Below are 130,128 nucleotides of genomic sequence, written 5' to 3'. Positions count from 1 at the left end.
TTGAGAGTCCTTCAGTTTTGAATGTTCAGGGACAAAAGGTCAAGAGATCTATTTTTAACAAGAGGATTTGGCTGTGTCCAGCCAGCCCTGCAGGACATGGAGCCAGAACCTACTTGGCCCTTGCTGTTGGCTTTCATCCTGGAGAACACAGGCCTCGGAGGACCCAACAGGGAATGGGCTTATTTACAATATGCTTTTGCGATCATTTCCTAACCTGAAAGACAACGGGGCCTCGAAAGACCAGCCTAGTTATTATTGTCTGGCTCCATCTGAGGGTTATATTTTAATTTTTAGTTCAGTTAGTCAGGAAGTTCAACACCAGTGGGAACTGAATCCATAATTACCATAAATTGTGCCTAACTCCCATGGGATTAGACGGAGGAAAATCAGCTTTCAAAAGATCTGAAGAGCATGTGATTATTCACTCTGCCAAGCACCCAGTCACCCTGATCAGGGGGAAAAAAAAAACAGCTGACATCTGAGTTAACTTCACTGGTGCTGTAATAACTGAAGAGTACACATTCCCTTATTCTGGCAGGAGACAAAGGGTAGTAAGAGAGCCTGCATGGACCAGTCTGTGGGAACGACAAGGCCTCTGCCCACACCTCAGTGGCGCGTCTTCCAGCATCAGTTCTGCTGCTGACATCTCCCTGCTCATGGAAAGGCTGGATAGGTGCTACCAGCATCCAAACAGCCAAGAGGGACAAGGGTCCAACCACATGCCACTGGCAGCCCCAGTGCAGGAACTTAAGAGCCAGAGATCAACACCTGGGCATCCTTTCCAGGGCTCCTCTCTTGCAGGGTTCCGTAATTTCTCTTTTCCAATAACTCTGACTGGAAAGGCACAATGGCGTGTTCTGTGTCACTTCCAACTGAAAATGGTGAGCTTGAGTTAAAGCGAGAATATTCACCTTTTCTAAAGGTACAGTGGTTGAGGAATCTGCCTGGCTCCATTTTGAGGGCAGGAGCCATTGGGCTGTATTTCAAAAAATAAGTTTCTATTTACTGTGAGAGTTCAGCTGCTCTCTGTTTCCTGGACCTGACCTTCTTCAACCCATGACCTTGACTTGTTTTAGAGAATACCCTTGACCCTCTCTGACCCTCTCTGTAACCACATGGTGACCACATGATGTTTTTTAAAGATTTTTATATTTCCTTATTGCCCCATCGTTTCCCTTCTGTAAAACTGCTTGTGATTTTACTCCTTAAAATGGGGACGAAGAGATGGGTTTAGGGCTGCTCTCTTTAACCTGACTTAGGAAGCATTTGATGGCCAGTTCTTGGGTGCACCCCAATCAAGTTTGCTTCAAATTTGGCTAAAATTGTGATAGTGGTCATATTCTCGGCTAAAATTGTGGTAGTGGTCATATTCTCGATGTTGGGATTAACAGGATCTGCCCTTTCATCCCTTTCTCTATCCCAACTAACAAAATAATAGAAACAAAGCACACTGTTTAATAATAATTCATTATCAGTTATCCCAACTCCTCAATAGACAAATGCACAGATAGAATCACAAAATAGGATCCATCTTTTCAATGCCTCCAAGAAACACTCCGAATCACCAAGGATGTGATAGCTACCACTGAAGGTAAAGGATGAAAAAACTGAGTATTCTAATATCTGAATAAACTTCAAATAAAAACTAATCAGAAGCCATAAAGAAGGATACTTCATAGTCATTAAAGAAAAATAATCCCCAAACAGGATACTACAATTGTAAACATATCTGTAATCTACTGACTAGTTTTATGTCACCTTGACACATACTAGAGTCATCATGGAGGACAAACAGCCTTAATTGAGAAAATGCCTCCATAAGATCTGGCAGGAAGGCATTTTCTTAATTGGTGACTGATGGGGCAGGACCCAGCTCATTGTGGGTGGTGCCATCCCTGGGCTGGTGGTCCTGGGTTCTATAAGAGAGCAGGCTGTGTGAGCAATGATGAGAAAGCCAGTGAGCGGCATCCCTCCTGCCCCATAGTCTCTGCATCAGCTCCTGCCTCCAGGTCCCTGCTGTCCGTGAGTTCTTGCCTTCACTGCTTTTGATAATGAACTGTTATATGGAACTGTAGGCCGAATAAACCACTTCCTTCCCAAGTTGCTTTTGGTCATGCTGTTTTAATCCAGCAATAATAACCCTAGCACAGTGATACAGGGTGATTCCAGTACCCTAGCTTCACCAATAGACAGATCATCTGAGGAAAAAAATGAAATTAGAAACTCTGAAGTTAAAGAATATCATAAGTCAAATGAATCTAACAGACATTTATAGACCAATTCACCCAAACACTAAAAATCCACTTTCTTCTCAGCAGACCATGGAACTTTTTCCAAAATTGATCACATATTAGGTCACAAAGCAAGTCAGAACCAATCTGGAAAATTTGAAAAACAACCAGAATGTGATCTGACCACAATGCAATAGAGCTGAATATAAAAAACAGGAATAGCAGAATGTACACAAATTCATGGGAGCTAAACAACACATTACTGAATGAAAATTTGGCCAAGGGGGAAGTGAAGAAGGAGATTAAAAATGTCCTAGAATTGAATGAAAATGCAAATCCAACACACTGAAATCTACGGGACACAACAGGAGCAGTCCTAAAAGGACTATCTATAACACCAAGTATCTACATCAAAACATTTGGAGAGATCCCATGCTAGTAACTTAATGATGCACCTAAGGGCCTTAAGAAATGAAAACCAAACACTATAGATGGCAAGAGATAATAAAAATCAGGGCTGAAATTAATGAAAACAATAACCTAATAAAAATGAGATAAACAATGCAAATAATCAGTAAGAGTTGGTTCTTGGAAAAGATTAACAAGATTGCCAAACCTTAGGTAAATTCTCAACAGCTCAAATTAATAAAATAGGAGATGAAAGGGAGACACTCCAATAGATATTGAAGAAACTCAGCAAATTATAAGGACAAACTTTAAGAACCAATGTTTCACTAAACTAAAAAAATCTAAAAGAAATGAATGAAATTTAGATATACATGACCTACCAAAATTAAGATGAAGAAAATAATTTAAATACACTCATAACTACCAATGAGAAACAGTAATTAAAAATCACCCAACTTAAAAAAAGGAAAACCCAAGCACTAGATAGAAAGAGCACTGAATTCTACTAGACCTTCAGAGAAGAATTAACAGTACTCCTAAAATTATTTGATACAACGGAAAGGGAAGGAACATTTTCAAATTATTTATATGATACCACAATCAGACAAAGTTCCAAAAAAAGAAAAAAAAGGAGGGAGGGAGGGAGGGAGGGAGGAAAGGAAGGTTAGAAGGGAGGGAGGGAGGAAGGAAATGATGCCCAGCATTTAAAGTGAACATAAACACAAACATTCTAAATAAAATACTGCAAACAATAGCAAATATAAAATATTTTCCACCATGATTAAGTCAGTTTTATGCCACCAGAGATACAGGTGGTTCAATATCTGTCAATCAGTAACTAAACCCGCCACATAAACATAATCAGACAGAAAAAAATGATCAATTCATTAGACATAGAAAAGGCTTTTGACAAAATACAACATCATTTCACGATAAAAGTTCCAGATAGACTAAGGATATAGGCAACAGATCTCAATATAATATGGAAACACACAAGTTCACAGTTAATATCATGCTAAGTGGAGAAAAACTCAAAAGCATTTCCTCTAAAATCAGGAACAAAACAGGGGCGCCTATGCTCTCTAAATTTCTAACTCAACACAATAAGACAACAGAAGATTTAAAAAGAAAAGGAAGAAGTCCAAGGATCCTTATTTGTACACAAGATGATTATACACTTAACAAGACCTCAAAAACTCCAACAGAAAATTCCTACAACTGTAAAGTAGCAGAATACAAAATTAATATGCAAAAATCAGTAGCCTTGCCATATTCAAACAACAAACAATAGCCTCAAAAAGTATTTCGGAATAAGAAACTAAGGAACCAAAAGACTTGTATAATAAAAACACTTTGTGACACTGAAGAAATTGAAGAAGATACACAGCATGGATTGGTAGGAACAATAGTCCTGAACAATAAAAGAACTGTTGAAGATATCATCATCTCTGGTTTTAAGTTATATTTTGGAGGAATAATAATATAAAACAGCATGGAACTGGCATAAAAGGATAAGACACATCGATCAATGGATGAGAATTGAGGGTGTAGACGTAAGCCAAAACTAACACTGGAGAAAACACAGTCTCTTCAAATTGCTCTGGTCAAGTTAGATAGCTGTAGGTTGATGGGGGATGTCCTTCTACATGCTGTGAATGTATGCTTCTCTTATTGGTTGATGAATAAAGCTGTTTTAGCCAAATGATGGGCAGAACTTAGCTAGGTGGGAATTCCAAAGAGGCAGGGGAACAAAGACAAAGGTGGCTATGCAGCCACCAGGGAGCAGGATCCCAGGGCATCACCTAGGTAAGCCACACCACGTAGAGATACACAGATTAATAGTAATGGGTTAATAATTAAGAGAGAGCTAGACAGTAAGAAACCTAAGCCAATGGCCAAACAATTATAAACATATATTGACTCTCTGAGTGGTTATTTCTTAAGTGGCTAAGGGACTCCATGGGTGGAGGAAAACCAATTTAGTGGGACCAAGATAGATGGAGAAAACTCTCCTTCTACAGTAGGTGGGAGAATAAAAATAGACTGTTACCTACCAACCTGCACAAAACTCAACTCCAAATGGACCCAAGACTTCAACAAAAGACCTGATACCCCAGATCTGATAGAAGACAAATAGAGTACTCATTGGCACAGAGAAGGACTTTCTGAATAGGACCAGAGAAACATAGGCGTTAAGACCATCAACTGACAAATAGGAGCTCATGAAATTACAAGTATCTGAACAGCAAAGAACACCATCATTCAAGTAAATTCTGCAAAGCACAGAATGAGAAAAATCTTTACTAGCTATATGTCTACTACAGACAGAGGACTCGATCTACAAAAAATACAAAGAACTAAAATAAACTAAACATCAGGAAAATAATGGAATTCAAAAATAAAGCATGAAAGTAAACACAGGGCTCTCAAATTTTGAAATATAAATGGCTGAGAAACAGTTCCTAATATTTAATATCCTTAGCCATCATGGAAATGCAAATTACAACTACTTTGAGATTTCATCTTACCCTAGGTAGAATTGCTAAGTTAGACAAAAGATTAAAAAAAAAGCAAATAAAAACAAAATCTGGGGTGGATGTGGGGAAAAGGGGACAATAATTCATGAACTGATACAGCCCTTATGGAATCAGGGGAGAGAGAGAGAGAGAGAGAGAGAGAGAGAGAGAGAGAGAGAGAGAGAGAGAGAGAGAGAGAGAGAGAGAGAGAGAGAGAGAGAGACAGACAGACAGACAGACAGACAGACAGACAGAGACAGAGAGACAGAGAGGGAGGGAGGGAAGGAAGGAAGGAGGGAGGGAGGGAAGGAGGGAGGGAGGGAAGGAGGGAGGCTGAAGAGAGAGAGAGAAGAGTATCTATCTACCAGTTAATCCAGCTATACCACTCTTGGGCCTATGCCCAAAGGACTGTACATCTTATAAAGATACTGCTCTTTCACATCAATTGATGCTTTATTCATAATAGGAAGGATATGGAAACAACCTAGACATCCATCAACTGATGAATGGATAATGAAAATGCAGTATAATTTATACAATGGAGTATTAGCTTTTAAGATAAATGAAATTTGCAGGTAAATGGATGGAGTCAGGGGAAATCCTTCTGAATGACATAGCCTGGACCTAAAAAATTTCCTATGTGGATGTTGGCTTTAAATCTTTAACTATGTGACTTCATTTGGAATATACCTACAGGTTAGGAAACTAGTAAGAGGCCATGGGAAGAGATATGAAATGGAGTTATCCTATAACACGGGACAATAATCAGCCAGATAACACAAATAAAAAATCCAGAACCATGAATGGGTTATCATTTGAGTTATTAGCCATTGGAATCACTTTGATCCCCCCAAACATAACAGGCTATTGCCAAATTTCTTGGCTACCCTCCAGAACTAGTTGATAGGAAGACCTTATTGCTAAATCATCATTTGAGTCTTAGAACATGGACAAATAATCAAGCTGTACTGACTTGAAGTTTCATCCCTACTGGGTAGCTTTCATAGTGCTGAAAGGTGTTATGCAAACTACTAGGAAAGATAATCATCATTGTTACCCAGTTATGAACCTGCAAGTTATAATAACGACTGCTCTGGCAAGATCTAAGATCTACCTACTCCTATAACAATGCCATGAAAGTTATGGGAGTAACCAACTTCTGGTTGGATATAAGGCTCACTCCATGAGATGGAACCCATACATGGATGGCACTGTTGATGTGACCAAGAACCTGTGGTTGGTTAAGCTATAGGGCCTAGGGTAGAACCTACTACAATTATTCTGACAGATAGTATTAGAACTCCTAATGACTCAGTGCTAGGCACATTGATCAGTGCATCCCTCAACCCTGAACCTTCTTCTTTCTGTAGATGGCAATTTACATAGAGACCCACAACTAGTGAATGTGCAGAAAATAAAAGATATTTCTCACTCTTCAGCCCTAAACGAGATGTCTATATCATACCCCTCCTCTCAAGGTTCAGGGGTCATTCTGGAAGACAGATTATAAGATACAGGAGTGTTAGATAACAACAATTAAACCAGACATAATAGGACAGATGTACACATACTCCAGCTAGAATTGTGACAGCACAAGACCTGTATCTAAGCTCAAGCTAGGTTCTTCATCCTTAGCTGAGAAGCCATTGACATTTGATAGCTGCTTTGATAGGAAGTGTCAATTTTCTTTAAGTGAATGATCACTCCCCAGGGCAGGTGCACCCAAGAGTATCTGAGCAACACAAATTACACACCATGGCTTTAAAAGAAAGGAAATGGAAAGCTAAGGGGGTAGGGAAGAGGGGTAGATCTGGGAAAACTATGATCAAAATGCATTGTATGAAATTCTCAAAGAATTAATGACCATGTTTTTAAAGCAAAAAACAAACGTACGCTACTTGAGGATGAAATAGTTCAGGCACACGTTAGCTGGGCTGTGCCTTCCCTGGGAGGTCCCTGAAGAATTAGTGTGAGAACTTAAGATTGCTTTCCTTACCTCATCAGAGCCTCCTAGAGGGTGACCTCTACGGCAGAAATATTATGTGCTGTGCATATTCCCTGGATACAGGTTTTGTTGTTATTTGTTTTCTTTTTAAAGGTTAAATGATTAAAAGTTAACCTCCAAATGTTTTCAAAAGACAATTTATTTTCTCAAATACTTGCTAAGTTACTTAACCCATGAATAAATAATAAGAAAGCATGGTTTTAGCCAGTTTCATCTGTGAGCTTGTAGACTTATTGTTTAGAAGGATAATGATCTCAATCTACTTTTATCAGCTTTGGAAATGTGAAAAACCTGAATGTTGAAGACCAAAAGTATTAGAGTTTGTGACATAAATAATTATTAGGAAAAAAATGTTACTTGCATGAATGCACTGATCTAAAATTGGAAAAATTAGAAACACAAAAATTATTGAAGAAATAAACTGTACAATAAAAAATTGAAACAGCTTGCCTGTTTGTGTTCTAAACTTAACATACAAGGAAAATATTTCCCTTAAACTTAGCACCTATGTAAGTTACTAAATGTTTATTGAATGAATCTTAGCACTAAAAAGCTTCTGTTCTCATTATTTGCATTTCATTTTTTATTATATATATTTGTGTGTATGTGTGTGTCTATAGGCATGCACACGCCATGTCACACAAGTAGAAGTCAAAGGACAACTTTCAGAGGTTGGTTCTTTCTGTCCACCAGGTGGGTGCTGTTACCCAGTGAGCCATCTCACCAATTATTACTTTTAAACCACCTGCTTAACTCTGTCAAAACAATACATCATACTGTGTTAAATTTATTGAAAATGCTTTCTTGCTGGGCTCAACACACGGACTGTGCATGTAGGCTAATACTGACTAGCATGAGAAGACCAAGTCTGTCTCACTTCAGTGTCTCCTCCTCTCCCCTTCCCTTTCTCTGCTATTCAAATGCCCTTTCCATCCCACTGTCACCCCCTTAATGTTACAGCAGCTTTCTGCTTCTGCCATTCCCGCTCTCATTCCTCTAAATCTCATCACCCACATTTTCCAAGTTCATGCCATATCACTCCAGTTCTGGATTCTTGAACACATTGTATGGAGCCATTCCTAAAAGCTGACTCTGGGCCCTGAGGTCCTCCCTCCCGCTCAGTTTTGTCATCATTCTCTTTTCTGGTGTACCCCTCAAACTCTCCCAGGCTCTTCCCTAAGTATTCTCCTATGTTTGTGCATTTGCTAACTCCTCTCCCTCTCTGGGAAATGCTTTTTGAACATTAACAACCTTCACCATTCCCATTCTTTCCCGTCTCTTTCCAAACCACTTGTAGAGTTCTTGGCTCCACCTCCTTTTGGCAGGAATCACTCAATTCCTCTGGCTGGAAAACCTAATGCTTCCATGGAAAGCACACTGTCCATCCCACAAGGACAATACAAAACTGTTTTAAGTTAAAACACCAAATTTATTGGATAATATTGAACTATATGCACACACATAGAAAATAAACATTTCATATAATTGTCTATCTTTTTTAAATGTTGTATTTATAAGGACTGAAAAACTACCAATTGGAGTAACTTTTAAAAGTAACTTTTAAAAACAAAAAGAAAAAGCAAAAATCTACATTCCTTCCATCAAGACTTGATACTGCATCACAATCTATATGTACTTCATTTTATATAAATAAATCTTTTCTCTAGCAACTACATATTTAAAATTAGCATTACATGAGCTCTTTGATCATGTAGGATTTTCTTATCGAATGGAGATCAGCTAAACATGTCATTTTTGAGACACATGTATTTGACTTAAACATAATTCCCCTGCTGAAATCCCACCGTAAATGAACATTTCAAATGCGATAAACAAAAACTCTATTGTAAAGAGTATCTTCATACTCTAACAGTTAGAGACAGAAGTGAAATTTAAAAAAATTTAAAATAAAAAAGGCAGCATGCATCCACTAGCAGAAGGAGGTGGAGAACTGATGCAATTAGTTCTGCACGGGAGAAAAGAGACCAAAGGAAAGGAAGCGCTGGGGACACAGGAAAGAAAAGGTAAGAAAGAGAAGCAGTAAATATAAAGTAATAAAGAAAGGGACAGAAGTTTATTAATTATACCGTTCTTGGGCAATATGTAGACAAGAAAATACAACTTGCTTCAAAAGCAAGGTAAAGGGGTCTACTAATTCATTGTCTACTCAGGTGTCATGGCTAACAATACACATGCAGCCACCTGCCACCTGAGGCTGCTGTGTCTTTTGGGAGGCCTAGGCAGTGGGCAGTCACGGAAGGCTGCAACTCCTTCATGACTTATTTTCTTAAAGCAGAATGTATTCGTAAAGGCTCCTGTAAAGTCTCAAGAGCTATGACAAGTAACGGACCCAGACTCAGCCTTTTGGGATTGGGAGTTCTGAAGAAGCCCATTCTGCTGTGGGTTGGAGTGGGCTGCAGCTAGCCATGCATTTCCAAAGGTGCAGAGAAAGGGAGTGCTCTGCATGGCAGCCAAGAGGGAAGATGTCAATCAGTCATCTCGGCACAGCAGACAGAAGCTAGGAAGAGGGTGGGGACGCATGGAGAAGAAACATCAGGGCTGAAACACATCTGGGAAACAAAAGCTTACAAACCTACTGCAATTTAATCCAGCAGATCCCAACACATTCACAGACGAAGGACAACAGGTACCTTGGTTTAAAACAAAGCAAAGCAAAATCCAATCCACCTCCCATACTAAAGCCAATTTTTGGGCCTGTCCCCAACCACTGATTTTTCAAAAGGACTATTAACTACTGAATCCTAGAAACACACTGACCAGGATTTAGGATTCAAAAGTCTCAATCCACTTAGACAATAAAAAAATAGAAATCACTCCCCATGATATTTTGAATCAACTACAATGTGGTCACCGAGGAAGGTAAGGACATCTTGGGTGAGCTGGGGAGCCTCAGGCCAAACTAAAACCCTCATAATTGTCGAGGGCCTGGGTCAGCCGAGCCCTCATCATCTCTTTGCTGCTATATTTAGGGAGGTCAAGCAGGTTGTAGCAGGTGTGGGCCACAGGTAAGTACTCCTCCCCATGGATTGTGGATTGGATGACAATCTGCAGACTGGCCATTCCATAGATGGGAATCCGGTCACTGCCTGTCAGGAACACTGAAGACAAGAAAATGGCATCAAAGGCTATGCAAACATTCTTTCAGGCAACAGAGGAAGGCATGACACCCTGTGGCTTCCATGGGAACTACAACATTATTTATGCACCAACATGTCTGTGCCTGAATACTGGATGCTCAGACATGGCTCTAGGGCCTTCTATAGAACACACGTCCTCATAGACGAACCTTCACAAAAGCAAAGCAGAAAGGAATTGTCATAGGAAAAGGGGGGTCTTCCTGTATAGGAAACCAGAAAAGAACTCAGGATTCCTCTTACCTCAGGTGTCTGAGAACAGAGCCACCTGGCTGCTGTTTCCCTTTAGGGAATCGTCTTCACCTCCCTCCCTTTCATTAACCGGAAGACCCGACCCACACACTCTTTATGCCGTTGACGCATTGCTACTTGGCAGAGATAACTGAATTCTCAGCACAAAGTAGATGGACAGACACAGCTGTCTTCCCCTGTGTCCTAGCACTGCAGAATGCTTTTTGTGGCTGTTCCTGTTTTGCTTTCTTTCACTTTGGATGTGCCAGAAATTACCACAATGAAATCATTAACCATTTATTTACTTTCCTCTTTTTTTTTTCTTTTTGTGGTGGTGTTGGGTTTGAACCCAGGGCCTTTTACATGCCAGGCAAGGACTCTGCTACTAATTCTCTGGCAGCCCTCATCAGCCACTGCAAACAACCTGCCCTTGCCTAAGGCATAATAACATATAACCAATCTTGTCAAACTTCCAGAATTAATAATGCAACAGCAACGAACACACAACAAATGCCTTAAATTGAATGCTGTCTAACTAGAAATGCCTTTTTCTAAGGAAACTCCCAGGACCAGAAGGAAGGCTTCCCCTGACAGTAACAAGAGCTTTCCACAGTCACTTGGCGGCCCAACCCTGCCTTCATCAACTTGCACGACACTGCTTCTCAATAGCTCATGAGCACAAGCAGGAGTTCTGTTGTAAGATACCGTTTTGTTTTTCCCCTCATTTTCTATGAGCAGCAGAACCTAGAGATAAGTCTTGCATTAATACTAATATCTGCCTGTTTTTTAGAAAGCAAATAAGAAAACCATTTTTTCTTTCATGCCAACAAAAAAAAAATCGTATTCTATCCACTGGCTGATTTAAGGGCCTGATTACACAGATGTAGACAAAAAGATCGAACCCTTCCTTCCTTCCTTTCTTTCTTTTCTTTTCTTTTTTTTTTTTTTTTGGCTTTTTGAGACAAGGTTTCTCTGTGAAACAGTCCTTGCTATTCTGGAACTCACTCTATAGATCAGGATGGCCTGGAACTCATAGAGATTCACCTGTGTCTGCCTCCTGATTGCTGGATTTGATCATGGAAAATAACTCCATTTTACTCTCTAAAGCTACTGTCATACTCAAATGTCATGCAGCCAGTTACAAAGGACTACATACGTATGATTCTATTTCCAAGAAATGTCTGTAACGATTCTGAAAGGGATGGAGTTTCTTTCTGAGATGTTCTATGATAGGCTTACTACCCTGTATACACTAAAACCTCCTAGCTTGGATACTGAAAACAGGGAACGTGAATGTTGAATCATTCATATCACAACAAAGTTTTAATAAGTCAGATCTGCTCAGTTTCATCTAGAATCTTTCCAGACTAATTTTTTTTAGACTGGGGGGGGGGCAGGGCAGGCTATCACTATGTTGCTCACATTGACCTTAAACTCTGGGCCCAAGTTATCCTCCTGTCTCAACCGCCCAAGTAGCTCGGGCCAGAAGCATGAATCAATGCTTTCACCTAAAGCAACTACTATTTTTAGAGAAAGTGAAGATCAGTGAAATGACTCTTTAATTACTTTTATCTTCTTGTTTCACATATGTGGACTAACAGTCTACAATACATTTTATTAATATACTGCAAATACATTGAAGCTGAGTTTTCTTTATTACCTAGCCGTTTAGAAGTCAACCTTTACCTGTGAGATATACCATCCTACATGACGTCTAAAATATGGACAACCCACTGATGTGATACTTACAGAGAAACTTCTTCTTCTTCTCTAGTGGGAACTCATGGAATGTCTCCCAAAATAGTTTCACAGTAGGATGTGTGCCTGAATAATCACCCCTATAGATGGCAGTCTGTCCAAAAGAGAAAAAACAAAACAAAACAAAACATGTATTAGACAGAATCAGGACAACCTTACAACGCACATTGGGTACCACTTGCATCTGAGATGGAAATCACCGGGAGGCAGGAGACCCCAGGGCACCTGCCAGGATGCTGCTGCTCTCCAGCGCTTACCTCTTCCAGTTCTTCCCAGTTGTAGTTGCTGTTCCCCACCATCATGGCCCGCAGTTCTGCAGGCTGGAAGAGCTCTAGGACTTTGCCCCCACACACCTTCAGGAAGCCACTGGCGAAGGCTGTGTACCACTCATGAACTGAGAGTTGGAAAACATAATTCACATAAGCATCCACGAATTCTTGCCTGTGGGAAGACCAGAGAAACAGGACGCACTGGAGATGTAGCAGAGTTTCACAGGCTTTATGGAGCTGCCTCTCCACCTGAGGTTGAAAGTGATGGAAATGGCCTATAGTGGTGGTCTGGAACTAGAGCTATTTATATCCTTGTGCCTTTCTTTTGTTTTGGTTTTTAATATATGCATGTGTACATGTATGTGCATGCGTCATCACCTTATTTTATGACACGGAGTTTATTGCTGCCTGGGACTCTAGCCCAGGGACTGACCAGCAAGCTCTATGGATCCACCTGCTTCCATCTCCCTAGCACTGTGGTGACCAGTGCACTATCATGCCTAGTATGTTTATGTGGGTCCTGGGTATCAAACTCAGGATGCCACATTTCGAGGCAAGCACTTTGCTGACTGAGCCATCCTCCCAGCCCTATCTCCTCATGTATTTTAAAATATAATAAATATCCTTTATTATATTTAGCAGTTTGTTCAACATTTTAAAGTCAACTAAAATAAAGATTATATTTGCATTTGAGAGTAAAAAATAACTACTAAAGGGCTAGAAGGACAGTTCAGTTAGCTAAGTGTTTGTTGTCCAAGTAAGAAGACCCAAATTCAGTCTGAGGAACCAAATAGAAAGCCAGATGTGGTAAACCTAGCCATAGGAAGGAAGAGACAGATCACTAGAATTTGCTATACAACAACAGGTTGACTGGTGAGCTTAGACCCCAGTGAGAGCCAAGCTCCAAAAACCAAGGTACACAAAATTCCGGCGAAGGACACTGGAAGGTATCTTTTAGCATCTCTCTCTCTCTCTCTCTCTCTCTCTCTCTCTCTCTCTCTCTCTCTCTCTCTCTCTCTCTCTCTCTCTCTCTCTCTCTCTCTCTCTCTCTCTCTCTCACACACACACACACACACAGAGGATGGGGAGGGAGAAAAAGAGAACCACAAAGATCCTACAGTATGCTTGGCCCAAGAACACAATTCTGTAACTATTTTCTTTCTTTTTTTGTTTTGGTTTGTTTTAGACTGGTTACAAATTTGTGCCACCACACGTGGCTCTATCTCCTTTCTTACAAATCTGTTAAGCACCTCAGTAAACAACTATTCTATCTCCCAACAATTAGGTAAATGCAAATGAAAACAGCAGTGAATTACCATTTGCAATCATCAGACTAGAGTAAGTTTAAAAATGAGATTAACATCACAGGGAAACTGGAACCTCAGATAGAGCCAAGAGAGGATAAACTGGGGAGTAACAGGAACCACACATATTTACTGTGGAGACAAATGAGGACCAGCCAAATGAGAAGACCAATGGCTATTTAATCAAATTCTACAGCAACAGGGCCAGCCACCTGTGTGACTGAAGAACAGTCAGAGGAGTGGGGAGGGGACTCCCTCACAGCAGATAAAGGGACCACTGCAAGAACATCCTGACGGGAGGCCTTTGCCACATGCAAGCTGTGTCTGGCCGAACAGATGTGTGACACCCTAAGCAACTACTCAGGTATACACATTTGGGTTTTCTGTTTTAGTGCTAAACTGGTAATTGGGACAAAAATGAGGAAGACTATCAAATATTCAAAATCCTGGCCATATTGACCTGATTGTTACAGAAGTCACTGAGAAAAACAGAAAGCCCATAGGGCGGGCAGGATGTCTTACTGTATAAAGCTAGTTTTCTTTTAAAAATTATGGCTCAAAATTCTGCTTTATAGATGGGCAGGCTGCGGTGCGTGTGCTTATGTATTCTCTCACAAACACGGGCATAAACTAAGAAGTGAGACATAAAAACTCAAAGGTTAAGTTGTCAATCTCTGGAAGAGTTGAAAACACAGATTCCTTTCCCTCCTGCCCCTCCATGAGCTTTCAAAGAGATGGCAGATACTGGAGGAACAGGAAACAGCGCCCGGGATGTCTGCTGCAGCACCCCGTTACCAAGAGAACAGAGAAACAAAGAATTAACAAAAAGAAGAGTCGGTAGAGCCCCATGACAGAAATCGCAGAGTCGAAGGGCTTCAGGGAATTAACTAGATCTGCATTTCTCCACATAAACAGCATCTCGGGAATGTTCAGTGCTAACCAAGCTTCTCGGAGTGCAGGAAGCCATACCAGCGCTCATGTAAATTGCTTCCTTTCCCTCAAACAATGCTACCAATGAAAAGCAAGAGTATCCATCACAACTTACAGCCCAGGCAAGTTACAAATTCTGTCTCTGCCTCAGTCTTCTCATCTGGGAAATGAGAAAACAGTTAATAAATATAAAACTGCTTAGGACCAAGACTAGTCTAAAACCATGTTAGCTATGGCTGTCATACCATTTAGGGAATTTTACATTTGTATCCGTCACATATAATTTCATCATTGAAAATAAAACCAATAATGCTAAAATGTCTTTGCTTTGGTGCGCATTGCTTATTATAAAAATCTGAAAATATGAAATAACACATCAAATGGGCAGCATTTTATGCAAAGGACAGAGGCTGGAATGGCGGCCAACAGAGAAGGCTTGCCTTGAATGTGTGAGGTCCCAGGGTCCTATGTTTAACACTCAGTATGAAAGGTGGGGTTGGAGGTGAGCAAGCGTGATGGGATTGAGTAAGTCTACAGGGTTTCATTGGCATCAGTGACCTTTTTCTTTCAAAATATCTAAATCAAATATTTCTATTAGGCTTCTACACTAAGACAGCAGATTAGAAGGTCTGTCTTGAGACTCCACGAATGAGTAATGAGTAATGACTATATTCCAGAGGATGCATCCTGGAGATTGAAAACATTGTGACACTACAGACAAAAGGCAGAGAGGGACAGAAAGGAGATGCAAAGAAAAGTTGAGAAGCAGCAGCCCTGCCCTGAAGGGTGAAAGGCCCTGCTGAAGCTGCATTTGGGGGGTAAGAAACCATCAGGAAGAACACTCACTTCTCACAAAAGTCCAGGGTTGGGTTAGGTTAACAGTGACTTCTCCTATGTGTCAGGAGGGGAAACTCACTGCATTTCTCTCAGCGCCTCAGTGCTACATCTAGTCTCCGTCTTGACAGGGGGCCAAGAGAAGACCTGTTAGCATGGAACAATTCCAATGGGAGCTAAGGCTGTGGAGGAACAGTGGCCCATTGCCCCCCCGCTTCTATGGAGAAAGACGGAGGCTAAGACAGGATGAATAAATTGCCTGGGTCAGAGGGCTGTGAGTCCCAGAGCTCTTGCTTTTCATTCTGAACACTGTTTTGAGGACAAAGAAGCAATTTACATGAATGCCAGCATCATTTACATCACACTAGGGAGCTTGGTCTGCACTGAACATTCCTGAGATCCTGTTTACATCCAGAGCTGTGGACGTAGGCAATTCTGTGGTGAAGGTCCTATTGCTAGAGGATTACTGTGGAAACAGGGCTCAGTGGCCACTACCTGAGTCAGAAGCCTGGCTTTAGCAGAGCACTCAGCCCTCCCCCATCCCCCATCACTACAGGGCTGCATACTGCTAGACAGGGGCTAAACTGAGCCAAGATGTATAGGTAGTCAGGCTCTCCTAGTGCAGAGCTCAGTGCTCTGTTTCCATCATCCCCACATGCCTGGGGGGTCACTCCTTGGCTTGGAAGTCTTCCATTCCTGGAGGCCCAGTTGAAGGCCTCTGGGTCAAGTGGGAACCTGCCTGGACCATGGGTGGCAAAGTCTGTGGGGTCTGGCAGAGTTCTCTCAGGTGACTGACTCTTGGCTAACTTGGCCCTCAGGGGCACACAGCATTTAACTGCATAGGGGGAATTGCTAAGAAGCATCACTTTTATTTTTTAAACTATATTTTTTGTATTGTGTTAAACTGTATTCTTTACATGTTCTTGCTTTTCATTTGTTTCTTTTCTTTAGCTAGTCATTTATACATTCTTCAAATCGTAATCGGATTTTTATCTTTTGCTCTTTCCTCTTTTTTGGTTTCTATTTCCTTTCCTTCTCTTTTACTTAACCTTGCTTCTTCCTTTTCTCCCTCCTTACCCCTTCTTTATTTTATTCTTCACTGTTATTACTTTAACCATCTCATATTTGTAAACTTCATAGTTTCCTTGACACTATTTTTCCTAAGGTTCCTGTTAGTCTAGTTGTTGACTTTGGTTTGTTTAATTGCATTTGTCTATCTAATTTATTTTGCTAATATTCTTACAGCAGTTTGTTTTACTGTCTCTGGCTGGTACTGGTGGCAGAGCCTTCAAAAGAAAGCTGGCCCCACCCAGAAGACCCTATAATAAAATCAGAAAAGATACACCATCCCAGCACACACATAAGCTCTACCCGGAAACATGCAGAGGCCAAAGAGGCAAAGCAGTAAAATTTGTCCAAAGGGTAGCAATTCCCTGCAGATCTAAAAAGATCCTGAAATGCTCAACATGCCAAATAATTCAAAAGTCTAGGGTTTCCTTTCATTTTGTTTTTTAAAATGATCAATGCCTTTAAAAATCATTCAAAGAAACAGATGAATGAAGAAAATAAGTCAATTCAAGACCTAGGTTAGAAACTCAACAACTTGAGTGGGGATATTCAACCTAGAAATACAGATTCCAGTGAAGAGAACAAAGGATAGAAAAGATAGAAAGCTCACTAAATTAAACTAAAACCTCAATGATTACAATTACCAATATACTACACTAGGCAGAACAAAGAAATCAGGATGGACAACAAGCTTGAGGAATTACTAATGAAGACATCAATCATGGCTATACTATGTAAAGACCTCTGGGAAAACTACAAATCCATGGTGCAGAAGAAGGGGCTGAGATAGAGAATGAATTATTGAATTATTTTTCCCCATACAATTCTCTAAATCTAGGGAAAGAAATGGACATCCAAGTACCAGAGATATTTATAAACTACAAACAGACAAGAAGCTCTTTAAGTTACATTATGGCTTAACTGCCATAGTACAGGACAGCAAAAGAATACTGAAAGCTAAGGGGGAAAATCCCAATAACTCATGAAAACAAACCTATTAAAACAACACCCACAGAATAAGACCTTTTAGAAGAAACTCTAAGACCAGGAGGAAATGAACCAGTTACTCATCCCTGAAACAAAGTAAGTGGCTACTATGACTGTATCAAGCAAGGTGGTCCTTTGTACTAGAAGGAAGAATAAAGACTTCTCTGGACAATCACTAAAGCTAGCATTGTAAAAGACACTCAAAGGAAAACTTTACACAACCCAGAGCAATGATATTCACAGGCTTAAGAGCTTGGAAAGAATGAAACATTATTGAGTCAGTAAACAAGCAAACATAAGATGAAGAAGGGAGATATCACTATATCTTTATACTTTACAACATTAGTCACAACTGTAAATGGTCTTAACTTTTCAATTAAAAGACAAGATAAATTGAAAAAAAAAAAGATTCACCTAATTTCTCATTGGCATAAACAGACTGGATATGAAAGGATGGAAAATAATAGCCCAGGCAAAAAAATCTGAAAGCAAGTAGAAGCAGATATACTTACATCTAGCATATCATACCTCAAGAAAAAATTAGTCAGAAGGAATAAATAAGTTAACTCTATATCAATAAAGAGAACATCCTTCAAGAGGAAGTAACAATTAAAAGTACATATATGCTGAACAAAAAACAAATTCTACTGAATGCAAAGGGACCCAGAGGTTCAGATAAAATGAAAGTGGATGAATGTGGTACTTATCCCAGTAACAGATAGGTCATCTAGACCAAACACATGAGGAAAGAATCATCAGAGTTAAACTGTACTACAGAACAAATGGACTTAACATGGGCACTTAGTGAACATTCCATCCAGCAGCTGTGGAATTCTTCTTAGCAGTCCATGGAACTTTCTCTAAAATAGAATAATTTTAGGCCATAAAACAAGTCAATACATACAGAAGAAATGGGAAATTTTCCTTGTATCTCATCAGATAATTGAAAAAACTCAGAAATCAACAGTAAGAAAAATAACAGAAATTAAGTCAGTGCATGGAGGCTGAAAAATACACTTTGAATGACCAGTGGGTTATAGAAATCAGAGAGAAAATGAATTAATAAAGTCAATGGAAAACCAAAATGCACTTACCACAACATTAGGGACACAGCAAACTAGTTCTAATAAGGAACTTTAGAGCCTTGAGTTCCTATATTAAACTTCGGAGATCTCACCTGGCCGTGGTGACACATGCCTTTAATCCCCAGCATTTGGGGAGGCAGAGGCAGGTGGATCTCTCAGTTTGAGACCAGCCTGAACTACATAGTAAGGTCCAGGATAGCGAGAGCTATTATACAGAGAAATCCTGTCTTCAAAAACCAAAACACACCAAAACAAATCAAGCAAACAAACAAAAACAAAACAAAGCAAAGAACTTCAGAGATCTCAAATAAATAACCCAACATTGTAGTAAAATAAGAATAAGACAAATCTAAACCTAGCAGATGGAAAGAAAACAGTAAAAATCAAAGAAGTGAAGACTGAAAACAACAGAAAAGATCCTGTTGTGTGTATGTAACAGAACTATAACCAAATTTATGTGGAATGGGGAAAAAGTTGGAGGCATTTACTCTATATAATCAGGCATGAAACAAAGGGTGTCCACACTCCCCACCTTTATTGAGTTTGAAATCATAGCCAGAGCAAAAGGCAAGAAGAGAAATAAAAGGACTATAGATAGGAAAGGACAAAGTATCCCTATTTTCAGACAATATGATCCTATCCTGAAAATGTCATAGACTGCACTACAAAGCTCAGATCTGATAAATACTTTCATCAAAGCAGCAATATACAAAATCAATGTACAAAAGACAGAGGCTTTTCTATATACCAATAACAGACATATTAAAAAATAAATCCAACGGAAATGAAATTGTCAAAGAAATGCCTACACTGCTGTATTGACTATGGTGCTATCCAAAAAAAGTCTGGTTATAGACTCAACCTTTGCCTGTAATTACTTTGCTTTCTTATCACTGTGATAAAATTTCCTGACAAAAGCAACTTAAGGGTGAAAGGGTTTATTTGGTTCACAACTCCTCGCGCATTACAGCATGGAAGCCACAGCAGCAGGAGTGTGAGAGAACTGGGCACATTACATCAGCAGTCAAGAGCAGAAAGCAAAGAACTAGCGTGTGCTAGAGCTCATTTTGCCCTCTCCATTTTGCACAGCTCAGGATCCAACATCCAAGGATTGGTCCTGCCTACAATTATGGTGGGTCTTCCCACATCAATTAGGGTAATCAAGACAATCCCACAAGGCATTATCAGAGACTAACCTTAGTCTAGAGAGTCAATCACAGCTGTGCCCAGAGGCTTGGCCCACCTCCAACCTAGGTACCCAGTTGACAATTAACACTAACCACCACAATGTTCATCAGCAGATAAACAGCAAAATAACAAAAGTAGGAGTGGGTGGAGAAAATAATGAGGTACTCAAGGACATGCTGTTTCTTCAAAAGAATGACCCGCAGAGTTCGGCCTGCTCTGCTCACAGCCCCCGAGCACCTTTTCTAGTTCTACATCCTTTGTGCCAGCAGAGTCTGGTAGGCTGATTTGACTTAGGCCACCCATGCCTCATCCAACTTCCATGACTTACCCAGTATGTTAGCTTGAATGGAATTGGCCCCATAATCTCATAGGGAATGGCACCATTTGAAGGGAGTAGCTTTGTTGGAGTGGGTATGACATTGTTGGAGGAAGTGTGTCACTTTGGGTCGGGCTTTGAGGTTTCCCATGCTCAGGATGCCACCGAATGTCTCAGTTGACTTCCTGTTGCTTGTAAAAAACCGCAGGACTCTCAGCTCCAGCACACATGTCGCCATGCTCCCCACCATGACGATAACGGACTGAACGACGAACCTCTGAAACTGTGAGTGAGTCACCCCTTCCTTTATAAGAGTTGCAGTGGTCATAGTGTCTCCTCACAGCAATAAAAAACCTTAAGGCACCCAAGGTGCTCTTCCCGTGTCCCAGCCCAGTCTGAAGAGTTCCCTGAATCCTAGATCACCTGTACCCTCCTGGGTCCTCTGAGCAATATCAGGTCATAAACCCTGTGCTTCTGTCTTTTCTGGGTATCCTTCTCTACACCATTCCTAACCCCTCAAGGCTTGGTCCCTTTTGCAAACCCTGTGTACCCCCTGATTTTTATCAGCGCCACCCACACTGTTCCAAATTCCTAGACCCTACTTCAGTTTGAACACAGTCCTAGACGAGTGATGTTCAAGAACTCAGACCACCCACAGTATCATCACAGTCTTAGGCGTGGCTTGGGTAGCAATGCCTGAAAACCACCTTCAGCAGATCCAGCTACTTGTGCCATTTCTTTCCTTCTTTTCCTGTTCTCTTTTACAAATGTTTGTCAACCTAAAGCTTCCCAACACCATTCCTTTTAAAAAACTATTTTATGTGTATGGGAATTTTTTCCTCCGCGTATGTCTGAATACTTGCACTCATGGTGCCCACAAATCTCCATGGAACTGGTGTTGTAGATGGGGGTTAGGCACAATTCAGGTGCTGGAAACCAAGCCTGGAGGCTTCTGAAAGAGCTGTCAGTGTGCTTAACCACTGAGGTGTCTCTCTAACCTATATAATTTCTTTCATAACCACTGACTTGGAATCACTCCTATTCTGCTAATCCGTAAGCAAAAGCATCAACACCAACTCCTCATACCAGAACTGAAGTCAGTCAAACTTGGGCAACAACAAAACAAAGTTCCTCTAAATAGGCAATCTAGAAACTCACATAACCTATGAAAGAAGTCTACATGCCCAGGTCTCACAGCTCCATCACAAACATGAAAGGACAAGTCAATAAATCCCCCCTCAATTCCATCAGTCCTATAGAAGCATCATTCTCTACTGAAAAGTGTCTAGATGAACCTCGGGACACAGAGTGTAAAAGAACAATCATAAACGTCATGAAATAATTCAAAAACAGAGACAAAGTAACACACACTGGAGTGGGGGAGTGAGGGGAGGGAGAGTGCCCAAGCTAACTGGGAACGCTGTAGGCTTCAAAGCCCATGGCCAGTGACACACCTCTTCCTCGTAACTGCAATCTTGCTGTTGTTATGAATCATAATGCAAGTTTTTTTTTTTGGAGATAGAGGTTTGTCTAGGGGGTCATGACCCACAGAGTGTAAATCTCTGCTCTAGAGGACTGAACTGATAGAATGAATGAATATACACTAAAGAGGGATTTATTAGAGTAGCTCACAGGCTGTGACCCTACTAATCAAACAATGGCTATCTCCAAATGGAAAGAATACAAGAGTTATTCAGTCTGCAGTCCTAATCTGGTGCTGGATGGAGTCCCTGAGGATTCCTAGAGAGTCACTGATCATCTGTCTACACTAGAATCCTGAAGTAGGTTCTAATGCCATCAACATAATGCCTTAGAAGCAAGAAAAATGAACTTTCTAGAGAGAGTAAGTGCAAGCAGGCAAAAAGCAAAAAAAAAAAAAAAAAATCCTTCTTCTGTGTCCTTTTACATGGGCTAGCAGCAGAAGGTATGACCCAGATTAAGGGTGTGCCATCCCACCTCAAACGACCCAGTCAAGAAAAATCCCTCACAGATGTGTCCAGCTGCATGGACTTTCAGTAATTCCAGATGCTGTCAAGTTGACACCCCAAATTCACAATAACCAAGTTAAATTGTGGTCATTAGGGTGAGTCATACATAGAATGGAACCTTAGAGAAGGGACCAGTCTATATCTATAACATATGGAAAAGATGCTATGAAATGATAAACAGGCATCCAGTACAAAACCAAAGACAGACCTAGCACTGCTCTTCCTTCAAAGACCTCGAAATGAACAAATCCTGCCAAGGCCTGCATGGAGTTGGCCTCCTTAAATTTTAAGCAATGGATTGCTGTTGTTTAACTGCCTGGCCTGTTAGATTTTACTGCACCATCCAAGCAAACTAACACATACACCCAAATTGATACATACCAATTCTAATAGCATTATTATCATTTTTTAAATTATGATCCTTAAATTGTTTCTGGGTATTCATTAATGACCAATCCCTGTATGAAGTTCTGGGATGTACGTTCCTATAGCCCTTATGCACCAGAATGCATAAAGCCCACCAAATGAGACATGTTTAGACAAGTACTATATGCACAGCCCACACTTTTTAGAAATCCTGATCTAAGTCATATTAAGGGTCATTTTACAAGCGTGCCAAACAGATTCTGAAGTTTATATAAAAGGCACAGGAACTAAAAATAGTCAAAACAATTTTGTGAAAAGAATAAAGTCAAAGGGCTCATTGTTTGAATTCAAGGATAAAGCTATAGTTCTGAAGTCTAGTGCTGATGAATGATCAGGTAAGTGGACAGGAGCAAAAGTCAGAAACAGGGGAGCCTGTCCCAGAACTCACTCTGTAGACCAGGCTACTCTCACTCTCAGAAGTCCACCTGCCTCTGCTTCCCTGAGTGCTGGAACTTAAGGTGTGTACAACCACCACCTGGCTTATTAAAGCTGGAAATAACACTGTTGGAATATTTCTCAATAATACAGTGGAACAAATAAGTAATATGCACGACAGTACAGATGAATATTAAATACATTTGCTTGTGAAAATGACAGACTCCAAAAGGCTACATGTGATTTCATTCAGAACAACTTAAGAAATACAGAATTATTAAGGCAGTAAACAGACGCATTGTGCACAAACTGTAAAAGGGAGTATTTTAGGGTACTGAAGTTACTATGTCTTGACTACCATGGTGCTTACATGAATACATTTGTTTGTGAAAGCGCTCCCCAAATGCTGGATTTTACTAAGTTTTAGGATCTTTAAAGTGAAAAAGAAAAGAAAAAAAAAACTTAAAAAGGACAGCAAGATGACTCAGCAAATAAGTCATCTGCTCCTAAGCCTGAAGATCTCGGATAGATCCCCAGAAAACACATGGTACACACCATAGAAAATGTAACTACTCCATCAACACAAAATACATAAATGTAATATAAAGAAAGAGAAAGGGAGAGGGAAGTAAAACAAGCTAAAGGACTCACTAGGACATTAAAATACATTTTGCAAATATTTACTCTCTTTGATCAGAGGCATGAGGATGTTTGCTTTAAAGGCATTATGCGTAATTATCACTTGCATATTAATGAAATGATCTTATAAAAATTATGCAGTGCTTACTATGTCCCAGCACTAAATTATTTACATATAATTAATTTAATATACATAGTAACCAAAAGACAGAAATTCCTTTCAGAATTCGTAAGCATAAAACTCTGGCAAGACCCAACATAGAGAATGAAAAAAAAAAAAACCCATCTGAATCGTTAACAAATGAATGCTCTAGAAACTACTGAAGATTGTGTCCTGCCCTTTATTCAAGAAGCTCTAAGGAGGCAGGAAAGACCCAGAATTGAAAGTCATCATGAGTAGGGGTTAGAAGCTAGCCTGGGCTGGCTAAATATGGGTATATGGGTAAGAAGTTAAAATGTCCAATTAACAGAAAACGTCTTCATCATCAGAAAACAAGCATTTGATGTTTATGGTCTTTTCCAGTGCTCTCACATGCAAATCACAAGCAGATCCTAGGAGCAGATGGTTAACTGCGAAGTGTTTGGTGACAAATGGTTGTATGCGCATCTGTAGGTGCGGTGCGGAAGGACGAGTAGGATCAAACACATGCTTTTCAAGGCGTATTAAAAGAATCTTCTCCCTGGCTCTTACGGGCATGCCTAACCTGCCACCCAGAGGCTGCATGCTTCCCAAGATAACGATGAATTCGGCCCTACGCATTTGGAGACGATGGCGTCTTTTCACAAAGTCACAAGGTTGGACACTCCGAAGGGTTTTTCTTTCCTTCGGTTAACCCTTGCTTTATTCCTTTTCATAGGCGCCTGTGTGGACCCTTCTTCGGTAACTACCAGGAAGCTTACGACGCTGAGATTTCCTACACAAACACTACTAGAAGTAATTCCAAAGTACCTCCCGCGACAATTTGCCACCAGGATATATGTAACTAGGTTTAACCGAGATGGCTGGCTGAGGGCTCTAGGAGCCCAAGATGGCCTGCGCAGATAACACGCAGATACTCAGGTCTGCAAAGGTATGGGAGGAAAATGGTTCTCCCGCATTTCTGTTCTCTTGTAGTGAATTTAAGACGCAATCAAGATTCGGAAAGGAAGGTACCCATAACCAAGACTGCCCAGCATCAGCTATGGCGCACTTCTGACAAAACGGTCAACAGGTGCATTGCGGATTCAAAGGGCTGAGATGGAAGGGGGGGGGGGCACACAGTAAATAGCTTGGGGCTGTATAAACAGGTATGGAAAAATACAGTCTCAGCCTCGATCTGGTTCCAGCCAGCTCTGCAGGGAAGGGGGGGCGGAAGTTGGGGGCTGGGTGTCTAAGTGGTTTCGAGGACCTCAGAGATAGCAGCATAGCAACAATCTGGTGCAGTATGTGCGCAAAACCATCAGCTGATAGCGAGCAGCCATTCATTTGCCGCGAGCCGCGAAGCGGCGGAGTGGACGTCACCACAGTCGTCAGCGTTTGCCGCATCTTTAGAGTCACTCTGGACCAGCCGCAGTCGCAGAAGCAGGACCTCTCTGGACCAGCTCGGTCGCAGACTGCGCAATCACCAAACCACTGCGGCAAACCAGCCGAGCCGAGCCGAGCCGACCACTAGCCATGGCCGACCCCGAGAAGCAGGGACCCGCTGAGAGCCGTGCCGAAGACGAGGTAATGGAGGGCGCCCAGGGTGGCGAGGATGCTGCAACCGCCGACGGTGCCGCTGCGCCCGCGGCCGAGGAGCCACAGGCTCCCGCGGAGAACGCGCCCAAGCCCAAAAACGAGTTTATCGAGAGCCTGCCCAATTCCGTCAAGTGCCGAGTTCTGGCTCTCAAAAAGCTGCAGAAGCGCTGCGATAAGATAGAGGCCAAATTTGACAAGGAGTTCCAGGCTCTGGAGAAAAAGTACAACGACATCTACAAGCCCCTTCTTGCCAAGATCCAGGAGCTCACCGGTGAGATGGAGGGCTGCGCGTGGACCCTGGAGGAAGATGACTACGAGGAGGAAGAAGACGAGGAGGAGGAGGAGGAGGAGGAAGAGGAGGCAGCAGCCGGCGCGACTGGGGGTCCCGACTCCCCCAAGAAGTGAACGCAGCAGCTGACAGGTGATAAACCCCCTGCCCCTTTCATTTCCAATGTCGGCAGACTTTAAAAGGCTCAGGTTTTGCCCAAAATACAATGTGAATCTATTCTGACATTCCTAAATTTAAATTGAATCAAGTAGATTTTGGCTAGCCCGTTTTTAAATCTGACTTTTATTTGTGTAAAACAGATGCCAAAAGACGTTTTTTAAAAAAGCCTAATTAAGCTTAATTTTTTTCTCCCTGCTCTTCTGTGAAAACTGGACTTGAGACTGATGTAAGATGGTCAGTTAAATGTGAAGTGCGTCACACGCTGAAATCCATTCATCACACTACACCTGAACACCCAAGCTAAGACTGAACTCTTCTCAATGCTTAATTCTTCAGTTTCTTTACATTTTCCAGCGAAGAGGAGAAGGAATCCAAGAAGGACATCATCTTTAAGACTTTTGCTTTTGCAAACCCAGACATCAGCTTTACACTTTGGAGGAGACGTGGCATGGAGGACGCCTGGACTGTTTATGAGGCTAGGGAAATTGCCATTTAAAGTTATGGAAAATGTTTTGAATATTTGAATTGGCAGAAAGAACATGGTTCCAAAACAGAGGGTGTATTACATGTACAATATTGTCAACACGTGTTCATTTGTTATGGTCTCATGTTACCTGTTTTCTTGGTAGTGTGTTTACAAAATCGTGAAAATTACCCCAAATGTTTTAAGTGTTGAATCACCTTATAGAATTTTAGACATATAATTTACTTGAAGAGATGTAGAATGTAGCAATTCTGTAAAGCATGTTTATCCAGTGTTGCGTAGTTTGCCCTTTGTGAAGTCTTTTTGTCTTGTAGCTTTTAGCAAGTAGCTGTGAAAACCACCAGAACTCCTCAATGAAGCTAATGTTTGGAGAGAGTATATACTTGAAGAATCAATCCAAGTGTGTATCCCCACCCCCAGCTCAGAAATAGAAAGGGTTTAAGTTTGCTTGTATTAGCTGTGCCTTCATTATTTTGCTATGTAAATGTGACACATTAAATGGTGCATAATCAAATTTTATTGCTTAAGGAAGAATGGCATACAGGAAGGACTTTTGGGGAAAGACATTTAATGTAAAGGCCTTTAGCTTCTTTGTGGGTTTTGAATTTATCTGTGAACCAATGTTCTGTAAAGAGTACACACGTAAAGTTGTTTACCACTGTGGTGTTAACAAATCAGTATTTTCAAAAAATAAAAAACTTGTTATTCTGACTGCCTGTTTCCTCATCTATAAAAGTGGGTATAAATAGTCCCTTCCTCACAGGTACTATGAAGAGAAAATGAGTTATTACACTTATACAGCAGTGCCTAGGAATAATTCCCAGCTATTATTGTTATAATAAAGACAAAAGACCCTGATAGAAAATTCCACTCTCTTTCTCTCCTGCTATGCAAGAGAAAATGGTGGCTTTATCAATCTCTCCTTTGGTGACTCATTATTATCAGCAAAGAATATGGCTTTGATTTCAGAAAATACAGGACATTAAAAAACTATCTTCTTTTGGTTTCCTTCATATAAAATCTGGTAAGATTTTAATAATACATTACAAATGCACACACACCACACACACACCCATTTGCTGCAAGGGTTAATCACACTGCGGCAAAATCTGATGACGACATGGGGAAGGGAGGGTGAAACTAACCTGTTGCTAATGACAACAGCTGGCTACGAACAACTCTAAGGTGGCTGTAACCTTCCTGATGGTGTGACCAACCCAACTGAAGGATATTACATTTATTATAATAATCATAATCATATGATTATTTAAATAAGAAAAGTTAACAATCACTTATCTTCAGAAATGGAGGGACTGCCATTTAATATTTATCTAGGTCTAGAAAAAATTAAAAAATAAGTAAATAATAAAGGATTTAATCATCAGGAAATTTATTTTGTAGGTTTATGTTTATATATAGAAAACCCGAGAGAATAAACTGAGAAACCGTTAGATACAAATCTAATAAACTGGTTGTCATATAAATATATTAAATCAATAATTAATTTAATATATTAAATATAACAAATACTTTTATACTAGAAGCATATACATACATAAACATAAGGTAACCTATAATAAAAATGTGTATAATGTATGTGAAAAATAGGGGATTTTACAAAAAATAAGCCCCTGACTTAGATTATCACAAAAACATTATCTCTTCTAAAACTAACTTATGATTTATCAAATTCAATTCAAAGCCTAAGTGCGATTTGGAACTTAATACAATTTCTGTGTTGTTCACCTATAAGAATAGCTAAGACTGCTTTCAGTAATTTAGAAACAAATTAGACTTTAGTAGACTTAAGAAAACATTTTAATGAAGAAAATACACAAAATATTTATAAATTATTAGGTACAGAAAGGCTAAGATTAGGACACATACAGTCAAAGTAAATAAACAAACATGACAAGACAAAAACTAAAAAACAATCAAGTTTTGAGTATATAACTCATTTCAAATGCAAACAAGAACTGTGAATTATATCTGCGACAGATACAGACAGCAAAAGGTTAATGGTCTTAATAGTTTGACAAATCATATGAAAATTAGTACTTTTAGAGATATACATAAAGAACCTGAGCTGATTGTTTTAATAAGAAGAAATACTGGGGAGGAAGACATGTTCCTATGCCCAGCTCTAGACGAAGCAGGACTCTGGCAAGGCTGGAGACATGCACAGCTGCGTGCTCTGGCCAGAAGTCATTATTTCATACTATATATATATGATTAGCACAGTTTCTCTCTGTCTCTCTCTGTCTCTCTCTCTGTCTCTCTCTGTCTCTGTCTGTCTGTCTGTCTGTCTGTCTGTCTCTCTCTCTCTCTCTCTGGCCAGCAGTCATACCAATATACCACTGCTGGCTACTTTTTTTCTTTTTAAAGAATTCAGGGATGTTTAAGATAGATGTCAGTTTCTTTTCCTCACTGAGCTGATCCTAAATGTGTGTCTTCCTGAACTGTTTATTTGAAAGTGCGTCACAGCTGCACTGCAATGTCGGCAGGACACCATCTCCTCCAGGCAAGTAAAACACTGCTTTGCGGTAAACCATTTTAACCCATGAAAGGCCAAATTCATCAGAGCACAAAGTAACCAGCGGCACACATTAGACATTCAGCGCACACTCTCAGACTGTGACGCAGAAATCTGCAGCACTTCAAAGCTCACAGTGTAAGCTCCGTGCTGCATCTCTGTTTGTCTGAAGGTTCACATACATGCACACATAGGCACTTCTTCACTCTACATACATGTAAACAAATGCTGGCTTTGTTGAGCTGAAACTTGCATAACGTAAAACATTTTAGAAGCAGCAATTTCAGGTATTCACAATATTGTGCAAATACGGTCTTGAAATCATATTTTGAAAAGTATTTTAGATGTTCACCCAGCATTCAAATGATCAGTGCCGTGTAGAATCTTTAAAGCACCGTATGTCTGAAAGGAATGCAAGTATCTTTAATGGTACTGTGAGGGCTGGGTGACATAGACATTCTCATACACGAATAAAGATGAATAACCTGGTATAAGTCATTAGCAAAAGCACCCAGCAAAATTACTTGTTAAGAGATTCAAAATGCCATACTTTAAAATTTTATCCTTGGAATTTTATCATTAAAAAAGCAATCTTAAAGGCAAAAAGTAATTCCTTTTTATACAAAAGACATTTGAGACACTTGTAATAAAAATGGAGGAGGGCTGAAAGGGTACAGAAAAGGTGATAAAAAAAAAGAACATACAAACAAACCAAATACCCAAAGAAAACACACACTTACATAGCAGACTACACAGCATTACGGGCATGCAAGAGGGGGTTTTGTTTATTTATTTGTTTGTTTGTTTTTATCAGACAGAGCCTCACTATATATCTCTGGCCTATCTTAGAACTCACTATGTAAGCCAGCCTCAAACTCATAGAGATCTGCCTCTCTCTATCTCCCACGTCCTGGGATCACAGGCATGAGCCACTATGCCCTACTCACGAGGGGTTTTTATCACATCTTAAATACTGTATATGCACTGCATTCGCTGGCTTAACATTCAGACATTCAATTTCACACATTTATCGTATGCTTTTCACTATAATTTTCTTTTTTAGAAAATTATTCAGTCTGCCTGAAAAGAGAAACAGTAGACTCTGCAATCACTTTTTTTCCCCTGGGGGACAGCACGATAACCCTCAAGCTCTTGGTGGCTCTCTGGGTGGCAGGGTGCATTCGTGGAGCACAGGCCCCAAATCAAGGCCTTTACTTCTAGCCATAGAATTGCACCGAATGATATAAATCTCTGGGCTTCAAATTCATCATCTGCAAAGTGGTAAGGTTTGCAATGTTAAGTCCTGAGGAGAGTACCAGACACATGGTAAGTGCTCTGGAAATGTGGTTAAGTGCTTTCTTTATCTTTTTGTCCCGGTAACAATCCAGTGTAAATATCACATGGACCCCGAAGACGGCACCCCTGACCAATGCTCATGGGGGATCAACAGAAGTCATTTAGAGCCACAGCTCCATTCTTGAGCATTCTCTATGGACTTAGATGCCCTTTTGGACAGAACTGGAATTTAACTGCATCAATTTAAGATCGTTTTTCCATTAGTGGTAATAACATGCTATGTGGTATAAAAAGCACTTAATTACAAGGAGTGAGGCAGTACAGTGCAATCCTGATGTGGCTACCATTATGGAGAGACTCGGCTGACAGCGGTTATTGTCCTTGGATGCATGTAAGTCATCTGAATCGGATTTGTAGTCCTCTGCTGCTTCCATCCAAAGCAGTCACAACAGCAGGTATCTTATTATGGACACCACCCCGAGTTCCAACCCCAACACTGAAAAGCCAACAGCAGCCCATAATCCTTTGAGCAACCTTGTCCCATGAGAGGTCACAAGAACAACATTTCAAAGGGCTTCTGCTTTATACTCTAGAGCAGTAGTTCTCAAGCTGTGTGTGGGTCACGATCCCTTTGGGGGTCCAATGACCCTATCACATGAGGTCTCCTAAGACTATCAGAAAACACAAATATTTACATTATGATTCATAACAGTAGCAAAATTACAGTTATAAAGTAGCAATGAAAATAATTTCTGGTTGAGGGTCACCACACCATGAGGAACTGTATTAAAGGGTCACAGCATTAGGGAGACTAAGAATCATTGCTTGAAGTGAAGGAATTCTGTATAGACCAGGAAAACCCTGAACAAGCCTCAGTTGGGTTTCCCTATTCAGTATGATAGCATTAGATTGCAACCTCTTATCCACTAAAATTTCCAGCATCCATACCTATAAAGTCAACACTCTATTAAACCACAAAAAGGATAGCTACTGGAAGTGAACATGTAGGAGTTCCTAGAAAGAGATACAACCTGGAGGGGGCAATGATTTTTCCATACCTAACCTCTCACATACCTCATCAAGGTATCCTTTTATGCACACCCTGTGTAATGTCTTTTACAATGACAGTAGAGGTAACTATGTTTCCCTGAAATCTGCGAGCCACTGAAATATACCAACAGAACGGGAAGCAAGATTATGGGAATATTAATTTATAAGCCAGTCAGTCAAAAGCCAACCAAGATAAAACAACCTGAGGCTCACAACTGACACCAGATAGGAGCCCAGGGAGTCTTAAAACTTGAGTCGTCAGCCTGTGGGATATACTGGTATTGCCCATCAAATAGTGAAAGAAATGAATTGGGTTAGGGGACTGCCAGTCACGTTTACTCTGGAACTGACTGTTTTGCTCACGGAGAGTGAAATTCTGGCAACTTTAGGAGCCACTGAAGCAACCTGCATTATGATGAAACAGAGTTTGTGTGTGTTGTCTTGTTACTACTCTTAGGTTTATGCACTGTCCCATTAGAGTACCCCACAGTAGACAAAGGGAGGCTGGCAACTCAAAAGCAAGAAAGAAGGGAACAGGGATATCTTTTAAATCAACACAGGCTCTCCTCAGAGGGCAGTGGTCACTGACCCTGAAAAACACTGGGCTCAGCAAAGATCGTTAGGACACATGCCAGCAATAGAGCAAATGCTGGAGAAGGTAAACAGTGCACTCTGGACCTGCTTCGGTAACACAGCTGCTCTGCTAACAAAACAGCAGTGACTCTCATCACCTGAAATCGGAAACCTAGCAAAATGCACAAATGCACTTTCACGTGCATCCGCCCTCTTGTCCATTTTCCATAGCTAAGTGGTAACAGGCTAGCACCTGAGTCTGTAACATATCTCTCCCCCAAGATATATGTGTTTAAGATAACCTTTCTGACAGCCTTCAGATTAAGCCACCGCAATTTAGTCTTTCCTAGCCTAGTTACAGTGGCACGTGAGAACAGCCCATCTTCCTCTACAAACAGTTATATTTCAGTATCCCCACACAGTTTGTCTTGCAATTGTTGACTCAGCTGAATTACTGATTCAGAGAAATGTCTGCTACATAAGGGAAATTCTAAGAGAAATAATTTAATAACAGTATAAAAAGGATTCGTAAGTGCCTAAAACAGCCTCAAATACAGATTATATTGCAAAACTGCCTGTCCTGAGCTGGATCCCTTTTCCCATTTAAGCACACCAGACACAGAAGACTCAGGGCATGAGCTATTTCAGTGTCCCTTTCCAGGCTTCTTATATACCCCAGTGTTCATTTCCAACAAATCACACACACACACACACACACACACACACACACACACACACACACACACACACACACATTTTCTTGTCTGAGACCAATTAATACAGAAGGTAAGACATCTTATGAAAGACTAAAGACTAGACATGCATCTTGGGCATACCTTGATGGAACATACTCATATGTTATTTCATCATGTGTGAGCTTTAAACAACTGCCTGGGTATTATCAGTCAAAGTAATAAACAGTCAAAGTAACAGAACTTCCCTCAAAGAACCAGCTTTATTTATAGTTTGTTACCCATCATACAGCTACCCAAATTAGAAACTATGACAGGGTTACCAATTCAAGCCTTGCTTCAACATAATCAGACAACTGCTCACTGTGCCACTCATATATAACCAACTTGATAGCTCTACAATTTCCATCCTGACCCTTGTTGCTCTTTATCAGAGCCAACTCTATGGCCTCCTCTCAGGTCTTGGTGCACACTGTATATTTCTATAAGTTATCTTTCTAAAACCAAGATCCAACCCTACTCAAGGATTTAATAATCTTCACTCTAAAATTCTTGTACCCACCATGTCCTGGCCGACTCACAAATCTTTGACAATCTCTATCATCTTATCAACCCTGAACACTGTGACTCACATATCCACTCTGCCTAAATGTGTCCCCACATTTATATTCTTAAATGTGTTATAAAAAGCCTGCTGCTTCTCTTCTAGTTCCACAACATGTGATATATAATTCGTATAGCATATACCATAATCTGCTACATATTTGTACATTCCCAATGCACAGATAGAAAGATAGACAGTAGTCATCTTCTACAGTCTGCAACATGCCTTGCACACAGTAAACACTCAGTGTCTGTAAAGTAAATAAATGTCTGTGCAGATTATCATACTTCAGTGCAAACCTAACAAAATCTAATATTTACATTCTTCTAACAAGATAATTCAATAACTGAGATTCATCCTGAAAACCCAGCTAAATCTTTAAACTTGAATTACAGATCTCACATTAAATATACTGTCACCACTATGATATTCTGAGATGTGTGTGCATCATTTTGTTTTTGTCCAAAGATCCCCAATTATAGTCCCTGCCTTACTGTGACTTACCTTAGCTGATAATAGATAAGACACCCATTTCAGAAGGAAATCTGATCCACGCTAAGCATGAAACACAGGCTGAGAAGAACCATACAGGCAGGTCCTTACAGATTTCCCCATACATTCTACTAGCATTAGACACACTAAGGAAGTTTCTATAAAGCCCCGACCAGAAATGATTTAGAGAAATGATGGGGGATGTCCTTCTGTATGTATGTTTCTCTTATTGGCTGATGAATAAAACACTGTTGGTCAATGAGGCAAGAAGATAGGTGGGGTAAGGAGATGAGGACAATTCTAGGAAAGGTAGGCCGGGAGAGAGCCTGCCAGGGTAGACCGCAAAAGGAGTAACAGGTCCGGACCCTTCTCCAGTAAGATAAGACCATGTGGAAATACTCAGATTAACAGAAATGGGTTAATAACTAAGGTAGAGCAAGCCAATAAGAAGCCTAGTCATCGGACAACGATTTATAATTAATATAGCGTCTGTGTGTTCATTTGGGGCAAGGCAACTGTAGAATGTGGACGGAAAGAAAACCGCCAGCAACAGAGGCAAGTTACTGGAAGGAGACCTGAGACGGCCCAAGAGCTCATTTCCTCACACTTCACATTAAGCAGCCGCTTGCTCTTCACCTGTATCCCCCCATAAGTGAGCATTTCTCCGAATTCTGTGACCCATTCAGTCAAATTAACCAACACGGGGGAAGGCATATAGGAAACCCGATTTACAGGCCAGTTAGTCAGAAGCACAGGTACAGTAGCCTGAGACTTGGAGTAAGTGTGAGATGGTATTAGCTTTGAGGACCGAGCCAGAAGACAGGTCTGATACTGCCTTCAGACAGAGAGTTTGAATATGAATTGTCCCCTCTGGAGGCACATGCATTGAAGCACAGTCCCCAGCTTGCGGAATTACTGAGATGTGAGTGGGCCACAGCAGTACTAACGTTATCAAGGGGTTAATGCATTACAGAGGCCACATTAACTGGGCTATGTGGAGGAGGCCTTCATGGAGGAAGTGGGCCAGTAGGGCTCATCACTGAAGGATGCATCTTGCTCCTGGCCTCTTCCAGCCTTGTTGCAAAGTATCTATGTGTGAAGGTGTGTCACTGTAACTGGTTTAATAAACAGCTAGGCAGGAGAGAATGGGCTGGACTTCCGGGCAGAGAGAGAAACTCAGGATGAATCTGGGCACATGAGAGACACCAGCAAGACAGTGACAAAGTCAGATGTGAGGTACTGAGGACAGACAAAGAGCCACATGACAGAATGTAGATTAAAAGTATGGATTAATTAAGTTATGAGAGCTAGCTGGAAACACGTCTAAGCTAAAGGCCAAGCTTTTGTAATTAATACGTTCTGTGTCATTATCTGCAGGCTGGCAGTCCTGATGAGAAACGACTACTTACTACACAGTCTCTCTGCAAGCCTGACTACCATGGGAAAGGCAGCTTTTCTGTACCACACCAGGCTGTCACAAGGCTCCACCAGCTCAGGTTCAGCTGTAAGCTAAAAATCTTTACTCTGTTATTTTTCTCGGGTTATTTGTTGTGCTAATGATAAAAAGTCTATCACGATAATGTAGATCAGAACTCAGCTGGATTAATGAGCACGGAAGAGCTACTGTCTACAACAGTGTTAATTGCTTGCTTACTGGGAGGTGGGAATCCTGACAGCTTTTAGAGTTGAAAAGTAATTAGTCATAAAAATATAGCAGGGAAGGCTCTGAGTCTGCTTCTCCTTCTACATGCACACACTAACAGCATTTATTTATTCAATACATATTTTCATAGCATTTTGGCACCAGGCATTCTGCTAGATAGGAAGAAAAAAAAAAAAACCCCTGTGCTGTCCATGTATTTTATTCCAAAACACCTCCCTATATATTATTGCATTCTTACAACTATCTGATAAGGCAGGCAGGACAATTTTTAATCATCTTTGCTTTACAAATGAGATATCTGAAGGCAAACAGTTTAAGTGACTTAGTGAATTAGAATCAAAGCTATAAAAATGCAAATCTCTACTTAAAAGGCTACACAGGCAACAGCTAGGCAGAGAGCATAGGCAGCACTTCCAGACAGAAAGAGCTCTGGGAAGAATAAAGGGGAAGTTGCCAGCAGGATGCAAAGGAAGCAGGATGTGCAGGAGGAGAGGTAAGTAACGAGCTGCGTGACAACATGTAGATAAGCTTATTTGGGAGCTGGCAGGTGGGACAGAGGATGATTCATTACACACGGCGCACAACGTGGGGTCACCAATATCCAAATAACGCCTGAAAAGCTTAAAAACAGTTTGGAACACAGAGTCAAATGTGACTTCCTGGTGACCACAGTCTCTCAGGTAGGCTCAGAGGCTTACAGAGATGCAGCTACGGGCTGCTGCCTACAGGGTGGAGCCAGATGCCAGGGCCATGTGCCAGGCTGAGCCATGCAGCAGCTGCCACAGCAGTTTAAGATTTGCATCACACAATCAGAGAATGCTGCAGATGCTCAGTAAAGACAGATCCAGACGGGGGGAAAAAAACTCTAAACAGTTACAGTGTGTTTAAAAATGTGAATTGGCTTAATAAATAAGATAAAGTCTTTAAAGAAAGAATAAATTCATAAGAAGTCATGAAAAGATGGAAAATAAATGAAGAGTCTAGCTTTTGTTAACTTTGAACTTTTTGATGGCTGATGAGCAAACTAAAGCTGCTGAGAGACAAGGGATTGTAACAAGGAGTGCTGAGTTAAACCAGCCTAGATACTTTAGGAATGCCTTAACTTTAAAATGGAAGTCAGGAAATGCATTGCTTTGGGGAAGAGGTAATGCTTTTGTTTCCACAGAAAACAAAAGGCTGTAGATTCCTCCAAGGTTGATAGAGATCAGGTTTAATAGGAGAAGATCCTGCCCCCCACCCCAAAAATCCAGGCTACAGACAAAAAGAAATAAACCTAGAAAAACTACAAGATAGGTGATGTATATTTTACCTGCTCAAACATAAAACAAAATCATCTATGGTTGGCTTGTGTACAACATACAGTCCATGCTTCTCTTGATGCATATATACATGTTTTCCTTTGAAAGTTTGTGTGTTTTCAGAACAAGGGAACCAGACACCAATGAAAACGGTGGCCCAGGTGATCCAGCCTATCAGTGTCTCTGTTACAGTTTCCTCAGAGTTCTACATCCAGAATGGCTCCTGGCTGAGACGGTCCAGTCTCACAGACTATCCCAGACAGGATCACAGATAAGTCTTGCACTTTCCTATTGCACAGAGACTGGACAACAAATGTTATGGCTAGCTCTCCCAGGATATTCTCAGGACTAAAACATCAAACTTCAGGAAAATAAAACAGCCAAATCTCCACCCAGCACCCCCAAAGTCAGCACTAACCTGTTGTCCTTGCAAACGGCTACTCGGTCTCCCCCGGGTATCAGCTTCTTCTGTTTAATCACCCCATAGCTTTCTCGGCACACCTTCATTTAACACAGAAAAGGATGTGTTTTCATTTTTGTTAATTAATTTGCCTCTCTAGAACCCAAGTGACTCAGAGAAAACTAGGAGTAAAATGTAATTTAATGACCATGTTTACAGGAAACGGGGCAGAATAAAAATCTGAGTCAGAAAACACCAACACCTCAAAAACATCTTATGTCATGAAGTTGCCAGTAAATGGAATCAATGAGAAAGGGACATGAACTGTAGAAAAACAATAGATTGCACAAGTCAAAAGTAAAGAAGATTAATGTTTTGGTAATTTCCCTAAGTGCACAGGTAAACATAGATTCCACACACAGCACATTACTGAATTCAGATATGATGACTAAAATCACCATGAAGAACAGGCACAGTCACAAACACAGGAATTTGTACCGTGAAGTTGAGGCAGAAAGTCTCTTCAACATCTTCACCCGGGTAATCCAGAAGTTCTTGAAGACTCCTGGAAATCACAGAACAAGAAAAAGAGGCAAATCAAAAATGTTGCAATGGTGTTTATAACCTCAATGATGCCCAGTCTTTGCCAAGAAAACTACAGAAGAAAAGTCTAGAGAACATGAATTCAAAATACAGAAGTCATATACCTAAACCCTAGAGCAGTATGGCAGCAGACTGTACTGACTCCCTTCCCCGCTGATACATATCCTAAACTGATGATGAAATTCATCTAGACTTAAATCTGATGGGCTCCTCCTTAGCACTACTCAGTGTATACATATATACCTAAGAACATGGTACTGTAAGGACTCCATAGGCTGGTTTTACTCATATACATTAGTAAAATAATCCTGCCATAAAAAACAAAAACAGGCCTGCAAAGTCAGTGTGGTGGTGTAAACGAGACGGGCCTCTATGGGTTCATGTGTTTGAATACTCGGTCCACACTTGGTGGTACTGTTTGGGAAGGCTTGGAAGGCATGGACTTGCTGGAGGAAGTATCACCGAGGGGCAAGCTCTGAAATTTCGAAACAATTCTCATTCACAATTTGCTCTCTCTGGTTCCTGGTTGGGGTTAAGTGAGCCCTCTGTTGTTCCTGCTATCTGCTGTCTACTGCTATGCTTCCCTGCCACAATGGACTATTAGCCCTCTGAAACTAAGTTCAAATAAATTCTTCACGGCTTATATCACAACAGAAAAGTCATTAATGCAGTTGCCATGTCCACATAGGAATCTGAAAGGGTGGGTGAGGACCTAATCCCCCAAACCACAATTCCAAATATTGAAATCACCAAATGTCAGAATCCCTAATGTCTAAAATTCCCAAAGTCCAAAATCTCACATACAACTCTAGAAAAACTAATTTAACTTATTCTTTAGGCGAGGGAGGGGTGTGGCTCACCCACTTTGAATGTAACAGTTCCTGGTCCAACACCCATCTCTGAAAATAAAAAAGAACAAAACAACCCCCCCCAAAACAAACTAACAAACAGAAAAGCCTCTTAAAGCTATTTCCACCTTTAAAGGAAGATTCGGAAAACATTACAACACAATACATAACTTACAAAACTACTTCAAAACACAAAGCTGGAAAATAATATACACAAATCACAGCTGTAAAGATACAAGTTAAGATCCATAAAAACAATATTCCCAAATGAATACATCAAAAAGAAAATTATAGAAACAAATAGCATTGCTTGGTAGCTGTGAGCTTCAGTTTTATAAGTGTTTGTCTGAAATGAAAGTGATGAACAGCCAAATCCTTTGAAAATGGTTAAATATTACAGTGTGTCACCACCAGATATATAGTCACCCAAAGAACTAAGATATTGAGAAATGTTATCTTTAATAAATGCAGATGTATAAAAAGGAAATATCTTTTTACTGAGCAAGTTTTAACATTTTTATATACATGCACAAAGCCAGAGGTAGTATAACAGATTCTCAACATGTCAAATTTGCAAGAGTTCCATAAGATTAAAAACAAAACAAAACAAAAACGAAAAACTACTTTGGAAGTCTTCAAGTAATTTATAAGCCCAGTATTGGAAGCTATGGGAAGATGCACTCAAATATGTTCAAACCATGCCCTGTGAGCCGTACCACTTTGTGGGAGCCTGTTGTGACTCCATCTTGTGCCTTGATTCCGTCTTGACAAGGTTAATTCAACCTTGTTTTCATTCCTTCAAGGTCAAACACCAGTATATTTGGCCTAAAGTATAGTTTGCTATATGTCTTCCTTAGATAGCAGGATGTTTGGCTAAGGGTGTATAACTGTTGTACGTTTTGTTCTTTAAGACCTAATAACAGGATGCTTGGCTTAGGACATAGGTATTAGATGTTTTGAGTATTAAGCAATTGTTCTTTGTATCATGGAGAAGATGTCTTGTCCTCCCCTTTGGCATGGGGTGTAAAAAGGCTTTAAAAAATAAACTTGGGACAAATCTAGTATTCACTGGAATGTCCTCCAGACTGTATTCTGCATCTCTGTCTTTTCTTCAGTATCTTAATTTTCTACCTGCCATTTCTCAATCCATACTCCTCCTTTCAAGCGTGGACCAGGCTAGCCAGGCGGGAACTGATAGATGGTGTCGGGTGTTGAGGCTTGAACACAATAATGAAGTGATGGACACCACAATTGTAAGGCGAAAAGTGAGCGCTCAAGAAAAGTGAAGTGTAGGTGCAGTGAGGAACTTGGGAGTGAAATTTTGCAAATGGATTTGTAACTATGAGACAAAAAGATAGCGCACAGCCATTTTCAATTGTCCATTTAAGTTTAACAGTGAAAAGCTGATTAAGGATAACGACGCATCGTGAAAACCTTCAGAAGGGAAGGAGAATGTTTTGTGGACCTTGTGTGTGTGTGTGTGTGTGTGTGTGTCTGTCTGTCTGTCTGTCTGTCTGTCAGTTTTGGAGTTGTTAGTTTTCAGGATTAGTGATTTTTGATTGAGACAGCATGACCAAAAATCTCACAGAATTTTGGGACCTAGTGAGACAGGATTGTGCATTCACCTGAGGATGGTTTGACACTGAGGGGAGCCGAGCAGGGGAATCCTCTCCCTGTTTGCTGCAACCAGCAGAGCAACCCGGCCTTCTAAGTGACGCTTCTCAGGCCGAAGGGGGTACAGAACCTTGACAGGCTGAGCTGCAGGAGGGCCATATAGCCAGTTTGCTGGTGTTGCTCCAACACGCTGACCAGCCTCAGTGCTCCCGGCCCCATGGTCCCCTTGCCTGATAGTATCCCACGAGCCATGGGGGACACCACTTTGTACTGAGCTGCCTCCTGTTGTATTTGCTGGTTCTCTGCCTCCGAGCCCAGTCCTTGCCTAATTTTGCACAGCATGTGAGGGAGCAGAGCCTGGTGACAGATCAGCTCAGTCACCACCTCATCCTGACCTACCAGCATGCGCAGGTCCTGGCCAACAAGGACATCAACACCGTGGCCGAGGACGGAGACCCCTTCACAAAGCTCATTATGGAGACAGATACATGTGGGAGCAGAGTACGAGTCCGCGGAGCTGAGATGGGTCTCTGTGTCGGCACAATTACGTGGGGGAAGCTAATAGCCAAGAGCAATGGCAAAGGAAAGAACTGCGTGTTCATGGCGAGGGTACTGGAGAGCAGCTACCTGGCGCTGCAAAATGTCAGGCTGGTACATGGCCTTTCCCGGCGAGGGCCAGCTCCACAAGGGCTCCAGGGCAACCAGCACCAGCACAAGGTGCACTTCATGGAGCGGCTGCTTCAGGGCCACAGTACAACGGAGCAGAGTCTACACTTTGAGTTCCTAGACTACCTGCGCCTTTCTGCTGGGCCTAATGACCGCTAGAGGCCCGGAGGTTCGGTGCAGACCAGCCGGAGGACGCTGCAGGGATCCACACTAGCATCAGGCACATGGATCACACAAAAAGTAAGGATTGTATCCTGGAGCCACTTTCCCGCCATAAAGTCCAGGTGGCTCCATTGTTTTAGAAGGACCTCCATCTTTATTTGCTGGCATGCTTCCAAATCTCACCATAAAGGACTGAACTTCTGAAAATGCAAGCCACCCCAATTGAATGTTTCCTTTATAAGAGTTGTTGTGGTCATGGTGTCTCTTCACAGCAACAGAAACCCTAACTAAGACAGTATTTATATAAACAACCACATAACTTCATACTTCCCTTCAGAGAATCAAATCCTGCAGTTCTATCAAGATTTATCACAGGGGAGTGGCAAGACGTAATGGGTGAATACTGGAAGAGTCAGGTGTTGGGAAATCTTCACTAGTCCATTTTCCATCAAGTCCTGAGAAATTCCTCATTGACTATGGGCTGCTCAGTAGATGTCAGATTTCATGACTACAAAGAAGAAACCCCAGAAGATCTACTATCTAGAAATATAGGATATTTGGGGCAGTGCCAGCATACAAAAACCATTGCTGTATAAATGGTGTGGTTTCTAGTACATGACATAACAAAGAAGTTATCCTCAAACTCATGATGCTGGAAACTCTCAAAAGGGACACAGGCAATGCAAGTGATTAAGGGGGCAATGATGGAGACAGTTTGCTGGTGGCAGGGACTAACCTGGATCAGATTCATGAAACCAAGCACCTTGAAGTTCTAACTAGGACATCTTTCTTGGCTGAAGCCTTCAATGTAGAGACTGATGTAGGTTGTACAAATCAGTGCACATAGCTGCAGGTTCTTCCAATGATGTCAAACTCAACATATTTAAAAACCATACTTATCTATCAGCACGCACATGCCACAGCATGCATGGGGGGGGGGGGGGTCAATGGTCAACTGTGAGAGTAGCTTCTTCCCTACCAGGGATCAAACTCAACTTGTCAGGTATGCCCACAAGTACCTTTACCTAATGAGCCACCATGTCAGTCACTATAAAAAGACTAATTTTATTTATGTATTGATTTTTTAAAAGTCTATGTGTGTGTCTGTTCAGCAGGTTTTCCTGAGAAGGTCAAAGAGAAGAGATAATCTCTAAGAGAAGATAATCAGATTCCAAGTGTTCCTGATCAAAAAACAGTAAGACGGATTTCAAAAAAAAAACAAAACAGGCCAGGACAGGCACTTAACAACCTTCACTATGACAGAATTGCACTCATCCTCCGTATGAGTGATTGCACCATGGCAGTTTTCACGGCTTTCCTCTTGCGGGTCAAATCATTAACGTGCCGGTCTTTGGAGGAACACATATTACAATGCTACCCTCCAGCCTCCGCCTCCCAAGGTAAAATGAAAGGAATGACAATGCCTTCACACCTGCTCTGCCCTGTGCTTTTCTGCCCCTTCTCAAAGATTAAGCAAAAGTCTTGTGGATGAGAGATAATGTCAAAATGATTTGGCAAGCCAGCAGTGACAGGGGACGCTAGAGAAAACAAAAAGAGCCATGTGAGGTAAAAATTGCTACCATGGAACTTAATCCTGCTACCAGGTAGCCAGGCAAAACCATACCTCAAAGTGCCCACTTCTCAGACAGGTTTGAAAAGCAAAGAAAGAGCAGCCGCACTTGTCACTGTGGCCTCCTCTTTAGTCACCCAAACAAATCAGTACTGCTCGTGTCTCCTCGGCTCCTTTTCATATTCTAAACTTCTTAGTGCTTTCACACCTCCATTCCTATATATGTATGGCAACCCCATTTCTAGAAGGTACCTTAGAAATGTCTCCTTTTACCTTAAGCATTTTTTTTTGGCATTAGGAGCTAACCTAGGCCACACCCCCACTATTTCTAGAGACAGAGTATAGCTTTGAACTGGCTATGATGCGAGGGCTAGTTTAAAGCTCCTGGTTCCCTTGCCTCAGCCTCCTGTGTACTGGGATTATAGGCGTTCATTACTACGGGGCAGCTATGCTTGTTTTGTGGTACTGAGATTGAACTGAGACTCTGAGATGCTAGTGTGGTACCACTTAGCTATACTGCCAGCCCTTGCTCCATCTTAAAACCAGCCCCTTTCCCATAAAAAAGAAGCTACTCCCTCCCTCTCAAGCCAGCTGTATGTAACCGTCTGCTGTCCAAAATTAACACAGAGAAACTCAAGAAAAGGGGGGCTCTTAAGAATTCAATCCCCCCCAAAATGAGAGTAACATAAAAAAACGTGGCTTGACTACTGTGAAAAGCACTCTGACAGTTCCTCAAAAAGCTAAATATGGAATTAGCATATAAATCAGCAATGCTGCTCCTAGGCACACATCAGATTAACAAAAGTTTATGTCTACACAAAAACTTGCATATAAACGCTCTCGAAAACACAATTTCCAAAACAGAAAAGATCCAAGCGTTCATCAACTGAAGAATGGAGAAATGAAATGTGATATATGTGTACAAGGGAGTATTACACAATGGGCTATCATACAATGCTATGGAGGACAACAGGGTGCTGCACAATGGAATGCTGCCTGCCAGTGTGAGAACAAAACACTGATGTACGTTATAACAGGCCAAATCTGGGAACAGACCAAGTGACACAGACCAACTGGAGAATACTGTAAGATTCCATTTTTGAAAAAATATCCAGAGTGGGTAGCCTGGTAGCACACAATTTTAGTCCCAGCACTCAGTAGGCAATGACAGTAAGTTGGAGGACACCTTGGTCTGCACAGTTAGTTCCAGGCCAGCCAGGGCTACATAATGGGATCCTGTTTCAAAAATTTAAAAAACAAACAAACAAACAAAAAAACCTGGAACAGTCAAACTGATGGAGGCAGAAGGCACATTGGCGTTTACCTATGGACAGCAGGGATAAGATAACAAAGTGCCAGGCTGTTTTTGTGATTACAGTGACAGTCACACAAGTTTAAATCCATTCAAGTATATTTTAAGTATTCTTTTCATGGGTCAGTTGTATGGTATATCTATCACTGTATCGATAAACTTTTTGAAAATCTCTATTTCAGCCTAGGCAGAGGGGCGGTTTAGCCAGCCCTGCCAGACACAATTCATTTACTTTTTTGCCTTTTATTTGTTGTCTCTAATCTCTTCTGGGGCAGATCTGCTTTCTTGTCACTGGCAGTTTTAAGTCTACTCTGTTTCTTTAAATCTCCTGTCTGTGACATCTGGGAAACCAGCATAGGACTGTCCCAGTCCCCTGAACATGGGTGTCACTTAGGAGGCCTGGGAAATCTATGGGGCCTCTGGTAGTGGATCAGTATTTATCCCTAGTATACTAATGGACTTTGGAAGCCCATTCCACATAGAGGGATACTCTCTCAGCCTGGACACATGAGGGGAGGGCCTAGGCCCTGCTCCAAATATATGACAGACTTTGAAGATCCCCCATGGAAGGCCTCACCCTCCATGGGGAATAGAAAGGGGATGGGATAAGGGGTTGGTAGGGGGCAGAGAGGAGAAGAGGGAGAGGGAACTGGGAGTGACATGTAAAACAAGCTTGCTTCTAGTTTAAATTTTTTTAAAAGGGACAAAAATCCTACCCCCCTCCAAAAAAATCTCCTGTCTGTTTGCTACAACGTGCAAATCAGAGATTACACTCTGGTTCTCCCTTTTTACTTTTATCCAGTCCTGTTTGATATACCTGCTTGTCTCTGTAAATGTGATTTAAATTTAACTTTATATATATATATAAATGTAACTCTATGCAGCTTAAATTCAACTATGCTAAGTCTCAAATATTTCTAAATTGTTATTTATCTTTAAATGATGGTAAACATTTAAAGGTATAAGGGTCTATTTCAACTTAACGAGATATTTATACCACCCAGTCCTTCCTATAAGCTGTTTACAAAGGTAAAGCTTCTATTACAAAAGGGGATTTTTCTCTACTTCTTTGTCCTTTACAGGCATAAATCTAACCTAATAAGTTAAAACCAGTTACAGTCAGGCTGGAGGGCTCTAGTTAAAACATCCCTCCACAGCCTCTCAGCTTCAATTCAGTTCTCCAGACAGATACCACACTAATCTGTAGCCATACAAATTAATTACAGGGAAAAAGCCTTAAGTATCCACCTATGTGCTTAAGGCAAGTAACTAAAGACAAATTTTGTCTGCTGAGATATACTAAACAGACAGACAGCCCTCAAATGCTCAGAGATCTAGAGAACATAGCATTTAAAATGTTTTATTAAAAAGCTTTTTATAACAGAGAGACAGGCCAGCCGCTGGCCCCACCCCATTTCCTCCAAGAAAACTGATGGGCACTGAAGAAACTCCACCCACAAAAGTGGTAACACTAGTTACTGAGTAATCCTGCCTTTGACCTCAACTGCTGCAAAGGACTCCTCAGACCACGGACAAGAGGAATCGACTTTCTCCACATTGCTTATGCCAACAGTAGGCAAGTCTTCCTATGACTCCTAATCCACAGGTCCCATGCTATCAGCAGAAGGCGGGTCTCCTTAAAACCTTTGCTCACAACAACTAGGGAGGACCTTGGGGGTGGCTGTCCATGAGACCAGCTAACAAGTCTCTCTTATTCTCTAATAATCCAGGTAAATTTTATCCTTCCCAAGAACTCTGATGCTTTTGATGACTGGTAGCTTTGCCAGCTTAAAGCAACAGCCAAAGCTCCAACTGTCACAAAACAGGTTTCAGGAACAGGTATTTTAGTGTTTATCTATGTGAAGACAGGAAAGTGTGAGGTGTATGAAGGTCTGAGAATGGAAAGTCTAAGATGACAGCGTAAGGTGTCAGGATTAAAGTTTATGTAAGAACATAAAAGCTTGAGATGTATAAATCTAAAAATGTTTATAACAAACTAACTTAAAGTATACAAATGCAAGTTACCAGATTTCTCTCTGTCTCACTATGCTACTCTACTGTTCATCTTCTTAACATTAAAGTTCTGATAGGCTACTAACCCAACTCTGACAGGGTACTAAACAACATGCTATACCACTATATGATAACTGCAAGGTCAAAATTAAAGTCTTTTTCATTGTCCTAAAGATATCTGTCAATTGTAAAAATGTTAAAGCATTCAGCCAAGTCACTTATAACATAAATATGCTGCTGATATATCTAATACTTATGTTTTCACAAACTCAAAGGATTCTTGTAAGTTCGAGGGAGCTGAACTGGACCCATCCAAACTGGTCAGATTCACTCCAAATAAATATTATTCAACCTTTCCCTGGTCCCGGGACTCCCTTCCCTCATCTTGGGATTCCCTCAGGAAGCCCTCCCTCATCTTATAATCCTCCTCTCAAGTACCAGGACCATAAGAAAAATTTTTTTCCTAAACTGAACTTTGTACTCTGCTCTGCCAACATCTTGCCAGGTCTAAGAGGTGCCAGAGTTCCATATAGCCTGAATTGCGAGGAAACAATCAGCTACCCCAAGTTATGGCAGCACCCCAGCTTTCTCACGTCCCCCAAAGATGGTCAATTTCCGCCCCCCCCATCAGCAGGAAGTAGTCTTGAGAACTAGATGTACGTATTTCCTAACCTGCCATGCCTAACTCCTCACCTTTATAATAATAAGTAAAGGTGAAAATGTAAAGATTCAGGCATTTTGCTGACCTGCCCCTGTCACCTGGCAGAATGCTCTCAGGCAGTACTCTGGTCAGCCCAGGGTTTCATGAGTACTAGCCTGCATGCAGGTGCAAAGGACCCCTTTAAAAGACAGACCCGCACCTACTTAAGCTCTGTTACCCTCTTCTTTTCTTGATTCGCCTCCATGTCTCTCTCTCCTTTTTCTCTCTCTCCCTTCATCTCTCTGTCTTCTCCCCCTCTTGCTCTCCCCGCCTTTAATAAACTCCATGGTTAATGTAAAAAAAATTCTATTTCAATAATCTTTCCCATTGTTATCTCTGGACTAGGACAAGGCTCAAAGTTTCCTTTTTGGGGAGGGAGGTACAGGATAATGAAACCAGAGATTATTCCTGAAGAGCTATGCACCCTCCCTTTTCTTTTTTTTAGCAGTGTATTTCTTTATTTTATGTGTATGGTTGTTTCTACCTGCATGTTTGCCTGTGTATGCCTGGTGCCTGTGAAAGCCAGAAGAGGGCATTAGATGCCCTTAAACTGGAGTTACAGATGGCTGTGAGCCACTACATGGGTTCTGGGAACCAAACCCAGGTTCTCTGAAAGAGCAATCGATGCTCTTAACCACTGAGCCATCTCTCTAGCCTTAGGCCTCTCTTTTAATGTCTTCCCTTGTCCATACGGTGACACAGCCAACGCTTCATTCAAGCAAGTGCTGCATAATCTACAATGCCTCAACGCACCCAAACTTGCACAGACGCTGTTTGCCATCTTAGATCCCTATACTACAGCAGTAACAACAGGCCCCCACCACCAGCATCACTTCCAGCTCCTTACCTTCCTTCCGTTGGTGACAGCTCCTTTAAGTCTTCCAAGCCAGGCTTTACATTCAGTAGCTTCTTGTAGAGAGCCAATGGGAAGTGGAGATCAACCACCGTGGAGTTGTAGATAGCCAGTCCACAGGCTATGCCAATCAAGTGAAACCAGCTGCGCTCTACAAAACACTTTCAGGGTGCACGAAAGGGTATTAGGAAGAAATCACGTTGGAAGACCTTCGAATACTCTACTACCTACTCAAAATGCTCCGGTGTATTACAATCAAGCCCACATTTATATTTACACTCTTGACGCAGAGAAAGTTCCCTGATCAAAGTTTGCTGCCATTAACAGATGCAGTGCAAAGCCAAGCTTGTGACCTCTTCTGATGGTATAGAAAGAGTCTCCTATTCTCTCCAGCACGGCTCTTCAGAAACCATTCTGTGACGATGCAACTGTTCTGTTCTGCAGCACCCGATTGTAGCCACTGGCTACGTGTGTCTACTAAGCACATTGAGTGAATCTTTACTAGTGAATTTTAATTTAAACCATCAGATGAGATGCAAATAGCTACAACCATTGAGGACAATGAAACTCTACAGAGAAAACTCTAGGAGCCAAAAGTTCTGAAATTATGGGTTGGACGAAATAAGAGCCCCTCAAATGTTGGAGATCTAACCAGGGTATGCATGCTAGATTTGTGCGCTACCATGGAGCCACACCCCCAACTCTAGCATGGCATCTAACACTTAGCTCTCCTATTGAATTTTTTTTAAGTAAAAGTCTATGTGTACATATTCAGACACAAACTACCATCATTAAAAAGAATACATATGTGACTACCAATGCCCAACACAATATAAAACCAATTTCTTTTCTCTCTCTTTTTAAATTTTCACTAAAGCCTTTGGATAGAATTTCTTAGCTGTAAAGGATGATCCTATTATGCGTCATAATCCTGTTAGGATCATCCCATCATCCCCATTTCACTCTGTATTTAGTTCCAGAGCAGTCAGCCTATCCTGTGCTGCTTGTCTGTGTTGTTGAAACTTGGTCCAGCCAGCACTATAGAGTTGTCCAGACAATGGATACCAAAGCTCAGGTCATATTTGATACCCAATTCAATGTGTTCCTGGGTCTTTGTGATGATGAATATTGATTGCTAACCTGGCTGGAATAAACTTAGAGACATACCTCAGGGTGGGGTTATAAGGGCATTTCTAGGAAGGATTAGCTGAGAGCAAAGACCCTTCCTCCTTTCAGAGTTCTGCAGGGAAAGCAATGTGGTCTCGCTCTGTCCTGTTGAATATGCCTATTGTTTCTGCTGCTAACACCAAACTCCAGCTTTTTTGGGTTCAACTATAAACTAAAAAGCAGTGGTCCCCAGGAATCCCCCAGGCCTTCCCACCAAACTTGAACTGCTGAGCACCCAGTCTCAAGGACTGAGTAGTTGTTCCTGCAAACAGACACCCACTGTTGACTACCTAGTCTAATACACCTTTTACATAATACATATTCACCTAGTTGGTTCCGGTCCTCTAGAGAACCCCAACTCACGCAATCCCCATGCCAAAGTTCCCCGTATCCGAGGGCTGCTTTTTCCCAACTCAGTCTCAGCCATCTGCACTCCAGGATTTCTTCTGTCCTGGCCCACAGACCACACAGTAGGTGGTATATTTTCCTTTATCTCAGCGCTCAAAGAACCTACTAATACATCTAGCATTGGAAAACACTAGGGTCTGGCCTGTGGGCTGCTCTACCACCTGAGCTGAGCAGGTCAGTGTGCATTCACTTCCCAGACACGGGGAGCTCCACGTGCGTTCCCCTTTCTCACCTTCATCCTTTGCTATGTCAGAGAAGAGGAAGAGCTAAACTAATCTCTTAAAATTATTTATTTTGTTATGTGTGATGGAGGATGTTCTGTATGTATGCTTCTCTTATTGGCTGATGAGTAAAACATTGACTGGTCAGTAGCCAGGCAGAAAGCATAGGCGGGGCTACCAGACAAGGAGACTTCTGGGGAGAGGAAGAAGAGAATGAGCCGCCGAGGCGCCTGGTAGTGACTGGGAAGATAGGAAACACTGGGGTTCTCTGGTAAGATAAGACCATGTATTAATACATGGATTAATAGTTAAGGGAGAGCTCGCCAGTAAGGAGCCTAAGCCATCGGCCAAACAGTTTCTAATTAATAAAAGTCTCTGTGTATTTATTGGGGCCTGAAGGGTGGCAGGACCAGGCAGAGCAGAATCTCTTATCTACATACGTGCATGGGTGTTTTGCCTGTATGCATTTCTCTGTCTACGAGCATGCTTGGTGCCTGAGGAAGCCAGAGAGAGCATCCCCTAGAAGTGGAGTTACAGATGGTTGTGAGGCATCATCTGCATGTCTGGAATCAAACCCAGATCCTAGGTAAGAGCACTCAGTGCTTTTAACCACTGAACCATCTCTCCAGCCCCTATAACTATTTTTTTTTTAATCACACTGTTTCTTTTGCCCTTTGTGGATACTATAGCTTGGATTTTACCTAATAGAAACAGCACTGGAGTTCATGGCTGACAAAATGTACGAGTCTTGAAAGCAGGTCCAGCCAGAAGGCTGGCTATGTTAGGCACTTTAAAGGTTAATTTTGCAATGTTACAAACCAAGGGGCTAGTCTGACAACAAACAGAAAGTTTAGTGCAAACAGTATACTTAATTGTGATGCTATGAACTTACTGTATCTGAAAACCACAAGAGCTGTGAGTCTTGATAGTAGGTAAACATCCCATAAATGGGATTTAAAAGTTCTTTCAACAGCAAAAGAAAGAATTCCTTTGTAACACCACCAGCATCTACTGCTTCTTCCCCATCAAAGATCACCTCAAAACATGAAAACAGAACAGATACATCAGGGAAAGCAATGGCCAGCCAAAGACTCAGCTATGTTACCATGCAAGAACCCCTGTCTGAATAACTGAGCGAAAGCAGGGGCTATGTGTAATGATACCCAGAAGTTCTGGGGAGAACAACCACACAGACCACAGATTATGAGGGCTTTTAGTAGTCTTCTTTGTGTGGTTCCGTTAGTTGAACAGGAACCACACACACCGGAAGCGAGTGCTCAGCAAGTCCTCTTTCACTGGGACACGCACAAGTGAGTCATGTGCTCCCCACTCAGCTACACTTCCAGTCCTTGTTACACTTAACTCTGAGATAAAATCTATCCAAGTTGTCAGGAATGGCTGTGTGCTTCCCATTCACCTACTCCAGCCTCCTGATTAGCTGGGATTAGAGTTGTGCATATGTGTCCTTATTAGGGCATTTTGGAGATGGTAACAATGTGAGATAATCAGTTCAATCTGTTGCAGACTATGGTTCTGAAACCAGCACTTGTGAGACGACTTGCAACAGGGATGGAAGTCATTTAATTTTAAACAACTTCAAATAATTTGCTATCTATGCCTCAGGATACCTGCTATAGACCAAGTTTCATAGAGTCTGGAGCATAGGAAGCAGTCTTGTGCACTAATGCACAGTCTCTTGGAAGGGATACTTTATCATAATTACATATTGCTAAACTAGCCTATACTTGTAGGCCAACAGCTTCATAGATGACTTCCCACCTATTCACCTCTCCGTTTCTCATTTACCTTCTGTCTCTTAAATCCTGGACATCCTAATCTTCCTACGTGAAGTCTAAATGCTGTGTTTTGTCAAAGTGACATCTCATATGACTGTTTTCGATAGTCTAGAGCAGGTGCACTACAGACAGCAGAAGCAGAGCCCAAGAACCTCTCCACAACCCAACAGCATTTGATTTGCTGTTCCAATGAGAGCTTCTTTCTAGTGACTTAACAAAAGGAGGTGATTGAATTCTTGTAAGAAGCTTGAAAGCAGTGACGAGTGGCTGCCCTCTGTATCTGTGCACTATCTCTGCTGCTATATACTCATGAAGGTACGAGGAGGACCCTGAAGGGGCTCACTTTGAGAGGCTTCTTCAGGTCGATGTCAGAATGAATGCTCAGCTCTCTCAGGGCATCTCCAACAAGGTGGTTCCTGCGGACATGAAGGACCAGGAAGGGGCTTCTGGCCAGCAGAGGCTCCAAGGTGAGAAGCATGAAGACATTCTGCAGGTTGGCTCCGTTCACTGCCACCTGGAACAGAACAACCGGACCATTCTGAGAACAGCGCACAGCCTGGAGAATCTCTGAACCAGAAACAGCCGACTGCATTTCCATCTTGCCTTTTCTCTAAAACCTTTTTTTGCTACTTATACTTACAAACCACATAAATCTTTCTAATATGGACTCAAGAAGGTTAGCTGAAATAAGTCAGGCAGTGGTTGCACACGCCTTTAATCCCAGAACTTGGGAGGCAGTGGCAGGCAAATCTCTGTGAATTCCAGGATAGCCAAGGCTACACAGAGAAACCCTGTCTTGAAAAACCAAAAGAAAAAAAAAGGGTGAGCTGAAATAAATTCTGAGTCATATGTTCAAAATAACGAGGTCCTGTAAAGTGATTTCAACTCATTAAGAATAAAGTAACAGCCTGCTTGAAGAATCATGGCAAAGTACATCAACACACAATTCTCAAAATTGCAAAAAAGAAACCAACAGTCATTGAGAAAAGTGTGCATTTCATAGAAAAGCTGCAGCTCAACAATACAATATCCATATTCATATGAAAGCAGATATACACACAGACATAAAACTGGAGAATGATAAAAAGAAATGGAGAGAAAGAAAGACAAATGAACACGTGTCCATTAACAGGAGAGGAGGGCTTGGGAGATCAGGACTGCTAATTAACTAATGTCTCTGTATACATTCTAACAAAATAAATTATATTTTATGATAAAAACACAGTAAATTAAACTATTAAATCTTTTTTTGATTCATTAAACACCACCAAGTTCCATTTGACTATCCACTGATTATTGTATCAGGCCAGCAAATTATGGCCCCAAGGCCTGGGGTCTGGTTTTGCATAACTCTTGCACTAATGATGGTTTTTCTATAGTTTTAAATGGTTGAGGGGTAATATATACAATATATAGAATATTATAGAAAAGTCAAGTTTAAAGATACATAAAGTTTTGCTTTGATTCTGGGGTGTTGTGATTTTTTTTGGCCTTTTTCTTTTCTTTCCTTTTGAGGCTAACATCTACAAAAGAGTTAAATGGTTTTTAATGGAGTCACAGGGTCTACAAAGCCTCACGTGTTTGCTACGTGGCAGAAACAGAAAATACCTATCATTCCAAGTCTACATAAATACACACTGAACATAAAATTACTGAACCTGGCTTGGTGGTACATACCTATAGTTGTAGCAACAGGGGCCTGGAGAAAGACCAAAATTTCAAAGTAACCTTGACTACGTAGTGAACTCAAAACTAGCCTGGAAAGAAACTCAGCCCAGGAGGTAAAAGACCTTCACAAAAAAAGGTTTAAGAGGTGTGTGTGTGTGTGTGTGTGTGTGTGTGTGTGTGTGTGTGTGTGTGTGAAAAACTACCCCAGAAGATAGACAGATCTTATATACCAAGAACAATACTACTCCTAAAAGCAATATAGAGATTCAACACAATCTATATCAAAATTATTTTTCAAAAAATCACATTTTGTCTTTATATTAATAAAATTTGCATATTAAACAACAGTATGATTTGACTTACTTTGTGCAGAAGAATACAGAAAAAAAAATTCAGATTACTAAAATAAACCCACGTAGCTACAGATGCCTCACCTTTGACAAAGATGTCAAAAACACACATTAAAAAAAAGATAGCCTCAAGCCAGACAGTGGTGTTGCATGCCTTTAATCTTAGCACTTGGGAGGCAGAGGCAAGCAGATCTCTGTGAGTTTGAGGCCAGCCTGGTCTACAAGAGCTAGTTCCAGGACAGGCTCCACAGCTGCAGAGAAACCCTGTCTCAAAACAACAACAACAAAAAAAACAACTACTAAAAAAGCAAAATGTAGGTCGGAATCTCTCAACCCTGTACAAAAATCAATTCAAAATAGATCGAAGTAACGTCAACGTAAGACTTGAAAAATACTAAAGGAAAAGGTAAGTTAAAAACGACTTCAAAATGGAGACGGTGCCAACAGTTCTCATAAGAAATAACTCTTAAGAATTCACTGGTAAAACTGCATGAAAAGGCTTTTGCACAGCAAAACAACAACCAGCAGACAGGCAAGGGACTAGAGACATGGCTCCGTGGTTAAGAGCATGGGTTGCTCCTCCAGGGGACCCATGTTTAATCCCCAGCATCTGCATGACTCCAGTCCCAGGGGATCTGATGCCCTCTTCTGGCCTAATTGGGCACCAAGCAAGCATGTGATGCACAGACCCACATTCAGGCAAATACTCATATACACATAAAATAAATAAAACCTTAAAAAAGTTGAAAAATGGGAGAAAAGTCCTTGTTAACTATACATTCCACAGGAACATCTTGTACTAGGTTTTTGGTTGTTCATTCTTTCTTCCTTTGACGTAAACTAGAGTCACCTGGGAAGAAGGATCCTCAATTTCAACTGCTTCTATCAGATTAGCCTAGGACCATGTCTCTGGAGCATTTTGATTAATGATTGATGTGGGAGGGCCCAGTCTATATGCGTGGTACCATCCCTGGGCAGGTGATCCTGGGTCATTTAAGAAAGCAGGGAAGAAAGAAAAGAGGGAGGATGATCTAATTATATTTAAATTAAAAATTAGCAAATATTTTTATATACAAATAAATATTAGAACTAAAAAAAGCAAAACAGAAGCCGAGCAGGCCATGGAGAGAAAACCAGTAAGCAGTGCTCCTCCATGGTCTCTGTTACAGTTCCTCAAACTGGAGTTACGCCCTGACTTTCCTCAGTGACAGACTGTGGCCTGGGAGCTGTACATACATAAGACAAATGGAAATGGACAAGAAGAAGTGAAAGGAGGAAATGACCCTGAAGATGCTACCGCTACCTGCATCTGTAACTCTGCATCAGTCTGTAGCATTTTGGTCTTGGCTTGGGCATCGAAGATGAAAGGGTAGGAGCAAAGGGTTACAGAATCCTAGAAGAAAATACATCGTTAGTATTATTACAAAATCCCACAGAGAACACTGGAGACAGACATATCAGTATGTTCAAAAGGCGTCATTTACCTGTATGATAGACGGTCTAGCTTTCTGCATAAAAAACAAAAAAAAGACACACTCTTACTTGAATTATAAAAGTATTTTAATCCCCTAAATATAAAATATATATAACAAATCTTTTCACATTATCTGGGTTTTCAGCCATCAACCTAATACTGTTTCAATAGCTGACAATGTTTTGATAAGAAAAAAGAAAGATGTTTTGATGGACACAGATTGAAAAAAAAAGAGCAAAAGTCTTAAAAAAGTAAAAATTGTTAAAAAAAAAAGTAAAAGATTGTTAAGGCCATTTACTGATTCTTCATAATTTACAAGATTGATTGGTTTCTCTCTATAAGAGATCTACCTCCAGTTGGCAGAACGGCACGTGACTACGATCCTAGCACCTGTCAGGTAGGTTCAGGTGGGAAAACTACCAGCTGAAGGCCCGCCTGGGCTACACAGCAAATGTGAGGGTAACACTTGTATTCCAGATGAGGGCTGCTCAACCTGGAATAGAAGTAACTTTCTTTTTCTCCTGCACACATGCTTAGAGGGAGCAAACAGTAATACTCACATTAGATAAATACTTTGACACAAATTTGGGGATGACTCCAGTATTCTGATTTTGAGACAAGTTATAGTAAACAAATTCAGCCATAATAAAGTGTATGTAACAGGTGCATTACAGTTTTTGTGTCAGGAAAATAAGGGAAGATCAGGCTGTACACTGCAATGTATTCCTCCATATGGTAAATAACAGTGGCTCTCGGGTTGTGTCTTGCCTAGGGAACTCCATTTTACAAAGCACCAGCTGACTTCATTCTGAGTGCAAACACAAGGCAGGATGACAATTATGCTGCAACTTTCGTGCAAGTACATGCCACCACCTGCCTAGCATGGGCATGAGCTGTAGACTGATAAATGACTTATACAGGTACATAACACATCAACACAGGTTAGGAACAAAAGCGCATGGAGGTAGGATTTAAAACCATATGCACAAAACCAGGACAAGAATCAGACAGACCAACAGAAGTACAACATACTTACCTGGACCCCCACAGAAAGAAGTATATCTAACAATAAAGTGGTAGGATCCCACCCACTGAACACCCTGTGAACACTTCAAGGGACTGCCAGGCAGAGAGTTATTCCTGGGGCTTCAGCTCAGTTCAGCCATGGCCCATATCAGCTCAGTTCAGTCTGAACTGCTTGCCATGGCCCATTTTGTGTTGCTATCTGTCCACCCAGCCATCTGTCCATTTGTCTGTTTACCCATCTATCTGGACCAGGTCTTATGCCTCACCTTGACAACCCTACAGCCCTGCAGCTGGGCTTGATGCTATGACTGGTTTTCAACCCTATGGCTCAGTTCTGCTGGCCTCCAGCCGCCACCCAGCTGGGTTCAACAACACTGGAAGCACCTGTAATACAGATCCCTGATTCTGCTTCCCAGAAGGCCTCTGGACTCCGTGACTTCTTAAAGTCTTTTGTAGCCATTATGAAACCAGCATGCATACTGTGTAAAATGTAATCTAGGATTTCACAAGTAATACTAGCAATTAGACTAGAACAAAAGAACTTGTAATTTGCTAATGGCCAGCTATCATTGCAATAGCTGGCTTTTTCGGTCAATTTATAATCTTCAAAAAGGCCGACCTTTGGATATATCAGTAATGGTGTTAAGAGGTGAAATGACCCACCCTGGAAGTAAGTGGGCGGCACCACTCCATGGGGTAGGGTCCCGGCCAGAATAAAGAATGTGAATGTCAGACTTGGGGTATAGCTCAGTTAGCAGAGTGCACGTCTCGAATATATAAAGCCTCGAGTTTGATTCCCAGCACTGCATAGATAGCATGGTAGCACATGCTTATAATCCTGGCACACAGAGGTGGATACAGGAATGTATAATGAGTACACATCATTCTCCAATCCATAGTGAGTGTGTGCCCAGCCTGAGCTACAGAAGACCTTATTTCAAAAGGGCAGGGGGGGCCATCTACTACTGAATTCCTGGAAGACACTGTTCCCAGATGCTCCCACTGCGTGCCTCCACCACCCTGAGGGTCTGCAACCTTCGGAACACCTTTAAGTTGCCTTTTTCAGGCACCTAATCACAGCAATGTAGAAAATAACTAGTAAACACGAATTTATTGTTATTCAATACTGCGGAAAGACACCAAAATATCTATGTTTCTAGCATGGTATGCTCATGATAGGTATGAAATAAACATTATTAACAGAAACACAAAAACCAACAACAAAGATCATCTTGATCTGCAACATGTCAAAATAAAACAATGAACAAATCATTCATGCTTAAGAGATCTGATTAAAGCTGCTGTTGCTTTAACGCCTCCTAGAATGTCCTGTGTTTTTTAAATGATTTTCTTAAAAAAAAAAAGCACATTCTGAAAGATCTCTTTTTCTTTTGTGTTATCACTCAATTTACACTTATCTGTTAATAACTGCATGGGTGGGTTGTAAACACTTAACTGTGCAAGCACAGTGAGAAAAGAAAACAATGGGTGTTTTGTTTTGTTTTTGTTTTGGCAGGGTAGGTTCTGTGCTTACTAAGGAAAAAGCCGATACTTCCCTAGCTTGCTGCATCAGGAACATTTAAAGGCAGAGGCAGAAAAAGGAGCTGAGTCATTTCAGAAGGCCTGTGAGAGAACTCAAACCAGGCCTGGCGGCTGTAGTCCTCATCTGCAATGCTGGAACATTTGGGGAAGGAGGGGGGACACTAGCTCACCACTGAGCCCATGAAACTCATAAGCATTTGAATGATTATAATGTTTTCTTATTCAATGTGTCCATTTAATTTGGTTTATGTATATTATATGAATAAGAACTATACTTCCTTTTGTGTTATGCACATTTAAGTGAAGTCATATAACAGCAACAATGAGATTCCATCCTATGATTCTTGAGAACTACATCCTTTATGGGTCTTGGAATATTTCTCTACACTGAGAAACATGAGAGACAATTCCAGCCCGGTGGAAGAAAGTCTGGAACATATAATGCAGGTCAGTGCACACACAAGCAGGTCAGAATATAGCATATTTTGAATTTATCATTGATCGCCTCTTATAAGGCTGTTTACCCTGGGATACCCATCCTCAGAAACGAGTCTCAAAGACTTGAGGTTCCAGGGTACCAATGAACAGTATTTCAAGGTCTCTGCCTGCAAGAGAGTTGCATCTATGGCATGAATTGCCTTTTCAAAGTATATGAAACAGCAAGATGTTAAGATTTCTCAGACTTTGTCTCTGAAGGCCTTCTGCAAAGCACCAAATGGCTTACTTACACTGCCCTCTATGGGCGCCTACAGGCATTTACTCTGTTTAGTTTCCAAATGAAGGCTAGGGCACATTATTAGTTAATAAAAGAATCCACTATTACTTCTTCTTAAAATGAACAAAACCAGCCACTTCAGAACCATCCTTGTCTGGGCTTCACTCATCAAGGTAGATAAACATAAGGCTGTGCTCCATCCCAGTCAAGGCAATAAGATGTAGGTGTTCAAAGCTGCTTGTGAAAAACTTGCTGAAGGCGTCCGATGTGCCAGGTACTGCAGTGGCCCCACTTAATATTACCTCACAATACTGTCTCAAATGAGAATGCCAGGCCTAAGGAAAGTAATTTAACAAGGCCAAAGGTAGCAGATCAAAATTAGAATTTTAATCAAGTTATTTTGTCTTTTTTTTTTTCTTTGATAAAGTATTACTATTCAGCCACACTCACTCTATGGACCAGGCAGGATTTGAACCCACAAAGACCTGCCTGCCTCTGCCTTCCACATTGCTGGGATTAAAGGTGTGCACTACCACACCCGTAGAAGGCATCAGTGCTCACAGATATAAGCACTACAGAAACCACAAATACAAAATCACACATGGATGTCTCCTCAAGGGAGGAAATGCACATCTGTTTTCCAGCCAGAAGGTTAGGAGTGGGTTTGTTAATGATCTAGTGACCTTTGCTATCTCTAGAGTCAGACCACACCCAACCCCTTCCCTAGACCTTTAATTTAGTGTTGTTTCTCAGGCAATAGAACCCATGCTTAGGGGAAATGTTACATGTACTTTACAGCCTGCTGACCTCTATGTTATCTCAGGCAGAGACCACACCAGATCCTAGGGCCCTTAATCTACAGAACATGGTCACATGTACTTTGCAAAACAGTTTCAGTGTAGTTATGTCTTAAACTTATTGTGCACATGGGACTGAGATAATTGTTACCAGGAAACCTTTTATCCAAATTTGTACTGTACTTAAGTGTGTCTAAAATAAACACCCTTGGTGTCAGACTACAGAAGTTTGGAGCAGCCCGGCGAAGTCATGCTGAACTGAATTTCTTTGTTGTCTCTCCACTGTTGACATCTCTGCAGGCAATAGCATTTACAGGGACCCCTTCAAGGGCCCAGACAGTTCTTTTTAAAATGGACCACGTGCTTTGTCTCATACACTGTGCTAGTAAAAGGGTAAAATACTAATACAGAAGACCAATTATTCATGAGTTTTAAAGTGATTAAAATAGAAACTATATGAAATGCCATCAGTATCGAAAGCAAAACTTCCAGACATCAAGAAACTTAAATTTCAATTCCTAATTACACTGTACCCTATACAATAGAAAAATTTCTAGAGAAAGCATAAAAAGTCATACACTAACTTGAGCTAATTTTCTACCTTGTTATAGTAATGGATTTAATTACCAAAGAGGAGATGAACTATAGAGATCTGGTAAGACGTTGTTTACCACATGACCTCTGCTAATCACAGAAAGAAACTGGTAAAATTGTTCATTTAAGTGCCTCTGCTCAAGAGACCATGCTCATATCCACTGACATTCTAATATGAGCAGTTTCTTGCTGAGGGCCAGACGGAAATAAGAACTGAATGTCAGAGCAAACTGAGCTAGAGAAAAATTGTTCAACGTCCACAGGCCTCTGTGTTCTACCTGGGGACAAAGTAATTACCTGAAATAACTTTCTATCTCTGACATTTTATAATTGGCAAACTGACCTTTCATAATTTCTAAATGAAGTAAGACTAGAGTCCATTGATACTCCCATGTTTCAATATCAACTCTTTTTTTTTTTTTTTTTTTTTTTTTTTGGTTTTACGAGACAGGGTTTCTCTGTATTGTTTTGTAGGCTGTCGGTCCAGCCCAGCCTTGAACTCACAGAGATCCGCCTGCCTCTGCCTCCCGAGTGCTGGGATTAAAGGCGTGCGCCACCACCTCCCGGCCCAAAATAACTTTTCAATAGAAATGTTTTAAAAGAGTTGAAGCCGGGCGGTGGTGGCGCACGCCTTTAATCCCAGCACTCGGGAGGCAGAGGCAGGTGGATCTCCCCGACAGCCTACAAAACAATACAGAGAAACCCTGTCTCGTAAAGCCAAAAAAAAAAAAAAAAGTTATTTTGTCTTTCAAAACAATAACAAAAAATACAATTGTCCCAATTTTCAAATTTTCATGAGAAAAAAATTTCCATTATTTTGATCATCTATCATCTGACCTAGAAAACTACCTTAGCTATTAGTTAAATACACTTATGTAAATACTTTGCCTTTAGAGACCACTGCAAAGCAGCTCAAAATCCATACAGGGAAAACGCCACCCCGATGCCGGTGATGAATCTGTGAAGGCAGCGAAGGACTTGCCTCAGATGTATCTGCTACACCCGCAGCATTAAATATTAGTACCAAACGATCACCTGTTCTCTGGCATGCAAATTTGCACAAATCCTAAAACCCTTCCATATGTCCAGGACAGCCTGCTATCGATGAGCAACTGCTACCAGGCCTGGAGCAGCAGACCTGGAGCAGCAGACAGGAAACCACAGGCCCTTGAGTGCTACATCAAACATCATCAGAGTTGGGTCAGGGATGTATGACATCCTTCTATGAGCCAACCTCAAGGAGAGGTGGCCACTGGGTCTGGGTAGCTCATGAAAGAAGAGTGAAGTAGGCTACCTGTCAGAAAACAATGACTAGCAAATGATCCCCAATGCCAGGGGTAAATCAGTGGGGATGGTGGCCCACAGACTGCCTACGAGATGGTCTTCCACCCAGCCAGCTGGTAACTTCTGAAAGGCAGATCTTCCAAGATCCAAGAAATGCTGAAAGCTTATGTATTAATGTCCAGATATCTAATTTGTGGCTCAAAAAAATAAGTTTATAATATAAAATATACCATCCTCGTTATTTTCAAATGGATGGGTCAGCAGTATTGAGAATATCTGCATGTACAGGGGACACAGCTTATTAGGTAGGGCCTTGTCCCGCTGAATGAAGCCCTGAGTTTGATACCAACAATGCATAAAAAACAGGTGTGGAAGCACACACTAGTGACCCCAGAACGTGGAAAGAGGTGGGGAGGCAGGATAACCAAGGTCATCTTTCTTCATATGATGAGTCTAAAGTTCATCTGGGATGCATGAGACCTTATCTCAGACACAAATCAAGGGGCTGGAGAGATGGCTCAGCAGTTAAGAGCACTGGCTACTCTTGCAGAGGACCCAGGTTCAATTCCCAGGCATGACATGGCAATTCACAGCAGTCGGTAACTCCAGTTCCAGGAGATCAAAGGGCCTTGCCTGGCAGGGCACCAGGCATGCACATGGTACACAGACATTCATACAGATAAAACACTCAAACGTATAAAATGAAATATTAAAAAAAAAAAAAAGCCAACCCCTGAAGTAGTTCCACTGTTATGATGGGGAATGTCCTTCAGTATATATGTTTCTCTTATTGGTAGATGAATAAAACCAATGGTCAATGGCGGCAGGAAGATGGGCGGGACTAGGAGACGAGGAGAATTCTGAGAAAGGGAGGCAGAGAGAGGCCTCAAGACGACACCGGGTAGCCGTAAAAGGAGTAACAGGTCTGGGCATTCTCCAGTATGCCAAGACCATGTGGAAATACTTAGATTAATAGAAATGGGTTAATAATTAAGAGAGAGATAGCCTGTAAGAAGCCCTAGCCATCGGTCAACAGTTTAATAATTAATATAGTGTCTCTTTGTGTTCACTTGGGGCTGAAGCAGTGGGAGCTGGTGGGACAAGAAACTCTGGCAACACCGTCAGACAACAGAATTCCAGAACCATCACATCCTCCTGAACTGGAGCCTGACATGTATTGAAAACAACAACTCCCATTTCTTCACTGCCTGCAAACCACCTCTGCCAACCATCAATTCACTGCTTTTATCAACCTGACTGCTTGAGGCTCTCCCTCCCTCCCTCCCTGTTAATGTAGTACTGGGGGTCATACCTAGAGCCCTGAGCATGCTAAGCACACACTTCACCACTAAGTTACATTCCAACCCCAGACGACTTATGGACCCATATGACATTTATGGCTACCTAAAATACTTCCAAGTTTCAAGAATGCAAAAGTTAATTGAGTGGAAGACAGGTGTGGCACCAGCATTCAAGTCAAAGACAAGGTACACGGCTCAAGTGTACATTTTAAAAACAAGCAGAAATACAAAACACAAAAAGGCTTAAAGGTTTAAAATATGCTTTTTATAAATTCTTACCATCCCTGCTTGATGCAGAAACCACATGAGGTAGTCTTCTTGAATGTCCACAAGAGTAGAAATCTCGGGGATATAAAACGTATCGTATTCCACATGCTTCACTCGAAGATTCACCTGACGAAAGCTCGAAGTAAGAACAACAGAAAGCAAAGACCTGAAGTCTCCCAGAGGAAGCCCCAGCAGGACACTCCTTCCCTCCTTCCTCTCCCCACCCCGAAGGGTTACCTTGTATAATTTCTTCAGAAGCTTGAGTGCTGCAGTCACGTAACTGGTAAACAGTACAGGGATTAGGAACGTCTTCCTTCCCCTTAGCAGATAAAGGACGGCATCTTTATAGAGGGTTACCAACTTCAGGAAATACTTCGGGCATGCCTGGGACCACCAGTTATCTTAAGAAAGAAAGAGAGACATGTCTTAACACATAAACCTTGGGCAAGCGTTCTTATGTCGTCTTCTGATAGCTAAAACTCTTACGGCTAGAAGATAAATAATAATCTACAATACAGCTTCCCAGAAGTGATTTTAAAAAGGAACCATTGAATCATGTCTGGAGAAAACATCTGAACAAGAAGTCCTAAAACTTTTACCTTCTTCCCTCATTCCTTCCCTCCCTCTCCCCCTCCCTCTCCCCCCTGCCTCTTTCTTTCTTTAATGTTTTGTTGTTGTTACTGTTCGCTTGTTTTCAGACTCATCCTGAATGCTAATCTGAAAAAGCTCAGTCCAAGGCTGTGTGGGGCCCAGACGCGCTCCGCTCCGGGCAGCAGGATGCTATAGGATGTTACTTTACCTACGGCAGAAGCACTCGTGTGGCCTAGTCCTTCCAGCAGTGCCCTCAGCCACTACTGACAATCTGTACCTCATACTCAGGATGGGTCAAGGGACACCACATACTCAGAGGAAGAGAGAAGCCACTTCTTCTGTTATGAGGCATAATTAATGCTTAAAAAATAAATCCAATATGTATATTCTCCCCAAGAGGTACTTTCTCCTAACCAAGCAGGATTTTATCACTGGATTCTTCAGAAATGAACTCCCCCACACTGAAACCCTTATTTTAAACAAGGTTACCTTATTTAAAATATTTCATTAAAAATCAAAGTGGGAGGGTGGCTGAGGAGACTGCTCTTCCAGAGACAGGTTTTATTCCTAACACCTAACCTGCTACTTACAACCATCTGAAACTCCAGTTCCAGGAGACCTGATGCCCGTGTCTAGCCTCCATGACACCAGGCACGCACATGGTACACAGACATACATGCACGCAAAATATCCATACACATAAAATAAACTTTAAAGAAAATTAAAAGTGGGGGAAGAATGAAAAAAAACAGACAAACTACTGACAGCTGTTGGATCTGTATGTATGACATGCATCTACTGGGTTTGCTCTACTTTGAGGTTTTTCTTAAATCTGAACTGTTGTCAGAAGCTAGAAACAGATTAACCATAAACTTGAATAATCCTATTCTGTTTTGTGTTATCTGGCCTAGAAAAAACATTTTAAAATTTAAAATACCAAAGTTTAAAAGGTCTGATAAAATGTCTTTTAAAACTATCATTCTTCTATTGACATCTGTTAGAAGGACCTAAGAAAGCTCGCCCTGAACAGCTCCTGATCTCGGAAAGTATTAAGTACTAGCATATTACTAATCAGCTCATTGTTACTTCTGGATTTATCTCCTGTGTGAAGGTGGAAGCAATGGAAAAGCCAGAGGCAGGTCTATGCGCTCGAGGGAAAGCCGTGCTCCAGTGATACTCGGGCCACTTAAACCACAGATGTTACCAAGTTGAATCAAACACCTGAAAAAATTACCAAGGGAGGGAAAAAAGTGAAAAGCCAGGTTTCTGCACCAGATTACTAAAAAACGTCTCGGGCGCTACTCCAGCAGAGACCCTCTCCAGCTCGCTGAGGAACAGAAGGTTCTTAGCTCAGCAAAGTGTCCGGAGCCTGCAAAAATCAGTGTGGACTCAACTGTCCTAAAAAAGAAAAACAAAACAAACATTCCGTAAGTCCTTACTTGGTCACGCTCTATCTCTCCTTTCTTGGAGATCTCTGTATCACAAACCTGTTTATTTGACTCCCACCCCTAAAGTCAGTACTGGAGATGGATAGATAGAAGGGCACAAATAGATGAACATCACAACTGCAAGCAAATTAAGTTAAACAGTCAATTCGCCCAGATTGCAAGCAGGGTTAGGTACGAATCAACAGCAAAGAAAGAATTAAATGGCAAAGCTATTAAATGGCAACAAATAGAATGTTAGATCTCAGTCCACAAGAGCCAGCTGACAAAACAGAATGAATGAGTCTGAAACCAGAGATACTAAGTTTGATGAATTCACCTAATACTTTGCTAGGGTTTGTATCCAGCCGCAGAATAGCCATTGCCAGGGGAATAGTCAGCGTTATGTAATACTTAGAATCCTGAAGCAGGGGAAACTCTGGTAGTATTAAATAGATTCTCATCGCTTCAACATCTGGGGGTGAACTTGACAACTGAGGAATGAGGCAACTTTCAAAGCTGTTTAATATCTGTGAGAGAAGAAAAAAAGTAGTGAGAAATTTAAACCTATCTGAGACTTAAACTCTTCTCCAAATTCCTAAGTCATCTGATGACCTCACAAGTCATGCTCAGTGTGCACTGAGCTAATGGTAGGAGCCAGGCCCGGCTTCCCACTCACCAAGACCTGGTATTGTAGAGAAGCCATTCCTTGGGAAGATGTAAGCAACAGATAGCCCACCTCCCACCACTAATATTTTTATAAAATTAAGGCTTGTACAAGACTCTGTCATTTCATCTTGCTGTTCCTTATGTCTTATAGTTTTGGTTGTGAGCCTAGCCTTTAACGGCTTCACCATCTCTCCAGCCCAAATTTGTAGCCCAGGCTGGCCTCGAACTCTTGAGCCTCCTGTCCCTGCCTCCATCAACAAATCCTACTGTCGTGCACCATCACAATCGGCCCCTTTTGTCTTAAAGGCTGAACTCTTCAATGTAAGCCGCATTCTGCAAACACAAACAATGTACCTGTTCTAGAATCATGGAGTGCTGAGAGTGCATCAACTTCTCAAATAAAACCCTAGTTGAGTTCAGGTCAATCCCAGGGATTTTAGAGCTGGTCTTAAAATGTTCATCAATTCTAAACAAACAAACAGACAAACAAAGAAAGCAAAAAGCAAGCACTGATAAAAACTGGAAGAAGTTAATCAGCTTATCCATTCTAGGCAGATTTAAATTCTAGGCAGATATTACAGAACACTGATTTGGGAAAAACCAAGCCTTACAGCAACTCTGCCACGCCAGTTTGGTTTGGTTTTGAGAAAGGTAACCCTGGCCAGCCTAGAGCTTTCTATGTAGACCGTGCTGGCTTCGAACACAGAGACAGATCCACCTGCCTCTACTTCCTGAACGCTGGAAGCAATTCTACTTTTAAACATGGCTTCAAATTTTCAAATCTCCGCACCCACAAGTCAGAGTACAAAGACTAACATTTTAAGCCAAATGTTTGACAAAGCATAAACGCAGGTCCCTTGCCTGATCCACTTCAATGTCTTCTTGCTAGATGTGGCCTGTCGCACATGTGGCTACCTGACCATGGACTGAAAATGCTGGAAACACACCCAAAATAAGCATGTCCTTTCCAGTTATGACAGGAATTGGTTACACTAACAGAAAGCTGATTAGCTTACTCGTCTTGACATACCATTAACCTGGTCAGAGGCTGAAAGGGACTATGAAACGGTAGGGCCTGGAACCACCAAAGATCCCAACCCTTGGCAAGACCACTCTGCTGCATGAGGTTCCTGAGGGGCCACCCGCAGAAGAGATAAGGCCAAAAGGGACATCCTATTTGATGCCTCTGTCATTGCCGGAGCTGAGTCGGCTCCCAGGAGCCCCTGAATTAAGCCTCCCTAAAATGTCTTCATTTCTTACTCCTGTTGGGAAATGAAAATTACCTGAGCAAATAACTGGCACAGAGACTGCGTAGAGAATTGTGAACTTAAGAACAAATCGCAAACTCATGTAGGGAGCAGCAGCACTTTAGGACAGCCTGCAGTTGTGGTGTTGGGTCACCCTAGATCTCCCAAGGGGCAGTTTCTCTCCGCAAATCTGCCAGTGAGGGGTCAGTGACCACCACCACCCTGGGTTCTCTAGTTCATCATTACTGGATATCTCAGTTTTTACACGACTATCAGCTTTTCCCCTTCAATTGAAACCAGACACTATCCAAAAGAAGTCTTCATGGCCTTTGGTAAGTATTTACATTACATACCGGTTTATAAGCCTCTAGGACACTTACTTATTTTCCAGGAAACTTCCATTCCAACAAGCTGCAGAAGACAGTATCTGGACAACACCGCTATTCAAGAGAGAAGAGAAGAGAGAAGTCTAAGAATTACGAATCAGTACTTATAGAGGCATCAGCAGTAAGCAATCATCTGACTAATCCGGTCCTTAGGTCATCAAGGCAGCTTCATTCCTCTAGCTGGTGCATACCTGACTTAGAGAGCAGTATTTCACCTGCAAACAGACAAGAACAAATGTCCCACAAGTTACATATTTTTTAAAAGTGTCAAAACCCTAGAACCCTCACTCATCCCGTGGCTGAAGGAAGCAGAGGCAGACACCCACAGGTAGAAACCGAACTGAACTCCTGGAACCCAGTTGCAAAGAAGAGTGATGAGCAAAGGAATCAAGACTCTGCTGGCTAAACCCACAGAGGCAGCTGACCTAAACAAGGGAGAACACATGGACCCCAGACTGATGCCTGAGAGGCCAGCATGGGACTGATCCAGACTCCCCCTCCCCAAACCTGAGTGTCAGAGAGGAGGCCTCAGCAATCTAAGGGACCTTGGATAGTAGATCAGTATTTATTCCTGGTATACAAATGGACTTTGGGAGCCCATTCCACACGGAGAGATGCTCTCTCAGCCTGGACACATGGGAGAAGACCTAGGCCCTGCCCGGGATGATATGACAGACTCTGAAAATCCCTCATCAAAGGCCTCACCCTCTCTGGGGAACAGAAAGGGGATGGGATAGGGGATCGGTGAGGGGCAGAGAGGAGGGGAGGGAAAGGAAACTGGGAGTAACATGTGTAAAAAGTTAAATTTAAAAAATTATTATTAAAACAAGTATCAAAACCCATAAAAGAAAATCTGCTTCTAACAAAAAAATTAGACATTCTCTTACCACCATTTCCAAAACAAAAAAAGCGAGCTGTTATTTTCCAAGTACAAAAGTTAATGAATGCCAGACCATCTGAGAAAGATGGGTGCAGTTAAGATTTACTCCTATCACCTACACTCTGCAGAATCTGTAGGAGTGCCTACTTTCTAAGGACCCAGGATTGCCACGAAAGACAAGGGATAGGGGCTGGAGAGATGGCTCAGAGGTTAAGAGCACTGACTGCTCTTCCAGAGGTCCTGAGTTCAAGTCCCAGCAACCACATAGTGGTTCAAAAACATCTGTAATGAGATCTAGTGCCCTCTTGTGGCGTGCAAGCATGCATGCAAACATAATAAATAAAATTTAAAAAAAAGACAAGGGATAAAACAAGTAAATGATTAGGAGGAGACTGGAGGTTTGAACAGAAATGACCCCACAGGCTTTGTGCGTGCAGTCACCCAGAGGGAATGGCACTATTAAGAGATGTGGCCTTGTTGGGAGCAGGTGTGGTGTGGTTAGAGGCAGTCTGTCACTGTGGGGGTGGGCTTTGAGGTTTTATATGCTCAAACTACGCCTCGTATGGTACACAGACTCCTGCTGCTGCCTTTGGATGCAGGACTCTCAGCTCCTTCTCCAGCACCATGTCTACCTGCACGCCACCATGTCCTGCCATGAAGATGGTGGAGTAAACCTCTGAAAATGAAAGTCACTCAATTAAACACTTTCCTTTATAAGAGGTACCACGGTCATGGTGTCTCTTCACAGCAATAAACTCCAACTAAGAGAGAGACTGCTGTAATTTCTGTTGGCCGTAGAATTTGGGTCAGGCAAGACCTTTAGAAGTGATCTTCTCTAGCTTCGTTTGATAAGAAAATAGAAGTACAGGTAAAGCCAGCTGCTCAGCATCAGTCTGACCTCGCTTGTCCCTCCTCACTACCCTCAGCTGGCCTCACTACCTCCTCACTACTCCCTCAGCTGGCCTCACTACTCTCCTCTCTACCTGCCAGTCTCCGCTCCTGAGCAATGCCTGTAACAGGAGAAAGATTCTGAGGGCTGCTGTAGGGCGGGGCCTGGGCATTTGCTCCAGCAGTCTTGACCATAAAATACGACCCACCCCGAATTTCTCAGGGCAGCTGCCTTTGCTACACACTTTGATTTATCTGTTCCCATGAATGAGACTACAGGAAAAACATGGAAATGCTGCTCCAAGTCAACAGGAACCTATAAAAGAACGTACAGAAAACTATTTTCCTTTAAAAACCAAGCTCAACAAAAACTTCACATTTTTATTATACCTTTTCCCCAGAAGACTTTGAATTACCATTTCAACTAATTAGAATAGATGACAAAACTACAGAAGTTACACAAATTAGTTAAAAATAAAAGACTGGGAGGCAGAGGCATCTCTGTGAGTTCCAGGCCAGCCTGGTCTACATAGAAAGTTCCAGGACAGACTCCAAAGCTACAGAGAAACCCTGACTCAAAAAAAAAAATCCACAAAAATAAAAAGCTGCTAAGATTCAAGATTCTTACCGGGCGTTGATGGCACACACCTTTAAACCCAGCACTCGGGAGGCAGAGGCAGACTCATCTCTGTGAGTTTGATACCAGCCTGGTCTACACAGTGAGTTCCAGGACAGCCAGGGTTACACAGAGAAACCCTGTCTCAAAAAAAGAAAAAAAAATCAGTGTGGAGAAAACTCTTTCTATAGGCAACAAAATACAGAGAGCTCTCAGCAGAGAGACCAGCTCAGGCCTTCCTGGGATTTCAAAGGTCTTGCAACGGGTAAGTCGAGATGAGGAATGAGAATTGCTGAGTGAATCATTGTGCTAATGGGAGCTAATGAGATGAGGCTCCAAACAAATCTATAAGAATAATTCCATAAATGTAAAACTCCATTTACATCTCTAAATGCAGAGAGTTTCAGGCACTGAGCTAGAAAATTCCAGCACACTCTGGAAGAGGTGAAGTGAAGGCAGACAACCACATACTTGATTGTATTTGCATTGTTGTGTTCTGAGAGTTTCTGTCTCCAAACTGCTATGGTCTCATCGTTTATCAAGTTGGTATAATGTGCTTGGTTCACAGTCCTGAAATCAACAGCAGGAGAAGAATTCTGGAGGGATAACAAGAGAAAAGAGAAATGTTAGACGCGGAGCTTCTCTCCTCTCCTTCCCCAGCATGGTCGCCATATTGTATTTCATAAACCGAAGGCCCTCATGACTTCCCCGAGGTCTCCCTTGGAGCAGGGACATGTACTACACTTGATGGCAGGTAGCTATGGTGCAAAATCTCCACTCCCTTGCCTCAACTCCAGGGACCACACCAGATTGCACGAGACCTCTTATGGAAATGACCGAAACCCAATATTTCCCTCCGTCAAGCCCTGTGTCCTTCACCCTTGAGCAGGTGTTCTTTAGAGTCTGTCAAATTAATGCTCAGTGTTCTAGGTCTCCTTTCCCTTGCTCTGAGTCTCCACACCACAGAGGTATTGGTTACTTGCTGGAATTGTTCCCTCGACTCCAACAAAATGTGGCATTGAATGTTGAAGCCAGACATGACCGTACAAGCCTGCAATCCCAACACTTGGGAGGTGAGAGAGGAAGGAGAATCAATAGTTCAAGATCGTTCCCTGCTACACAGTGAGTTCTCAAGGCCAGCCTGGGCTACATAAAACTCTGTCAAGTAACTTTTTAAAGCAGAATTTAATGATAATCTATTAGTATGAGCAATTTCAGTGTCACATAATTTTTTCCCCTCAACTGTTTGTGTGCGCTGTGCAAGCCTTTCTGAGTGTGTTTTCACACGTGTGGGTGTAAGTGTGTGTACAAGGTGTGCACACATTTGCAAGTACAACCGTGTGTTAGCCAGAGGTTGACTTGGTCACTCTTCCTTGATCACTCTCCACCTTACTCATTGACACAAGGTCTCTCAAGAGAACCTAGAGCTCACCACGTGGCTAGTCTAGCTAGCTACCTTGCTCCAGGGAGCCTTTGACTCCACCTCCCAATGATGGGATTAATGCCACACCCACCTGGCTTTTACAAGGGTTCTGGGGATCTGAACTCTTGTCCGCACACTTGCAGGGCAAGCATTTTCACTACTGAACCATCTCCTCAGCCCCAGTGACTCTTAATTTCTGGCTCCAAGAATATACCTATAAACTTATGAAAGAAAGTATCAAAAAGGATGTTAATAGCTTTGGAAACCCCAAATACTGTCCACACCATATATCCCTTCTTTAGTGATAAATACTCTTTAATTTTTATATGTATAGGTGTTGTGTCTGCATGTCTATCTGTACACCACTTGCATGCCTACTGCCCACAGAGACCGGAAGAAACCAACAGATCCCCTGGAACTGGTGTGTTGAGAATAGTTGTGAACCACCATCTAGGTGCTGGGAATTGAACCTGGGTCCTCTGGAAAAGCAGCCAATGAAGGTTCTTAGCCACTGAGCCATCCAACCCCATCTCCAGTGATATTTTTAAAATTACAATGATCTATTAATTTGCATGCATGTGCATGAGGGTGCTCACGTATGCAATGGTACACGTGTGAGGGTGAGAGTCAGTTCCTTCCATCCACCACGATGTTCTCAAAGACAGAACTCGGGCTGCCTGCTTAGCGGCCACACCTTTACTCCCTGAGCTGTCTCATCAACCCATTTAGTGGTATTTTTAAAGAAGTCATTGTAAGTACTTTGGTTCTCTAAACCTGGCTGTTTGCAACTTTGTTTTTCTCCAACATCTATTTATAATCCATAACTAAGAAAAAGTTGACAGGGTTTTATGCCTGAGGAAAATAATATTCAAGCAGTCAAAGCCATCAATTCATAGAATGAGCATCCTTTTCTCCTTTGTATTTGCACATAAAATCTAGCTTTCAAAGGAAGCTTGTTGGTTCTACTCTACAGTTGTGAGTTACCAAACTCCCCTTTATCACACATCAGATCATCTGGTTCTTGATAGCTAGTCTAAAAAAAGGACAACAGGCATATATTAAAAGAAGAAATATAATATTGAATTATATCAAAGAAACTCTTAAATCAACATGTCATGGTTACAAAGCACTATCACTACTAAACCTGAATTGCTTCCCCAAAAGGACATATGCATGCCAACAGTAACATAAACTTACAGAAAGTATGTATACTTCAAACTATTTTTCTCATGCTTCATTATATATTTAATAACACACAGACACAAGAAAAAACATAATTTTCACCTTCATGGGTATGGGGACAAAACATGAAAATTATGCTTTTTGAGTCACCTGATGGTTGTTAAAAGCCTACCTGCTTGCTATTGGTGCATCTAACTAAATTAACCTGAAGTCTACATTGGCACCTGGCCTGGAATGTGTGTTAACCATTGGGATTTTTAAGGTTCCCTTGGTGGTCCAAAGCCCAGTGACATTTGAGAAGCACTGACCTAATGCAGTATTTTTCTTTTTAGCTTGTATATAACTTGCAAGTATGGAGGCCTGGGAGTGTAGCTCAGTGATTCAGTACTTGCCAACATGTAGTGGGTGTTGACATTCCCCAGGTGACGCTAATTGGATAACCAGAGGTGGGAATCACATGTCACTATTCAGTTACACACAGACACACTGAGGGAGGGAGAGAGAGAGAGAGACAGAGACAGAGACACAGGGAGAGACAGAGACACAGGGAGAGACAGAGACAGAGACATGGGGGAGGCAGCAACAGACAGAGAGACACAGAATATCACAGTCAACAGGCTCGAAGCAAACACACACCTAAGGATTCCAACCACATTCCCTCTTCAGCCCTATCCTGAGAACAAGGTAAAAGAAAAGCTAAGGCTGTGATTTACTCAGAACCGCTGACTAACACAGCATAGGTGGAACGGTGTGTTGGAGCTATGGTATGTCTCATGGTTCTGCAAACAATGACTTAAGATGTTATGTAACATGCCTTCGGTGTGTTTGAGTTCTAGTGAGTCTCATTTTCATGTACACAGTGTTTTAAGAGGTCATGTGGCTTGGCCTCCAAGACGCACTGGAGTTGCAGTAAGTTTCTTGTATAGACTTGTGTTTCACCACCAACATACCCTATTTATATGCAAATATTTCAAAATCCAAAAGAATCTGAAACATTGTTTTTCTGGCTGACACTTCACACATTAAAGTAACGATAGGTAACTATGTAAGCATATAATTTTCAATCTCTCTATCTAAACAGACATATATATATATGTATGTATATATATATATATGGATATATAAACATAGAGAGAGAGAGGATATGGCTTTACTTGAAAAGACAGGGATGCCATAGTTGCAAGGACAGACTCAGACAAAGAGGAGTAGTGGGCTGCAGGTATGCCCAGCTATCTTCTTGAAGTGGGCAGGAGGAACATTCCACTGTGAACTTGAAACTCACCTCTTACCAGTTGAAACTTTAGCGTACTGGTGACTAACACTATCATATAACTTACTTCCTTTTATCAGTGGGTTGTTTTCCGTATCCAACACTAATACGTTTGAAACGGCTACATAGATCACACTGTATATTTATTAAAGGAAGGAAATATAAGTTTTATGTTTAATTCTCAGAAAAAAAATAAAAGTCAGTTTCTTACATAAGTGAATTCCTACAAGTCTACCACTTGAAAACAAGCAAGTTAGTGAAGAGACCCTGTGTTTTTACCATTTGTTTTACGGGCCTAACTTCAACTTCCTCCAAGATTTCTCCGTGGAGTTATAAAGCTGAACCCAAAATAGGTCCAAGGCAGCAATTCTGCATCACCCCTAAGGTGGCTAAGGTACACGGTTTTCCGCAGGCTCCTGATCTGAAGCGTGCCTGACGGGTCGCAGCTTCCAGCTTGGCCAGGACCATTCGTATAGAATCAGAGAACAATAATAAGGGAACAGGATTTAAAGATGGCAGGATGTCAGAGCAATGGAGAGACTTTCCCAATTGAAAGGGTCTCTGTTTGCTTCCCAACCAAGTTTCCTGCCTTTCTAATTACTACCTTGAGTTTGTCCTCCTACAGGGCTTGTTAAATACAAGTAGAAGTGTGACAAAGAAAAAGGAAAAACCATAGCTCAACACTCTTGGTGACTGCCGCTGGCCATGAAGAATAGAATGAATTAGATAAATGTCACAGATTCTTGTACCAATACCAGACCTTGAACGCGGAAAGGCAAAATATGCTGTATCCTTTTCCTTTACCTTTCCCTTACTTCCCCTTCCTTTCCTTTCCCTTTTCCTTTTCCTTTGAGACAGGGTCTCATGTAGCTCAGGCTGGCCCAAACTGGCCATGTAGGCAAAGATAACCTTGAACTGTCAAGATGAGTACTAGGGTTACAGGTGTGTACTGTCATGCCCATGTACGCCACTGTTCTTGGGCTTATTTCGTATAGCGATGAAGGAGCAAGAGAAGGGAAATCTTGGTGTGGTATCACGAGCAGGTGATAAAGAATAAAAACCCTGAACTTTTTTGTATCTCTCTTATTATATACTCGGGTCACATCGAACAATGAAATCCATTAAGTAACCAAACATCTAGCATGCATTTGGTACTTAACAGCGAAGAAACAGAAAAAAAGTAGTAACATGAATGCTCTGAGCCTCCTTAAATTTCTTTTTAGAACAAATATGGATATAAATAATTAATTATCCACCATAAATTAGAACTCTACAGTATTAGGAACAGGATAATTATTACCAATTTGAAGGAGCTAAGTGGAGACAATGTCAAGGCTTAGTTTGTTTCTTCTAGCAAGGTAAAATCAGTAGAAACAAAGAGTCAACAAAGTGTTTGTGTAACTATTAAAATGAACACCAACTACCATCATTCTACTTTAAATGTGATAATCAGAAGAAAATTTTACCTCGTAGGTAGAGCAGAGCACAAACGTCTGGTCCCCTCCAGAAAAGATCTGTTTAACGACACGGTACTTAAAGCGGTCTGTCAAAAAAAATTTGTTTATCAATCAGTTTGATTTTCAGTGGTTGCTCTCTTCTGATATTCCAAAGTATGCTTCACAAGGGCTTATCTACTTTAACTGTGTGCAGAGAAGAGGCCTTCCTCCTGCTTCACTGCCCAGGACTGTTTTTCTAGCTCAGATACAAACAAATATATAAAGTACTGCCCATTCCTTCCCTGCCTGCTTCCCTCACAGACAGCTAACCCTGACCTTGTTTTTATTCCTCATGCTAATTCCGTCATGCTACTGGCCTGAATACTAAAACGGGCACTGCTATTAATGGTAACATATGCACAGCAATCACATGTCTGCATGTGGTCCTCTCTCCCCCCCTTCAGGATGATGCTAGAAACACAAAGACCTCTTTTCCTAGTCCCAGGTAGACACCCCATCAAGGGGATACTCTTAAGACCACCTAATTGCTTTTTTTATTTATTTAAAATGTAACTCCATTGCTGTCTTCCCCTAACCTGTTGCGTTCACCCCTCCCCTCTCCCTTTTGAAATCATGGCCTCTTTTTAATCGTCACTGTTATATGCATACACACAGACACCTAAATATACACAAACCTTCGAAGTTTGTTTACTGCTACTTGTATATGCATATATATATATATATATATATATATATATATATATATATATATTATGACTTCAGGGCTGATCTGATTGGTTACCCATGTAACTGTTTTGTTTCTTCTAATAATCCTAGTATCTCATGCTGTTCCATCTCTCCATACCTCTTCCCTCCTCTTCCATACAGTATCACACAGTATATCCTCCTTGAATGGTTTGCCTCCTTGGACGTGAATTTTACACTTCCGGCAACAGCTCTGTTCCCTCACAGTCCTCCCCTTCACAGACTCAAACCACCAGCTCTAACCTGCTCTAGCGGTAATACTTACTGCTCAGTGCCCTCCTCTGGTGACTCATACTACCACAAAGGGTTGTAGGTCCGTAGCATATGACATGAAAGTCTGAAATTTTCTTATTTCTACCATATTCAAACACATAGGCATAAATTTACAGCCACTTAAGTCAAGCCAGATTGTGATTCAATTTCAAAAGCTTGTGGTTTCAAGTTAAACTTGTGTTTCTTGATTCGATTACCGCTGTCTGGGAGGAGAAAGGGATTGAGACAAGGCTAACTACACGGCTCTGGCTGGCCTAGGACTTGTGGTCCTGAATGCTGAATGTCTGTATTGCAGGGGTGCACTACCAGATCCAGGAGCACAGCTGCTCAGCACACATATTCCAAGTATGAGGAATATACCTAGAGAAAGATATTTACAAGTAACAAAGAAGACACCAAGCTTTTTTTTTTCTGCTTTGGAGAATATTAATACAGACTGTCCTGTTTATTTTGTTTTAAGCTTACTAAATCTTACACATATCAGTCCTGTAAGTATTTATTAGATGACAGATTTGACAAGCTCTGTGCTATATGCTAGGTTTGCAAAGATTATTCATTGCCTGGCCTTAAGTTTCTTAGCATTCAGGAGGGAAGAGGATGAACTTGGGAGTCACTGGGCCCTTCAATTGTTCCTCTTCCCAATATGGCCAACTGAATGAATCCCTTTTCTCTGCTTTTCACACACACACACATACAATAGACATAAGGAAACTTATAACTTTTATTTTAAAATCCATTCAAAGCCCTAAATTTGTTAGTTTAAAATTCACAATTAGCTGGGTATTGGTAATACACGCCTTTAATCCCAGAACTCAGGAGGCAGAGGCAGGCGGATCTCTGTGAGTTTGAGGCCAGCCTGGTCTACAGAGTAAGTTCCAGGACAGCCTCCAAAACAATACAGAAAAACCCTGTCTTGAAAAAACACCAAAAAAAAAATCAAAATTAAATTTGATTATTAGATTGTATTTCTATTTAATAACCTGGCAGCTCCATTTCTAGCTCTGGAGATATTATGTCAGGTCAATATGAATAACTTGTCTTACTTTAGTCTCCAATGAAATCAACAGTCTGCTGGCCCAATCTCTTTAAGGGAGTCTTCAGAAAGAAGTCTCATCCGTTATCACCAGACACCAGAAGCAGCACCCAGAGTACAGGCTCTTTGGGTGAGGCAGATCTGGGTTCAAATCCTGCCTCTAGAATTTTTTTGGATCTTGGGCATCAGTCCTCTGCTTCTGAGGAGGGGGTGATGATCCATAGTCATGTGCTTGCTTGGTAGTGCTTAACGTGGTAATGGGATGCGTTAAACAATCAATTAAGACTTTAAAATTAATCTTCACTGATAACAACAATAAGATATTCACCCTCAAGCCCCGACAGCTGTTCTCTAGGTTTCTAATTACGGAGCTTCATGCAGAGCGAGTGCTCAAATGGTTTGATGATAAATACCGAAAACTACAAAGAAAAAAAAAAAAAAACTCATGCTTAACCCCTCCAAAACATTTCAAGATGAGTAACAAATACATATTAAAATAATGATTAATTGCAGTGAAAATCACTCTTACCAGCTCTAGCTGAAAGCTGACTGCTGTGGGCAGCCCAATAGCCCTTCACCGGAGATGGGCACTTAACATTACATGTGTGTCCGGTTCCTAGCTGACCTCGAGCTCCACAGCCAAAGGCATAGATGAGTCCAGAAGAAGGCACAAAGGCTAGGGTGTGCTGTCTGTAGGAAAAGAATCGACTCACTGGCATACTTTCCACTAGCAAGGATATACAATCGATCTGATTTTTAACTTCCATATGAGATCACAGCAATTCCTGTGAGTTCCTCGGGAGTCTCTACATGTTCTTATGTTTTCTTTTGTTTTGAACAACAGATTCCTAGCCTCTGACACCCAATCAGCCATGAACCTATGACTAAGACCCAGAATAGCTATGAAAGCAGTGTGACATTAAAGCATAAATTTGCTTAAAACATTGAGAAGTTTTGTATACTTTGATTTTATGATTCTGTGTGTGTGTGTGTGTGTGTGTGTGTGTGTGTGTGTGTGTGTGTTATGACTGCTAGTGTGTAAGTCTGTACATGTGTATGTACATACGGACATGCACATGTGTGACAGTGCGCAGGCCAGAAATAATTTTCTCCTTATTTTAAAGACAGTCTTATCACTGAGTCTTATTAAAAGACAGCCTTCTTACTGAACCTTTCTTAAGACGGTGTCTCTCAGTAAACTAGGCTGGCTTGCCAGGGAGCTTAGGGAATATGCCTGCCTCAGGCTGTCACGGTACTAGGGTTACAGATACACATTGCCAAATCTGGCTTTTCAATGTGATTGGTAGGGATCCAAATTTGTGTCCTTGTGATTGCAAGGCAGGCTAGTAACTAACGAAACCACAGATGGCCGCACGGTCTCGCTGTGACAAAGGTCACAAGTGTGCCTCCTGATCTTGGTGAGGAAGGCAACATGTGGACAGAGATGAACAACCTACCACACCCTCCCTTTAGGATGAAAGAAAAACAACTTAGGTACAGCAGGGAACGGCCACGTTCTTCCTTCACTCCTTCTGTACATGCTTACCCTCTATCCCGTGAGGTCCAGCGCTCTCCTGTTGGCCTGCCTACCAAAAACCCTCCCTTACTGTGCCTGCTACAGTCTGACTTTCCATACACAGGTCACCATGCAGTTGGGACTTCCTAAAACAAAGCTGTGAACTCTGGCACCTGCCAAGAATCCCTTCACTCAGGAGTAAGAGCAGGAGGAAGCCTCCGTTACATATTGACTAGTTGGAGAGTTTAAGAACAGCGTGAGGTCCAGAGACCAGTTCTATCTTATGAAAATAAAAAACACAAGCAGAAAAAGATTTCTTGACATGGCAGTGGTTCAGTGAGCCACAGGCTTCTACCCCCCCCCCACCCCCCCACCCCACCCCACCCCACCCCCGCTAGACCTACTTCTGGGTCTCCGAGGCGCTCACTCACCTGCCACAGGCAATCTGAGTTACTTCGCTGCCCATCAGCTCCAGAACTCTTCTGGGATTAACTTCATCATTCATGGAGCCGTGCCCAAGCTGTCCACAGGAACCAGCACCGAATGTAAACACGCCCCCACTCTAACAAGGAATAAGGGTCAGTCAGGTGAGCTGCAACCTGAGTTTGAGGGCTGTCCTCTAGAACCTGCACGTAAGTTCCATCTCACCAGCCTGCGTGAGGCACTGCGCTCACCCGGAACGTGGCTCCTTGAGAACATTTACAAAGCAGAAAAAGGATACGGGGATGTGAGAGCTCAGCTTCAGGGAACAAAGTCCTAAAGGACCAGATGCCATTTGAGGATTTTAAAGATTCTTTAAAAGCGGAGTGATACATGGCTAGAGAGTCACCTCGGCAGTTTAGGAACAGCTGCTCTTCCGGAGGACCTGAGTTCTGTTCACAGCACTCAATGCCCAAGCCTCTCCGTCAGAGGTAACTCTAGTTCCAGGTGATCCAGCAACCTGCTCTGGACTCCACAAGCACCGGGCATGCACATGTTGCACACACAGAAGCAAAACACTTGCACAAAGGAATTCTTAAGAGCAATAATGTGTTAGGAAGCAGACATTTTGAAAGCTAAACCAGGTGAAAGGAGATCAGGTTCACTCACATGTAAGAAACGGAGGCTTCATAAACTCTGCAATAAAGACTCTCTTAAATTTGCGCTTGAATAAATGCTAGGCAATATATGCTAGCAAGTTCTCAACACGAAAAGACATTTTCAAGCTAGGTATGGTGGCTCATTTAAATCCCAGTACTTAGGAAGTAGAGACAGGAAGTGCCCGAGTTCCAATCCATATTAATACATGTCGTACGACAGGATAAACAGCAACCTGATACACAAGACCTAGTCTCAAACCCACAAAAAAGGGAGGGAGGAAAGAAGGAAGGGAGGAAGGAAGGAAGGGAGGGAGGAAGGAAGGAAGGAAGGAAGGAAGGAAGGAAGGAAGGAAGGAAGGAAGAGCGGAAGGAAGAGCGGAAGGAAGGAAGGAAGGATTTTCATTCTAGCATGTAAATGTTTTTAGAATCAACAAATACCACCTAATAAATTTAAAATAGTAATTAAATTACTATTTTTATGTTAAAACGGATTACTTAAAAAGAACAAAGGATGGATGCTGTTTTTCATATATGTAAATATCATACTTTTAAGTTATTTATACTGAACGATTTTAAAAAGTCACCGAGAGACTCTATAAACTTCTCCAAGAGGAAAGCACAGGCATGTTTTTCAATAGCAGGATTCTCTCTGTTCCTCCCAAGGTGATCAAAAAAAAGCTAAAAAGAAAAGTCAGGACCAAGCACAAGAATTCATCACCACAGCTAGTCTGCAGTTGAAACTGACCATATCTGCCACGCCCCCAAGCCAAGTCCCCAAAGCCCCTCACCTTTGTGAGAACTGCTGTGTGCTCCTCTCCACAACTGATATAGACGACTTTCTGTGTTCTTAAAAGCTTCACATGGCACGGAGACTCTCGATCTGAAATAAATTAAGCATCTGTCTGTCACTACCATGGGATTTTAAATGAGATATACACAACTATCGGCAGGAATTTTATATCCTCTCCGTTTCCTGACTCAGGCACCAATTCAGCTCTCTGCCTCCAGCTCTACTTGAAAAGTCCAGCAAAATTTAACATATCAAAACCTCAACTCGTTATTTCCTGTTCTCTCCAACGCTGTCCACTCCAACTCCACACACATGGCCGGGCCCTTCCAGCCTTCCCTTTGTTTCCAGTGACATCATCAGGCACTACGGAAGCCTGACTAGTGCTTCTCCCTTCAAATGGATCCCTGCCCCCACCATAGCCACTCACACTAGACCACTGCTCTCCTCAAAACCCTTCATTTCTTCTCCCCTCACTTAGGAGGGGAGTCGAAGTCCTCCCCGTGCCCTTTGGGGTGCTTGGTAGCAGTGCCAGCGTAGCTTCCCTGATCTCCAACTCTGCTTCCCCCACCACTCTCATCATGTCCGTGTCTGGTCCCCTGCCTGGAACATTCCTCACCAAGTTATGTACATGTCCCATGCCCCACCTGGTCTCCCACTGAGCTCTGCTCAAAGACGCCCTTATGGGAGAGCTGCTTGCTCCCTGACCGGCTCGTGACCATCGGGGAGCTTGTTCTAAAGCCATGTGACACACCACATACTGGCAGGCTGTTATGAGCAGCCATGCACTAGAATGTGGTCTCCACTAAGCCACGGGTGTCGTCTGATTCACTTCTGCTCCCTCTGTACCTAGCTCCAGGCCAGCACACAGTAGGTCCGCAAGAAGCCCTTGTTAAAGACATGAACGTGTGTTTCAACTGAAGAACACATGCAGAGACTTTACATACCTTTTTCATCGCTGAGCCCTAGCTGCCCTGCATTGTTCATCCCCCAGCCAAACACCGCTCCCGAGAGAGACAGGGCAAAGCTGTGAGCCCCTCCTGCGGCCACCTGAGCCAGTGGGATCCCTTCCAAAGACCTCACTCTCTGCGGGCTGGTTTGGGAGGGGAACTCCTTCCCCAGGCCGAGCTGCCCATGGCTGTTCTTTCCCCAGGTGAAGAACTGGCCATCTGAAACAACAACAGGACAGCTGATGCTATAACCAAATCATTCACGCTCCACACACCAAGATAATCTAGCTGTTACACTATTCATTAGTTGCCCTATACGCACCAAACCCACGCAAGAGAAAAGGAAGAGATGCCTCATGTTTTCAGCTTTCCAAATCCCAGCTCAGCATTAGACAACAGAAAAGTAAACTCAAGCCTTAGCGCCCCTTCAAAGGCGATCAACACTAATCTAAAGAAAAACACTGAAGGGTTTGGTAAATTCGGTTCTGACCAGGCTGGTTACCAGGGGTACGTCTAAGCGAGATGAGCTTAGCACTGACCACACTGCCAGCAGAAGCCGCAGCTGTGACCCAGGACTGTTCTGGGACAGGGGCCTGAGCAGAACATGCAGCATGAAAAGTGAAGCCTTGCACCAGGATTTATCTGGAATCCTGACAGGAGAATGGAGCTTGAGAATGGATTGTAGCTTTTTAAAAACCAACTCCACAAATAACTTCTATATTCTCAAAAACACCTGGGCACTATCATGGCCCTGGTTTCTCTTCTCTGTAGGAGCTGAGACAGCAACAATGCATCCTACATCATCATCCACGTCTCCAAGAAAGATGAGTTACACGAAGGCTGTTTGACAAATGTCACTGTTCAGTTAAAGCTTTCAGTGAGATAACACAGGACTGCAGGAGAGAAGTGGGTTTTGAATTAACATAACATTAGCATATATGTATATAAATTACCAGCTGCCAGAGCCAAGCAGTGCCAGTTGCCACAGGAAACTTGTAATATGGTCTGCTGGTTCAGCTTCTGTATTAACCTAAAACAGAAAACGGTTCTCTTAAATGTGCATTCACACAGAAACACAATTACCAGAAACGTTCTCAACTAAACACGTTCACTGAAAATACCATCTTGTCTAAAGACCTTTCCAAAATTAAGCATGTAATCTTGTCTAACTAAGCATGTAATCTTGTCTAATAAAATTCTATTATGCCTCTCACTAGGTTCATTCTTAGGGATTTACTGTTTAAAATAAACAAATTCTCCCATACTTGGACCCATTTCTAAAATCCAACTATGTATCATCCATACTTTCGAAAGTGATTATTGTGGCACACAAAATCTTTAGGATCTCCAAAGCATTTACTGTCCCCATAAATGCTAATGAGCAGACTGTGCCTGACAGTGCCCAGGAACCTACATTTGGGAAGTACAGGTAAGGAGACCACAAATACAAGGTTAGACTCTCCTACATAGTGAGTTCAAGGTCAACCTAGGTTAAATGAGACCCTGTCTCAAAATTAAAAAAAAAAAAAAAAGAAAAGAAAGGAAGGAAGAAAGAAAAAAGGAAGAGAAAACAATAATTAAAAAACTTCCCGATCATCAGTTGAGGTAAATACATAATGAGAGATAAAAGGGCCACCCTTTTTAGTCAATACATTTGTCAGTTGCCAGGAACTCAGTAGCAAGTCCCAGAACAAATTCAGTTCTGGACCAACTCGTGTGTTTCTAATTCAAGGCAGACATTTCTAAAAAGAATTGTATTTTTATTTTGTGAGTGCATCACAAATGTTGTTAGCAGGTATATCAATAGCATAAAAGAAATAGTAACAACACAAAGAAAACAGTATAAAACCAGGAACCCTTGGGGTTACATTCCCACCTGGGCACTGTCACGGAATCCTCAGTAGTCATGAGTCCCAGCTGGCCATCACTTCCTGCACCCCAAGAAAAGAGCTGGCCCCGGTCACTCAGAGCCAGACTGTGTGATTCTCCACATGCCACATGTATGATATGCTGATCAGCCAATGCTCCAATTTGTTCTGAAAGAGGTCAAGACAAAGGAAGAAAATATACTCAGCCTGAAAACAGAAATGCTGCTCCCCTTCATCAGCCACCTTCCACTATGTGACCAACACCTGTCAATAGCGGAAGAGCAATTGTTTGACTCACAATTAAGTGAGCATGATGCACCAGGGCAAAAGGAGCAACAGTTGTGACTCCTCACACTTGGACACCTGGGAAGAGAGCCTGGAATGCTGGCGTTCTGCTGGCCTTCTCCCTTACCCCTTGTTCTTGAGTCCAGGACCCCAGCCTTCAGGATAGTATCACCTACACATAGGGCAGGTCTTCCATCCTCAGCTAAACCTCAGAAACACCCCCCAAATAATCCCACATGTCTGTCTCCTAGGTGATCCTAGACCCAGGTGTTGACAATGAGGATGAGCCAAAGCAATCATCACCCAAAGCAACTTTATTTTATAAAGAGAACCATGAAAACTGTAGGTTTACAGAAATACTAAACTTTGGGGACTCATTAGTATATGACTGGCATTTTCATACAATATATAAGATTTCTGATTGTATTCATTCTCATTATGTGTACTTATCCCTTTCCCTACATCCCCTTCTTATTCCCTAGAGTCCTTCAATTTTCAGGTGTTTGTTTTGGTTTTCTTTTGACTGACATTCCACATATGAGAGAAAACATATGCTACTTGTCTCTCTGTGTTTGACATATTTCACTTAACATGAGACTCTCTGGTTCCATTTTCTTCTACATGACTAATCCATCAGATAGACAGACAGACAAACAGATATGGACATAGATATGGACGTAGATATAGACATAGACAGAGCAGGACCCATCATATATATACATGTATGGACTCATCATATATACATACACATGTGTGGACCAATCATATATACATACATGTATAGCCTCATCATATATATATATATGACCAAAACCAGCAACAATGAAAGTTCTATAGCATCTGACATCAAATTATGCTGCTCAGTTCTAATTACAGAACCAGTGACACAGAAAACAGACCCGCATAGCGATGCAGAATAGAAGACCCAGAAATAAATCACACTACTGCCATTTGCGTTTTTCAATACAAGCGCTGAAAACATCGTGGAGAACAGGGTTTCTTTAACAACTGGTAGAAGACTGAAACTATATCCCTACCTTACAGTCTATATTTAAAAACAAAACAAAACAAAAAAAACGGCTTAATCTGGATGCAGTGGCATAGTCCTGTAGTCTCGGCCCTCAGATGGAGGCAGACAAACCCGGATTCACAACATTTCAGCCGTATAGTGAGTTCAAGGGCCAGCCTGGCTACATGTGACCTTGACTCAAAAAGAAAAAATTAACTAAAAACCGGTTCAAAGATCTTCATGCAAGACCTACAATGGAGACACTACTACAGATAAATGTGGGAGAGAGATGTTTTATCTTGTAAGTATGCTCTGTGACTTTCACATTAGGACTGAAGTTCTACAGGGCACAATAAGAACCGACAGGTAGGGTTGAATCTAACCATGAGGCTTCTGTACAACAGAGCAAACCATTAATAGCAAAGGCACACCCACAGAACACGGGAAATCCGTTACCATGTGTCCATCACTAAAATGCATAACAAATTATAAAAACTAAATGCCAGAAGAATAAATAATGCAGCTAATGGATGAATGAATAAATGATGCAGTTAATAGATGGCTGAATGAACTAACAATCGTTTCTCAAAGAAGTGGTTTAAGTGTCCAATGAATAAATGAAACAGTTTCATCTTTAGCCATCAGGAAATTGCAAATCACTTCTACATTGAGTCCATGGCTAGCATTAAGAAAACAATGTGCCAGAGAGCTGGGCAAGGACATTTAGATACTGTTGGTGGAAATGCAAGTTATTAGAGCAACTGAGAAGGCGTCTCAAAAAAAACTATAGCTAGAATGTCCACACAATCTAGCTGTACCACTTAATGTGTACATCTGAAAGAGTCAAGAACAGCATGTAATAGAGGTAACCTGCATGCCTATATTAAACCAAGTCAATATTAACTATTCACAATAGCCAGGTCATGGAACCATCTTGATACCCATCAGTCGATGAACAGCTGTGAAAATGTGTGTTTGTCATATATATACATACAGACATATCTCACACACACACCAGAAAGACTGTAAGAGCCAGGGAATCAGGAACTTTGCTGTGACTTTGTATCCCCTAGTATTATCAGAAGACACATTGATAATGTCTAATCAAAATGACTGTCCAAACATAAGCTGAACAATGAAGACACCATCAAACATGCCAAACTGGATAGACAAAAGCCTACAAGGACTAAACCATCATTAAAAACTATTAGCAACTAAGTAAATCTGGGAGCAGGAGAGGTGGTTTTCCCCAGGGAAGAACACACCAATTGGTCACCTAGTGTCAACGGTCAAGCCTGAAAACATAGCTACAAGTAACATTATATAGACTCAATACATAACATATATATATGTATATATAAAATCTTCCATGATGTTTTTTCATTAATTTTTTTATTTAAACTAAAAACAATCTTATTTTACATACCAACCCCAGTTCCCTCATCTTCCCGTCTTTCCTCCACTCCCCCTACCATCTCCTCATCCCACCCCCCATCCACTCCTTAGAGGGGATGAGGTCTCCCATGGGAGATCATCAAAGTTTGTCACATCATTTGGGGGGAGAGAGAGAGAGACATATGTATGCAATAACTATTGATTTAAAAAGAGGTCATGAATTTGAAGGAAAGCAGGCAGGAATATATGGGAGGGTTTGGAGGGAGAAATATAATTAAAATATAATCTCAAAAATAACAAAAAAGTCCTCTATATCTCTGGTTGGCAGGGGTGGGGGGCAGTAGGGGGCTGTTGTAAATGGGATTACTTTCCTAGTTCTGTCTTATTTGTTATTTGTGTAGAAAAAAAAAAGATACTTAACTTCCTAAGTTGATTTTCTGAAACTCTTCTGTAAGTGTTGATCAAAAGGATTCTGATGGGATCATTAGATCTTTGGGGTACAGGATCATAACACCAGCAAATATGTACTGCTTGATTTCTTACCTGTCTGTGTTTGACCTTTCTCTTGCTTTGGTGCTCTGGTTAAGATTTCAAGCACTGCAAAGAAGGGCGACAGACCTTTGCCTTGTTAACGATTTCTGAAAAACCATTCAGCTTCCTTACAATTCCTCTATTCCTTTATTCCTACTCTCCTTAGCGCTCCTGAAAAGATGTTGAATGCTCCTCTAAGGAGTCTTCTCTGACTACTGAAACGATCATGCAGTGTTTGTACTTGACATATTTATGTACTCCACTTCAATTGCTATGTTTGTGTGCTCCTGAATTCAGTTTGCAGGTAGTTTACTGAGGGCTTCTGCATTTATGCTGCTCAGGGAAATTGGTCTGTAGTTTCCTTTTCTGTTGTTGTCACCTTAACCAGTTTGGATACTAAAATAATACTGGCTTCATGGGTAAGTTCGGAAGTTTTCATTTCCTCTGGATTTTGTGGAATTTTTTTAAAGAACAGCTGTGATTCTCTTTCATCCAGTAGCTGATGGAAGCAGAAGCAGAGATCCACAGCTAAGCACTGAGCAGAACTCCTGGAATCCAGTTTTAGAGAGGGAGGAGTGATGAGCAAAGGGGTCAAGACCATGCTGGGGAAACCCACAGAAGCAGCTGACCTGAACAAGGCGGAGCTCATGGACCCCAGACTGACAGCTGGGAAACCAGCATAGGACCAACCAGGCACCCTGGTAGTGGGTGTCAGTTGGGAGGCCTGCACAGTCTATGGGTCCTCTGGCAGTGGAACCAGTATTTATCCCTAGTGTGTGAACAGGCTTTTGGAGCCCATTCCCTATGGACGGATACTCTGTCAGGCTAGATACAGTGAGGAAGGCCTTGGTCCTGCCCCAAATGATGTAACAAACTTTGATGATCCCCCAGGGGAGGTCTCACCCTAAAGAGTGGATGGGAGCTGGGATGGGGAGATTGGGGAGGGGGAGGGGAAAGATAGGAGAGAGAGGGAACTGTTTTGTAAAATAAGAGTGGCTTTAATTCAAATTAAAAAATTAATTTAAAAACATGAAAGGGAAACATCTGCAAAAACAAAAATATGGCTTTTAAAAGAAAAAAAAAGAACAACTGTGTTCCTATGTCTGGAAGAAACCAACAGTGAATCAAGCTGGACCAGGCTTTTCATTGTTGATGATTTCTTACTTGCGTACTATTGTGTTTTGGTTTTGTTTTTCTATTATACTTTTGGTTTAATTTTGGTAGGCCCTATGTATCTTGAAATGTCTGATCTTCTCATTTATTGAAATATAAGTTTTCAAAATGTTCCCTAATGATCTTCTGGGTTTCAGCGGTATCTTGGTCACCGTTTTCATTTCTAAGCCTATCGTGTCTTCATGCATCTTTTGCTTAGTATGGCTATGGGTTTGATAATCTGTTGTATTCTTTCAAAGGACTCACTCTGTTACACTGATTCTTTGCATTGATTTTTCGCTTTCTGTCTCACTCGTCACAAGTCTTCCCCCAAAGGTTATTATCTGAGTCGCTGCTGACTGCTTCAGACCTTTATAGCTGTAAACACCTCTAGGCCTATTTTCACCATATTCCACAAGTTTGCTTATGCTGTTTTCATTTTATTTGATTCCAGGATGGTTTTTTTTTTTAACTTTTTTCAGTCTCTTCAATAACTGATCATTCAAATGCTTCATTTAATCTCCATGTTCATATTTTTACAGTTTCTATTATTGATTTCTAATTCTATTTCATTATGACATAAAAATATAAGATGTTTTAATTTTCCATTTGTTCATATTTGTTTTGCGTCTAAAATATAACCTATTTTGGAGAACATTCCTAATTGCTAAGAAGAATGCATATTCTGAAGATGCAATTTAAGCCCACTTAATCCACAGTGTTGTGCTGTTTAACCCCGAAATGTTTGATGATTCAGGGGTATAGTTTTGGTACCCAGCTTTGGAGGCTGTCCTGGAACTAGCTCTTGTGGACCTGGCCGGTCTCGAACTCATAGAGATCCACCTGCCTCTGCATCCCAAGTGCTGGGATTAAAGGTGTGAACTACTACCACCCAGAAAAAAAATTTTTTTAATTGCATCATAAAAAGGAGAGGGCAGTTAAAAAGAAGACAGGTTTCCTCTAAGGAGGTCAATCATATGGCTTCTTTGGCCATGCACCAACCATTCAGAGATGGGTCTGTGTGTCATTTCGTGTCCTCTTTTCTGTCTTTGTGGTGTTCATGTAGCAACCACAGGCTATGTCCTGTGGCCAGAAAGTCATATAGCTATCCCGTGCTGTCTTGTTCCTCATGGCTGGATGGGACAGGCCACACACTTTCAGCCAGCTGGTCCCAGTCCCCAGGTGGAATACTTGCACGCTGCACTTTGGGTTTGCTAATGTTCCGCAACTTGGGATCCACACATGCTCACTTGTGGACTCATTCCCCTCCTCCCAGAGCTCTGACAACCAACTCCCTGCTGCAGTTTCCATAGAAAGCTTCCCTACTGATACCTATTACAGTTTTAGTATGAACTGTGCCCATAGGCTCACAGGTGTGAATAGCTTGGCCCTAATGATGAGGCTGCCTCGGGGGCTTGTGTAGTGTTTGGTAGTGAGGCCTAGACAAGAGGAGGAAGATGTGGATTACCAAGGGGCAGCTCCGAGGGCCATACTTCTGGCCTAGGCTCTCTTTCTCTGTGTGTGATATGCTGAGATGTAAGCAAGCTGTCTCAGTATGCTCCAGGTACAGAGACCCTGTCTCAAAACAGTAAGATGGAAAATGATAACGGACTCACAACGTGTCAACCTCTGGCCTGCGCATGCATACACACATACATAATACACAGACACTCACATGCACGTACACAGAGACACACACTGATATCATAATACATATTTTCTGACACACTCCCTCTTTACCTCAGTCTATGGCCTCTGTCGCTCACTGTTGTCTTCAGTGTACCAAAGTAGTCTTTTCCCTATCTTCTGCTCTCCAGATTTCTCTATCCTTGAAATTTTTGTAACATTTAATGTATGTCTCTGTTTGCACACACACCCGAGTTCCACAGCATGTGTGTGATAAAGGACAGCTTTTGGGAGTCACTTCTCTCCTTCCAACATGGATAGACTTTTGGTCATCAAACTTGATAAGCAAACAATCTCATCAGCCTCAGATTTTTTCTTTTTTCTTTCTTTACTTTTTTTTTCTTAAATCTGTTTGCCACAAAACTTTAATATCTTTTCAGCTGTAACTCCCCTTGAAGGGCACATGTTTTCTAGCTATCCCAGCCCTATTTCCTAAAGAGGTGAGATCCAGGGGTATTGCTCAACATTGTGTATTTCTAAATGTTATCAGTAGAGATCCTAGATATAATAGGTAGCATACATGACCTCAGATGTTCCCTGAATCTAAATGGACATACATGTGCATATCTATGCAGAGGGAATTCTCCAAATTTACTATGTGGGCATGCTGAACCAAAGAGGCCCAAATGTGAGTAGCAATGAGGCATATTCTTAAAACAAAGGGAATGAGTGAAAATTCTACCTGGAACAATGAGACCTCCTTCCTCCCATCCACAAAATATCCAGAATTTTAAATCATTCTCTCCACTAAGGTCCAAAAAGCGTTTGTGTTTATACTCAGCCAGGAAATAGGATTTCACTCTGGGAAAAAATCAGCCCAGTTCTCTGCCATCTTGTAAACAGGTGTCCTGCCTCAGGAGCCAGGAGAAACAATATATCTCTATCCTGATGTCTCCTCTCAACCCACCATTGTTACATGGGTGACTGCAGCACCTAACTAACGGCTGATCAGAGCCCAAAGCCAAAAAGAAAGGCTGGAATTCAAGCTGATTCCCGGGATGCAGACAGATCCGCACATCATAAAAGCTGACACACAACAAGTGGCTAGATATGCCAGTGCCTACCTGAAAGCCAGGGTTGCAGGTAAAGAGGCCCACCCCCAGCAGAGCTGTACCGCATCCCCAGCAGAGCTGTACCGCATCCCCAGCAGAGCTGTACTGCTCCCCCAGCAGAGCTGTACCGCTCCTCCAGCAGAGCTGTACCGCACCCCCAGCAGAGCTGTACCACCACCACTACAAACATCCACAGCCTAGGTTACTAGCACACCCACATACATGGTTGACATGAGTGCACTCAAAACATACCACAACTAACCAATAATCCAACAAATGAAATAAAAAATATAACTGAGAGCCACAGCAACCCCCCCCCAAAAAAACACACACACATAAAATTAAGTCAAGAGAAAGGATATAAATAAGCAAATATCAATGTCACAGTTATGGTATACCTGCCTATGATCTCAGTACTAAAGAGGGAGATGCAGAGGGTTGAGAGCTCAGAGATAGCTAAATACTATCTCAATAGGAAAACAAACAAGCAAGCAAGCAAGGAAGGAAAGCTGATAGAATAGCCTTAAAGAAACAAATTATTGCAATTCCTCAAGAAGCAAAAGAAAGTCATGGGATATAAATTTAACGAAAAAAATAATAAAACTTGCTACTACTCATGAAAGATAAGTACGTCACAATTCCAATCAGATTTAACTTAGCCAAAAATCAAAGAAGAGACACTTCTAAAAGAAGTGAGAACAATTTTCAAGCCACATATAACAGAATTAGAGTGACAGATTTCTAGGCAGAAGACTGGTAGGTCAGGAGAAAAACAGGATGATATATTCAAAGATATGCAACCGCCAAGGTTTGGGTCAAACTAACCATTCAATGATGGATGAGCAGATAATGTAAACTTGACATTCATGCATAATAAGATGTTATTCAGCCATAAAAAATGGAATTCTATGGTATGGGAAAATATGGATGAGCTCGGAAGATATTATGTTAAGTGAATAAATCAGGCACAAAACAAACATTGCAGGTTCTCACCTAAATATGGAAGCTATACAAGCTGAGTGGACAGAAATAGAGAAGAGTGATTATCAGGGACAATGAAGGGGATCAGGAGAATATGATGGGATGGAGAGAGAGAGGATAACGGCAGAAGGGTGCAGTTGGATAGAGGAAATAAACACCATGCAGGGTGTTGGGGAAGAAAAGGTATCAACGGGCTTAGCTAATGCTGAACCCTTCATCCTACAATACCAACCTACCAGGCAAGATGTGGCCACGGGTGCAATAGTGGCATGCCTGTTAAACAGCCACACTCTTGATCGGATCTGAGGCCTGCTCCACAGAAGGAATTCATGCCTGACACTATTCACATGGTTGAAACACATGGTTAGGCAAGCCATAGGCCCTAGGGCAGAATCTATAGATGCTGTTTTACTTTAGATGTTGTCAAGCCGCCACCTAAATATTTATGTTTATGTCCACATATTTGGCTGCTTTTACCTTGGCCAGAGAAGCTTCTCGTTGCAGTGGGTAATGGTAAACACAGAGACTGTTCAAATGCTGAGGATAAGAATCTGTGAGTGCTCAGCTACAGATGAGACATCTCTATGAAATGCACCCTACACACACCTCTAAGGCTGAGGGAACACCCTGGAGAGGGCAGAAAGAATGTAAGAGACAGATGATGGTTGACTCTGCACATTGCATAAATATTGGACATATGAACGCAAAGCAACGGTGGCTACATGCCCAAGATCAAGTGAGTTAAAAATCCCAGCATGGAGTTGGGAGAGGATTGTAATACTGACTGGGTAACTTGTAGCAGTTGGTAGCTGCTGGGAGAGGGAAAGTCACTGAACAGACAGTTAGTTCCTGAGTAACTGGACTGTTGGTCTCACTGTTCTAGATATTGTGGGAGCACAACAAATTTAGTCCAGTTCTACCTTTTGGAAGTTATAGACTTGGTGGGGATGGAATTTACACCTGTAAAGATCATCTAAGGCAGTTCACTATGTGCCAGGTGATAAAGTCCTAAAGATATCAAAGTAAGTTGCCTCATAGTACAGTAGGTCTAAGACAGGCCAGTCTCCAAGTGCCGAACTCTGCTCTTCAATTAGCCTAATAGCTAGGGGACACACACACACTCTAGCAGCTCTGGGAAGTTGCAGCTTCGGCCTCTGGTCAGCATACTGTCAACACACTGCTGACGTTCCATAACTTCAGTGAGTAAATATACCACTCAATTCTGAAGTTTTGTCTTGCAGCAGTGATTTTGTAGCTTGGCAATTTTGATAATTTCTCATTCAGTGGAGACATAAAGAGGTCCTTGGGCACACAGATAAGCACTAATCAGCCAATGGGCATGTCAGAGGAGCAGCAGGTGGTAACTGCCATGGTGTCAATGGGTGTGGGGGGAATCACCACTGCCTTTAAGGTACTCATGGAAATAACCCGTTCTATTAGGCATTTTACCCGTGGATTATTATGAAGATGATTTCCTCTTAAGCTGTACTGTTTAAAGTGCTGCCCCTGTTGAAGCAGGGGCTATAGAGGATGGAAAATAAGAACAAGAAAGTGTCACACAACTAGGACTTACAAGTTTCTCTTGAGGAGTAGCAATGGACTATGTTTAGGTTAATGGTTAAGAAAAACAATCAGGTCCCAGGAGTTAGCTCAAGTTCTTTTTGTTATTGGGAAATGTGTTCATGGGTTTTGGTGCATCATAGCTAAAAACAAAGCTTTAAACAATTGACCTCATGTAACTAGGAAACAAGGAATTGGATGATTAGTTAATATAACTGGACAGGACTCTAAAATATGAAAAGTGAAACTAGTAACCTGTTTTTCTGGCAATTACAAAAACTACTGTCTATGTAAAGAGATGGACTTTGGGTGCCCATCCCACAGTGAGGGATGCTCTCTCAATCTGGACACTTGGGGGAGGCGGAACGAAATGACAGACTCTAGAGATCATACCCTCCCTGGGGATCAGAGTGGGGTTGGGGGGACGCTGGTGGGGGAGAGCAGGCATGGAGGGGAGGGAGCTGGGACTGACATGTGAAGCAAGCTTGTTTCTAATTTAAATATATAATTAAAAAATCTTTTTTTAAAAGTTGTGTTTGAAAGACTCCTGAGCTATGAGATGTCTTCTTCTGCACCAAAATGTTTAATCATGTAAGGGATATGAAAAACAAGCTTTTTTATACTTATATTCATTGTAACCATTCACTTAAAAAACAAAATGTAATCACACTGTAATTTTTATACGGCTTAAAGGATTCTGCTGAAGTATATAAGCAGTGAGGAAAAAATAAGGGAGAAGTAAAACACCAGGAAAGGTGTAGAAGGAAAGATATAAAAGAAGACATCAGTAGGTAATGTAGAAGGAGGGCATCAGGAACGCAGAAGAAGGGAAACATCAGAGCACAAGAGCGGAACAAACAGGAACAGAGTACAACAAGGGCAAAAAGGATAATAAAATAATGAAGCTTTTATCCCTCAAGAAAGAAGTCTCTATCTTTTTCTGGATGACTCTGCATCTCCTTCCCAGTCTCTCTGACCTGTAGAAGACTGGAACCGCTATACTAGGGAAACCAGAAAAAGGTAAACACATACAATTTATCTCTTCAAAGGAAGAAGATGTGTGTCTTTCTTCCACTTGGAACGCTGGGACTTAAATGTAGTTTATTACCTGGTGATCTCTTGCTGTCTGTAGGGCCAGGCTTCATCCAAATCCCCCTCGAATATTATATTTGTTTATCCCAGACTTTTCTAGCCTGCAACTTGGGTATTGCTTCTCAAACCATAAACCCCACCCTTATGGGACATATCATTTGTTCTTTACAGCAACCTAAGTAACTTCTGTTATCTTATGACCAGACCAATCCTGACTCCTCCGGACATTATGTTTACCTCAGTCATTCTCCCTAGACCCTTATTGAGCATGGGTATGAGCCAATAGAACCCATCTCTAAGGAAGAAGCCATGTGTACTTTCTAAAGAGTTCCAATGTAAACAAGTGTTAAGCTTTATTGTACACATAGGACTGAATTGTCATCAGAAAACTTTTCCAAAATTGTACTGTACTTAAACATGGCTAAAATAAATGTCTGGTATCAGCCTCTAGAAGTTTGAGCCAACACTGGCTGACTAAATCCTGTTGAATCAGATTTCCTTCTTCCCTGATAGCCATAAGTGTTTGCAAGGACCCCCAAAATTTATGATGATAAACTCTGGGTTTCTGATCTAGGCTGTTTTTAATATATCAGCCTGGATATTTAGTTGGCAGATACTTTACAGTTCTTTAAAACATCTGTAAGCTATTGTAAGTACATGTTCCTGTTGTGGAATATTATTTTAGCTAGGCAAAGATACATTGCATTTGTTTATGCTGCGGAATATTACTTTAGCTATGTGAAAGTGTGTTACATTTGTCTCTGCTGCCTTTGCTAATGATGTAAAGATGTGTTACATTTGTCTGTGCTGGCTGCGTTTTTTTAATTATATAAAGATGTGTTGCATTTGTTTCACCTTGCCTAAGGCACCTGATTGATCTAATAAAAAACTGAACAGCTGATAGTTAGGCAGAAGAGGGACAGGTGGGGCTGGCAGGCAGCGAGAAGAAGGAAGAATGACTGAGAAGGAGAGGGACGCACTCAGGACCAGGAGTCAGGCTGTCACCAGCCGGACAGACCCAAGAACCAGTCAAAGTAGGATATACAGAAACAAGGAAAGGTTAAAAAGCCCTGGGCAAAAAAGAGAAACAGATTAAAATGAGATCTAAGATAAGGCTGAGATTCATAACTAATAATAAGTTTCCATGGCATGATTTGGGAGCTGGTTGGTGGCCCAAAAGAAAGCCTATCACATGTTCCAGCATGTATTACTTGACAAATTATGTAACATTACTAAGATATTTATTGAAATTTCTACCTTATAATATAATAACTGTCTTATAGTTTCATGTTGCTTAAAGTTGGGTAACTCATAAAGTAAAAAATGTTTATGATTCCAGTGACTGGGGCACCCAAATAACACAATGTCTGAATAATGATCTCCTTGACTAGATCACAGGAAGATCCTTGTGCTTGCTGGCTCCAGCCAGGTGCTCCAGGCAAATGAAAAATCCAGTCCTAAAGGAAAAGGGCAGTGTCTCTGAGGATAACACATGACACTGGCCAACACATGCATGTGTGCACACACATGCCCATGCACACTGGTTAAAAAGCATTCGGCTGACAACAGTTGATGCTATCAACCAAACAGAATTGTCTCTCCCTACCTCGACAAAAGTGTTTTATTTCTATTTACTGTTTACCTACTAAGTTAAAAAGAATGCAAGCTTCTTTGCGGTCAAGCTTTTATCCTTTCTTTTTTTCCATCAGGATGAACAGAAAGCAAACATAAATAAGAAAGACAACTTGAGAATAAAATCCTATCAGGAAGACCTATTCACCATAAGACGTTCGCGTGGGGACTGGATGGTGCACTGGTTAAGAGTATTGACTGCTTTTCCAGAGGATCCTGGTCCCATCCCAGCACCCACATGGTGACTTACAACCATCTGAAACTCCAGTTCCACAGGATCTGATGTCTTCCTCTGACCTCTGTGGACACCAGACACACAAGTGCTATACAAACACACAAGCAGGCAAACACTTAACTCACACACATAAAATAAAAATGAATATATCTTTTGTTAAAGGTGTCTATGGACAAATATCCTAGAATTATTAAAACCCAAATGTCATCCCAAACTCAACTCTTTTGTCCTTACATATTCTTTAGACAATAATACTGACCTAATTTAGAGCCATCGTGAGGATTAATGTACTATAAAAAGCTAATCATAGCATAGATGGTGACAGCTTGTAATAGGTATAAACACTCTTGCAATGGCAAGTAAGCAGAACCTCTTGTTTTCAATGCAAGCCACTGTTTATTTTATAAATTACAAAAATCAATAACTCCCCACATAAAGATTTATGCTAATTAATAGATATATATTTTCTAAAATTTCAACCGTCTGTAAAGAAAATAAAATGACTGTCACAGGCACAAGACAGTAACTTTTGATTAACCCCACCAGAAGGTGGTCTACCCACCACCTACTAAAAGATGGGCCTTGGGCTGATTACTGGGCCACCTGCCACTCAGAAGGGGACGCTGGGGGAGCCCAAAAAGTGCAATGTTGACTCTAGATATTTCCTATGGTGACTTCTGCCTTTTACACCAGAGTTACACACTTCAATAACATGAAGTCAGTGTAGGATCACTTCTGTCTCTCTTCAGCTCAGCTAGCAAACGCTCTTCACCAACAACTGTCACATCCTTCAGATGTCAGCAGAAACCAGAAACACCAGCTGAAAGTCTAACAGCAGCAGTAGTCACAGTTCTGGGAACTGACGCTTTTGGACATTCTTCTTTACAAACCTCATTCATCAAACAGCAGAACCATTCCACTCAGTGATGGCATTATAGAAGTGCTTACATGGAATTAAAAAAAAAGTGTGTGCATTAGCTTAAATTCCCTCCAGGAAAGGAAGAAACTAACCACAAGGAAATGCAAAAGACAAAAACCCTACCTATGAATCAAGCATGGCATTAGAGACTTGTTATAAACTCTCACCCTTGGAGTTCCCTACAAAAGGTTTCCAGGGATGTCTATGCAAAATTAGAAGTCTAACACAGTCAAATTCAATTAAACTTACCGCACCTACCACAGTTCCTGCCTATTCAAGACAGGAAAAGTTAAAAGACAATACACAAATTCAGACATCAGACATCGATAGTAACATGAGGATTAGCTTATACCAAAATCACGTCCCTGGAAATGAGTGTGTGTGAGGGATGGGGGAGGGGGCCGCTGACGGTGGGGTGGAAACAACACAGGGACAGTTAATGAACACGAACGACAGTCTCTACTGAGCTTATGAAAGGGATTTCAATAGTTGCTTATTTTTCACGAATAAATTAAGTTGCTGATAAAAACACAATTTGGACAGGGAAAACTCATTTTTGATTGTTTGCTTTACTACAAAGGACAGGGAACAAAGGCCTCCCTACACCTCCAGTTCTGTAACTATGTCTTGTGAAGTTATGAATGAACTATAGACAAGAACATAAAGGAATGAGCAATAATCCCACCCTTCCTCTAGTCAGTGGTCTCAATGGGGAGGGGAGGGTGGAGCTGCTAGGGGATGCAGGATGGAGAAAGGGGAGGAAAGGCACGGGGCAGAAGAGCCAGGTCCCAGGAGAGTTGGCCCCTGGGTTTGGATGAGACTTTGTAAGTTGTTAGGAAAATACCTCTGGTTATCCCAGGCCTGTTTGGCCTTGGCCTGTTTGCAGATGGAACACACACACACACACACACACACACACACACACACACACACACACACACACACACACACACACACACCCTAAGCAATAAGCCTTCACTGCTCAGACAATTATACAGACCTATCCTTGAAATTCCCACTTCTTGCACTTTGATTGCTGGCTCTGAGGTTAATACCTTACACTGTTCTTGCTGAAGACCTGAGTTAGGTCCCCAACACCCACAATAGACAGTTCACAACCACCTATAACTCCATTCTAGGGGATCGGATGCCTTCTTCTGGCCTCAATGGGCAACTGTACTCATGTGCACATACCCGCATGTGTATACACTCATACACATAATAATTCTTCAAAAAGAAATCACCCCCTTCTGGTCACATACAGAGATGGATGTGCATTCCTGATCTGAGAAGATGAAAAATGGCAATCTGAGGAAAACACGGAGCCTCAAGGGCACCTACAACAACACACAGTCTCATGGAGGAAAAACCCATCATGGGCATCTGTAGAATGTATCAAAAAGCCATGTGCCATTCCACTGAAGACAAAGTAAGTAAACAACCTTGACAACTGGCTAGACATACGGAAGGCACAATGCCAAACCAGGGACCTCCGTCCTGAGGCCACCCAACTTGCCTCCATGGCAGGTCAGATTCAACAGCTTCCTCCCCTGCGACCCCTGAAGGACCACTCTGATGCCTCCCCTTCCTTCCTTTTCCCCAGCACAGGAGACTGAATCCAGACTCTGGTGCACACTAGTCAAGTGTTCTACGTACCGATTTGCACCCACAACCCCCTTCGGCCCTTCTCTGTCCAGTGGTTTTCCATGTAAGAATTCCCAACAAGCACACAGAGCAAGAAAGCTCGATCTCTTTCTTCACTCACTAAAAATACACCCCATGGAACCCAGATTTAGAGCGCCATGAAAACGTTAAAACAAGAGAGGGAGGCACCCACCCACACATCTCTCCATTCAGAGACACTATTCCACAGTTGCTGGGGAGTTTGTAATTAACATACTAGCTCAACTTGGAACAGAAATTTCTGGATTCCCTTGTAATTTACACAGGAGTGTGACTTACCATGAAGTTAGATCACGGGTAGGACCAGAACCGCTGGCTGAGTGCGAAGACCTTTCTGGTGTTCCTCTCTGTTTTTCTTGCAATCACCCAGCCCTGGCTGTGGCAGGTGCTGGCCTAACTCAAGTACAAGCAGACAGAGAGCTGCTTCATACTGTCCACTTACTTGCAGAGGCCTAGCTGGCGGCAACTGGCTCCACGAACCCCGTGCAGAGGACCTCTGGAAACGTGAGACTGCACTCCCACCCATCACCATAGTGTCTTCTAAAGATGGCTGCCATTAGTGTCCTACCCAGTTTCTCTTTCCTTTCCTACCTGCTGCCACTCCAGGACTTAAGGCAAAGATATGTGCAATGAGAGGCGTGTGTACCCTTACCTCTACACTGAGGATACCTGTCAGAGGAAGAACCATGAAAAATGATGAGGTTGGCACAATGATGTAATTTATCCCAGCACTTGGGAGGAAGAGAAGGGAGCTTAATTGTTCCACAGGATGTTTACATCTAGCTGAAGGATGTGTCAAAAACAAACAATAACCCCCATCCCAACCCCCCCACCACCAAAAAAAGGCCTACAGTACCAGAACAAGACCTTTCCTCCTTTCACAGAAAAGGGAACTGAAGCTCAGAAAAAAATCCCGTCCAGGGCTATACTTACTCCTTACAGTAAAAAGAGCAGGCCAGTTCTCAAACTCTCAGCTCAGCCCTCCCATCTTACAATTCCAGAGACAGGTCGGAGTTTTTCATTTGCTAGAGAGAACTTCAAAGAATATGCGTGACTCCTGATACCGAATAACCCACAGCACAGACCGCCTCCAGAGTGGACACGAGGGTCAGACAGGGTTAAGCAACACCTGTACTTGGTGGCCTGGCTTTGCGATCTTTAGCAGTGGAACAATCCAGTTCCTAGAATACTCTCCTGCAAGTGCCGGCCAAAGAGCACAGCCCTTCAAGACGGGCATGGGGCCGGTGAGAGGAAAAGTACTTGGTGCAAACCCTGACAACTCAAGTTCAAACTCACATTAAGGAGGAAGGAAAGAACAGACTCCACAAAGTTGTACTTTGACTTCCAAATATGTGCCATGGCGTAGGCATGGCCCAACACACCCCTTTCTTCTCTACACACAAATATTAAAAAAGGAATAAATCACTGGAGTAAGGTGAGTCCAAGGTACCCAACTCCTGCCTGAAATGTAAACATTCCCTATGAAGGGTAGGATCCGAGCTGCTACACACCTCTGTACGAATTCACTTTGCTTTTCACCTGAAGAAACAGGGTGCTGATGAGCTTAATGTGAGACTGTGAACTGTAAGAGGAAATAGGAAGAGATCTCTGTTTTTAATGTTTTCCACCAAGAACGCCATCAGTAAAAATCAAAAATCACCCACAGCTTTCCAGGTAGTTATATATACTATCTGGTAAAACAAAGTAAATAAGCCGGGCAGTGGTGGCTCACTCCTTTAATCCCAGCACTTGGGAGGCAGAGGCAGGTGGAGTTCGAGACCAGTCTGGTCTACTAAAGCTAGTTCCAGGAAAGCCTCCAAAGCCACAGAGAAACCCTGTCTCAGGGGAAAAAAAAAAAGTAAATACAATTTACTCATTTATTAATTATTGACACTTTTCATTGATTATATTGCACTGCATAGAACAATCAAACATTGCAACACTTTTCATATTAGATGCATTGTATAAAAGGACATTGGTGGACAGGTTAAGTATGAACCCATTCCCCGAAATCCCAAGAATCAGGGCAACACGTTAGGAAAGTTGCAATTACACGCACATGAACACACATACTGGACGTTTTCCAAGTGGGAATTCAGGGTAGACAGAGAACTAGAGGAAGACCACCGAACATACTCACACACTTCGTAATTTGGGGCAGAGGACACAGTATCGCATCGCCTAGGCTGACTGACCATCAACATGCCTGAGAGCTGAGCTGGAGTCTGGGTCCTCTTGCCTCTACCTCTCAAGTGCTGAGATTACGAGCCTTCACCATCATACCCCACACACTTAATAATTCTCTCTAATTCCAGTCCTGTAGTCTGTTGTTTTCAAATGTTCACCATGAAGTCACATTACAAATTAAGACTGGCATTCGGGCAGAGAAACAGTGGGGCACAGCCACGTGCCACGGGATAAGAGTACATAAGGGAGAAACAACATAATCAGGTCACCTGAAGTAATTTCTTAATGAATACAGATGGGCACTGATGGGCACTCCTGATCCTCCAGGCCCACAGATGCTGGGGTCACAGGGCACCAATCCCTGGTCTCTTCTCTTTTAACAAGTTATCTGAATTCATGTTTGTCTGTGTGAGTATGGGCCACGTTTCTGCCTGGATACTTAGAGTGGAGTTACAGGGAGTTCTGAGCCGACTCTCATGGGTGCTAACCACTGCACCATCTCTCCAGCCCCCTTTGCTGATCTTTAGTGACGCTTCTGTATCTAGACTTGATCTGGACTGAGTGAAAGGGACAGCTAGAAGCAAAGAAACTGGCTCACAAGTGCGCTAGGTTATGAGCGGTGAGCATAGTCATGGGGGCTCCCCCTGGGCATTACAGCTCTAAGGCCACACAAGTCTATACTACACGTCCTGTGTGTCAAATCCGGGTTCTACATGAGAAAGTGAGAAGAAAAAGGCTTGAGAATGCACACTGGTTGTCAGAAGTAAACGAAGAGCACTAGCATAAGGGTACGGATGAGCTCCTGCCTTTCTAGCTTTCCTACCCCGCTTACTATGAGTCTCAGCACAGCACTGGTGTACCTGCCCATCCACACCCGGAGTAGACTCTGTACTCAGTAACACACGCAGGGAGAGGACTCTTAGGGGAGTGCCTGGACCCTGCCCTGAGTGAAATGACAGATTCTAGATATCTCCTATGTGGAAGGAAATGGCAATAGGGTGGGAGGCTGGGGGGATGATAGGGGGTGCGGGAAGAGGGGAGGGAGAGGGAACTGGGATTGACATGTAAAACAAGCTATTTAAAATTAAAATAATAAAAAAGATCTAAAAAAAACCAACAAGGTTTGGCATGGTGGAGCATGCATTTAATTCCAGCATTCAGGAGGCAGAAGTAGGCAGATTACTATGAATTTGAGGCTAGCCTGGTCTACATAGGTGAGTTCCATACCCATCAAGGCTGTCTCAAAAAAAAAATCAGCTAACCTCACAAACAACTAAAAATTAAAACTACAAACAAAACCAAACCAAATAAAACAGGTAAACCAGGTAATAACCACAGGGGGGGTAAGAAACTTTCAAGAAGAAAGAGTAACCATGAACCCCCTTTGGTATGGAAATGAATGCTTGTATTGGTATGGTTTTTCATTTATTGATACAAATTCAAGGTCAATTTTGTGATATGTATATTTCTCCTCTTGTTTAAGTATTGTGCTTATACCGATCTTTTAAAACGTAATGCGTAATTAAATACAGGCTATATAGATAGTTACTTATAATAGTCAGAACTTATAGTTAGGTAAGTTAAGTTTTCTAGATATATAGAGATAGATTTGAGATAGATAGATAGTCTTCAAACCTCTCAAAGACCTTCAGAAAATGACATTTAAAATGGTTTAGGGTTTTTCTTGACAATGAGAAATGTCTGCTCCTGGCAGCACCAATTACCTCTGAGAGGAAGATGGGCATCGAAGAAACTCGTTATGGAATTTGCTTTCGACATGGCAAGATTAGCCATTTGGGCAAGAAACTGCTCTTGCCTAGACTGCTTGACTGTTGCTGTATAAATTGGACATGCAGGACCCACAGGAAAGTGACTGCTAAACTCAAACAGTCCTTCAGGGTTCCTGCTTCATGGAAGAGTCTGCCAGACTTTCCGCAGGACACAGAAAATGACTGACGGACTGCCATTCCAGATGGACAGCTTAAAATTTCCTGCTTTGCTGAGAAGTCTTCCAGACACACTGTGGCCTATGGGCTGAAGATGGATGCCCCAACGTTACAGAGGAACGTCAGGTGACTATCCAGGCGGCAAGATGTCTCTGTCAATCCTAGTGTTTATATATTATCCTTCTGTGGTCTTTGATGGAGTTGAAGACAGATAGTTATAATCATAGTTTTCCTTAGTTATGGTAAAAGATAAGTTACATATAAGACTTTAGACTCACAAAGATAGGATAGATGATATCTTCTTTAAATCTTACTAAAATTTTTTTTTTTTGGTTTTTACAAGACAGGGTTTCTCTGTATTGTTTTGGAGGCTGTCGGTCCAGCCCGGCCTTGAATTCACAGAGATCCGCCTACCTCTGCCTCCCGAGTGCTGGGATTAAAAGCATGCACCACCACCACCGCCCAGCAATCTTACTAAATGTTAATGAACAAAATATTATAACTATGTTCTTACTTGATAACTGTTCTGTTATATATAATTTGACTATGTTAAAGTTAAAACCTTTCTTTTTATTTAGACAGAAAAGAGGAGATGATGGAAGTCCTGTGTATATGTCAATAAAGCACTGTTGGCCAATAGGGAAGCAAGATAGGTGGAACTAGGGGTTGAGGAGGACTCTGGAAAGGAGAAACACAAGGAGTCCTCATGTAGCTGCCATAGAATTAAGAGGTCCAGACACTTTCTCCGGTAAGAGAAATACTTAGATTAACAATTATGGGGTAAGTACTTAAGTCAGAGATAGCCAGTAAGAAAACAAGCAAGCGGCCAACAGCTTCATAATTAAAACACACACACACACACACACACACACACACACACACACACACGCTGGCAGGCACGCACGCAGATCCTCATGGGCCAAACATCCACTCATCCTTCCTGCTCTACCCACCTTACCTCTGCGTTCCACCCCAGCCTATCTGTCACAAGCCTGTACCCAAATACTTGCCACAAGGATCACAGGCTTACCTCATCACTGCATCCCTCACTCATCTCAGCTGGCAAAGTCCCACGCGGCGCTCAGCAGCAAATGCTTTATAAGAACTTGTTGCAGAAACGAAAGAATGGGAGGTAATCGGGGAGGAAAACTGATAGTGATCACGTGAGGACTCCCTGCTTAAAACTGTCATGCCTTCATTTTCCATTGCTAGGGAAAAATCTCGATCCCGATTTGTATGTTGTATAATAAGTTCAAAAGAAGAAACTCTGTTTTTCAATTACACACTTAAATTGGACACAGTTCAGTGGGGAGTACCGCACCACAGGAAGGAGCCAGCGCTTCCCCGAGGAAAAGGGCTAGCTAAGGAACGACCCACCACGATTCGCCTTAGCAATGCCCTGACAACCAGTGCAGGAGTGGCACTCACCTGGCTTGTTGCCTTCCCTCTCGTGGCCAAGCTGCCCCTTGGTGTTTGCACCACACGTGTAAACCTCCCCATCTTCCAGCAGGAACACCGAGTGGTTTCCTCCACAAGCCACTTCCTTGATGGTTCCGTCCGATACAAAGCGGCACACCTGGGGCTCAGCCACAATGCCTCGCAGGTTGGAGCTGATGCCTGGCTGGCCCAGGGACCAATACCCCCAGCATAGCATTGTTCTGATCCTTCAGGGAGTCATACAGCCTAGAAAATAGTTTTGTTTAAAAAAAAAAAAGAAAGAAAAAATATTTAAAAAACAAGTTTTAAAAACACCAGATGAAATCAAGTAACAAATGCAGCCAATTAAAATAACCCTCCCACGTGAGCAAAAGATGCCATAGTTGAAGAAAATGAAACAAAACCCATCACTTTTGTGATAATTAAAAATGGCGCTCTCCTAATAATCATAAAAACCCATCACTTTTGTGATAATTAAAAATGGCGCTCTCCTAATAATCATCATGCCTTGCATCTTAAAATAAAATTGTTAATGTTGTCAAAAGTAGCCATAAGTTATAAAGATGTTGTGTTGTGTTTTAGTAAGCACTTAATAAGCAGTTTTAAATAACCCCCCCTTACATCACTGAATGAACACAGAAAAAGAACACGGTTCACATATCAATGACAAGGCACAGACACTCTGCATACCACTTGTGTCAATGACAGGGAGCAATCACTCTGCACACTACCGTGTAATGGCAGGGCACAGACACTCTGCACGCCACTAGGCAGAGATGGGAGTGAACTTACCTCACATGTTCTCAATGTTCCTTCTTTCTGCATGCTCTCTGCCTTCTTTAAGAATTGTTTTAAATTGAACCAACCCTTTGGGTAGTCCTACTATTGACTCCATCAGCGGCATGGGGCCACTTGAAATAGGTGAGGGATGAGGAAACAGTATGCTCTTGCCTCTCACCCATGGAAGTAGGCCCTCTGCACAACCCAGCACGGCACGGCATCCCACTGGGCCTGCTTCCTATGACATGAGGACTCGTCTACCTGAACTGGTAGTTTCTCCTTTCCGCTCATCAAACCTAACTCCATCAGATTTGTAACCCCCTCAACAGAGACCATAGATCAATGCAGGCTTCTTCCATATAGCGCGACATCTACTTTGGCTGCCTGACTGTTGACACTAGATCCACGAGCTTTAAAAAAAAAAGTCCCCATAAAAGGATGCTTTTTCAAAAATAAATAAAAACAAAATCTCATCCCTCTCCATCAGTTCATACACACCAAGGTGACCAGATAAGGTGCAGTTCTCATATTGCTAAGAGGAACACAAAATAGTGGGCCTACTCTAGGGAAGGGTAGGGAGGGCAGAGTTGCTCTAGAGAGGGTGGGGCTGCTCGAGGGGGTGGTGGGGATGCTCTAGAAAAGGGTGGGGAAGCTCCAGGGAGTGATGGGGCTCTTGTAGAAAATGACGAGGCTGCTCTGGAAAATGGTGTAGCAGTTCTTCACAAGCTCTTTTGGCTCTTACTGCCACTAGAGTTGCAAATATCAAGCAGGTGCTTCCCCACTGAAGAAAACACCTAGTGAGCATCTCTGGTTCCGGGAGAAAAGTTCAAGATTTTTAGAAAAGAAAAGTAGGAAATCCCAAGTATGTCATTAAAAGCAGAGGATGAAGGCACACCAGTGGTAGAGAACTTCTCTGGGTCTTACACAAGATCCTGGGTTCAATCCCCAGCACTGAATACACAAAGCAAGGGAGGGTTCCTCCTCTGAGATGCCAGATGGAATAACAGGACTAAAGCCTGTCCCATGGCCACATGCCTGGCCAGAACAGAGTGGAGAGCAGTGGATTGGAGAATAGCAATGCCTAACATTGGGTTTGATGCCGCTGGTAACTAGTTTTCAGAATCCTAAACTGTCAAAGTAAAAATACGGCATCCTTACAATAAATACTTTACCAGTTCTGGGGAAATTCAGAGCTTTGGTGGGGGCGGGGGTTACAAAAAACCATAGTATTTCATGAAGGCTAAAATGAAGATTGAGGACTGTGAGGAGACCAGGTATCTTAGCAAATGACAGACAGATAAGTTTAAACACTGTTTCTTGCCCTAGAAATTCCTGACAACTACAGAAGATACCTAATCAGCAGTTTGTCATTTAAATCATTTTATTTGGATGTTAAAGGGAATCTCCCAAAGACTGGCCTTAGGAACATTTAGATTACATGTCATATTCATTTAGTTATAATATTAAATTTTCTTCGCTAACTACTTAAAGCTGTATCGCCCCCAACTGAGAGTCACTTTCAGACTTTCAGGAAAGCATCAGGACATCTGAGCTGTACTGCACACATTACAGGTGTCCTACTTAACCCCTGCCAGATTGTAAGGAAATGGCAGTCTCACTATGAATTATAGGGCTATGCACAACAACATGTAGGAACACACCACAAGGCCGGACAGTGGTGGCACATGCCTTTAATCCCAGCACTTGGGAGGCAGAGGCAAGCAGATCTCTGTGAGTTAACAGGATAGGCTCCAAAGCTACAGAGAAACCCTGTTTCAGAAGAAAAAAAAACACACACACAAAAATAAAAAAAAAAAAAGAACACACCATCAACCAATCCACAGGAAAAATTCTGGCTAACTTCTGTAAGGTTTCCATGAGCCACTAATGTGGTGTTCAGACCAACTTTATTTATATAATGCAATTATTGGAAATAATGGGAATCAACTATTCATGTGTAACGAAATAAAGCACGCTTTTGTAAAGTTTGTTGTTTAGTCACTTTTGCTGGAATTCGGTTTCTTTTCCTTTCAATAAAAGAAATCCTAACTAAGACTATTAATAACTATTTCATTAAGAACATCAAGAGGTAAGACTAAATTTGAGCTTATTCTAAGTCAAAGTCATAGGTATTAGGGTGAAACACACACACACACACACAAGAAGGGAAAAGAAACTGAGACAAGAGAGCTAAAGAGAGCAATCACAGGACCATACACACTGCAGCACAGTAGGGTTTTGAATTCAGACTCCACACTCTAGACCTTCCAATAGGGAGCCTACAATGGACTGCTGAATGCCCAGCATTCCCAAGAATCCTCAGAACTGTCCACAAAGAACTAATGCCCTGATCAATAGTTAATCTGACTATTTGATGTACTGAGGAATTACTTCCTAATAGTGTAGAGGAGTAGACAGGACTCTACCACACCAGTCACTAAATTCACCAGTCTTGCTTTGGGTTCCATGATTAACAAGCAACCTAATTATTTTTTTCTGCCAGGGTCAATTCTACAATAGTGACCAACGGAGTCTGGTATCCCAACCTGCATGGTATCTCCCTTCATTATTGTACTGGGATCCTAAGTCAATCAACTTTGGAGGAGTTTGTCTTTGAGACACAGCTGAAGTCTCAGTGCTCTGGGGTAGTATAATCCTACATGAACAGCCTAAAGCATGACACCTTCAGAGGACTAGCAGAATTGCTTTAGGATAAAAGTAATAAATGAACAAGAAAACTTCGAAAACTTCACCTCTGTTGACCAAGAAACATTCAAGTAGCCAAGTAAGATTTTCTTACCAAGAGAATTAGACAGCAGCCACAAACAGCAGGCATCTCTGTAGATGAGTATTCCCTAACTGGGAATGTGGCTGAGGTCATCGTAATGTCTCAGAATGGCAGGAGAGGGCACTACAACCATCTAGTTTTCAGAAAAGAAGTGCAGTGTGGAAAAAAAACTGGGCATGATGGTGCATGCCTGTAAAACCCAGTATCTGGGTGGCTAAAGCAGGAGGATCATGAGTTTGAGACCACCCTGGGTAACACAGTGAGACTCTGTTTCAAAAGGGGGAGGACGACCACCTCCCCACCATCAATTCAGCGTTCATTCACATGCATGCTCTAGTTGAATCCCTAAGGCTGGTTGCTGCCAATGTCCCTGAACTTAACCTCTAGCTCAGCCATGCTCTGTGCATCACTGAACACTGATACTCTGGCTTTTCTCATCCATTTTTCTACATTTACTGCCTCTCCCTTGCTCTCAGAGAAGATTCTTTTCTTTCCCTTCAAAGTACACAATTACAGAATCTGTGACAGAAGACAACAGATCTCCACCCCTGGCTTACACCTCCTCCATCCCAGCCTTCACTTCCAGCCTCTCATTCCTTGCATCAAACAACAGAAGCAGGGTGGCTTTCAAAGGACAACTTTCTCCGCGTGTCACACATGGCACGTTCTCCCTTTCCTAATCGAGTCTTGGTAAAAGACTGATCCTCTGAATGGTGGTTAGCTCGTCCTGGGTTAACCACACTCTATCTGGAAAGCCTGGAGGAGGGAGTGCAGAGACCCAGGTCTAATTGTCTTTCTCTGTAATGTAGAGGAGTCACGAAGTTCTACGGTGATATATGTAGAAAGGGCTCAGCACTGTCCTAGGGCAGTAAATGGACATCAGGCATCACTATGATTCCTACAAGGCCTGGTGCTCTCCGTTAAGGACTCTGCAGATAAGATGGTTCCAGAATAGGCTGAGGTGTCACTCCTCATCCCCTTGGCCGAGACCAGCATTAGCCATGTCCTGCCAAGTCTGCACCAGAGCAAAGCAAAGCTGCCAACACAGCCGTCATTTCACAGGGTACTTGAGGTTACTAGAGCTTTCCGGGTGTTCTTTATGCTCTGGACGGGAAAGGTAGACCGATCTCTCCCTACCAGTCCTAGTGAGTGAGCCAAATACCGAATGGCAACCTCCATCTCCTACACCATCTTAACACCAAGTTCCCAGCAGCCTAACAACTGACTCTGACTCCTCTGGAAGTCACCGACACCTAAATAACATTCAGGAAGGACTCATAATCTCATTAAATAATAAGACTTCCTTTCAAATATGCTCAGCAGTAGACCATGAATGGTGGTGTGTGTGTGTGTATGTAGGACAGGCCTTGCAAAAGGATTCAGTCAGTGCATTGCAGGTACGCTCCAAACCCAAGCGTCAAAGACATTTTGAGACAAAATACAAACATAAGTAACAAAATGCATCCTAATGACATGCTTTATTATTAAAACCCATGCTACCAGCAAGCGTAGCATTAAAGGCAAACAAATGTTCAACAGACTCCCTTCTGTGTCCTCCTTATCCTTTGCTTCAGTGTGACTTGGTCCTCTGACCCTTTGAGTCACCATACAAAGCATTCGTGCTCCTGCTCATCACGTTCTTTCCCATGATGCCTCCTTCACTGTCTGGCACCAGGCTTTGTGAAACTGCACAAATGAGAGGCTCTCTGTGAGAGCTGTGGGCTGACTTCACAAGACACCCAGCCAGCCTGGCAAGAATCGGAAAGTCTGGTAACACCAAAACAGCTCTTACTCACAGCTAATGAGTGTCAACTGCCACTAGCAACTCTGAAAAACAAGTTGGCATTTTCTAGCAAAGATATGGAAATGTGAATACCGCACAGCACAGTCCAGTCGTTTTATTCCTGAGCCTTGGGACAGACTGTCCAACTCATTAAGAATCTATGGTCTTCCTGCAAGAGCAGAGACAGAGACAGCAAAACCTGAAAACTTGGAACTTGCGGCAGTGCCGAAATACTGCGGGCTGGCACTGTCCACTACAGTGATTGTGCATCCAAAGTGTGTCTAATACAACGGAAGAACTGAAATTTCAATACTGTAATGCTACCTGATTTCCATTTGACTATAAGTGAGCGTACTGGCCACTGGCCACCTGACATACAATGCAGTGAGAAATTCACTAACCTAGGCATCATGATATACATGTAAGAATTTCATAATTGCTAGAAATAGGGAGAAAAAGAAGAAACGCTGAGTACGGTGGTGCATACCTGTGAGGTATCCCGAGAGGATTTTCAGGGCAGAGACAAGAATGCTTTGTGTGATGGTGAAAAGGTAATCTCAGCATCTACAGAAGCAGGAGGATGAGGGTTCATGGCCAGCCTGGACTTTATGAGACCTGTCTCAAAGGAAACAAAGTATACCACATATATAAAACAGAATACTGTATAGCAGTTAAGATAAACTAACAGTACCACTGAGTCTTAGGAACAGTCTTGAGTTACAAAAGAAATCAGAATATGATACATTTTTACAGGGTTTAAATACTGTATAACAAACACATTGTGGTAGTAAAGGTATGAATTAAAAAAAAAAAAAAAGCCCTTCACAGACCCTTCTGTGTAGCATCACAGGTAGGGGGAAGCCGAGATGCAATACATAGGAGGAGCTCCAATTGAAGGACGATTCTCTGCCTCTGTTCCTGCATTTCTCAACACACACACACACATCACCTGCATTGCTTTACAATACAAATATTGCACAATGTAGAAAACACTCCGTTAAGGCGTGTTGCACTTCCAAGAGACTCCCTCAGCAGCCTATGCCCACACAGACAGCAGCCTCCATGGAGGAACAAAGCTTCGTCCATCTTTAATGTCTCCTGTTCCCAGCAATATGCAAGAGCACAGAGTGAAGCCACACTTTCCAGCTATGTTTTCCATGCTGGATGTGGCTGATTGAGTCTCTGTTCCTAACAAAAGTAACAATGTATTTCTCCATTTAAAATGGACCCCTGCGTCTCAGCAGATTGAATGGGAAATGCCTTTAACAATGAAGCTGTCATTAAACAGAGTGGATCGAGATCCCCTGCCTGGGTAAGCAGGCTTTTTTTCCCCCATTAACTGAAATTATACACGTGTACATATGTGCACAGGAACACATGCACACATACTGCTATACTTCTACAAAAAGGAACTGGTGTCCCCCAGACTGTTCAGAGCCATTGGGCTTTTCATATGGAAACTACCAGAGGCCCCAGAATTACAGGTGTGTGAAAACATACCTGGCTTTTTAAAGTTCATTTTACTTTTTGAGCCAGGGTTGCTCTGTAGGCCAGCCTGGGATGACTGTGGAAAACAAGTTGGTATTTGCTAGTGAAGACAGAGATGTGAGTACTGCACAGCAGAGTTTTATGCCCAGGCCTATGGCCAGGCTGTCTAATTCATTAAGAATCTAACTCACTTAGCCGGGGCAAGCCTAGCACTCAATATACGGGCCAGACTGGCCTCAAGCTCATGTTAATTCTCCCGCCTCAGCCTCTCAAGTGTTAAAATTAAAGACATAAGCCACCACAGCTGGCAGATGGGTGATTTTTGTTCATTTGTGTTTTGCACTACTGGGTACTGAACTCGGGGCTATACCATGAGTGACACTGTCATCTAGACCTTCTCCATGGTTGCTTTTGAGTCTTGCATGTAGTCCAGGTTAGTCTGTGACAACCATCCTGCCCTAGCTTCCCTGGGAGGGGTATGAATCACCATGCCCAGCAAGGCCCTAACATCACACACATATACACACATTACAGGGGAGAGACAGACAGACGGGAGAGTGGACGGGGACACACACACACACACACACACACACACACACACACACCAAGAGGCAGGTAGCAAGCACACAAATATGCTACAATTTAGAGAATAGAATTCTGGTTCTCCGTGTAGATACAAGCCTGAGACTCTTTTGTTCATTTCTGCAACTTTCGAGATCAGATTGGTGTCCTGTACTTAGTAGGGCATGTGCTGGATAGTTTCACGTCAGCAAGACATAAACCAAAATCATCAGAGAAGAGGGAACCCTCTATTAAGAAAATGCCTCCATAAAATCAAGCTGTAGGCATGCCTGTAGGGCATTTTCTTAATTATTGTAGGTGGTGCTCCCCTGGGCAACTGATCCTGGATGCTGTGAGAGAGCAGGCTGAACAAGCCCCAAAGCAGCACCTTCCATGGCCTCTGCATCAGCTCCTGCCTCCAGGTTCCTGCCCTGACTTCCTCTGAAGATGAACTGTGATGTGGAAGCAGGAGCCAGACAAACCCTGTCCCCCTCAATTTGCCTTTGGTCATGGTGTTTCATCACAGCACTTGTAACCCTAACTAGGACAGGGCTCAGGAATAATTTCTGAACAAAGAAAAAACGATGCTTGCTGCGACTGCAAACCTGACCTGGGTCTAGATCTAAATACTTTCTTTCATTTACCCTCCGTCAAGGCGAGGATCTAGAACAGCCAGCACAGCTGGTGGGAGGGTAAGTTGGCAAAACCACTTTAGAAACCTCAAGATTAGCAAGATTAAATCACTTGCCCAAGAACATGTAAATAAGTAGCTGAAATAGAAACTTCCTAAGTCAAAAGGCAGAAATTCAAATTTCCTCCACTAGACTAGAAGCCATACTCTTTAACATGACGCTCAACTATATTCTCAAACAAAAGGAAACCAAATCACGGAAGCCATACCCTCTCTAATATCGTAAATACGGGTTTAAAGACAAAGCTGCAGGTGATCAAAATACATCATAAATCTAGAAAACTTTGAGAATGAAACCATTGTGACATGTAATTAGCATATGCTAATAAAACATTTCAAGAGGAAATATGAAAAGGCAAAGGTGTGTGCAATAAGTGAGCTCGTATTCGCTAAATCATCGGTGATTATACAACCAGAACTTAAGCCAGCCAGAGGGAGAGGGGGAGTGAACAAGTCTCCATAGAATTAACCAGACTGTCCTCCACAACCTTGACTCACGACAAAACCAGCTCCTTTACACAGAAACGCACACCCTTAGCACCAGCAAGTATTTCTGAATGCTCTAACTGTTAGAGAGAGCAGGGTTGGACTGTCGTCAGCAGGGCCATCTGAAGGGAAACAGCCTTTCCAATCCATGAGAACCGGCTGCTGAGAGCTTCAGGGCCAAGAGGCAATGGTTAAGTGGCTACAGAGCAAAGTGCACGGCCTGTGGTCCAGCACTTAAGAGCATGGATGCAGGAGGTTCAAGGCTGCTGCCAGCTACGGAGTGAGTTCAAGGCCAGACTCAGCTACAAGAAACCACCCCTTACAATGAAGGGGGAGGGGGAAGAAGAAGAGGAAGAGAGGAAGGAGAAGCACAGCCCAGAAACTAGGTCCCCTACTTTCTGGACTCACCTTCACTACCTCAAAGCAAATGAAGATGTGTTACTGTCTCTCACCGAGCAGCTATGTAAGTCTGAGCCGTCACATAGTTTTGTTTAATCCTCTTTATCAGCTCTGTGCCTTAGATAGTATCTCCACTTATTGCCCTCCCTTCGGACAGGACAGACTAAGGCTCAGAGGACTTAGGTTGACGCATGCACCCCTAATCATCATACACTAGGCATTTGGACTGGAAGTCAGAACTGTCCCACTTCACCATGGGGTGTTATGTTAAAGAAAATAACATCAGAACAGGACTCTGCAAAGTGCTTAAAAACACAAGGCCTGGAGTGGTGGTGTAGACCTGTAATTCCAGTGCTTACAAGGCTGAGGCAGGAGGATTACTGAGAGCTCAATGCACACCTGGACTATATAAATGAGAGGTCTACACTGTATATAGCACGACTCCATCTCCAAAAGAAAAGAAGGGTAAGAGTAAATGTCTGACAATAAGAATACCTTTAACCGCTCGAGACTGAACGTTCTCCAGGGTATCTCAAGGAGGGTTTGGTTAAGATCACCTAAAACCAACCTTGATGAAGTTAGTCATCTTTAGTGTGAACTAGAGCCATAAGGAGGGTCTTATAAAAATCTGGTCATTTAACGGGGGCAGTAAAAAATACTTTCAAATAAACTCTCATTTAGACTGGACAGAAATTATGGAAAAACAATTCAGTTTTGCTGTTCATTTCCCCAGGGATCTTTCCCAGCTACCTTACTGCAACCGCTATAGTACTCTCTACTTTCCCGTCTCCCAGCTTAACTATATCCTCTACATGCAATACCAGAAGTCCCAGACGGGCACCTCCAGTCACCCAAATAAAGCACTACAGCAGCTATACTGGTCGGAGTCACCACAGCTGCCATAGTCCTGCATGAGTTTCAGACATCATTTCTACCTTCTTATACAGAGAATCCCGCTCGATTAGGAGACCCTCACTTTTATTCCTGCATGAGTTTCACACATCATTTCTACCTTCTTATACAGAGAATCCCGCTCGATTAGGAGACCCTCACTTTTATTCCTGTATGAGTTTCAGACATCATTTCTACCTTCTTATACAGAGAATCCCGCTCGATTAGGAGACCCTCACTTTTATTCCTGCATGAGTTTCACACATCATTTCTACCTTCTTATACAGAGAATCCCGCTCGATTAGGAGACCCTCACTTTTATTCCTGAAACTGGTGCAAAGCCATCTTTTGTCTCCAGCAAGGGTGCTACTTTCATTTTGTACAAAGATGTTTTTAAGTGATTATACAAAGAGATTCAAATTTGTCCCGCATCATGAAATGCAACACCCAGTGACTTCTCCAACACTGTTTTAGAACATTTTGGGACTCCTACTTCTTTTTTTAACACAATGAACGACCACTACTTACTGAACAAGTCCAACTGGGTAGTAGTGAGCCATGCTTCTATTTTTTTCATGACAAAGGAGTTTTGCATATAATTTGATTCCTGCAGTTTAACTTCTCTGATAGGGTCAAAACTGGAGTACATAATTCACCTATTTTGCTTTTCTGGTCTATAACGCTCTCCTTCTCCAAGAAAAGGAAATACCAAAAAGGATTGCACTGTAATAAGCCTCAGAATGTTACCATACTGCTTTCGCTGCATTTAAAAATGCTAATCCTCCTTTGACTTCGCTTACCTTTCTTTCCATTCTGAAGCTTAAAAACCAGTTCACTTTATCAAATTATCAAAAGAAAGGGTCTAGAAATAGCTTCCTATTTGTGGAAAGAGCCAGAAGGCACATAAAAATGGAAGATATCACTTGAATCGTCCTCCCCGCAAAGCACCCCCGGATGAGACAAACCCCAGCAAAATCCTTGCTGTCTTAGGTAAGAATGTAATGTACTTCCTAATGGGGCCGATGTGAACTCTAAAGTAATCTAGAATCAGAAAACAGCCTGGAACAGCAAAGTTCAAGCACTGGTCCCCGGGGGCCAGGCTTGCACACGCTGCTCACGGCAGCCTCCGTGACTAGCCTCCCCAGGTTCAGCCCTTCGGTTCACACACCTGCTCCTCGGTCGGTCCAGCCGTCGGGTCGGCCTCAGCACGCCTGCACCAGAGCCCGGGTCCCCGAGCCCCGCCCGCCAGCTGGGTGGGAGGAGCCGGCGGCCAGCCGCAACGCGAATTCCCCTGCCGCCGCGCCGCTCTTCACGCAGGGAGGTCACCCGCGGCCCGCGTCCGAGCTCGGGGCGGGGAGACGCCTCCGCGACCGGGAGCTGCGGACAGCCCAGCACCCCTCCCCGGCGGGTGCAGCGCCGGCTCGCTGCCCCGGAGATCGCCGCCCCTCCCGCACCCCGGTTCGCAGCGCCCACCCCGGCGACCGCAGCCCTCCGTGCCGCTCGGGCCTCCCCAGCCTCCAGCGTCACAGTATTAATGAAGTTTCCCCGCACTCCCGCGGCCGCAGAAGGAGCGGCCAGAACGACTTCCCGCCTGGCCAATGGTGGCGGCGGCAGCGGGGCGGGGCGCGGCGGGTGCGGAGAGGGCGGGGCGACGTCGGGACGGGAGGGGACCGGGAGGGGGCGGGACCTAGGGCGCCGAGGTACCCGAGAGGTAGCCGTGAGGTGGTGGGGACCCGCAGCTGGGACGGGGTAGGGAGGTGGCAGGACCCAGGACCGGCTAGTGGCGTGGTAACCTTTCCAGGAGTGAAACTGACTTTCGCCGGATGGGATGCAAAGGAACGATGTCCATTGGGGGTGGGAGTGGCAGATCTGCTGTTTGCTTGGTTGGTTGGTCTTTTTTTTGTTTTTTGGATTTTTTGTTTGTTTTGCTTTTGTTTCTGAGGGGGTTAGGTTAGAGTTTGGTTCTCGACCTAGGTTCTTATTATTCATGCAGAGGTGAGAGATGGGAGCCTGGCAGCGTGAGCTGGGGGGTGACTGCCAGGCTGGTGGTTCCGAACCTGGTGTCACTCAGGGACCAAGGTCTGCGGGCAGGCAGTGGTGCACGGAGAGAGGCGGGACCAGAGAGGAGAGCACACTGCAGAAAACTCAGCATGAGAGTCACCATCCTGAAGTCATGCACAAAGCACAACCTTTGGTCTAAAACCCCAGAAATGGGGTGGGAGGGAGAAAATAGAAATTTCAGCTACACTTTTCCAGGCTTCAAAAATGACCTCCAAGCTTCTTCCTCTCCTAAGGCCACAAATGCCCTCAGACTTGGGCACAGGGAGGGGGGGGGGCTTCTCATTTTCAAATTATCTTTTCAAGAAAATTTTGTGACAACAGTGAATTCATGTTTCTGTCTGCCTTTGATTTGAAACTCTGAACATGGAGCTTTAACCCAAACAAATGTACAGAATTCTCAAAGAAGTAATGAAAAAAATGAAGGCATGATTATGGATATCCCTACATGGTTATCCACACCAGCTGGTCAGGCCCAAGAGCAAATGCCAACAAAGAACATTAAATAGATTCCCCAGTGCAACCTGACCTGTTCATACAAATGCAACAAGAATAAAGAAGCTGTGTATTTGATGGGGATACATGAGAGAGGTATGAGGGACAGTAATGATATAATTTTATTTTGATTAAATTTTAAAAAAGAAAAATGACTATAAGTGAAAGAAATTTTATAATTTACATTTCCAGAATAGTTCTTCCCAAAACCATTCAGCTCACATCAGGTCTTTGTCACCTACTTCGAAAACCTAATAATTGACTAACAGAAAGCAAAAGGCTCAAGGACTGATGTATCCCTAGGGTAAGGCTGAGGACTGATGTATCTCGATGTGGCAGTGCCCTGATGCATTCTACGGATAAGGCAACTTTCGCTGCTTGTGAAAACTGAAGCACCATGCCCACCAGGAAGATAAGGAAATAGAATCTCTCTTATGGGGTAACTGAGGTCATCTAGTACAAGGGTTCCTGAACTTTCTCACTTGCAGCCCCCCTCTGCCCCCAAACTTTTACATGTAAATAGGTAAGGACGGTATTGAAATCATAATGGATTTTACTTCAAAATGATTCTTTGTTGTTATACAGTTTTACCATTTGTTAAAGAGGACAGAAAATGAGCACACTTAGAGAACTGGGTGTGCTCATTTATTTTACACGAGGAATTAAACCTTGCCGAATGCCTGTTACTTCAGGACAGATAACAACGTCAACATTTTCAGAATTAGACACTTTAATTCCATAAGCTGCAATGCTGAGAAAGCTACTTCACATAAATACATAGTAAAAAAAAATAGCAGAAGTGTGTTATGTTTAAGACCATTTCTGAAAGGATGAGAAATTGTTCTGATTCAAAGTCAAAATTCATTTAATTTTTTTAATGAACCTTATCAGCAACTCAGTTTCCTTTTTTCTTTTCTTTTTTTTTTTTTTTTTTTTGGTGTTTCTGAGACAGGGTTTTTCTGTGGCTTTTTGGAGGTTGTCCTGGAACTAGCTCTTGTAGACCAGGATGGTCTCCAACTCACAGAGATCCTCCTGCCTCTGCCTCCCAAGTGACAGGAGTAAAGGCGTGCACCACCACAGCTCAGCACAACTCAGTTTCTTAAACATTCTCCCACAATCCAGTCCAGCGATACAGTAACCTAACACTACCCAGCTTAGGAATGACAGTAATATCAAGTCTTTGTTCTGCATAATTAAGCCATTTTGTTTTATAAGAAGAGAAAATTGTATTGTGGAAAACAAAAACACAAACCAAAAACCACCGCAGTTCCTTACACTATGTAGTCTTAAGACCTGAGCTTTTGGTGTCTAAGGTGTTTAAGGCAGCCTTGATGGATGATGAGTTAGGTATGACATTATGCTTAGTGGTATGAAAATGTGAGCAGTCCAAAGCATATTACTGTGTGTTCAAAACCAAAATTCAGTGAAATATGAAATAGTTATGGGGGTGCTGCTAGGAACGTATCTTACTCATTGGCTTTTGATTTAATTTCTGGTCATTGCACATTCAGAAACAAATTTTTCATGACCCTTACATTCAGTGATGTGATTCCATATGAGATTGAGATTCATGGTTTTAAAAGCTGTGGTCTAAAAAGAGAAATAAATAAATTACAAACCTTTGAAAATTGAATCACAAAAGCTGCTCTTTGAAACACTGGAAGCAAAAGTAATCCTCACCCATTCTCCAGATGTGTAGCAGTGGTGGAAAAGCTCCACCAGCTACAAAGGTAACACATGCAATTTAGAAATGACACCACTAATAAGAACGGCGTAAATGGCCAAAGAGAACTTATGGCAATCCAGAGTATGATCCTATTTCTTGTGTCAAATAAAAAGTTTGTAATCTCAATTTTTGTTGGTGTATTTAGTCTATGGATCTAGTCAGTTATGTGTAAAATTTCACATTGATGAGAAAGGGTGGTTATCAAAGTCAAGCCCAGGGGTGAGGTAGAAGTGATGTCTAAATAACCAAAGTGCTGTAAGCTTCCTTATAAAATGGCCGAAATTGTAGGAACTTTATTACATATGGAATAGTGAAAAGACTGTATTTTCACTTCTTTTATTTATTTATTTGTTTGTTTGTTTGTTTGTTTGTTTTCCAAGACAGGGTTTCTCTGTATTGCTTTGGAGGCTGTCCTGGAGCTTGCCCTGTAGACCAGGCTGCCTTCAAACTCACAGATATCCACCTGCCTCTGCCTCCCAAGTGCTGGGATTAAGGGAGTGAGCCACCACTGCTTGCCCACCCCCCTGCCTGCCAAAAAAAAAAAGTTCAGAAAGACAAATGCTGCATGTTCTTCCTTAGATGTGGGCCCTAGCTCAGGTTTACATGTTTAATTTGGAGTGTCTGTGGAGGCCAGAAAGTTTGAGGGCCCATGAGAGGAGGGAAGGAAAGAGGCCTTATGTGTGGGAGCGACTCTGGAGCAGATGATATATGAAAGTGAAAGAGAATACTGGGAGGGGGGATGATTTAAGTGGAGAAGGGAGAAGGAAAATGTGGGAGAGGGCCTACAAAAGCTAAGGATGCATGAAAAAAACTATGGAAATCCTTGTAAGCTGATTAAAACATATAACAACAACAACAATAATAATAAAGAGAGCTTGAATAGACGTGCCCAGCAAGTGTGGATGCTGCTGCTCCCAGAAGCCATAGGTCATTCAGTGAAAATCCAAGGCATGTGACACCTCCGCGTGGGTCAATCAGGGGGGCTCCAGAGGATCTCAAACAGTATACATTATTGTCATTGCTTTTGTTTGCCACAATGCTCGGTGATAATACCCTGTTGCTGAGGACACCACATATTTTATTATCAGGACACACAGAAATCGAACTGGAAGCTTTCCTTCTGCTGATTCATTTTTAGGGTGCCAGATGGTGCTATGAAGGCCACTGGGGTCAGGGGAGTCATCAGTGACCTTAACCAGAAGAAGACCCTGCATGCTACAATACCAACATCCAAGCTAGATGTGCACATTGGTATAGGAGCGGCATAAATGTTATAGGGGTAAGCAACAGCTTTCTCATGAGATACGGGGTCTACATCACAGGAAGAAATTCATCCCTGCTTTTGTAAGACTGGTCAAGAACTCACGCTGGAGAAGTCACAGCCCTTCAGGGGAAACTACTGCTATTGTTTTTGCCAAGTGGTCATGTCAAACTGTGTTATACATGTTCTGGTTGAAAGGAGAAATGTCCCCATAGTCTCGGGCGTTAGAATACTTGTTCCCCAGTTAGTGCCACTGTTTTGGGGAGGCTTCGGAGATGTGGCCTTTCTGGAGGAAGTATGTCATGGGGGTGGGCCTTGAAAGCTTAAAGCCTTGCCTACTTCCACTTCACTCTCTAAGCTTCGATGTTGCGAGCTCAGCACAAAGGTCCACAGGCCCACAAATCTCCAGGGAGACAAGGAATGTTAAGCATGCAGGATAGTCTTTCCAAGGGCAATGATGGAAAACCTGTTCTTCCACCCAGAAAACTGGGTACTGGAAGTGATAAACAGCCTGGTGATCTACATTATCTGTTGGGCCAGGCCATAGAAAGCTCCTAAAACCAAGACTGGAGGTAGTTAGTAAATATGACCCTTGAGTCAGAAACTCCCCCAAACTCCAACAACCAGGACCAGAGGTAGCTATTAGTCCAAAATAACCTCTATGATATCTGTATGACCAAGACCAAGCCAGATCCTTCCCTAGACCCTAGCTATACAAGGTAGCTTACCTCTATAATCCATCTTCTTGGAAGAAATGACCTGTACCCTAAGTCGAGTTTCAATAAAACCTTGCTTCCTTGAGCATCAATGGTTGTATTTCACAAGGAAACTTTTTTTTCTAAATCATACTGGACTTAAATATATTGGGAGTACACCACCTGATATCAGATTCCCTGAAGTCTTGATCCAAATTGATGAAGACAATCTGAGCCGAGTTTTCATTCTCATCTCTTCGTAGTCACTACCTTGCCATAGCCACCTTCAGGGGTCCCATCACTTGGTGATTACAGTAAAGGGTGTGAGATCTCAGCATGCTAGCAGCTCCAGCCACGGGAACAGCCACTTGCTACCCTGTTTCCGCATCATGAACTCTAATACACTTAGGGTTTCTATTGCTGTGAAGAGACACCATGACCACAGCTACTCTTTTAAAGGAAAACATTGAATTGCATGGTTCACAGGTTCAGTCCATTATCATCATGATGGAACATGGTGGTGTGTAGACAGACATGGTGCTGGAGAGGTAGCTGACAGTTGTATATCTTGCACAGGCAACAGGAAGTAAACTGAAACACTGGGCGTGCCTTGAGCATATATGAGATCTCAAAGCCTGCCTCCACAGTGACACTCTTCCTCCAACAAGGTCATACCTACTCAGAAAAAGTCACACTTCCTAATACTGCCACTCCCTTTGGGGGGCATTTTTTTCAAACCCTCTGGAATCATAAGTCCAAATAAACTCTTTCTTCTATAAAATGCTTTTGGTCATGGTGTTTTATCACAGCAATACAAACTCTAATTGAGACACTTGTGCAGGCTAGTTTTTAAGTCAACTTGAAATAAGCTACAGACATCTGAGAGGAGAGAACATCAACTGAGGAAAAGCTTCCTACAGCTTGCAGGCTGTAGGCAACCCTGCTGAGCATTTTCTTAATTGGTGATTGATGAGGGGAAGGCCCAGTTCATTGTGAGTAAACGCCACCATTGGGCAGGTGGTCCTGGATTCTACAAGAAAGCAGGCCAAGGAAGCCATAAAGAGAAATCCAGTGAGCAGCACTCCTCTATGGCCTCTGACTCAGCTCCTGCCTCCGGGTTCCCATTCAGTTGCGTTTCTACCTTGGTGTTCTTCAAAATAGACTGTGACTAGACATAGTTAAACCAAATAAACTTAAACCCTGTCAGGTCCAAAGGAAACTCCATTTCCCCAAATTCTGGCAGTTGGACAAAAGTCAGCATTACTCAGGAGCCTGTGAAACCAGTTCCCCTCTACCAAAGGAGTAATTTACCTTACCAAAGGCTGTATCTGTGGTGCCTATTAGCATATCAACACACATGCTGGCCTCTAGGTGTCCTCAGTGTCACAAGTACCTGTAACAAATTGCAGAGACGATGCTGGCATCCTGGCTGTTCTCAGCTCTTCTCCTTACAGCTTCCCAAACTTCCCTCAGCTCAGGAGCTTCCCTCCCAACAACTCAGGGGCTCATTTCTCCTTATAACCCTGCTATTTTGACTATGCTCTTCCTTGGTCCCTCTCTTAATCCTCTCTTTTCATCTTTCACTCTCCCCTTCTCTCTGTCCTCTTAGGGACAGTCTAGTTTGCTGACCATGTTCAAACTTTTTTTCTTTTCATCTCTTCTCTGTCCCCCATGTCTACAATAAAAATCTTCCCTTAACCATACCCTGGAGGCATCATGTTGTCAATTTATACAAACCCTTTCCTCCCCCAGTTTCTTTTGGTCATAGTGCTTCATCAAAGCAATGAAAACTTAACTAACACATAATGATGGAGTGGGGTGTTGCTCTGAAGAACCATGTCACTTTTTTTGTTTGTTTGTTTTGTTTTTATTTTTATTTATTTATTTATTTCAAGGAATGTGGAACACTTTGGGACTTTAGATAAGAAAATTAGTTGACCATTAATCAGAGTCACTCTGGTAGAAACTTGGATGACAATAGTACTAAGGATAGCAATGGGGTCTGTGGAGGCCCAGCTCAAGAGGTTTCAGAGGGGAGCACATTAGCAACTGGCCCAGAGGCCATTCTTGTGATATGCTTGCAAAGAATATGGCTGCTTTTATCCTCATCCTAAGAACTTGCCTGGGGCTAAATTAAAAAGGAATGAACTAATTTATTTATGAGAAGATATCTCAAGAAAGCCCAATTGACTCTATCAAATGGTTCTTGTGATGGTTAAAGTTATATTTCATTTTTAAATTACAAAAATGCCTTTAACCTGTAAACCCTACTTGCCCAAGGACAGATAACTTTCTGGAATGCTGAGGCTGTTCAAGTCAGATAACAAGCCATGTGTTTTTATTTCTGTAAACAAGCTTGGTTGCCCTAACTGCACAGGATGTGCTTGATGACATGTAGGTAGGAGGTACACAGGCAGGAAATACATAAGGATGTATGTTTTCCCTAATTGGATAAAAGCAGGAAATCACAACAACTATGTTTGCACAAGACCTGCACAAGATGTAGCAGTCAACAATCCAGCATGGGTGGCTGAGAGATTCTTGAGGTACCAGTTAATGGCTGCTGAGAGACAAGAAGTCATTCTTCTTAAGTGACTCTGTCATTGTTGCCTATGCCCCAGTAAATAAGCCTACATCAGGGCTCATGTTAGCACCCTATTTAAGCAGTGTGCCATTGAAATTCAAGAAGGCATTAAAGTAAGAAGGAGACTTGAGCAAAAAAAGAATCCAGAGGAACTGGGAGAAAATAACAGATGGTAATAGAGGATGAATTTGACCAAAATATGTTATATAGATACATGAAATTGTCAAAGAAAAAATTTAAAATTTAATGAAAAATATTGAATGCAAAAATTTTGCTTTTCTCTTCACAAATGCATGCTTACTATATAAAATATGTTAAATTCATTTAAGAAAAAAGGTAAAATAAACTGTCTATTCACCATCTGCATTTAATTTTTAATAGCCTGGAATCTAAGGCTGGAATATAGCTCCATATTGCCTGCTTAATAACCTGGCATTTTTCAAATGCATATATGTATAATTTTAAAGTTCATTTTATGTACAATATTTTCAGTGTTCTCTAAACTTAACAACATAATTGAACATTTTGTTGCTGTTGTTTTATTGTTTGAGGTAGAGTGTCATGTAGCTCATGCTGGCCTCAAAATTTATGTATAATCAAGAATGACTTGAACTACTGATCTTCCTGTCTCTGCTTCTGAAGTGCTGGGATGACAGGTGTAATTATTTGTTTATGTTTTTGAGGTAGGATATCACTGGACTCTAAGGCAGTCATGAAACTCACCAGAACCAAAGGTAACCTGAAATGCCTGACCTTTCTGACTTTACCTCCTCTACACTGGGATGATAGGCATGTACCTCCACAGTTTTCTTTGTTTATTTGTTGTGACAACCTCTTGTGTTCCCAGGTGGCCTCAAATTCCTTATATAGCTAAGGCTGGCCTTGAACTTCGAGTTCTCCAGTCTTCCAGTCTGTGTCTCCCAAGTGTTGAAAGCGCAGACGTATCCCACCATGCTTGGCTTGAACCTTTTTAATAAAATTAAGAAATAATCTATGCTATTACTTTAAGTAACTGCATGCCATCTGGCAAAATGAATATATTGTCATTTTTCCCCTGGCACATGTTTAAATTATTTTTAGTTATTCAACATTATAAACAATTGTGCAACAGAGACCAGTGCTTGTTCACAAGAGTAATTTCCTCGGGGCTAGAGAGATGGCTCAGCAATTAAGTCCTTCAAAAGGACTTCAATTCCCAGCTCCCACATGGGAGCTTACAACTGTCTGTAACTCCAGTTTCAGGGCATTGGACACCTACACACGAAAGCACATAAAATGAAGTTAAATAAATTAATTAATTAAAAGGATAACTTCTTCAAAGCAGAATGGCTGGATAGGCTCTAAGTTCTTGTAATTTGTCAAGTTTCAAAGAATGGCACCTATCAAATGCAGAACCTGATTAGCCTCAGTTTACCTCCCACCCCAGCAGTAATTCCTAAAACTCCCATCTATCACAGTAATTTCATAGAGCAGTTTAAGTCTTTATCAAAATATGTGTGAAATCAGCAAAACTAAAAGCAAGAAGTTTTGTAGTAAAAAATAATATGTCAACGCCAAAATCATTAGTTTAGGCAGTATATTTCTACCTATTATTTTAAAAAAATTAACTACGAGCTTCAACTTTTATGATTCTATTTGTCAGTTCCAAATTCTGTTTTTTGGTTGTTTTCCCCAGTCCTCCCACACATTTGCCAAAAATAAAGGCTCCAGAAAGGAAGTTCTGTGCAAACTCAGACTGTTAATCTTTTTAATTTTTAGTACATATGCACCAGGCAGTACTAACGAGCAAGTGGGTCACCAAGTCCCAGACAAAACATCAGCATTTGTCATCAGCAATAGAATGACGGCCAGGGAAAAAAGCATTTCATTCTCCATTGCTTAAGAAAAGAAAAGAGAGAAAGAAAAAGAATAAATATATCCTTAAAAAGCAAGAGAACCAACCCCACAGTCTGAGTTAAATGGCCATTGTGGTATAATCACCTTCATTTGTCCCCTTGCTGCATGAGCCGGTGCTTCCTAAGCTCTCCAGGAAAGCTGGCCAGCCAAAGGTAGACATAGTCTTTGAGCTTGCTATAGTCTTGATGTTTGGTCTTCTCAGATCCGTGATGAAATCCTAAGGCCCAGAGTGACAGTGATAGAAGGGATGGACTTTGGAAAGTGATTAGGTGATGAGTGTAGAGCCCTCGTAGCTGTAATAAGTGCCTTTATGAAAGGAATCCTGGGAGAGTTAGCTATTCCCCTCGTCCATGTGAGGGTGAAGGATGGTACCACCTGTGAGCCAGGAAACAGGTCCTCACTGGTTCCCAAATCTACTGATATCTCTTCACAGCAATAAAAAGAAACCCTAACTAAGACACTATTTGTGTTTTTTTGACTCAAGGTTTTCTTTAGTGGGCTTTAACAAAATACCATGACTGAAGTAGCTTAAGAATCTATTTTTCAGAGTTCGAGAACTTGGAAACTCTCAAGATTATCAGTAAGCCACGTGGGTACTCAAGGGCCACAGTCATTATTTTGATCTTCTTTTTATAGGATTCAAGACAAAGAATAGTTTGGTTATTATGAGTGTGATATGGGTGGGTTTTTCTTTGACGGATGGCTTTTATTCAAATATATAGCCATTTTCTTACTTTGCATTTAATTTTAATCATATGTGTCCAATTATGCATGTTAAACAGGAGACTCTCCATCAGATTTCCTTTTGAGGATACAGTTTGCCTGCGTGGGCCTCCAAAACCAGACCAGACCTGATCATTTCTACTACTCTCATACTAAACGTATCAGAAATACATTTGAGTAGAAACTGCCCAAGTTTGATGATGATTAAGAGGAGAAGGAGTTTATTTGCCATTAAGTGTCCTAGGTTACACACAGGTTTCTATGTTCATTGCCTTGGGAGAGTAGTATATGTATTATACGTACAGATACAGGTCCTAGGTTTGCCATTGTAAGAAGAGAGGTATCAGTATAGGCCACCACCCAGTTTATATATTCCTTATACATGCAATCCTTAAGTTTGCATCACTGTAGTGATATATTATGTACGACTTATTAAAGCTTGCTTGAGGATTCAGAAAGCAAAGTCAGCTGCAAGTCATAGAAGCCAGGCACACACCTTTAATCCCAGCAGTCAGAAACTAGGAGGTGGTGGTACACACCTTTAATCCTAGGACTCAGAATTAAGAGAGGCCACCCAGATCTTCATTAAGATTGATCCAGTCCTAAAGAGAAATGTTGCACCCTTCCTCCATGGGGGTCTGCTGACCAGCTTGTGACTAGGAGCTTCTAGCAAAATACCTCTTGTCCCCTCCTCCCAGTTAAGGCTGAATGCAAGTTCCTGTTTTCTGTCTATCCTTATTGTCTAAATGCTAATTCCTGTTATCGCCCATCCTTTGCTGGAGGGCCCTGGGAACGTAATTTCTGACCTTGGTGGTTTTCCACCATGCCTGCTATTGGTATATAAGGCTCTGCTCTTGTTAAAATAAACCCCATTCTCCTTGCAAGAATGAGCTGCTGTCTTTGTCTTCATTTACATCCTTAGCCCTTCGCTTAGATCTTTGTGAAGTGTTGCCTTCCCCAAAACACCTTAACCTCAAACTAGAACCAGATCGCTACAGATGGAGGTCCTACCGAGATTGGGTAAGAAAGGAAACTGCTGAAGAATTACACTCGAATGCTGGTCAGCAAGTAAGGTAGGAGGGTGTGACTGGATAGGGGTACCAAGTTAGGGGTACTGTGTTATCCTCCAGCCTCTGCCCCATCTGCTGGGACCGGGAAAGCGAGGAGTCACTGAGGGGAGGCTCTCTTTGAAGGGCAGTTTTGAGTTAGCACCTACAGAAAGCCAGCCAGAATTCTCATTAAGATTAAGAGTGAGTGTATTAAATGTGGGTGCTACTAGTTCCTACCCTCTTTTAGAGGACCATTTGATCCAATTGTTGAAAGTCAGGGAGCAAATATCAGAGGTAAGACAACTAAAGACTTCTTAAAAACTATACATAAAGCCGGGCGTTGGTGGCGCACGCCTTTAATCCCAGCACTTGGGAGGCAGAGGCAGGCGGATCTCTGTGAGTTCGAGGCCAGCCTGGTCTGCAAGAGCTGGACAGCCTCCAAAGCCATAGAGAAACCCTGTCTCGAAAAACCAAAAAAAAAAAACTATACATAAAATCAGCCCTTGGTTTTTGGTCTCTGGTGATCTTAATATTCTCAATTGGAGCCAGGTTATAGTGGACCTACAAAGAACTTTACATAAGGAAGGGTCAAATACCATACCAATTGTTGCCTTTTCTCTGTGGTGTCTGCTGAGGCCACGCTTATTAGTGATAATACGGTAGTAAAAGAACAGGTCAAAAAAGCTAAAAATGCCTTCACAGAGGCTCAAGACTGAGAGTCTGTTAGATCAATTCAAGCTTCCAATGCTTCCTTTTCTGGGTACTCTCCCTCTTCTTCCAGGGATGAGACTGAGGAACTCCAAAAAACCTAACTTGAGAAAGGCATGCTCAAATTAAATCATAAACTTAAAAAATGCTCCCTTAAGCCGCATCCCCCTGCCTGTAATCCCAAGGCAGTTGTGGTGTGTGGGCCTCTTGCCCTTTTCAATCTGGCCATTTTTGGATCCGTTGCATCCTTACTTTGTGCCCCCAGTATTTGGCAGTGATTATGTCGTGTTGTGCTCTTGGGGAGCAAAGACCTTGGAGACCCCTTCTCTGTTTCTCTGCAAAGGGCTCCTGCTCACAGCCTCACTTTTAGCCTGCTGGACCTCACCCGCCATGGAGCTAAGAACTACTAAAGAAATTTGGTTCTCTGCTGCCAGAGAAACAGCTCACCCAAAGATAATTTCAGCATCTGGGATCACACGTCTTTAATACATTAGGGAGGTGTCGCACCTGCTGTGCGGCCTGCATCCGAGAATGTAGCGAGGTGGTCGGGATAGATGACACAGAGACCGATCGGTTGCTTTAAGAAAACTTTATCTTCCCAAGTCAGCTTAGGAGGAGACCCCAGTCCGCTTAGCAGAGCTCTCAGGAGAAGTCTCTGGCGAAATCTCTGGAGAAGTCTCCCCAAGAAAAAGGGCTTCCCTTTTTAAGGACTTTTGCCATCCATTTACATACCATTCTTTCCACTTCTCACCCTCCTGGCTGGTGGTTTAATCTCCGGCCCCAGAATCGGGGAGACACCACAGGGGGCAGGAAGAGGCATCTAGCCATAGGAGGTGTGGAAGGCATGGTATTTCAGTGAGCCAGCCCTTATCTGAGCCCTATCAAGCTTTAAAGCACTGAATTGTTTTCAGTAAACATTACATAGATGCCTGCTCCCAGGCCGAAGGGGAAGTGGGTTTCTGCTCAAGGTCTGGTGTCCCCACAGGGAGGTATATAAGACATTGGGGAGGTATATAAGACAGGAGAAAGGTCCTAGAGTGAGGCATTTATTCTCCAGCCACACTGAGGATTCTGCAGTCACACTGAGGAGAGGCAGCAGGATCAGTCCATTCAGCTTGAGGGAGTGGTAAGACCTAGTAGCCTGCTACTTTGCTTCCCAGATCTTCAGCTTGAAATCAGTCTGTGGGTCTTATATATACATATTTTTTTTTTGTGGTTACACATCACACATAGCCCAAAGTCCCCTTGACACCCTCTTCTTAGATGTGTGCTTGTCAGAATCCTGTCTCTGGCCCCTTAGTTCAAGAAAGCAGATGACTTATCAGAGGGATCTCACTGTCGCCTGGGCCTTGACTGGCCTTGGAGGCCAAAGGGCAAAAACTTGGCTGTGCTCTCTGACCTTCTCATCATCACTGGTGTTTCTAAGCTCTGTCGAACACACAGAACGACATCTTCACTAGTCTTGTAAGTTTAATTTTGATGTAATATGTAGATTACATAATTAGGTAATAATTACATTAAACCTAGAGAAAACAACCCAAACAGTTCTGACTAAATCTTGATTTTGTTATGACAGTTTCCAGAAATAAAGTACAACAAAGTTAGCAAAACCACAAGTAATTATCTTGGTTAATTAATTTCAGAAATTTTAATCATTAAGTATGTATGAGTTTTAAGTTTCATGGTACACAAACCTTATATAACTTACTTAACCCTTTTCTGAGTTGGATTTAAGCTTTTACGATTTTGCTATCTTTTTTTATTTTTCAGACAATAATCTTATTGTACCATATAAAGTCTATCTTTGTCTGAACTATTTTCTATGTTAAACCATTTGTATCACAAATATAACCTCATATTTATATATTTTAAGACAAATTTTTCAAACCTACTTGCTATTTCTCTTTTATTTTATTTCTCTAATCAAGAGTTGAATCCAAATAACATACATATAAGTATAGCTTTATATGACAGAAAATATTTATTTCCCATGTTCTAGCCGAAAGAGAGAGAAGTGTGCAGTCTTAAAGCCAACCCAAAAAAAGGTCACACCCCCTCTCTGCTTCCACTCCAAATCTATTGAAAGTTTCTGGTATGATCCGGATCCAAGAAAGATAATGAGGGGGGGGGGGACAGAGAGAGGGGGAGAGGGCGGGAGAGAGACAGAGAAGGAGGAGGAGGAGGAGGAGGAGGAGGAGGAGGAAGAAGAAGAAGAAGAATCCTTGACTCCCTTAATTCTTATCATGAACTTTTATGGGGGATTACTTCTTGTTCTCTTTGTAAGACAGCCTCCCCTGAAAATGTTCCTTCTCCCCATATTTGCAGTCTTTCCCCCATTCTGTTCAGGGATTATCTCCCCAATACTAGAGCATGTATCCTAGAGACCTAATGGGGGCATTTATTTCTATTAGTATCAGATCTTTTATCTTCGATTTAGCCGTACAAGGAGCCTGACTTCCCATCCTCACCTCATGGTTGTGATTTCTTGATCAGAGGTTCATTCCCTATCTTTGTAATCAAGAAAACCCTCAGAAAGCATCAGAGTCAGTTTTATTGATTGATGGGCAATTGGTGTAAACCACCCCATGCCATAAAGAATGCATCCTCCAGAGCAGCCCCCTTAGGTTCCATAAGGAGATTTCTCACATCCTGCCTTGTTTTCTCTCTAGCCAAGTTCCTCCTGGGACACTGGAGCCAGGGATTGGCAGTCCCTACCCCCATCCCCTTCACTTTTGAATACACACTTCAGTTACACCCACACATCCTCAGGGATGTCCCAACCACCAAAGCAGTATTCAACTCTTTCTTTCTTCTTTTCTTTTTCTTTTTCTTTTTTTGCTTCCTTTCATTTGGGAACTGTCTGCCCAGAACCTTAGCACTCACCCTAATAAACTATTGAGACAATGTCAGAGGGAGAATCTATATTTCTCCCGTTTTATCCTCTCTGGAGTTATTCAATTCCTCTTCCCAACACACACACACACACACACACACACACACACACACACACACACATGCAAATTTATTTTTATTTCCCTCCTTGTTTCCCATTTTCAGAGTAATCTCAGACTAATAATGGCTTGGTCGCATCCTCCAAAATTTTCAACCACCAAGTCATACTTAATAGTCCAATTTTCTTACCTCCATTTATACACAAAGTTACCTGGTCTTTATCTCACATCACCAGTTTTGTTTTTGTTAGTTTCAAAACAGGGGAGTGTCTTCACACCAGGACAGCTGTGACAAAGCAGACGGGTATACCTTCCAGGATGAGAGTCAGTCCAAAACACCCAGGTCATAAAGAGACAGCCCAACATTGGACACCAAAGTAGAAGAAACAGAATCTGAGATTCTGAAGAAAACGACCACACAACTCAAAGTAGTTGGGCAAAGAAAAAAAACTTGTACTTCTCTGGAGAAGTACATAGCCATGCCAAAGCAAACAGGCAAACACATCCAGTCGGAGACCCATAGGATTTTTATTCCTAACACAAAGGGGTCTTGTGCCTCATTCTGAATGATTAAACTTGCACACTTTTACATGATTGACTTAAAATGAGGCATTGAATAAGTAGAATGCAATTTCGAGTGCCAAATGCAAGCCTGAACACAAATTCTGATTTCAAGAAGTGTTGAACCTAGAAGAATTTGAAATTTTGCCAAACTTCTTTACGATTTTTGAAAACAGAGTTCTGTGTTATTTAACCATTTAGTAGAAAAGGCAGCGAATTTTGCTTGTATTTCCCACAACAGACAAGTCATTTTAAGTGTATAGTATGACATGGTCACCTCAAAATGAACATGGTGCCCAGAGAATTACGTTATACAGAATGGAAAAAGAGTGGCTTTTTGCCTTTCTGTCCTGACCTATGCACACAAAACTCCATTCAGCTATGGGGAAACCGTTCATAGGAACACAGAGCAGCTGAAATGGGTGTGGGAGACAAGGGAACTGAGGATGAGGGTGGATCTGAGATGCAGTTTGTGAGAGAAAAAGCTGAAGAATGCCCGACTAGCTTGGTAACAAGGGGTTCATTTGCTTCTTTGTCGCTGGGAAAAATCAAAGATGGAAAGCTTCACAGTAAGA

At 42.1% G+C, this 130,128-nt stretch overlaps 3 protein-coding genes across 5 annotated transcripts; 2 read left to right on the top strand and 1 right to left on the bottom strand.

Annotated features, from left to right (window-relative positions):
- Positions 1-8,568: 8,568 nt before the first annotated feature.
- Positions 8,569-114,461, bottom strand: Herc3 (HECT and RLD domain containing E3 ubiquitin protein ligase 3). 3 transcript variants are annotated; one of them, XM_040737215.1, is made up of 26 exons: positions 114,015-114,461; positions 108,818-108,894; positions 102,971-103,225; positions 82,206-82,365; positions 81,283-81,359; positions 80,327-80,548; positions 79,381-79,472; positions 77,945-78,075; positions 76,527-76,687; positions 73,957-74,033; positions 69,087-69,211; positions 66,226-66,285; positions 64,953-65,064; positions 64,270-64,459; positions 62,152-62,315; positions 61,927-62,040; positions 54,399-54,422; positions 54,215-54,307; positions 51,240-51,410; positions 49,993-50,136; positions 47,299-47,465; positions 37,462-37,528; positions 36,982-37,064; positions 12,562-12,745; positions 12,296-12,398; positions 8,569-10,279 (listed from the first exon to the last, which is right to left on the bottom strand). In XM_040737215.1, exons 3-26 carry the CDS (start codon positions 103,194-103,196, stop codon positions 10,071-10,073), a joined length of 3,156 nt encoding a protein of 1,051 aa, XP_040593149.1. In that variant the 5' UTR covers positions 103,197-103,225; positions 108,818-108,894; positions 114,015-114,461; the 3' UTR covers positions 8,569-10,070. The 3 variants fall into 3 exon arrangements, with proteins under 3 accessions (XP_040593149.1, XP_040593148.1, XP_040593150.1); XM_040737214.1 differs by lacking the exon at positions 108,818-108,894; XM_040737216.1 differs by lacking the exon at positions 108,818-108,894 and having other exon boundaries at positions 54,218-54,307.
- On the top strand, positions 25,227-27,073 carry Nap1l5 (nucleosome assembly protein 1 like 5). The gene has a single exon (XM_005076050.3). It carries the CDS (start codon positions 25,368-25,370, stop codon positions 25,833-25,835), a length of 468 nt encoding a protein of 155 aa, XP_005076107.1. The 5' UTR covers positions 25,227-25,367; the 3' UTR covers positions 25,836-27,073.
- Positions 39,653-40,853, top strand: LOC106021596 (fibroblast growth factor 8-like). Its single transcript, XM_040738512.1, has 2 exons — positions 39,653-39,679; positions 40,266-40,853. The coding sequence occupies exons 1-2, from the start codon at positions 39,653-39,655 to the stop codon at positions 40,851-40,853; spliced, it is 615 nt and encodes a 204-aa protein (XP_040594446.1).
- Positions 114,462-130,128: the final 15,667 nt, after the last annotated feature.

Source organism: Mesocricetus auratus, unplaced genomic scaffold (genome assembly GCF_017639785.1).
Source record: "Mesocricetus auratus isolate SY011 unplaced genomic scaffold, BCM_Maur_2.0 Super-Scaffold_100676, whole genome shotgun sequence".
NCBI classification, from domain to species: Eukaryota; Metazoa; Chordata; class Mammalia; order Rodentia; family Cricetidae; genus Mesocricetus; species Mesocricetus auratus.
This window is presented reverse-complemented; position numbering and strand designations above follow the sequence as displayed.

Excerpts from the sequence above, each read along its gene's own strand:
- Nap1l5 (XM_005076050.3), top strand. The coding sequence starts at position 25,368 with ATGGCCGACCCCGAGAAGCAGGGACCCGCTGAGAGCCGTGCCGAAGAC.
- Herc3 (XM_040737215.1), bottom strand. The coding sequence starts at position 103,196 with ATGCTATGCTGGGGGTATTGGTCCCTGGGCCAGCCAGGCATCAGCTCC. Across the intron at positions 62,041-62,151 it reads TTCTGAAGAAATTATACAAG|GTGAATCTTCGAGTGAAGCA; the intron begins GTAACCCTTCGG and ends AGCTTTCGTCAG. Across the intron at positions 37,529-47,298 it reads CTGTCACCAACGGAAGGAAG|GAGTCTTCAAGAACTTCTGG; the intron begins GTAAGGAGCTGG and ends TGTGATTTCCAG.
- LOC106021596 (XM_040738512.1), top strand. The coding sequence starts at position 39,653 with ATGGACACCACAATTGTAAGGCGAAAA. Across the intron at positions 39,680-40,265 it reads CCACAATTGTAAGGCGAAAA|TATCCCACGAGCCATGGGGG; the intron begins GTGAGCGCTCAA and ends CTTGCCTGATAG.